The following is a 144,179-nucleotide window of genomic DNA, read 5'->3' as shown; positions in this document are numbered from 1 at the left end:
GAGGAACCAGAGACCTCATGGTTACTGGGAGGAACCAGAGACCTCATGGCTACTGGGAGGAACAAGAAAACCTCATGGTTACTGGGAGGAGGAACCAGAGACCTCATGGTTACTGGGAGGAACCAGAGACCTCATGGCTACTGGGAGGAACAAGAAAACCTCATGGTTACTGGGAGGAGGAACCAGAGACCTCATGGTTACTGGAAGGAGGAACCAGAGACCTCATGGTTACTGGGAGGAACCAGAGAACTCATGGTTACTGTGAGGAGGAACCAGAGACCTCATGGTTACTGGGAGGAACCAGATACCTCATGGTTACTGGGAGGAGGAACCAGAGACTTCATGGTTACTGGGAGGAGGAACCAGAGACCTCATGGTTACTGGGAGGAGGAACCAGAGACCTCATGGTTACTGGGAGGAGGAACCAGAGACCTCATGGTTACTGGGAGGAACCAGAGACCTCATGGTTACTGGGAGGAACCAGAGACCTCATGGTTACCGGTCGGCCCCTCTTTCCTCTAGGCCATCCTACCATCTATTACGTGTTAGTTTGCTTCCTTTGTAAATCTGTGGAGCTTTTCCCCCAAACCAGCCGAGAGGAAAAACAAGTGAAGGTCAGTCAGGCACTTGTTGCTCCCAAGTGTTCTGTTAATCACAGTGCTGTTTGTCTCGAAACGCTCTCATCTGATGGAAAATCACTCCAGGTGATGTTCAAGCAGTAAATTAGCCCATGGCTGCCAAGCTAAAACCCAATCAACGGGGCTCTCTCTCTCTCTCTCTCTCTCTCTCTCTCTCTCTCTCTCTCTCTCTCTCTCTCTCTCTCTCTCTCTCTCTCTCTCTCTCTCTCTCTCTCTCTCTCTCTCTCCCTCTGGGATAGCCATATGGATGGAGGTCAGATTTATTTAATTTTTATTTCAATGAACTTTATTGAATATTCTTTAGCAATACATAAATCAAAAATACTCCATATATCCTACAGTAGTAAGAGGGGTCAGAGGGGTTATCCAGGGATGAGGCTCAAGTAATGACACAAGTGAGAGACAAAAGGCACCGGCGGAAAATAAATGAAAAGAGGAAGAAGAGAGGAGCCATTGTGCGCCCGAGCAGACCTCCTTAGACTTAATTACCTCTCATCCATTTTCATTCAGCCGCTCTCTCTCTCTCTCTCTCTTCTCACGATAAGGCAGGGGGAAGGGCGCAGGCAGCGGGAGGATAAACAGACGACTAATGAAGCCATGCAACAAAGTGAAAAATCATTGCACTGGAAAACAAAGAAAAAATCTCTTTTAAGCCTTTGTGAACCTGGTCTGAAATAGTACAATAATTCATAGGCTATATGATATCAACATTGAGTGTCTCAATTAGCTTTTATGATAATTTGATTGAAGATAAATGGTAAATTTAGCTTAGTTAAAAAACTAGCTTTTTTACTGTCTAGATACATTTGACAGAACCGTGTTAGCGTGGCAGTATCAAACAGTCTCCGTAGCAACAGTGATTGTTTTCATAGAACATCTGGCCAGAGAACTGCCGTGATTGGTGCAAAATACACAATGTGTCATAAGAAACCAGAACACAGCCCCCGCCTCATCTAAACCAAATTTCTGTAAAAATGATCAAACTTTAATGTCAATATCTTTAATTTGGATTGATAAATATGCCTATAATTGTTTTCAGATGCTTTACTATCATGCAACTTACTCCCCAAATTATATACAGCTCTGGAAAAAATTAAGAGACCACTCCAAATTTTCAGTGTCTCTCATTTTACTATTTATAGACATATGTTTCAGTAGAATGAACATTTTGGATTTATAATATAAACTACTCACTAAATTTTTACCAAATTCCAATAAATTTTTTGTCATTGAGAGCATTTTCAATAAGTTATGTAGAGATGAAGATTGAAGAAAAATCCAGACTGGTCTCTTAATTTTTTCCGGAGCTGTAACTAGTTAGAATGATTTTGTGGATTTGGGTTTTACAGGGGCTTTAAGAAATACAGACAGACATTTGAGCTCGTGGAAAGTAACCACGTCTCTCTGTGTGTTGTATCTGTTGGTTTTAAGGGCAGCTGTGATAAGGGAGGGATTTGGAGATCTGGTGTGATCTGACATCACATGGTTATTTTCTGTAGCCGTCTAGCAGATGCTATTTTCTTCTCCTCTGTGTGTTATCTCCTGAGTCTGGTGCAGATAAGAAGAGAGAGTGAGCTGCAGGGCTTTTGAAAAGGGCGGCGGTCAACTTTCCTTTAACTGTAACACGGTACGCATTCAAATCTCATCTCTTTTGTGACACATTTTTAGCACCTAAACTAATTGTCGAGTTATGTTTATAAGGCAAAGCAGGTGTTTTGAGGAGTTTGTGCCCAAAACTGAAAGCTCTGAGATTTAAAGATATAGCGCGTAAAAAGTGTGCGCTTGTGGTGTAGTGGTTAACGCCCCCTCCCTCATAGAAGCTCAGTCCTCTTCACAACAGACCCGGGTTTGAATCCAGCCCATGGTCGTTCTCTACATGTCATTCCCCTCTCTGCCCCATTTCATCTCTGTCTCTCCAAATCTGTCTTGAAAAAAGTCGCGAAAAAACAAAAAGTTAACTTCACCATATCAGAAGATCTTTGCTGTAGATTCAATTTCAGAGGCGTCTGACAGTAAGACACTGTAGCACTAGACACAAGTCCCCCCTGCCTCAGGGCGCCTTGGTCTTCAGCTGCCTGCCTGACTGCTGATGTAACTCAGAGGTCAGAGGGAGCACAGCCCAGTGGACAAGAATCTCATGAAAAAAAAAAAATCTCTGGCGTGATCACACTGTCTGTGCATGTGTGTGTGTGTGTGTGTGTGTGTGTGTGTGTGTGTGTGTGTGTGTGTGTGTGTGTCAGTGTGTGTGTGTGTGTGTGTGTGTGTGTGTGTGTGTGTCTGGAACAGTTTAAACACAGCAGCTCCACCCTGCATTGTCTGAATAGCTTTAGTGTTGTGGTTGAGTCTGTATGATCTTGTTTGTAGCCTAGGAACTTTAACGTCAAAATATTTCAATAATGTGTCAATCAACTCGAGTAGCAATGCAGCAAAATGTGGATTCAACAGCTTGAGCACATGAGGTGATGCGATATTCTTCTTTTTCTCTTTGTCAACAAATCTTACAGTATAAATCAAAAGATAAACTGATGCTGCCAACAAGTAATGTCGGTGTTACTTGCAGGTACACAGTGTTAAGTCAAAATATTATCTTGCTGGAAATGCCAATTTCAGAAACCAATTCTGTGTTAATTTGTTATGTATAAAGAATTGAAAATAGTCGCGAACAAATGCAACCTCCTAGACTCCAAGATTAAAGTGCGGACATGATGGTTTTTTTAAAATTCAGATTATTTGAATTTGGAAAACATGTATGAATGCTCTACATTTTTATTTATTCTTATTCTTTTCTAGATATTTTTAGTTCACTTCCAAATGTGACGATGCAACTTTGGAAACTGACATCATGTGACATTAGCAACTAGGTTACAGTTTCACTTTTATTGGAAAACGTGTGTGTGTGTGTGTGTGTGTGTGTGTGTGTGTGTGTGTGTGTGTGTGTGTGTGTGTGTGTGTGTGTGTGTGTGTGTGTGTGTCTTTGAGTGTGTGTGTGTGTGTGTCTTTGAGCATGTGTGTGTGTATGCGTGTGTGTCTGTGAGCATGTGTCTGTGCACCTGATTGCATGACTGAGTCGCTGCAAATGCCTGCGTTGTTGCCAGGCGACGGTGACATGTAGGTACATTGTTTTTATCACACTCGACCACACACACACACTCTCTCTCTCACACTCACACACACACACACACTCTCTCTTTCACACACACACACACACACACAAACACACTCACCCTCACCCTCACCCTCACACTCACACTCACTCACACACACACACACACACACACACACACACACACACACACACACACACACACACACGCTCACACAGACTGCCCACACAAAAATGCCTTGTCTGTTCTGCTCTGCGTACGCTAACAGCACCCAAAGGATTCACACAGTGTTGAGGGCTTGAGCTATCAGTGGTATGTTGTGTTGGGGGGTGAGGGGGTTTAAGACCCTAGCTTCCTGGCGGACAGGAAATTCAACTTCCTGTGGTGATTAATGGGGGGGACTGTTAGATCACACGGGGGCACTGAGGGGCCTCTCCCACACAAGGAGCTCCCACATTTCACCTTGGAACGTCAAACAACCTAACCCACCCCCCCCCCCCCCCCACACACACACACACACACACACACACACACTCACACACACACTTTCATTGTCTTTGCTGGTTCTCAGCCATAAACTGCTTGCGAAAAAATCATCTGGGTGACCTCAAAATGATCTTGTGTATCTCGAAATAATGCAGATAAGATTCTTAGCACATCATAACAACATGTCAGCACATATTGTGACAGCCCCAGAAAGAATGCTTGTTTATTTCTCAAGCTAGCCCCCCCCCCCCACACACACACACACACACACACACACACACACACACACACACACACACATTGGTATATAGGGCTATGTGTGTTTTGTTTGTGAGTGTTCATGGGGGTCAGGTTCCTGTTAAACTGGTGTTTCTCAAGAAGACCTCATGTCACCGTGTGGCCAGGAGTCTGGGAGAATGTAAACACAGTGTATAGAGGAATGCATTGAGTGGCCGCGTGCTCTAGCCTACTCTCACTCACTAATGGGATGAAAGACTTGTTGCCTCCAAATCCATTCTATTTGGTTTGGTGAATACAGATCCCCTAATATTTTTACATTAGTTTGGAACTATGAAAGAGTAATTAAGTTAAATAGGCTGCATAGAAAATAACTATATTGTCAGTCACGTCATTTTCATTGCAGCCATTCTACATCGCTGTCTAATCTTGATGTATTTTCTTTGTTTTCAGTATCTCTTAAATGCAATTCCTAATGTCTAATCTTGATGTATTTCGTTCCCCCGTAAAGCACTTAGAATAGACTTGTGTCTGAATTGTGCTATATAAATAAACCTTGTCTTGCCTTGTTTGAAACCAGGGAAACGTCAAGCGGAGGAGGGTTGCACAACTGGCGCGTCTGGCTTTCTTTTTTTTAGCCATGCATTTCACTGATGAGGAGTGGGAGAGAGAGAAAGAGAGAGGGGGAGAGAGAGAGAGAGGTAGAGAAAGAGAGTGTGAGTGGGGGGCGTAAGAAGAAGTGAGAGAGGGGAGGAGGAGGGAGGAGTAGAATGGATTGAGGTGCTTTTTAAGATTTCATGTTCTCCCTGCAGCCCCCACAGTTTGCAGATAAAGGTTGCCGTTGCCAAGGTGACTCGACAGAGAAAGGGAAAGTATGTGAGTTATTTCGCCTTGTTCTTGTGCTAGGAAGCTCCCAGCAGCAGATAGGATGGTTCCAGTCTTCCTCCCCCCTCCTCTTCCTCCCACAGAACAAAAGCTAGTACGCATGATATACTGCCTTAAAATACCTCACGACACTCTGCCTGCTGTATTCACTCCAAAAGCTGGTTAAAATATGTGAAACATGCGGTAATGAGAATGCCGCCCCTGTGTGTTGTGTGCTGTGCCTATTTAAAAAAAAATCCACACTCCTACATTCATACAGTGAAGAAGACAAAAACACAGAGCTTCTTTTTTTTTACAGTCAAGAGGAAAAAACTCTTATGTTTATTAGCCATGAATTTCACATTGTGAAAAAAATCACATGTACAAAATAATGCCATTAAAAAAAATAGAAAATAAAACTCTTACATGACAAAAATAAGAATGAAAAAACCGATGCACACCGACCGACCGACAGTGTTTTTTTTTCATTTCATTTCATTTTCTCTCTGTATAATTTACATCATCATTATGTGAAGCCAGATACTGCTGCTCCCATGTGAGCCAGCTGGATTTCCCCAGATAAAAACAAGAAGGCTAAAGGGGGGGGGGATTTGAAATGCCACTCAGCAATTAGGTGCAAATTGAAGGGGGGCATTCATTACTCGCTGTTGCCGGGGAAACTTGGGTTCTATGTGGGGAAAAGAATCGCTCTTATCTGATTGGCCGGAGGAGGTCAACATTACTGAGCTATATACCAGGGTCATTCCATTGAAGCCCTGCAATTGGTTAATAAAGGGATGGAACTCTCGGGTGGCCTAAGGAGTTGTGCAGGAATTCTTTTCACAGAGCAGTTCACCAATTGATCCCCCACACATGATTTATTTTCATGAGTGCACGAGGACGGAAGGACGTTTTGAAAAAATATATACATATTCCACCCAAAACATGACCTCTTAACATTGAAACTCAATGATTCCCATTTATATTCAATTGCAAAAAAGAAACGTCAATGTTCAGGTCACGTAGACAGACGGACAAACAGACAAAAAAAAACACTGATTAGAAGTATTTTATATGCAAGCGTTTTTTTAAGACATTCTCTCTTTTTGGTCTTTAGGAACTTGCAATGTTTTTTTTTTTTTTTTTTTTTTTTAATATTATGCGCGTCAATGACACTACGGTGAAAAAAGCACTGCGGTATATGCCCTTATCAATGCACAGCTTACTAGATTCAACTCTTAACTCTCTTACTACTCAACCTTGTGGTGAAGACGACTGTGGGTTAGCTTAGCACTTAGAGGAGCTAGCTAGGTTAGCACATGTCACAGTCCTACAGCTGCCTAGCCAAGGACAGCTGCAAAGACATGTTGCATTCTTAACAGTGTCAGGGTTACTATGATGTCCCTGGTAGATACTGAGTCACATACCTCCAGCTGCCTTATCTAGGTTAACGGTTTAAACATCTACTTGTTTTGGTGGAACACTTTGGGCCCTGACAACGGGACAAATTTAAGACAGGTTTAGGACCCAGTTTAGAGCTTTCTATCCGAAGTAAAAAATATCTGTCGTCCAACCTACTGCGGCCTTCAATTGCTTAACACTAATCAGCAACTGTCTGAGCCATTGTTCCTGTTCCATCCATAACATTGACATAATTGAAAAAATCGTTCTGTCTCTTTTTAAAAGAAAGAACAAGCTCCTCTCGGGGACTTAAGTGAACTGTGCAAAAAATGCAAACCCAACTGAGATCAATATGGAACACAACACCTGGCCATGCATGACAAAAAAAAAAAAACCCAAGCGTACATTCACATGTATGAGAATGCAGGCAGAGAAGGAAATAAATAGGAGTAGACATATTATTATTACTATTATTATTATTATTATTATTAACATAACAAGAGTAATCATCGTCATATAAATTAAGACTCATATCATTGCAGCAAGTTTAAAAAAGAAAGAAAGAAAACTGATTAATTCTCAGTTCAGGTTTAAGGTGACAAAGATTTCTGTGAGCACACAGAGAGATAGGAGGAGTTCATGCCAGTTTCACTGAATCACTATGCGTGGTGGACATGCTCTACAAAGGGTTTTTTTTTCAGCTATGACTCAGCAAGCGAGCCGCCGCCGCTGCTTTTAATCGGAATAACAGAAGAAGCACAGCCGGTCTTTTTTTTTGCAGCATTAAGTTTACAGCTGAATGTAATGTTGGCGTTGGGGGTTCAAAAACACGTTAAATGCCACCACTGTGTACAGTAGTGTTTGGGTTAACCAGCCGCTCAACAGGGCGTTAATGCCGCAAAACAGCAAACATGTAAGGTCACAACCCCCAGGAACCTATACCAACCCCCTCCCCTACCCCCCTGGTCACGCACAACCCCCCCTCCCCCACCCCCCACCCCCCCTCCATCCTCCTCAACCTCAGCTGGTGTTGTTCATCAACACCTCTGACAGCAAACTGCCAAAGCCTTCATAAGAGGAACACTTGAATCTGTGTGTGTCAGAGCTGTTGTTTCAAGAATGCGTCTTTGAAAAGAATAAAGATACAGAGGGGTCAAAGAAAAGAGATTATTAGTGGGGAAGAAGAGGGGGAGATTTGATCCTTCATTATTGTGCCTTTTTTTTGTAATAAATGGGCTACACTCAGGCAAATAGAGTGCAGGCTCTCTGTTCTTAATAGGCACACCAATCACTGCATTCTCCCCTCCCTCAATCTAAATGGAACATCCATCATGCGATAGACATTGCAGTCTCCGTGAAAAGAGTATTTTTTTTTCTTATTTATCAGAGAGAGAAAACACATTAATACAGATTCTCACAAGCCTGTCATGACTAAAATGGGGGAGGGAGGGAAAAAATGCAGTTTGTGTGATATGTTTGCAGTCCTCATATGGCCAAGAAACAATTCGAAAAGCACGAGCCTGGTATGCCGTGATGTAGCCTACACAACGTTTTGAAGTTTGTGCCTCGTCATTGTAACATGTAGCAGCAGTTTATTTGGGTTTTGCTTTGCGCGAGCTACTGTGGTCTACGCCTTTTAGCTCCCTTTTCCCGACCAAACGAGAGTCGGCGTGATTTCCAGTCCAAGATATATCCGGGCCGAACGGGATTCTGGTTTTTGCATCTTTGCGACATCGAGATGAATGCGTGCGTCGGTGCGTCACTGCTCAGTGTCTCTTTTAAGAGGACGGTAATGTGTGCTTCTTCTTCACAGTTGGAGTCCAGTGTGGATGATGCAAAAACAGGGAAATCTGGAGGAAGAGGAGAGAACAATGCGTTAGTCATCAATCAATCAACTAACTTTTATCTAGTTCTCAGAGGTACAATTGAGGGCAAGCCATCCATTTTGAATGTAGCCGGGAATACAGAAAATAAAAGACCCTGTAAATGGTCAAATGGTAAATGGACTCCACTTAAAAAGCGCGTTACCCTGTCTTTTCACAGACCCAAAGCGCTTTACATTGTTGTGTACACATTCACCCAAGACCACAATAAACCAACTGTGCAAAAACGGTGAAATACCAATGCTATAGAAAGAGGAACATGCAAGTCACCAAAACAATCATATAACACATGCTAATGAGATGTATGGAGAAGATGCCTGAAAGATAAACAACGTTCAACAGATTAAAAACGATGCTCAGGCATGAAGCTCCTGGATGACCTCACAAACGTCTCAAAAAAAGGTGTTAAAGAGTTAAATAGTTTGGGTGGTGGGGGGGTGTGGTGTACAGCGGGAGAGTGAAATACAATTACCACCTGTACTCCAATACTGCAATTTTATTTATCGCAACTTGGACTTCCATGTCATCTAATACAACACCGGCATACACTGCAGCCTCAATAACCGCCATAGAAATGAACTGACACTTTGAATTGAAGAGCTGCTGTATTACTTCACATTGTGAGAGCATTGCTGATGTATCCGGCGCTCCAGTATTTCCTGCTATAGACTAATAGCTTCTGTAAATCCACCTCCTCTGTATAGTCTGGCCTTCGTCAAGCTTCTTATCTCTCCCTTCAGCCAACCACACTTTTTCACATCTGAGTGGGTTTGACTATCAGAAATTTCCCTTTGACCTTTCCATTTTTAATGCTTTTACTTAATATGTACTTATCTGCGCGGCCCAGATGGTTACAGACTTGGCAGTCACTCCAGAGTGTCTAATGTGGATGTAATATCATATCAACAGCTGGAGGTAGTTCTTTCCCTTGCTGTTGAGTGAGTAAGTAAATCGTGAGGAGCGATTTTCAGTAGCAATTTTACCGGGATAGAAACATCTTGTTACTGATGAATTGGGAAGGTTACAGAACTCTTTACTTCGAAGGGTACCAACTGAATTACGCCGGTGATACCCAGTGCCAATTCTCATAAAATAATCACTAGGTGCCCAATTTCGGTACCTCAGAGTGCATCTGGCTGAGAGACTAGAGAGAAGTGAGACTAGGAAAGGGAGAGTGGCCACTGCATCCCTAAAGTGTTGAATTCAACAGTCAGGGCAATTGCAAGTCGAAAGTGGTCCCAAGTGTGGTTACACTTCTCTTCTGAAATTACATTTTCGTTATTGAAGATTTTTTTCTAAAGATCTGAAAAAGGGTACCATTGGGTGCCGTCACCAAATTCAAGGCACCAATAGGTTACAACCCTCCTAATGAAGTCTAGATCCACCATTCAAGTTTATCATGATCATCTATTGTGATTGAAAGCTACTTAATACATTTTGGGACATGCACTTATTGGCTTGGTTGTCGAGACCTAGATGAGAAGATTGATTCCGATCTCATGTCTGTACACTGAATATGAAGCTACAAGCAGCAGAAGGATGACTTAGTGAAAAAGGCGGGAAAATCGCGGAATAATAGCAAGCCTGCTTCCGTCTCCCTGCCAGCATCAATATCACCTCTAGCTAACATGCTATAGCTTGTTTGTTTACCTTGAACGAACCTAAAGTGTAGAGACGTCACATTGTGGTATAACAGGAGGGTTCTGTTCCTATTTCTAAGCTGTAACTGTTACTTCCTGTAGTCTAAGCTAGGCTAAAGGGCTGTTGGCAAGACCGCATACAGACATAAAAAAGTTGCATCCTTTTCTGATCGATTTCATAAAAATGTCATATGATTCCCTGAACACTGAGCACATGCTTCTTTCTCTTAACTGGAAAGCATTTAAACTGCCACACTGCCACGGGGATGGGAAACCAGATGAAGCGGATCAGGTTACGTTCGACCAGAATGTATGCTATGTAGAGAGACTGACTCAAATGCGTTGTGATGCTATATTTGTTCGTTTAGCCACATTCTATGGTGACGTGACATCATATTTTAAAGGTTACCTTTTCCTGGCTTAAAGCTATGTCTCAACGACCTACATAGCTGAGTGGAGTGAAATATGGACGCCTGTAGGCTATTTGGTTGTTAGCGCCATGTTGCTCATGCTAGTTTATATATATATATATATATATATATTTTGTATGGTAAACAAATATCTGAATTTAACTCATCCTGAAATTGTGCTTCCATTATTAACAACAAGGGAGTCGTTAAAATAAAATAAATGCAATGTTTTTCTTTTGTCGGTACCATTTCCTCCTGCTTAAAGCTTGTTACAGGAAAGAAGGGAATCTCAGACAAGTTTGAATTGTTCCCCTGGGAAATACTGGGACTTTTTTTCACTCTCAGCTACAATCTCCTTCTGTGAGGTCTAGCGTACTTCCTTCCCCCTTTCTTCTCAAAACAGACAGCCTTCTTTTCCATTCCCCCACACATCTCGTCTCTTTTCGCAGCTTTCACCGAGTTGACTGTCAGTTGCCATGACAGGAGCAGACACACCAAAAACAAATTCTGTATTAAATCAGTGGCGGGATTATACCCTTTCACTGAGGACTGCATTGCATTGGTCTTGGAGATATCAGATTGGTTAAAAACCTCCACTGCAGCAGTCTCTCCCTTTCAGAGATGAGTCACTGGAAAGACAAAGAATAATCTGTCCTAAAAGATATTTCATCCTATGGAGAAGAATCGCAGCAGTGAAGCTGCTCTGAGCTGCTTCCTGGCATTATCTCTACGGGAGACTGTGCCGGGCTGGACAGCTGGGGAGTCACCACTATCCTTCTCGCTTTCTCAGGAGCTGCGGGCCCCGAGCCATTTTTCAGCATACACAGTGAAATGAAAGGGACTGCCTGCCTGCCTGCCTGCATGGGAATGTGTGTGCGTAGGGGGGATCGGTGTAGCAGGGTGAAGGGATTATGTGATGGGATGTGATTGCGAGCCTCCAGCATGCAGAAATATCAGGTTTGCCAGCTGACTACCCACGTTCCACATACGTCTGGCCTGTTTAGCATCAGCGCAGGAGATAGCAGGGTTACTATAAGGCCAAGGAGACACAGACGAATGCAGAAGAGACTGACGATGTGCGACAATACATTTTTCCTGAACGAGACCATTACTATCGAGGATGATGTGTGTCTGAATGCGCTTAGGGCGGTAAGTGCTGACACTCTCTAGCCCCATACAACTCTCCACTCTTCTCAGTCTCCTCTGCTTGTAACTGATGATGAATGGTTTCCGACACCGCGTGAGTCCCGGGCCGCCTCCCTCTCTCGCCCAGCGTAAAGACCATAACTTCATCAAAGGGAGGCGACTGAGAGTGGATTAGCCTCGCCGGGGTGTTGTAGCCTGCTGCTGTGTGGCTTGTCTAATTGGCAGACCCCCTTTTCTCTCTCAGAGGGATTTCCCCCACAGGAGCAATAAAAGTATCCTATTCTCTTTCAATTACCCTTTCTGTCCTTCGGCCCATCCCCACAGCCACATAACTCACTTAACTAACGCACACAGGCCCCTATCAATCCCCCGCCACCCACCACCCACCCACTCACCCAACCAACGGCCCCTGCTCTAGAGCTATTTCCCTTCAGTCAGTATTTCATTTATATTGAAACAATCTGAAAGACAGAGAGAGCCACCAAAGACGTATAGGAACCCGATCCATTTTGCGCATCATCGATTGTCAGTATCGGCCGCATATATGCTGACACTTTTGCAAAAATAAATTGCAGTACAATTATGTTTTATAGGTTGCATTTGATTAAATGGATAAATACTGGCAATGGTATTGGTATCTATTGATTGGGCTCATATTCAATAAAAACACCACTCAATACATAAAAGAAATGCGACTGAAAATAATTTTTTTTACAGAGGGATAAAGGAAAATAAGAAGGTGCTACTGTCTCTACAAAGAATACACCACCGATCTAGTGTTTTTCCCCCATAGCATCGCCATGGGCAGTTTTAAAAAATCAATATTGAAGCAGCAGAGCCAGAGTCTCACACAGACAAAGGTCATGAGAGGTCAAACTCACCTCATGGAAAGGGTGTAAGTAGAGGGTCTGGGGGTTCAGGCAGGAAGGTGTTTCCAGGTGCTGACGAAAGCAGTGGGTATGAGCGAGTACGGCACAGTAGTGATGCTGTTCCAAGCATCCAGCGTGGGGTCATAGCAGTCAAGAGTTTTACAGCGCTGGGTGCCAAAGTATCCGCCCACCACATACAGTTTATTGCCCGACGCAACAGCCTGGCAGCTCATCCGCTTGGCTGTCACGTCGCCCACTTTAGTCCACTGGTAAGTCTCGCTGCTGAACTTATAAGCCGAGCACGCCGAGAACTCCGTATCCCCGCCCATGACGAAGATCTGGTTGCCTAGCACGGCAGCGGCGGTGTATCGCCATGGCTGCGGGCAGGATGCGGGAACAGTCCATCGGTTCTCCTGCGGATCGTAGCATTGCACCTTGGGAAGTTTGTCGTGGGTGACGCTGGTTCCTCCGAAGGCAAAGAGCTTGAGCTTGACACTGACCACTGCTGCGTTGCTCACGCCCTCCCTCAGAGGAGCGACCATGGTCCACTTGTTGGCCACGGGATCGTACTGCTCCACCTGTTTCAATGATACTGACGGTGAGGCTGGAAGGCAGCCGGTCGCGGCGGTGTGACCTCCCACTACATAGAGGCAGTGTTTCAGCTCTGCAGAGCCGTGCCCAAACCTGGCAATGAGCATGGGCGCCGCCTTGGACCATTCCTCCTGGACGGTATCGTAGACCCATACATCTTTGGACACACCATTCTCCGAGCCTCTCCCACCAGTGATGTACACCTTGCAGCCAATGGCGCAGGCGCTGAACTCTTTCCTCGGGCTGGGAATGTCAGCCTTGGGGATGATCTCTTTGGCTTTCTGGTCGACCAGGTACAACTTGTCACACATGAACGTCTGCCCCCCCAGAAGAAAGAGGGCATGGCTGGTTTTTCTCGGTCGAGCACACGGGCTGTTGACCACGCCATCGTTCTGCAGGATCTTCAGCTTGCAGCGGATGGCTTCGTCCACCAGCTCCTTGCTCTTGGCCTGTGCGTTGATCAGCTCTTCCGTAGAGACGTTCTCCATGAGGAAGATGGCGGGCAGCAGGGCCAGACGGACCGTTCTCAGGAGCTCCGGGAGGTGGCAGTGCCTCTTCTCCAGGTCGTAGTTGATCCAGTTCAGGGCAGCTTCGTAAACCAGTCTCTCGTCTTCCGTCTCTAGTTCCTCGTGTGACAAAAGCTGCACCACCATATCTTTGGGAAGTTGGAGGAAGTCCTCCGTCTTGCAAATAGCGGGGAAGTTGCTGAGGCACATGCCCCAGGACAGCTCCGACAGCTTGGTGCACTGGTGTGCGTCGGACAGCAGCAGCATGCCAAGGCAGTTGGACGGGTGAAGGTTTCTCTCCAGGAACTCGGCGCAGGCATCCCGGATGTCCTGGAACTCCAGCATGTCGCCGGCCTCCAGTAGGGACTCTGCGTTCTCCTCGTTGATGACCACGCGGGACGAGTATGCGTAATCCAGCAGCAGCTCCAGCACCTCCGGGTGGATGGAGTCATGAAAGTTGACCTCGCTGGCCTGGCTCTCCCGCAGCCCGCCACTGAACATGGCCTCGAAGTAGCGACTGCAGGCGGCCAGCACTGCGCGGTGGCAGGGAAAGGAGCGGCTGCCGGCATGGAGCAGGACGTCCGTGAAGAGCCGCTGTTGCCGCAGTGTGTTCAGGTGCATGAGGACACTGTCGGCGTAGGACGACTTGTGGAACAGGTAGATGTTCATCGAGCCGGTGCTGGCTCTTGATTTCCGGTTCTCATGGACGCACACGGACATTTTCATTGAATCCTGAAAGAGAAGAGACAAAGACAAATCTCTGTTAAATACATTTCAAATTATGAATTCTTTTTTTCAAATGTTTAACAGTGTTTTCCTGATGGTTGGTGTGATTCACAGTGTGCTTTGTAAATTGTAGATGGATTTCATTCTTTTAAAAAGTTTAGCTTGAAGTTGCTACAATTATTATTATGCTGAAACAGCAAATCGGAAGAGGCATTCTCACCACGACTCAAAGTAAAGAGAGGGAATAACAAATAGCCCCTTTCCCTCTCAGCTTAGACTACAGAAACTCAATAAAGGGATTCCTTTGATGTGCCAGTAAGACATCCAAGGGGGAGAAATGCTCTGTTTAAAAAATGACTCGCATCAATTATATCTGCTGGTTGAAGAAATTTTTAGAAATTCTCTTGACAGCAGGGATGAGAAGACTTGAGGGTTAAGCATGCATCCAAATAATGAGATCATCACCGTATAGAGAAGGCAAGCTCTGTGAAGTCAAGACACAGCATAAGGAAATACATTTTTAAATCATTAGAGTGTTTTAAGAACATTTCTTCTATCATTCAATTGCCACCAAAATTCCCTGCACTTTAACACTGTAAATTGTAAATAAGGCTAAATTGGGTTAAGACTAGAGACGTTTCCTTTAGTTTTCCATTAAGCTTCAAAGGGACTAGCTAATTTTCCTTATTACATTTTGTTCCCAGACATAACACGTGCCTATACACAGACTGCACTCATTACCACATTGCTTTTTGCCGTCCCTATTATCAATAATATGATGAATGACGAGCATTTTCCGAGAGTATTGCATTCCTTCCCCAAAACATTTAGCATGTGATCCCGTGATTACATGCCTCAGAACAGCGTATGCCCGGGAGTTAGGAAGGTCAAATAGATAACACTTGTCTTCTCACATAGACCGGGAAAAGGCTGTTAGCACTTTCGAAATCCATGCAGTACTAATCCCCTTCTTTTAGAGATGCCCCTATTTTACACGTAGAGGTCCCTCCCTTTACACAACCAATTTAAGAAAAGATGGAAAAGAAAGAAACGGCAGGGCTCTTTTTAAGCCTCTGAGAAATGCACAGAATTCACTGGACTGCCACCCACAAAGTCACAGCTATAACCCCCGTCAACGCTGTCCTTGCCCTGTCCTCACTTTCATTCCATCCAATGTTCTAGACACGTCAAGTTCCACCGGCGGCACTCTATTTTCCAGAGGTATGAGTCCCCGTCTGACCTATGAAATCCACAGCTGTCAAATTATTTGGCCAAACTTTATAGAATTTGTTTTTCCTTTCTTCTTGCATGGTCTCTTTAAATAATTTAAGGAGTGATAGAAGATGGTTAAAACTTAATAAAAGTAATCTTGTAATTCTATATTTTATAACTCCCAAATATCAGTTTTTTTTTAGGATCAACACCTTCATGAAGTGATTATAGCTGTGATTAAACTGATTCTGAGTTTGCTCAGCCAACAAAGTACAAAAACAATTCATATCCAAATTACTCCTGCGGCATAATCAAGCTACTAATTCTTCTGCCTGTCCGTATATACACCAGAAAGAATGTCACCAAGCCAGTTAAACCAACCACTTCCTGCAGTTGAAACTATTTGTCCCACGGTGAAAAGCAATTGGCAACAATTTGAATCCATTGTCAGTGACAGAAGTGGAGCTGACCACACCTGCCACTGTCTCTCTGTCACTGAGGAAATGATTTACAGAGCTACCACTACAGGTATATACTGTCGGTAGAGCTTTCTATCACCTCAAGCCACTGGAAGAGTTCAAACTATTCCCCACTTGTCATAATTGATTTCTCTACCACCTCAAGCTTCTGAGAGGTTTTCCATTTTCTTTCAGTTGCGTCAGCTGCTTCAAAAAATCCTGAGGGTGGGTGATGTGTCACGAATAGAAAATCAGGTGTGAACCCTGCAATCTGAGCAGTGTCACTCACACCTATAGCTTCAAAGAGAACTGCATTCTTCCCTGTCATAAATTCCATGGCTGTGATTATATTCTGCTCTGTGTAACCTTTTTATCCTCGCCCAGACTAGCTTTCTCGCTTGCAGCTGTCGATGGGGGAAAAACACAACATGCAACAATGTGCTACACTAGCATAATTTATTTAAAAAGTACTTGTATTGTATTTCAACTCGCACCTTTGCAATACTGAGACCAGAACTGAAACCAGGTTAAGGAAAGCCTCAAGCCAGCAAGGATGGGAGACAACCTGCTGTAATTTCATAGATATACTGTACAAGCACGTTCATGAGTCATCACTGATTCATAATAGAATTGTGGACACACATTTTTAGGTATTTCGCGTGGCTCTGTCCATATGATAACAGGTTTTCTCAACAGAATAGGAAAAATCTGGTTTTCAGACAGAAACTGACTCATATGAATGTGACACCCTTCAATGAACCACAACAATAACCAGCATAGTCATAAAAAAAGGAAACATTTTTCAACTGGTGTTCTCATGGCCTCAAGGGACAATCAACTCTTAAAGATGAAGGTTAACACGTGTGTGTGTGTGTGTGTGTGTGTGTGTGTGTGTGTGTGTGTGTGTGTGTGTGTGTGTGTGTGTGTGTGTGTGTGTGTGTGTGTGTGTGTGTGTGTGTGTGTGTGTGTGTGTGTGTGTGTGTCTGTATGTAGGGGGGTGGCTCGATTTATTTTTAAAATAAGCAGCACCTTTCCAGGTCATAATTCATCATAATAATTTGAGGACGAAATTATTATTTAAACACAAGTCCATGAAATTCAAAACCAACTGCAACCTTGTCCAGAACAGGATTTATTGCATTCCACCGCTGACAGAACTGGCAACCCGTCATCATATGGCCTCTGGCTCAGCTATAATGAGAATCTCTCGCCTGCACATGTCACCTCCTACACACACACACACACACACACACACACACACACACACACACACACACACACACACACACATACACACACACACACACACACACACACACACACACACACACACACACACACACACACACACACACACACACACACACACACACACACACACACAGACACACTTGCTCACACACACACACACAATACACACCTGCCCTGATACTGCAGCTCATGTTTTCTAATTGGCAGTTGCAAGTGGCTCGTTTTGAATAAGTGATCCTAATAGATCGGACACTTAATTGGAGAGGTTTTGCATATAGCAATAATTAGCATGTTAATCAGTGTGACCTTGCGTGGTCCAGGTTGGATGACGCTACAGATAAACACCTCAATTAGTCCAACAGGTAGGCGGTCGGTGAAAGTGATTGAGAGCAAAAAATCAGTTGTGATTGTTTGAAATGACACAGTAACGGCCATTATACCTGAAAATCCTGATAAGAGGTAAATGCCATTGTTGCAGGCAGCACCTTTGAACCAAAACAAATCTGTTGTCTCCGTGCGCGGGCGTTCCAATGTCCAACGCACAATCATTTCCTCTCTGAAATGACTGGCAATAATACAGCCAGCGTGTGTGTGTGCATTCCCTGTTTTCATTCTCCTGCCTACCCACCATTCTAGTAAATTGCATATAGCTACCGTATACCCACACAATTACCAAGCAGTGTAATTGTTGATTGAGCTCCCTCACTCATACATACACTGAGTGCAGGAGAGGCAGAACAAAAGAGAGGAGCAGATACTTATGCCATTTGCATATTAAAAGGATAAAGCCTGGATTACCCACCAGCCCTGCAAGTCCTGAAAAACCCTCCTGTGTTCATGTATTTGTAATTTGAATGGGAATTTGTCCATTGTTTGCAAATTTGCATGTCCCCAACATCATGTTCTATTACTGTATGCCAAAGCCTACACAATCTAATGAGTTTAAAATGATTATTTTTTTCTTGCCCTGGAATCTCATTAATGTATGTTGTGTTCCAGTTCTCCTTGATCGTATAGGCGCCAGTTTAGGCTTTAAACTGTACGTAATGAAAGGAATGTTTTTTCCTGTGTACTAGCACACATCACATCCCCCCCTGGACACTAACCCCAACACATGTAAACACAGATTATTGGGGAAATCAGATTACTGCAACTCATGTAAGCACTCAAATCTCATTAGGACTTTAATCTGTTTCTTCACAGGGAAAACTGCACGGCTACAGCGGCGGACGCATAAACATCCTGAGCGGAACAAGTTGATGTGTAATTCCTCTTACAACTGTCCGGGAGATATTAATGCCTCATGTATGTTTCAAAACCTTTTTTAACTGGAAAACATGTATTGTTAAGATAGTCTAGTGTTAGACCAAACCATTTACCACAGCTGATTAAACCAAAATGCAAATAATTGTTAGTTGCTACTGTAATGTTGTCACTAGTAATTACTAGGCTGTTTTTGTTGACCATCAAGGAAAACGTATGATCAAGTTGAGAAACTCTTTGGTCACTTAGAGGTAACTGGTTTGTTACTGAATTTCAGTCTTATTTCTGCTCTTCCCTGGGACAAATTTAAAGGTAATAACTTCAAAATTTCAGCCATTTTAGCTTGGTTAAAAGGGGACTTAAAGATTGAGTTTTTACACAACTAATTGTATGAGGAAAGACAAGTGGCCAATTATAATAGGTAAACAATGTAATCAATTCTTTTTTCAAACTAATATTGTGGAGAAATGTGACAAACACTCAGGACTTTTAAGACGAGAACATGGGATCTGAGAACGTTTGATTTGCATTTTTTCTTTTCATTATTTATTTTTTAAATAGACGATTGACCGATCAATCAAGAAAATAACTCAAGTTAGTTGCAGCCATAGCCATAACTAGTTCTACTGCAATCTGCAATCAGTGCCCCTGGTCGCCCTTGGTTATATCTCACTTGCTATTTTCTGTTACACCAACAGACTCAGTACAATCACACATTTGTCCCTCGAGAGGAAGAAAATATGCCAGCAGTGTGTGTGTGTGTGTGTGTGTGTGTGTGTGTGTGTGTGTGTGTGTGTGTGTGTGTGTGTGTGTGTGAGATAGAGAGAGAGAGAGAGTGTGTCTGGCTGGATGTCTGTGCGACTTCTCATCCTCATCCCCTCACAGCAAAAACAGACCCACAGGCGTATTACCGGAAAGCACAGATACGCCACACACTCACAAAGCGACAGTAAAAATAAGAAAAAATAAAGAAAGGAAAAAAGGCTTGCATGCACAAACACACACACACACACACACACACACACTGTAGCAGTCTCTGGACTCTATCTAAAGGGCCCGGCTGGCTGCAAAGTCTGTTTAAAATCATTGCCAGGTGTTCACAGTCGACCGTGGACTAAGAGGGATGAGAGAGAGAGACTTCAGAAGTAAACACACCAGGAGGATTATATGGGCCACTTCTATACATCTGCCACTTGGAGAAGAGAGGAGGAGGGAAGGAGGGGAGACAAGATAGATGCAAAACAAGAAGACACAACCATCAGCTATTGATACAGGCTTATACACAACCAAATGTATAGCCTCAAACACACACAAGATGTAGGCTATGAACACATCCCAACGAGGTTAACTGTTTAAAAAACAAAAAGCCTACAGCCTTGCCAACCCGTAAACACTGTGAGCCATAAGGAGGGTGTGTGACACCTGATGTCGCCTTGAAAACATCTCGAGCAATGCAGGAGGAATGCATGGTAGGAACAAGACGCCAATAGCAGAACACAAAGGACTATCAGGCGAGATCCCATAAGCGTTGAAATGACACGAAAATAAATGAACAGTACAGTCGACGTAATGACATGATGATATTGGCATAATCAACGCCATTCCTTTGTCCATCATCAGACTGTTTTTTTCTGTTGCGCTTTTCTGTGCCAAATGCCCCAGAGTTTTTACCCATCCCTAGCTCTCCTCCTCAGAAGACATGGATGCAGACGCGCTTACAACACGGGAACAATATTGACAATTAGATAAAATATAGAGAATATATTTTTTGTTTTACCTCTTTGGGTGAAAGCAGGAGTTCAACTGTGTCCGCGGTATCCCTCGAACATGCCACTTCTGACAGAGCCACGATGCAAGCGCTCGGGGAGTGCGAACAACTCCGTTTGGGGGGTAAATTCCGGGAGAAAAACAAAGCAAAAACAAAAATGCTGACACTCGGTTTAGGATACGGCCGTTGTTTTTGTTCCCTTACACGAGGGGTTATAATCTGCGGTGTCCAGAAGTTGTTTTAGCCCCTAAAATATGGATGAAAAACAGCCGCGATTTGATGGAAAAGAGGAAAAGAGGATGAGAGCGAGCGGAGATGTTGTAGGAGGTGTTCCTGCTCTGCTGCTGCTCTGCTCCTCAGTGGCGATCTCCTCTTGCGCTGCGCTCCTAGTCCTAGCGCTCTGGAATCAATGGGTGTGTTTACAGCCGAGGGGGGGGGGGGGGGGGGACCTCGTGCAGGAAATAGAGAGAGAGAGAGAGAGAGAGAGAGACATGAGGGCACTTTGACTTTGGTCTCTCAGAGCAAGAGTTTCCCACACATTTCAGACGTGTAAAGAAAACAAGATAATTACTTTATCTTAAATGTATTTCTACATTGAATAGAAATTCAGCAAAAAAATCAATGAGGGTGATATTGTTAGGCTATATAACAAAAAGGCTATAAAGCCTTCAATATGGACTTCTTTGAATATATTTATGTTGTGTAGGCTACCCCTGGCAAAATGTAACAATATAACAATGTATAAATACGCAATTACAATGTCCTATATTCAAATTCCTGATAAGGTACTTGTTGAGTGTGATATAACTGTAAATTACTGTATGTGACAGACTTTTACTAATGAAGCAATGCTGGGATCTTTTGCCGTTTGTTTCTAGCCTGAAGTTTTAACTTATTTTCATAACTTTTTTTTGTAGATCAGTCCTGTGGTTCCCAACCTAGGGGTCTGGTCCCCTCCTGAGGGTCCCAAGATAAACCTGATTGGACGTTGAATGAGATGACTCATGTGGTGAGAAGAAACAAAAAAGGGCTTTTCTCTAATCCTAGTTCTTTGTTTCACTTCTAACTTGTATTTAAAAATGAAGCCGACTCAGAAGTTAAGCTGGGAAACCTCTGGCCAACAACTGACATCCTTTCCTTAACTGACAATACAAAAAATTGGCTTTACATTGTGTCTGTGGTGGTACAGACACATTTCAAATAATGCACTGTCAGTTGTACAAAACTATCTTTGATTGACATTCACAGGATACACATACAGTACATATGGTTAAAGAATTGTAATAGTGAATGTATATTAAAACAATTCTCAACCAGACCAAATGTCTATGTTAAATAAATAACCTTAGAGTAATAACACTAGGTCACTAGGTTAAAGTGTGGTAACTTGAGAGGGGATACGCGAGAAAACCCTAACCCTAAATTGACTTATAAAGATAACTGAACTTGACTTAACTGTTCGTAATCAAGGCTTTGAAGAAAATGTACTTTATTGTTTGTTGCGTGTGCTTTTGTTATTTTGAAAAGGCTGCCACAAAACAACACCATATATGCCAATACGTCAACGCCACAATGTTTGTCTGAGTCACAACAAACCCTCCAGTGAATAGCCTGTACCACCACGGACACAATGTAAAGCCCATATAGGATTAAAAAGACATTTGTGGTTTTTGGTCGGGGGGGACGAGGGGTGGTGTGTGTGTGTGTGTGTGTGTTTGTGTGTGTGTGTGTGTGTGTGTAGTCTGGATAACAGGAAACCCAATTTTTATTCCTGGACATCTTGTGTGAGTCACTTCTGTAACTGTTGTGGTCCCTGTCGGCTCTTTGCTGTTAGCTGTGGTGACTAAACCCCTCTCTTAGTGGACCCTTGAGGCCGTAATGTGATTATTTTTGTTTGTCTTTATGTGTGTAGTGTGTACTTGTGTTGTGGTTGTTGTGATTAAAGCCATTACATTCTCGTATACACGCAGTTTATTCCGTTTCCCATCAACTGTTTTTATGAAGACGGATATTACACATTAACTGAAGCTTTTGTATTAAGGATAACTGGGCACAATGTTCCTCTCTAGAGACTGGCTGTGTGTTTTAGTTAGAAACCAAAAAACTCATTGTGGCAGCGAGCACTTCATATGTGTGACAAGAGAGACACCTGGTGGACAAAACGAATAATAAAACAGATCAAACAGGCTGACAGTTATGACTAGAAGGTAATCATATAATGCCTGGTTGATATTAGCTTTACTTCCTCATTGATTTGGAGTCGCATGGATCCCACAGTTTTTTCTGTAAGGCAAGGATAGTTTATTTATATAGCACAATTCAGACACAAGGACATTCAAAGTGCTTTACAGGGGCATAGAATACATCAGAATTAGACATTAGAAATTGCATTTAGACATGTTCAGAACCTGCTCTGCCCATTGAGCAATATGAGCAGTTGCTTATAGCACATTCATGTTTGAAATACAACAAACTCAGTCAGGAGTGGGGACACAGGTGCTGGCAGAATAAAGTGAAAGGTGTTAGTGGATGTGTGTTCCAGCACTCAGTATGACACTTTCCAGTAGTGAACTTTGCATAATATTTCTTATGGCTGTTTTCTAGCTTCACACAGCTAGGCTTATGTCTGAATATGGACACAGGTGAGATTGCAGAAAGTTATTGGTTGTGTATATTATTTATAACTGTTTATATACAGTAAAAATGTTAATTCTGGGTGGTAGGATGGCCTTCAGAAAAGAGGGGCCGACCAGTAACCATGAGGTCTCTGGTTTGATCCCCGGCACCGGACAGGAGGGTGTTAGTAGTAATACTAGTGGTGGCTGCTAATACATCTAGGGTGCCCACCATCTTTACCATTGTGTCCTTGAGCAAGACACTTGCCCAAACTGCTCCAGGGGCGCTGTACTACGGCTGACCCTGCACTCTGACCCCCTCTGAAGTGTGGTAACTTGAGAGAGGATATGCGAAAAGACGAATATCAATGTGCCTCGTGTAAATTGACTAGTAAAGATAACTTAACTTAATTCTGATGGATTCGAATACTACACTGGTTGGTTTGACAACACAAGGGGAACTTGATAAAATAATGTTTTGAATACTACATGCTACAGGTCATGTGAAACAACATGATAAAGATCCTTGACAAGATGGATAACTCTCTCACTCACTTTCTGGTTAAACCTGGTCAACCACACAGCACTCTGCAGCCTCACAAACAGGTTGAGCACATTTATACTTCCTGGAGTAGGGAACAGTGCAGGCCTAGTCAGATCTGGGATCAGAATAACATTTTGAATGGAACGGAGTAGAAGATTTCATTTCATTTAACTTTTATTTATCCTCGAGGTGACCCTCATTTCCGAGGTGACCCTCATTTCCAATGATGTCGAGTCAAACAAATGCAAAGCATAAACAACAATGGATACACAATATACAATGCAAATACATAAAATACACAACAACCAATTAGAAAAAAAACGAAAAAACAATTGACATTTAGACAGTGGTGAGTATAAAGTAGCATTGAATGGAAATACTCAAGTATAGTACAATCATTTCAAAGTTATATTTAAATAAAGTAGGCCTAGGGGGCTCTCATGATGTAGTGTTTTTTTTATGTTTGCATTATTTTGCGTTGCATTGATGCATGAATTCATCATCTAAAAACTGTATTTACTTATCATTTCCAGCAGACAACATCAAGATAAAATGGTATTTAAAAATGGCAATGTGATCAAATAACTACTTTAATATAATAAGCCTAGATGTCGTGCATCAATACAATGTTACATGTTGTAAATAGCGAACTTAGGGTGTAGTGTTTTTCGGTTTCCTTTGCATTATTTGCACTTCACATCTGACCGTAAACATTTAATAAATAATAAAACAAAACTAAAAAAAACTCTCTCTCAAAAAAAAAGCAGAGTGGTTTCCCTTTAAATCTCAGCACTATTTTAACTTCCGCGATAAGCCCCGCCCATCCTCCCTCCATATAATGCAGCTGTATTTTCGCCAGGTCTCGTGACTCCACTGTTGTCTCTCAACATGGGCACTACTACTACTACTACAACAACTGCGCTCAAATTTGCACTAGTATTCGCGGCCCTGGGCTTTAGCCGGGCGCTGCAGTACAACTATCTCGATGATGAAGTGGACTTCGAAGAGGAGACGGATCTGAAGGCTGGCGTCTCACCGTATGGCTCCCTGTGGCCATTACCGCAGACTGTCAAGATCTCCGAGGTCTCATTCAAGTTAAGCAGCGCCAGCTTCCGGATCACTGACGCCAAAGAGTCTTCCGCTGGCCCCGGCTGTGCCCTCCTGCAGAATGCGTACAGGAGGTAAGATTAAGATTATGTGTTTTTATTATTAGCCTATTTTAATTGGCTCTGTATTTGCTGTGCGTGCTGTTTACACTTCAGAACGCCGTGATGCATTCAGGTACACAGGACAAACCTGTTCTTCTGTTTGAAATGTTCAAATTGAACATAGCAGCAGGGGCGCAACTACCCACTTTCTGGGGGGTATGCAGACGCTTAGCAGGCGCCCCCCCCCCCCCGAATTACAGACTTTCATTTTAAATGACATATTAGAGCACTGTTTTCCCCAAAAGTAAAGGACACAGTGAAGAACAGGTTGGTCAGCAAAAATTAAAACCATACTGGGCATTTAGGTTTTTGTGGCCTCACTAGTGTCAGGCATACCCGTGAGACATGAAAAAGGTGACATATCCGAAAACAAACCCCTGTAGGGGGGTCTGGGGTTTCCCCCCCCCCCCCCCCAGATTTTTTTGTGATTTGAACATGTAAAATGGGCAATTTGCTGTACTCTGGTGAAGAGAATTAAAGACAAAGAAACAAGTTAGTCAGACAACCTTCTTGACTTTACCCATACAACGTGTGAAGGTGTTTACTAAGAAAAACGTTAAAAAACAGCTCAGAAAAACGGTTAAATTGGAAAAACCTTGTTGATAAAACTTTTTTTTCAAGTGAATGAGAGAAAAGGCATTAAATAAGACAAAAAAACTTAGAGCCACCAAATTCCCTTACAATAAACTATTATATTCTCTCTCTATCTATCTATCTATCTATCTATCTATCTATCTATCTATCTATCTATCTATCTATCTATCTATCTATCTATCTATCTATCTATCTATCTATCTATCTATCTATCTATCTATCTATCTATCTATATATATATATATATATATATATATATATATATATATTATACACACATATATATACATAAGCCTCACCCGCAGAAAACATTTTTTTGTCGTTACACTCATAGCTCCAAAGAAAAACCTGCTGTTCTAGTTTACACTACCTGGGAAACTGTCTGATCAGGACCTTAACATATCTCTTTAGACTGAGATGCATCCAAGCGAATCCATCATCTTGTTCAGTGAATTGGAAACAGAAACTAATACAAACTTAACCTCAGTCTTTTCATGTTAAGTTATTTATACATTTTAATCAAATGAAATTGTGAGTCTGGCACATTGCCTCTGTAAGGAGACCTTACTTACTCACTCACTCACTCACTCACTCACTCACTCACTCACTCACTCACTCACTCACTTACACACACACACACACACACAGTGTTTGCTGCTGTAAACAAAGAAAGTGAAGCAGTAACTTTTCAGGAAGCTTTTCAAACAGTGTTCCAGGGATCACATTTTCCTTTGAGGAAAGTTTGTTTATTCAGTTATGAAACTATACCTTTGAAAATGTCCCTTTTCTGCCACACCTTTTAAGCGCATGACAAACCAGGCCCCCTCTTCTCTTTCACAGGTATTATGAATACATGTTTGGCGGGGGTAAGAGGCAGCCGGGCAAACACAGGCGAGGGGGCGGCTCCGAGCTGACAGAGCTGCAGGTCTGGATCTCATCACCTGACTCTGGGTGTGACGGTTACCCCAGTGTGACATCTGACGAGTCATGTGAGTGTGATGTCTCTTCCTCATTCAAACCAGTTTTGTATCAGGTGTGTGTGTGTGTGTGTGTACATGTTGTGCTACTTTACATCTCTGCTTTCACTTAATTTCATAAGGACATTTATTTCCCAGCTGTAGATAGTAATTACGTTTCTGGCAATTTGTCTGCCTGTATTTGTTGTTTGTTTTTACTGTCTCTTAAATGCAATTTCTAATGTCTAATTTTGATGTATTTTATGCGCCATGTAGAGCATTTTGAATGGCCTTATGTCTGAATTATGATGCTCTGTACTGTGTGTAGAGTTGCAGGCCGGGAAAATATATAAAAAGGCAACAATTGTATTATGTTCTTTAATTTTAAAGCATGACTACCCTACCTCTCATTTTTTTTTTTTTTTTTTTTTTATTAGTAGACGGGGAACTAGGTTGCATGAATGTTATCTTGTTTATAATGGTATGACAGTCACAAGGGCCTGTTTTTCTGCATGATGAGTACTTTCACTTTCTTTTTTTAAATGTTGCTGTAACAACCTTTTACGGAAGTGACATTTAAAATGCAGAACTTGCATTTTTTAATGTCACATTTCATAAGTTTAATTTAAAACAGTTTTTAAACAATAAGAAATTCCAGTTTCTAACAAAACAAAAACTAAACTAGAATAAAAAAGAAAGAAATGTGTGTACTACTGAGTGTGTGAGACCCTGGCTTTAGTACAGTAATAACCACCTGCGATGCTGTAACAACACTGACAATGCCCAGCTCATGCAATGCACATGTTTGTGTCCACAGATGAACTGACGGTGGACCTGCCGTATGCCATCCTGAAAGCACCAAAGGTCTGGGGTGCCCTGCATGGTAGGATTTAGCTTTTTTTGTCCTATGTACTATGTAGCTGGACTAGCTGTATTTTGTCCTACAAGCCGTTTTTTTTCCCCTGTTCCAGTTTTATGCTAAGTTAAAAGTTAATGTCCCCTTTTTTGACAGGTTCATATTTACCAGACTTCTTCTCATCCTCAACTTTCAGAAAGAACATTGTTAAGAATAATTTCAAAAAATGTCACACTTATTCTTTTAAATTATTTTAAAAATTACAGAATTATTTCTCTAGATCAGACAATTACCCTTTGAGCTCTACTCATGTGTTTATAAGATGTTAAATCTTGGAGTCAAACCCTGCAACATAGAAATAACTTTGTTTCCGTGGGGACTTTGATCTCGTATATCTAGGTTGCGTTATCTATTAACAGTGACTTCCTTTTATGGTATCATAAAAACCTCCATGAAGTTAACATGATTATGTACAATGTGTTTGTTATAGCCTGGAAATCCAGACTCGCCTGTCAAATAAAAAAAAAATCCGCATACTGGTCTGGGCACGAACCATTGAAGCTCATGATAACAATGCCGGAAAATTCGGTTTAAGTTGGGAAGGTCTATTGGTCATCGCCAGACCCCTACATCGTTCTAGATTGTTCTAGATGTGGGTCTGGATTTCTAGGCTACGTTTGTTGTGCACTCACAGTAACATTTTGTATTTGTCGTTTTTCTAGGTTTGGAAACTTTAAGCCAGTTGGTGTACGAAGATGAATATGGAGCCGTAAGTGAATGATCATATGTTTGCTTCAAAATAAATGTTTCCTAACAAGGATCTTTAGTTGTGTTTAGAATGTTTTAAACAAGCCTTTTTCTTTACTTTGTATCTTTTCAGAAAAGCATCAACGCCACGACCATCACTGACTTCCCCAGGTTTGCACACAGAGGAATCTTACTGGACAGCTCTCGCCACTTCCTGCCCATCAAAGTCATCCTGGCAAATCTGGTGCGTCACTAAAACCTTCCTGTTTTTATTTATTCAGTTCATGCAGTACATAGCAGCTTTGACAGCACATGCGCAAAAAAAAACATTAAATCATGATAAATTAAAATAGTTCAGGTCTTCCGCAAAAATTAATAAATGAATTGACTGTTGTGCTTTCTCTCTCAATTTAAAAATAAATAAATTAAATAATTGTATTTAATGTTAAAATACTTTTTTTCTCTTTGTTTATTCATACATGCAGGAAACCATGGCGATGAACAAGTTTAATGTGTTCCACTGGCACATTGTGGACGACCCGTCCTTCCCTTACCTGAGCAGAACCTTCCCCCAACTCAGCCAGCAGGTCAGCAACATGTTACTGTTATTGGTTGCGGGTCTCTTGCCTGTGATGAATGTGTTTTGTTTTGTATTATCTTTATTTTGTGCATTTAAAGCACTCTGAGCTGCGTTTTATGTATGAAGGGTGCTATACAAATAAAGATTATTATATTATTGGTGTCAAAAATCAGCAAAATATATAAGTTGAGTGGTTTCATATCACAAAACTGTATTTTTTCCCAAGCTCATTCATCAATTGTTGTTATATCTTGTGCACACAGGGAGCTTACCACCCGTACACACACGTTTACACACCCGCTGACGTGAAGATGGTGATTGAGTTTGGCCGTCTGAGAGGCATCCGGGTCATCCCAGAGTTTGACACTCCGGGACACACACAGTCCTGGGGAAAAGGTGTGTTGCGTTTTGAAATGAGTATCTATGTATCTAATCTGTTTTGGAAGTATTGATCTAAGTCCTTCTTATCAAGGTGAGACACTGCAGGTGATTAGAGGTAAAATGTTGAAACTTTGCCAGTTGATTACTGACATTAAAACATTCACTTTTTGTATTAATTTTTTTTTTAAATTGTTGAATAAATATGCAGATTGGGAAATATTTAGGTAATTATGCACACATTTGTATCTGTTTTAAAACAAAAATATCAAACAGATAGTCAAATAAATATTTACAAAGAATGCTATTTTCATATAGTTTCCTTAATGCTTTTGTCATGGTTATACGCTCACCCAGGAATTACAGCTTGCGTAGTAAAAAAACTACCTCATTCATCCAAATGGGGCGCAAGAATTCACACAAACTGAAAGTCCCTCGGTGCACCTTTTAATATATATCTGAAAACATTAAAAAACATAAACCCCAATGTCCACTTCTCTAACAGGCCAGAAGGACCTGCTGACGCCCTGCTACTCTGGCGCCAAACCTTCTGGAACCTTCGGGCCGGTGAACCCCATCCTGAACACAACCTACGACTTCATGACACAGTTCTTCAAGGAGATCAGCAGCGTGTTCCCTGATGCCTACGTGCACCTCGGAGGGGACGAGGTGGACTTCAGCTGCTGGTATACACTGTGTACACTATGTTATAGGGGGGAAAGTATATTCTGTAACAATGGAAGCTATTGAAGGGTTTTAGGGCAACGGGAAAGAAAAACATTTAGTGGATTTCTTTATTTATTAATTACAAAATTCAATATTGAGAAAAAAAAATTCAACTCTTCTGGTCCATCAAATGCAGTGAGGGGAGCGACCTTTCCCGTGGCCCTGATACTCTTCCGTATAGATGGCAGTTCATGTTAATTTTTATTTTGTTTTACCCTACAGGAAGTCCAACCCGGACATTCAGAAGTTCATGATTGAGCAAGGCTTCGGACAGGACTACAGCAAACTGGAATCATTCTATATCCAAAGGTGTGTTTCTGAGTTCAGACTAAGTAGGCTACAGTAGTTTTTTGTTTAAAGGTGCACTGAGGAACTTTCAGTTTGTGTTCATTCTTGCACCCCCTTTTGACAAAAGCGGTAGTGTTTTTACTACAAAAGCTGTAGTTCCTGGGTGAACGTACCCATGACAAAGGCATTAAGAAAAACTATATGAAAATAGCATTCTTTGCACTGATGCTCTCGATTGCTGTTACATGTCATTAATGATCACGAGAATTTTTTTTTACTGTTTTTGAAATATTCAAAAGTTCCTCTTAGCACCTTTTTAATGGGTTGATGTGGAGGACCAATACTGATGTGTTTTGAAACAATAAACTCGGTAAACAATGTGGTAAAATAAACCTTTTTAAACAGCAAACTGCTTATTAAAGTAGAAATAATTGGATTATTTTTGTGTCTTGTTCCCGTGTTCTTTTATCCAATAGGCTCTTGGATATTGTCAGTGGTACCAAGAAGGGCTACATGATCTGGCAGGAGGTCTTTGACAATGGAGTTAAGGTAACTTACATCAAATAGCTCCAATGCTTCATTATTTATTAAAGCTATTTTCATGTGACAGCACTTTTATTTTACATGCCAACTAGACCAAGATGTCGGGGCCACATTTTATTTTATTGATTAATACCTTTTCACCATGTATAAATCACCTTTTTGTTTTGTGTTTTTCATTCTGTATTATTAAAAGGGAATGTTTGACATTTTGGGAAAGAAGCTTTTTGTCTTTCTGTTAAAAAATGTAAAGACGCCATGATCAAATCCAACTTTTTTTTTCTAAACGCCAAATATTATGGTGTTAACCCGAAGCTAATAAGTTTAGTGTTGTCAATCTTCAATCTATCTCTCTGCTAGAAAGTGAATACAGACACAGACTTCCCAAAATGTCTACCCTTTCCTTTTAAAGGTGCACTATGCAACTTTAGGTGTGTCAGAGAAGTGAACATTTTCTAAGGCATATTCTCGTAACTGAATAAACAAACCTTACTCACAGGAAAATGTGATCCCTGTGAACACTGTTTGAAGTTAGAAAGCTTCCTGGAAAGTTACTGTTGTTGTTTACAGCAGCAGGGCCCACAGTTTGGTTTACAAACATATTCTAGTCTTACGTTTGGTTCCAGGTTCTTAAAAAAAAAAAGGTTTCTAATTATGATGATAGAATTATTCAATACTGAGAATTACAGGTAGAGAGAAATCTATTTTGTTAACCAACTGTGGCCTCTTCAAATGTAAACAAATCCCTCCTCCTCTGAAACTGCATAATGCACCTTTAACCAAAAAGCCCTAACCCCTCTAAGTACATCAGCTCTGGTCTGTAACCATTGCAGTTAAAGGCAGACACAGTAGTGCATGTGTGGATGAGCAACGGCGCTATTCAGGAGATGGCCAAGGTGACGGCAAAGGGCTACACCACCATCCTCTCATTCCCGTGGTACCTAGATTATATTAGCTACGCTCAGGACTGGCAGAAGTACTACACGCATGAGCCGCTCAACTTCAACGGTCAGTTCAAAAATGGGGGCAAAAATGAATTAATTTTGGTGACGGAAACACTCTGAAAATTCTGGATTTTGTTCAACAGGCTTACGCTTTAAAAGAAGTGCACAGTTGTGACAAATAGAGAGAGACAGAAAGACAGACAGAGAGACAGACAGAGAAGAGGTGAAGATGGGGCAGTGTGGCTGGTGGTTTCACATGTTGTTTCTTCTTAAAGGTGCTCCGAGGAACTTTCAGTTTGTTAGTTCTTGCGCCCCCTTTGGACACAAGCGGTAGTGTTTTTACTACGCCAACTGTAGTTCCTGGGTTAGCGTACCCATGACAAAGGCATCAAGAAAAACAATATAAAAATAGCATTCTTTGCGCTGATGGTCTCGTTTGCTGTTATACATCATTCATGATCATCAGAGGAACACATTAGACTGTTTCAGAAATATTTAAAAGTTCCTCGTAGCTACTTTTAAATTGAAATGAGAGCCAATGAAGGCTTGGGACATGTTCGTCTTTGCCCCCCCCCATCCCCTCCCACCCCCCTAACTTCAAGCCCGTTTCTCTTGCGTCATCTTGCGGATACTGATCCTTTGTGTGTGTGTGTGTGTGTGTGTGTGTGTGTGTGTGTGTGTGTGTGTGTGTGTGTGTGTGTGTGTGTGTGTGTGTGTGTGTGTGTGTGTGTGTGTGTGTGTGTGTGTGTGTGTGTGTGTGTGTGTGTGTGTGTGTGTGTGTGTGTGTGTGTGTGTGTGTGTGTGTGTGTGTGTGTGTGTGTGTGTGTGTGTGTGTGTGTGTGTGTGTGTGTGTGTGTGTGTGTGTGTGTGTGTGTGTGTGTGTGTGTGTGTGTGTGTGTGTGTGTGTGTGTGTGTGTGTGTGTGTGTGTGTGTGTGTGTGTGTGTGTGTGTGTGTGTGTGTGTGTGTGTGTGTGTGTGTGTGTGTGTGTGTGTGTGTGTGTGTGTGTGTGTGCTGTAGCTGAAGCCAGACACACTTATCCACGTCTGGAAAGGAACCCAGAAGCAGTACCAGAGTGAGATGGCTAATGTAACGTCAGCAGGGTACCAGACCCTGCTGTCCACGCCCTGGTACCTGAACCGTATCTCCTACGGGCAGGACTGGCAGGGGCAGTACAGGGCCGACCCGCAGGATTTCAAGGGTTCGTGGCTTTTGATTTTAGTGGCCGAGACTCACCCTGCGTTCCAATCCCCATACTTCCCTACTATTTAGTATGTCAGAAAAAGATTTAGGATGTCCCAATAATACATGCACGTCAATTGTAGTATGCTGAAAATACACAATTGCCCCACTAACTCCAAAAGCATTTTGGAGTATTCGTCTTTATTCTTGACATTTCTCGACATAATGAAAAGAAATCTTCCTTATCTGATTATTTTTATTTTTTTTCTGTGGCCCTAAAATGTTTCTGTACTTTAGTATTTAGTGTAGTTAAAAGAAAAAGTATGTGATTTGGAACGCAGGGTTACTTTTTTGAATGCCCATTTTGACTGGTCCTTTGCTGTTTTATACAAGATTGTTTTTTTTTGTTTTAAGTTTCTACGTGAGTGTAGGGCTGGGTATCGAAGTTCAATACTTTTTCGGTACCGAACAAAATGCCTCAATATCATCGAGTATAGAAAAATGTAGGGTATCGATATGTGCAATTGATCTAAAGATGTAAAAGAACTGGTGACTGGCTGTGTGGAGCTGCAGTGGCTCAGGAGATAGGACATGTGTGGAAATCTGAAGGCAGTTACTACGAGTGTAGCCAAGTTCAAGTTTGATCTATTGATATTTTTTATGTTTTTTTAGGATAGGATAATGTGTTAAAACTCATTTCAAGTATCGAAGTCAAGGTATCTGTATCAATATAGATTTTTTTTGTAACGATACCCAGCCCTACATGAGTGTTGTTGGGACTTTGCCTCACCCTTATGATTCTGTTTTATTGTTATGTTTTTGGTCTCACTCTAGAGTCGTTTCAAGAATCAAATCTTTACGTATTGTTTCATTGACATGCCAGTTGTTTAAGTTTTCTTAAAATGGTCACTTCTGTGCAAATATATGTGTGTAAGCCTGTTGAATGAAATATCTTAATCATGGGAAGAAAAAAATACTATATAATCATAATTGTACATTTTATTTGCCCACACCCTTGTCCAGTTTAATATTGCCTAGATGTTTATATAGGCCTGAACTCATTAAATATGACATTTTCTATCTAAAAAAACCAACAACACAGGAACTGACGCACAGAAGAAGCTGGTGATTGGTGGAGAAGCCTGTCTGTGGGGCGAGTATGTGGACGCCACCAACCTGACACCCAGACTCTGGTACGGCTCCATAATAAAGTCTTTATCATAAAAATCAAATGTTAAACCTTGTCACATCATAAGACTACTGAAGAGTAGTAGGGCCATACGGAAGAAATAAAAATATGAGGATGTTTTTATTATTATGCACTTTAAGAATAAAGACTAAATTCAGTATTGAGAAGGGAAAAAATCTACCTTTTTAAGACTACATCAAACAGCTCATATGACTGCCTCGGCTTTAGTAACAAAGGCATTACTTCTCTTTTAGCTCATAAACACAGTGTAGTGGTCAGTGTTAGGACTTTGAAGTAGCCTACTAGTCTCGGGAAGCTCAGCTCCTCACATAGCTGTCAGTCGCTCTCCTTACTACATTTGATGGATCAGAAGAGTTGAATTTTAATTTTTTTTCCTCAATATCTAATTTCGTCTTTATTCTCGAAATTTCAACTTTATTCTCGAAGTGCATAATAAATGAAACATTTTCTTGTTGTTTTTCCTTTCCCGTGGCCCTAATATTCTTCCATACAAGACTGTTTACACACTTTTATATTTATTTTCTCTCTCTCTCTCTCTTCTCCCTCCCTCCCATCAACCCCCCAGGCCTCGTGCCAGTGCAGTAGCCGAGCGTCTGTGGAGCGCCAAGGATGTGACAAACATCCAAGACGCCTTCAACAGACTGTCAGCGCACCGCTGTCGCATGGTGGAGTAAGTATCTCAAGTCCCTTCTTTAAAGGTGCACTATGTAACTTTGGGTGTTTTCTTCTTCTCAAAACTGAATAAACACACTTTTCTCACAATAAAATGTGATTCCTTGAACACTGTTTGAAGTTAGAAATCTACCTTAAAAGTTACTGTTTCACTGTTGTTGTTGACAGCAGCAGGACCCACAGTTTAGTTTACTAAAATATTGCAGGCTCACATTTGGTTCCAGGTGGCAAACTTTAAAAATAATATTGATTATAGAATTATTCAATATTAGGAATGACATGTAGAGTAAATATGTTTTATTAACTAACTGCAGGCTCAGCAAATCTAAACAAACAAACTGAAACTTCATAGTGCACCTTTTTGAAAATTTGCATCCATGTCATTATTCGAATGTTGTATGCGTTAGAAAAGCCAAACATAACGCTACCCAAAACGTACCGTGAGTAAGAGCCATATATTCATCATTCAAACTATCTGTTCCTATCCAGGCGTGGGATCCCAGCTGAGCCTCTGTTCACAAGCTACTGTCCCCGTGAGTACAAGGGCATCTGAACACAGAAGAAAGAGAATCAACTCCTCACGTCGCTAACTGAGAAATCACCTCATGATGCTGAAACGCACACACCATCCTTTTTTTAAATCTGCTGAATTCTGAATCACATCCAAAATCATAAACCTCATGAATGTGATGTTTTTTTATGAATGTTTGTGTAATTGATTGTAAATAAAATGGATTACTTGTTAGGTGCTCGACTGGTGTCCTTTTTTAACAATTGTATTAAACAGATGGGCGTAGGGGGTAGAGCGCACACCATATGAGCGCACACCATATTTGCTCAGTCCTTGTTGCAGTGGTTGCGGGTTTGAATCCGACCCGTGGACCTTTTACTTAAAAAAAATCTTTAAAAAAAAAAGATGTGAAATATTTGACTGCAAATTTATTTTTACACCCAGCAAAAAACATGATACAGTATACAATTGGTTTTGTCCTTTGTTGCAGTGTTTGTATATATTTTTTAAAGTTTTAAATAGCTTTCTAACTCATGCTACTTTTCAGTAGTGGTCAAGTCCTTTTTTTGTTCATCAGCAAATCCTCAGTCTCAGCCATTGGTCCCATTGCTTAACAGTTTTTGATTTGATTTAATTTACATTTATTTTGAACATGTAAAAGAAAAAAATTTAAATATAAAGAAAATAATGGTGTTACACAAAATAGAAAGCATAATTAGAGACATGAATGATAAATACTTGATAATTGTAACAGTGTTGATAACTGTTGGATCACAGCAGACCAGCCATTCTCTTGAGCAGGACGCTCTGGTCCTGGGGGTTCATGGCCTCGTAGGTGTCCAGCTCCAGGGAGAAGGTGGCGTTACCGGACGTCAGTGTTCGCAGGACGGTGGAATATCCCTTTAGGAAGGAAACCGGGCATCAACGGGTCAGTCACACTCCTTTACCGGTACTCAAAAGCTGTCTGTATACAGTTACATTAAAAGGTGCTCCGAGGAACTTTTAGTGAGTGTGTTAATTCTTACGTCCCCTTTGGACAAAAGCGGTAGTGTTTTTACTACGCCAGCTGTATTTCCTGGGTGAGTGTATATACCCATGACAAAGGCATTAAGAAAAAATAAATTAAAAAAGCATTCTTTTCACTGATGGTCTCGTTTGCTGTTACATGTAATTTATCATCAGAGGAAAAATTAGACTTTTCAGAAATATTTAAAAAGTTCTTTGTAGCTACTTTAAATGTAAATACTCAAGTAAAGTACCTGGAATTTCTATGTAAGAACAGTCCTTGAGAATATGTAATTAATTTATTTTTAAATATTTTCTTTAACTAGCCTTATTTAAAACTAAATTTTATATTTACATTTTAGATACAGCGATAGCAGCTACCATGCAGGATGCAAGCTAACTATCGGAAGCAATTAAGGGTTCAGTGTCTTGCCTAGGGACACTTTGACATGTGGCCGGGAGCATGGGATTTAACCACCCTGCAACCCAGTTTCTGTATATGTGTGTATTTTTTGTTTTTGTTTTGTGTTGTGTTCTTTATACTATATTTGTGTTAATGACCCCCTCGGAAACGAGGTGATTGATCCCAAGAGATTCATCCTTCTTATAATCCCTTATTCCATTCCAGCACTAAATAGTAAATAACTTTCAGTGTGACCCATTAAATGGAACTCTACATGACAACACCATTGACTTGTTGGTCATCTCACCATCATCTCAGCCAGGGGCACGGTGGCTAGCAGCACCTTGTCGTCGTGGCGACTCTGGATGTCCCGTACGGTCCCACGTCTCTGGGACAAGTCTCCCAGCACCGTGCCCAGGTGATCCTCTCCTACCGTCACCTCCAGAGACATGACGGGCTCCAGCACCTGCCCTCCTGCCTGCCTCAGGGCCTGGGGGGCATAGCAAAACACAGCGGTGAATTATCTGTCTGTCTGTCTGTCTATATACAGTATCTATCTATCTGTCTGTATACAGTGTTCATCTATCTATCTATCTATCTATCTATCTATCTATCTATCTATCTATCTATCTATCTATCTATCTATCTATCTATCTCCTTGTATTTTAAATTACTAATGGAGGACACATGCCCTGCGTTCCTATACCCGATACTTTCTGCTGTTTAGTATTTAGGATGTCTTGTGGTTAGGTTTGGTATGCTCAAAAATACCCAAGATTTTTAATGTTGAAATCAGCATGCTATTTGGGCGATTCTGACCCACAATCCTGTGCGCACCGGAAGTGATGAATATATAGGGAAGAGGCAAGATCAAGGCGCAATGTTATGATGAAATAAATAAGTAAAAGTATGTCCTAATCGTATTCTTACTGCATACTTACTAGATTATTTTTATGGTCAGATGTAGTATGTAGAATAGAAAAAGAAAGTATTCTATTTGGAACACAGGGATGATGTTGTGCTTTTGTACCTTGAGCATGCAGCGGGACACGCAGGCAGACACCATGGCGGGAGAGGTTCCTGGTTGCATCGCCACACTTTGGATCAGCGTGGACACGCCCAGTAAAGGGTAACCTAGCAACGGGCCTGAAGGTGGAAACAGGGATTGAACACACGTCAATGTTTCTAGTTAAAGGTGCCCCGAGGAACTTTCAGTTTGTGTTCATTCTTGCGCCCCCTTTGGACAAAAGCGGAAGTGTTTTTACTATGCCAGCTGTTGTTCCTGGGTGAGCGTATACCCATGACAAAGGCATAACGAACTATATAACTATATAAAAAAAGCATTCCTTGCACTGATGGTCTCGTTTGCTGTTACATGTAATTTATGATCATCAGAGGAAAAATTAGACTGTTTCAGAAATATTTCAAAGTTCCTCGTAGCATCTTTAAAATAATACACAGTGGCAGTGTAAAGTATAAAAAGAGTTTTTTTTCCTCTATCATACCTTGAAGATACGAGCTGTCTACTCCGTTCTCCACCGCCTCTTGTATTTCCGGTGACAGCTGTTCCTTCAGTTCCTCAGTGAAGGAGAACTCACAGGAGCCGGCCGGAGAGGAGGCATCCACCGGTCTGACGGACAGCTCTACTGTTGCTATGTGGCGTCTCTCCCCAACAGTACGGTCCAGCGTATCTAGTCAAGTCAAGTCAAACTTTGTCAATCCTTAAAATATGGAGGCATACATAAGCATCAAAATGGTGTTTGTCTCTGACCCACAGTGCAATAGGAACATACTAATAATAATAATGATAATAATAATAATAATAATAATAATAATAATAATAATAAAGTAGAATAAGATAAAGATAAACAATATTAACAGTAAATAAATTCAAAAAGCGTACAAAATAAAACGTTATATATAAAATAGAATATAAAGTAAAAAGTTTAAAATGTGCAATCTACATTATAGAGATAGGCAGAAAAGAATTCATACAGGAAGAAAAAAATAAGGAAAAGTACAGTTTGCAGTTCCTCCCCTATCCGTAACCTAGAATCTAACTAATGTTTGTAAACTAACCAAGGTGCAAGAAATTTGTTTAAAAAGTGTGCTAAATGCTAATGCTGCATAATCAAATGTTGGCATTAAGATTGGCAACCGGACCCTGATTTTTTTTTCTATGAATATACCGGTCCTTGGAACAAAAAAGGTTGTGAACCCCTGACCTAGAGCACTGATTGTGAAGTGTAGCTGTTTACCTGTAGTGGAGACTTGGTGGAGCACAGTCTCCCTGTAGGCCACCTGCAGCGGTCCCAGGTGGGTCTCAATGTTGTATTCTCTGCGGATGCGATCGTGGATGATCTCGATGTGCAGCTCTCCCATCCCACACAGAATGGTCTGAGGGTGAGACAGAGGGAGACGGATATTAAGTTTAGTTTATTTCAATAACACTCGCAGCATCACATAATACTGTAACATAACATAAATAGTAAAGAAAACTTATTTTTATGTAATATTATTATTATTAATTTCTGTATGTTTTATATATTAGGTGCAGAAGATATGAAAACACAATTTTAAATGCATTCTCATTCATATACACATTGCCATGCATCATTCACTTTTCTATTTAACATATTTTTTAGTATATATATATTTTTTTTTGTAAATTCATAGCTTGTAACAGATTTTTTTATCAAAAGAATTCCACACATTAACTCCCTTTCCCTTTCTAAGTAGACTCATCGTGGCAGATGGCAGCACAGACTTAAAGGAGAAGGTCCGACTCCCGGCTAATCCAATGATGGTCTTACCTGGCCGGAATCTGGGTCGAGCCGGACTTTCAGACTGGGGTCTTCTCTCTGCAGGCAGCTGAGTGCGTTCTCAAGGTCTTTGATTGATTGATTGATTGATTGATTGATTGATTGATTGATTGATGTAAAAGAAAACAGAAATTGTCATACAGAAAAATAATGATATTACACAAAATAGAAAGCATAACTAGATACATGAATGACCAACACTTCAGGATTGGAATGGCAGGTTCGAAAAGGAGTGGGAAGAAGTTCACACTTATTTAATCCCACCCCTTCTCTGTAAACCATTGTTATTTAAAGGTGCTACGAGGAACTTTTAAATATTTCTGAAACAGTCTAATTTTTCATCTGATGATCATAATTGACATTCGAGACCATCAGTGCAAATAATGCTATTTTTATATAGTTTTACACCTACATGTAGCACTTGCATATGGCACTGTAGTTTGGTTTATTTGAAGCTATACTACTTACAGTACGTGATTCTTGTTGTTCTGAATTTGTACCTTCATGGTTGAATGCACTCACTGTAAGGTTGCTTTGGGTAAAGCACCAGCTAAATAAAATGTAATGTAATGTAATAATCCCCATCACGTACCGGCCTGTTTAGCCATGGTTGGAGGCTCTATGGTGCAGAAGAAGACAGGTTCAGGGACCTCCACCCCTGACAGCACCACGCTGACGTGCTTCTGACCCGTGTCGGCTTGGTACCGTCGGGCCGCCGCCGCTGCCGAAGCCTTCGATGAAACTATGGTGTCCCCTGTGACTGTCTGAAGAGAAAGGCAATGCAAGTTTATTCATATATAGCACCATTCAGACACAAGGCCATTCAAAAGTGCTTTACAGGGACATAACATACATCAAGATTAGACATTAGAAATTGTATTTAAGAGATAGTTAAAACAAAGAAGAAATGCAGGCAGAGACATTGCCAGAAACATATTATTTCTCGTGCACCGATCATGGTTTAAAGGCAGGTTTTCTTCAATCTTGCGTCACTATAATATATATTTTTCTCATCCACTGATTACATTGAACAGACAATAACAACAAACAAATAAAAAATGTATCCAAATAAAAATAAAAATTACAAAAGTATAAAACAATAACTTTTCTGAATGGGTGTTGAGGATGTCCTACCTGCTTGAGTCCTACAGTCAGAGCGATGTTTCCCGCCGTCATGGAGGAGATCTCCACCTGCTGATCGGCAAACGGCACCAGCAGTCGGCTCATCCTCTCACTACACAAAAAAGTTATTATATTTATTTATTTTTTGGGGCATTTTTAAGCTTTATTAGACAGCTTTGGAGAGACAGAGATGAAACGGGGCAGAGAGGGGAATGAAATGCAGTAAAGGTCCACAGGTCGGATTCGAACCCGCGACCACTGCAACGAAGGCCGGAGCCAATATGGTACGCGCTCTATCCACATTCTTTTAACGATTAATTGTGAAGCCCTATTGAGCCTTATGGACACTAGTACATACACACTGTTCCTGTTGATGTTGTGGACGGCCGTCTGTGTCTTCAGAGTTCCAGAGTAAATCCTGAGGAACACCAGAGGACCTCGCTGCTTGTCATGGACAACCTTGAAGGCCAGAGCGCACAGGTCGTCTCCATACCAACGCCTGTAGGGTGAGAGATGATAACACAGAGATTATGGTCTGAAAACAGTGAACAAATGTATATTATTTAAAAAAAAACATTGCCTATAGAGGCTCAGTCCTCTTCACAGCAGACCACGGGTTAGAATCCAGCCCGGGTCGTTCTCTGCATGTCATTCCCCTCTCTGCACCATGCCAAATAATTATCTAAACATTTTTTTTTTGTATCATAGCACAGTATCTTCAATGAGCGATGATTACAGCATGTTTGGAATGTCCATCTTTCATGCAATGAACATGTATTGTCTACTTGAGTGTTTTAGAAGAGAAAATATTTTCAAATCGGTTTCAACTGAGGCTCCTTAAGATTACTCCACAGACTTCCAGTTAAACCAGTTTAACAGAGTAAGTCACTAATTCACTATAAGAAAGCCTTGGTATAAAAGGCTGACACGATGTGATTAACGGCCCCCACACACATCCTGCGTCTACCTCTGGAGCGCGTCGCGTTACCTTACTGCTGCCTCTCTCGGACTTTTCTCGGACACACATGCAACGTCTCAGCAGCTGCTGCTGCTGCAGCGCTGCTTCTAAAAGCCCTATCTTTCTACATAGAGTTTTCATAGATAATTCCCATTAAAAATGAAGTTATTTCATGTCATCTATGATGCATATGATTTATATTGAGTCTGGGCAGTAATCCGTGCGCCCCATTGCCATTTTTTTTCTTTTTTTTTGCCATATTTTCGCTTGTTGGAAGTTTTATTTTGAAGGGGACACACCAGGAAATGGTGAAACTACAGCGAAAGCTGCCAGTATGAAGTCAATATGACTCTCAGCAGAGTATTTCAAAAATCACTTTACTGATTTATACGGGAGAGAGAGAGGGGGGTGTGGTCGGGGAAGAACAAGGCCGTAGACACAGATAGAGCAACGGAAAACTGTTGCGCTCATCATGATCTTTTTTATTTCTTCACTATATTGGATCTCTATATGTGTCATTTATCCAAAAATGAAATGCCAGAACTAATTGAAAATTAGGTTTTAAATCCCTCGGATTTTGATTGCACAATTAAATCGTGAAATAAAGGGATTATTCGCGTATACGACTGAGGGATGTTTTATTTTGAAATAAACACACCGGGTAAACGTGTAACTTGAGTGAATGCTGCTGGTATGACTGTCAGCAGAGTATTTCTCTATCAGTTTAAAGCACAGAGACGCGAGAGAGACGCGCTGCTCTCAGAAAAAAATAGGCGAGCCTCCTGAGGTGAAGGGGAGCGTCGCTGCAGACGTGCCTCCGACGCGCCTCAGCAGTGCGTCTGAGGTTGGATGTGTGCTCGCTCTACGTTGATTTCACAGTCTGTGACAAAAAGGCAGACGCAGACGCGAGGTAGACGCGCAGTAGAGGTAGGATGTGTGGGGGCCGTTAGTAAAACTATTTTTTTATTGAAATTCTGTATTTTTTTTAAATTCCTCTCGTCTCTTATCTGAACGCAAAACTTTGACAAAAATCTTCATGACCACCAATCATCTTGTAAACTTGGTTCTGAATTAGTTGACAGATCCCACTCACACCAGGTCGTGGTGGCGTTCGTCGGGGGCGGGCAGGTAGGCGGTGATGGCGTCTAGCAGAGGCTGAACACCTTTGTTCTTCAGGGAGCTTCCACAGAGCACCGGGACGCCTGTACGGGCCAAAGTCACCCGCCGCACGGCCTCCTGCAGCTGGGGACACACAAGCACAGCTTACCCAGTTAAGTTACTTTATTAATCAATTTACACAAGGCACATTGAAATTTGTCTTTTTCGCATCTCCCCTCTCAAGTAACCACACTTCATAGGGGGTCAGAGCGCAGGGTCAGCCATAGTACAGCGCCCCTAGAACACCTTGGTTAAGTGCCTTGCTCAAGGACACAATGGGAGAGATGGTGGGCACCGTAGATGTAATACCAGACACCACTAGTTTTACTACCAACAACCTCCTGTCCGGTGCTGAGGATCGACTCAGCGACCTCATGGTTACTGGGAGGAGGAACCAGAGACCTCATGGTTACTAATCAGCCCCCTTTCCTCTAGGCCATCCAACCATCCCCAAACACCAGCACTACTCTGGGCGTATTATACTTCGGTATCAATACAAACTTACTTTGATGGAGGGAACGGCGTCAAAGTTGTCACTGAAATCAGTCAGCAGCAGATCCGCAAACTCGTCGTCCAGATCAGCGACCTGTGATTCAAAACAGACGTGTAAACGAAAGAAGAAAAAAAATCTAGAATGTCTTGATGTTGTTTTTGTTTTTTTTAGGATTTTTTAGCATTTTCAAGCTTTATTAGATAGTACAGAGGTGAAATGGGGAGACAGAGAGAGGGGGGGATGACCTGCAGTAAAGGTCCACGGATCGGATTTGAACCCGCGACCACTACGCCACCGGAGCGCCTCATGTCTTGATGTTTTAACATTGATGTAAAGTAAACGCTATGAAATGCACCTGCTCAATCAGCGCTGCCCTGGCCTCGTGGACCTCCTGCAGGAGTTCAGGCTCATCCGACCGGTCCAGAGGTTTGCTTTCAAACGTCCGTCCATCTTCTCCCAGAGAGCGGAGCTTCCAGACAAGCTTCTGGTTGGTTAACAAGTCCACCACACCGGAGAAGCTTTTACCACTGCCCACAGGAATCTACCAAACAGAGGAGGAAACTCAATTACTTGGTGACATACTCCCCAATTGTTTTTTTTTTTTTTTTGCTTCATTATATGGACTTGGAAAGACAGAGTGGAAATGAGGCAAAGAGGGGAAGAGATGCAAAGAACTGACCCGGGCGGGATTCGAACCCGTCCCCATTTGGTTTTTAAGTAAAATGTATTTGTAAGTTTAATGTATTATCTTGAATCTTGATGTATTTTATTTGTTTTTAGTGTCTCTTTAATGCAATTTCTAACGTCTAATCTTGATGTATTGTATGCCCCTATAAAGCACTTTGAATGGCCTTGTGTCTGAATTGGGCTATAGAAATAAACTTGCCTTGTCTTTTCTGCAGTTTACAGGTTTACCCTTCATTTCAAAATAGTCATTTGCCATTTTTTTTCTACCTGGACCTACCTGCAGGAGGACCGGGTTGGCTTTCAACTTCTTTCTTATGCTCTCAAGGGAGAAACTAAGGCTGAGAGAAAAACAATTCAAGAAGATGTTTTAATTGTTACATTTTCAAAGAAATACAACAAATATGTAAAATACTTGTGTATGTTTAGATTGTTTAGCTACTCACTCTGCTGCCGGCTTATCCATCTTATTGAGGAAACAGACACATGGAACGTGGTGCTTCTCCGCCTGTCGCCACACGGTCACAGTTTGAGCCTGAATGGGTTTCCAAGGGGACAGAAGCGAGTGTCAACATTTTTCTTTTAAAGTTTGAAAATATTTTAAAGGTGCACTATGTAACTTTGGGTGTGTCAGAGAAGTGAAAGTATTCTAAGGTTTATTCTCATAACTTTACTCGCAAGAAAATTGTATCCCTGTAACATTGTTTGAAGTTAGAAAGCTACCTTAAAAGTTACTGTTTCGCTGTTGTTGTTTACAGCAGCAGGGCCCTACAGTTTGGTTTACAAACATATTCTAGTCTTACGTTTGGTTCCATGTGCCTCAAACTAATTTTATGATGATAGAATTATTCAATACTTACTTATTACATAATGGAGAAAATATGTTTTGTAAACTAACTGCAGGCTATTCAAATGTAAACGAACCCCTCTCCCCTGAAACTGCATAGTGCACCTTTAACATGAGAAAAAGGTTTAAAACGAGTAGGTTACCTCAACGCCAGCTGAAGCATCGAATACGGCAACAGCGCCATCAAGGACACGAAGTGCACGTTCTACCTCCAGAGTGAAGTCAACGTGTCCTGTCATCACACACACACACACACACACACACACACACACACACACACACACACACACACACACACACACACACACACACACACACACACACACACACACACACACACACACACACACACACACACACACACACACACACACACACACACACACACACACACACACACACACACACACACACACTCATATTTTAGTGTCTTCTCCTTCCCATTTCCATTGGTAGATTTTTTTTTCTACCACACCTTTTTTTCTCTCTTTCTACCTGGGGTGTCTATGAGGTTTATTCTGTGGCTTTTCCAATCAAACGTGACGGCTGCCGACTGTATGGTGATGCCACGCTCCCTCTCCTGGGCCATGAAATCTGTGACTGTGTCCCCGTCATCCACGTCTGAAATGAAACAGAAATATATAACACATATGTGAGACACGGGAACAGACAGGTATTATTATATTATTATATATACAGTTTTTATTTAGTCATTTAAAAACAATAATTTATAAAACATATAATTTTATACATTCAACAACAGTTAATGACTAAAAAGGCTTAGGCTGAAGTAAAAGCTTATTTCTGCCTATCCTATATATTTATCAGTTTAAATTTTTTTTTTTTTAATTATATTTTTCAATCTGCAATCCTCAAAATGAATATCAAAAAGTTTTAAAAAATCTAAGAAATTATGTGTTATGTGTTGCCTTAAAAATTAACATCAAAGTAAGAACAAAATAAATTACTAAATCCTCAAAAATTGCATCACAAACAAAGAAATTAATTATTCGATTTGTCAGACTCAAAATTCAATTTGTAATTTTTCCCCCCATCCTACTACACACCTCCTAGGGCTCTGGTGTAGCCCGAGTAGTAAAGCATTCTCTCGGTGGTTGTGGTCTTGCCTGCGTCTATGTGGGCCATGATGCCAATGTTTCGGATCCTGCAGACACATCACACAGAAGTCAACAAGGAGCCTAGAAGTTCTAGAACACACGTTTAGTAGACGTATCTAAAGAACAGAGGCTGCAGAATAAAATAACTTACTTTGACGTTTCAGGATTGGCCACAGCCCGCAAGGATTTGACGTCATCTATGACAGTAAACATGAATTACAATATTGATAATCGGACAGGATACAAGATGCAATGTGCAGGGTTCCTACAGCTTACGCAGGTTGGATTGGAGAATAATATTTTTTTAATAAAGGTGCACTATGTAACTTTGGTTGTGTGAAAAATTGGATGCTTGGAACACTGTTTGAAGTTAGAAAGCTGCCTGAAAATGTATTGTTTCACTGTTGTTGTTTACAGCAGCAGGGCCCACCGTTTGGTTTATGAACATATTCTAGTCTTACGTTTGGTTCCAGGTTACTCAAAATAATTCAGTTTTTATTTATGTTGTTAGAATTATTCAATACTAAGAATTACATGTAGAGTAAATATGTTTTGTAAACCAAATGCAGGCGTTGCAAATGTAAACAAATCCCCCTCCCCTAAAACTGCATAGTGCACCTTTAAATCATGACTCACCTGGAAGAAAGCTGTAACGTCTCTTTACATGACAGCTCACTCTACACCTGCAGCGCTGTAGCCCAGCAGTTAACACAAACCTCCCCTGTGAATGACAACGTTATAAAGTCAACATGATTTTAACATAGTTTATGAACATTAGAACTGAATGAGGAAGACAGTATATTACCCAAATCATCCCACTCAATGTCCGGAACGCTTTGTCACGCATCTTTAATGTCAACTTTTTCCCTCAGAAGCGATAATAGGTCCATGGATAATAGAGGAACCATTGCGCAGCAACATCGCAGTCAAACCAAGAACATAAGAACAACGGACATACTAGAACCAGCAGGTTAAAACTAAATTCATCGCAGACTTTTCATAAATGTCCTACAAAACGACACACATCTACGTAACTGTCAAATGTCACGCTTTCACACGGTGCACCTCCAAAATAAATCCCCCAGGAACAGGAGGCGGGTGCGGATTTTTCCTCTTCCGGGCACGAGAACACACGGACCCATTAAAGCAACGGACAACACTTGACGCCAAGATGACGTACTTCCTCTAAATATCGGCTACGGGGAAAACAACATCCAAGGACCCCAGCCTCAAGTTAAAAACACCAAAAACCCGCGTCTTTATCAACTGTTACCACCTGCGACGTATTCACCGCAACACGGAACTCATTAAACACAAACATGGTAAGAAAAACAAACCTTTTTCGTTGTACAAAGTGTCTTATCAGGCAGTTTTAACTGGTTAGCATATTGTGCTAGCGTTAGCTTCAGTGAACATGTGGCTTACTGACGTTCTGCTCTGCGCTGGTGTTTGTTTTGTTGTATGAAAACCGTCTGACTTCCACTGACACATCGATTAAGTGTTTTAATATTAAAATTAAATACACGTTACTTTTTTCCATACGCCGTGTTCATTTGTAGATCTGGGTTTTTGCAGATCCTAACAAGTATTATTGAATTAATTAAGGATAGCACAAGGCATGCATTTGTATTAAAAGTATTTAATCAATCTGTTCAAAGTCTTACAATTGCTAAGAGATGGAAACTAGGATTTTTACCTTTTTTATTCTTAACGCTGCAATTAAATAATCCAAAATGAATGGGAGTATCTTCAAAAGCTAATAAAAATAACTTGCATTAAACATGACAGATCAGCATTACATGACCCCACATTCACAAGTGACACAAGACATGGGGTTAGCCTTAACCCTTAGTTTTGCTTTTTAGTTGTGTACATAACATATGACAATTATTAACTTTTTAATCTTAAAAACAACTCCATATCATTGCATGTCAGATTATTAAACGTCCAACATTATTGGTCCTCATTAGAACGCCTTCACTGTACACAGTATCCGACCTGTATTTGAAACTGTATATTTTTGCAAATCAAACTTGTGCATTATTATTATTATACCTACCTTGTTATCACGTTAAAATGATAATAGATTGATATATCTCAATATATTATTTTTCTTCTGTAGCCCCAGAACGAGCACATAGAGTTACATCGTAAGCGTCATGGCTACCGTCTGGACCACCATGAGAAGAAGAGGAAGAAGGAGAGTCGTGAGGCCCACGCGCGGTCGCACAAAGCCAAGAAGATGATCGGTCTGAAGGCCAAGATCTACCACAAGCAGAGGCACTCCGAGAAGATCCAGATGAAGAAGACGTGAGTACAGGCGGACACATTATTACATTACAATATTAAATAGAATAGAATATCTTTATTGTCATTGTAACACGTACAACAAAATTAAGTGAAGTCCTTGTTCAGTGCAAAAGAACATCACATTGGTCACATCACATTTGGTAAAAATTATGTCAGTAGTTTATAGAATAAAACTCAATGTTAATTTAACTCAAACAAATACCTATATTTATATTTTATTATAGTAAAATGAGAGACACTGAACATTTGGAGTGGGCTCTTAATTTTTTCCAGAGCTGTATATAAATACCTACTGTTTTTTAAATACGTAAAAACACACCTTGAAAGCTATTGTCCAATGAACAACCAATTGAATTGTATCTTTGCAGCATCAAAATGCATAAATAGTAAAAACAAGAGACACTGAACGGAGTGGTTTCTTAATTTTTTCCAGAGCTGTATATAATTACCTACTATTGAAAACTATGTCCAATGAACAACCAACCGATTCTGAATTGTATCTTTGCAGCATCAAAATGCACGAACAGAGGAAGACCAAGCAGAAGGCTGATGATAAGACCCCAGAGGGAGCAGTGCCCGCCTACCTGCTGGACAGAGAGGGACAGTCCCGCGCCAAGGTCCTCTCCAACATGATCAAACAGAAGAGGAAAGAGAAGGCTGTAAGTACCAGCTGAAATCGGACGCCTTTTTTAATGTGATTGGTTGTCCACTTTGAATATTTCTTGTTTATATTCAAAAGGCATTTAAATTGGCTACCGGTCCCTGAATTGTAATTAAATTAATATGCCGGGCCTTGGAACCAAAAATGGTCGGGAGCCCTGCTATAACGCTTCATGTATGTCACTATAAATATGCTACATTAAATCTTAACAGTTAACCGGTTAATAACCTAACTGTTAATTCTCGTTGGTAAAAGGTTAAAGAAACAAATCTTAATGGCCATCCCTATTCAAATTTATTTTTTAAATATTTGTTAATTGGATGGCAAATGATATAGAAGTTGTTGAAATTACTTCTGTGTTCTCTAAACACAAATATTGCATGTTTTTTCCTGTAGGGCAAGTGGGAGGTGCCCCTGCCCAAGGTGCGCGCCCAGGGAGAGACGGAGGTGCTCAAAGTCATCAAAACTGGAAAGAGACAGAAGAAAGCCTGGAAGAGAATGGTCACCAAGGTCACTTTCGTCGGCGACGGCTTCACTCGTAAACCTCCAAAGTATGAGCGTTTCATCAGACCCATGGTAAGAACACAGTACAGTTTATATAGTTAAAGGTGCACTATATGTAAGTCTGGTGAAGTAAACATTTGTTAAGGTGTATTCTCATATCTCAATAAACAAACTTTCCTCATGGGAAAATGTGATCCCTGGAACACTGTTTGAAGTTAAAAAAAGCTTCCTGAAAAGTTACTGTTCACAGCAGCAGGTCCCTACAGTTTGTTTTTCAAACATATTCAAGTCTAATGTTTCGCTCAAAATAATGTAGTTATGATTTATGTTGACAGAATGATTCAATACTTAAAATGACATGTAGAGAAAATTAGTTTTTGTAAACTAACTGCAGGCTCTGTGAATTTAAACAAATCCCCCTCCTCTGAAACTGCATAGTGCACCTTTTAAGTTGTCCTTTTTAACTCAAACTAACCTGCAACATTTAAGTTTTCTTCACTTGCATTCAAGATCAAGTGTTGAAGTTTAATTGAAATTGCATTATTGTTTTAAACTAAGCACCTCTCTTTATTCTCCTCAGGGTTTGCGTTTTAAGAAGGCTCACGTCACACACCCGGAGCTGAAGGCCACATTCTGTCTGCCCATCCTGGGGGTGAAGAAAAACCCCTCCTCCCCCCTCTACACGTCTCTGGGAGTCATTACCAAGGGAACCGTCGTCGAGGTCAACGTCAGCGAGCTGGGCTTGGTCACACAAGGAGGAAAGGTTATCTGGGGTGAGTGCTCATACATCCACCTGGTCATTGTATTAAAGGGATAGTTCAGTATTTTAGAAGTGGGGTTATATGGGGTACTGAGGCATTGAGATGGTGATAAGTGCAGTCACTATAAGGAGTTTAGGGGTGATGTCCCAGAAGTCATTGTACTGTTGCAGTGGGGGCCAGAAGAAAAACGTTTTTTTTCCATATATATATAAATGCTAACCTAAAAAAAATATCTGTTCAATTGTACGTTGAACTGAGCTTTTTTGCACAGTTTTAGTTTGACGCTAGACAGCTGTTTATTTTTTGAATCATACCGCCCAATCAGCTGCTCGACTCAGAGCTACTGCAGATTATTCCAGATACTCAAGAAAACTCAAATAAACGTACATTCATAAACATGTTTCTGAACAATACATCCAGCTGCCATTTTCACTGTAAATGGTTCAACCATGTAAAATGTCAAATTTTGAAATGACATCAAGACAAAGGTATTGAAGGAACAGAACCAGACTGCGATCAATTATAATGTCTACAAAACGTTTAAAACATGTTGCTTAAAGGTGCACTATGTAACTTTGGGATTGTCAGAGTAGTGAACATTTTCTAAGGTATATTCTCATAACTGAATAAACTTACCTTTCCTCGTAGGAAAATTGGATCCCTGGAACACTGTTAAGCTACCTGAAAAGTTACTGTTTCACTGTTGTTACAGTAGCAGGGCCCAATGTTTGGTTTACAAACATATTCTAGTCTTATGTTTAGCTGCATTTAATTCAAAATAATTTAGTTTCGATTTACGATGATAGAATTATTTAATACTAAGAATTACATGTCAAGAAATTTGTATTTTGAATGTTTCCTAAACTAACTGCAGGCTCTTCAAATGTAAACAAATCCCCCTCCTCTGAAACTGCAAAGTGCTTATTTTTAAAGTAATGATTGTGTTACAGAAGAATGAATAAAATGATTTATTAGTTTGGTATGTGATGATCTAAAATCTTTGTTTCTTCTCAGGTAAATATGCCCAGGTGACGAATAACCCAGAAAACGACGGCTGCATTAATGCAGTTCTGCTGGTATAAGACTCTTGACCTTTTTTATACGGACTGTGCCTGGTCACTCTAAATGTACACGGGGAGTGTTGTTGACGTCAAAGAAAACACGAAGATGAGACCTGTAATGGGCTTCAAATCATGGGACCTTCAGGAAGATCGCTGATGCTGCACTTTGCCGCTCAACAGTTTCTCCTAACAGAAGAATGCTCAAAGGAAAATAAAACGGGGTGATAACCGTGTTAAATATGTTATAAATAAACTTGATATAACACCATTATATTTAAGGGATTTTTGTTTTTTTTCTTAACTTACTTGTTGAATAATCCATATGAGAAGATAATGGTTAGAAAAGCCAGTTAGTTAGCAAGTTGCCACTGAAAACAGCGAAACAGACCTATGCAGTTTGGAGATATTTACTAAAGGAAAAAAATCTCAAAATAAGGCCGTTGCGTATTAAATTTCGCTGCAAAGTATTGTACTTCCTTTACAAAGGTCTTACATTATTTGATTGCCCTTTTAAATACTTGGGAGAGGGGTCCTTATGTGACAAATAAACTCTTTTTGATTTTGTTATTAAGAGTATACACGCTTCAAATCTATTTTTACAGTATAGCAATGTTTATAATAAAGGTTTATTCAAAGTACAAAAATGCTTAAGAATTTAGATTATATCCTTCCTACTTTTGCCAGTATAGCCAGATGTTGGCATTCATTGTATGTGGTATTAAAAAGTCTTGAATTTTACTTTGATATCCAAGGGGGTACCCTGAAAAAGGAAAACTCTTACTGTTGTGATTTTTTGTTGATAAAAGTAATTAGTTAATGGTAAAAGAGGTAGTAGCAGGAATGTCAGTGGATTCACTGTATACAAAACATGTCTTGTCTGAATGTAGATTATTTTCTATAATGGTTCAGATAAATAGATGTGTTAGTATTAACATCAACGGTTGATGTTGTCATGTGTAAAATAACCAAGATTAAAACATTTTAAATTCTGGCACCTTCTCCATGTATGAAAAAGACTTAAACTGTAGATTAGCTTATTCTCTAACTTTCGTTTGTATGAACCTAAGCATACTATTTGAAGGAAGCAATTGTAAGTTTTCAAGGGGACATTTTGGCGCCTGTAGGGGGAGCCAGGGATCATCCACCGGAAGAAATTTTAATGAACAGTCTCGATTGTGATTCATTCTTGTGCATTCTAGCACCTTATCCACATTTTAAAAGTATGTTTTAATTTGTTTTTCTTATCGGCGTTATCACGGAAAAACTGCAACGTGTAGTCTACCTCCAACAACTATATATAAAGTGTATAGAATAAAAAGTGTATTTAAATTAAAATATATTTAAGTTGCTGTATCAGTAATGAAATTATTTCCAATAACATGAACAGACACTTACAGAAAAAGGTTTAAAATGTATTTTATACATTTAAAAAAAATTGCCTCGACACCAGGGGGGTGCTGCCTACTTCCGGCGGCCATGCAAGTCTGCCCTACAACAGCGTCATTTCATAATTCACAGTTGATTGGCTGACCGTGTGAGACCGGCGCGAAAACAAAAAGTAAAAAAAATAGTACAGGGCAAAAAGTGAAGTGTGAAGAAGGTACTGGAGAACTTAGCTAACGTGTTTTCAGAGAAAAACGACTAAAGATGAATTAAGTATCATCTATTGGAACACAGGTTTGGTTTGAAACGCTCATTCTGGAGGAAAAATTGGAGGTAAAATGCTATGGTGTATACCGTCCACGGGATCAGCCAAACTGCGTTTGCCAAGAAGAAATGGCTAACGGCTAGCGATCAGAAGAAGGCACTCTCCTGCTTTCCTTGTTTAATGTTTGGTGGAGAAGGTATTTGGCCTAGTCGAGGACGGGGTACAGGGATTTAAAACACCTTTATGAGAGGATTACCAAACATGTGAGCAGCTGGACAATGCTTTGAAATTGGGTGAATGTCGCTGTCCAGATTGACAGTTTACCAGCGTGACATTGAGGAGCGTTACAGGAAAACCGGTAAGTGAATTGAATTGAATATGGTGAGGAGTGTCAGTGTTTTCATGCTTATGTAGCCTCTTAAGGTTGGTGTTGTCATGATTTTTTTGTTGCCGATGCCATCAGTGTATGTAGTGAAGAAAGCTTTTTTAATGGGCTACTCGTCCTGATACGTTGTGGAAAGATTTCCTCGATTGGTCTGCCACGGTCAGCCATCAGCCCGCCAGTTATTCAACCGGTTTGGGATGTTATTTAAAATTTATTGTTTATTCAATTGTATTTTATATGTATTTAACATGTTATGTTTTGCAGTACTTATTTTATTTTTCTCTTACGGTTTTTATGCACTAAAATACTAAGGCAAATGTCTGAACCTACTTGGCAATAAGCCTGATTCTAATTACCAATGAAGACCCACACTGAAAAAAATGGTTCTGAAAGGATGTAAATGTTACACAATTTCACCTGTGATATTTACAATGAAAATATGTTTTTATCTCTACAAAAACAAATCTAGTCCTCGACTTAATCTGCATTTGTTAGTATTATAAGACATTGTGCATTGCCTCCTTAACAAGATATACTGTACGTAATCAGACAATGTTTTTATGTAAACCCTGACAACGAGCAATGATCTGTTGTGTTTACACTCTTTGAACTGTGAAGTGGGAGGATTCAAATCTTGTCATCTGCGGTCATTTTTTATCAGTTGGCTGAACGTGGACTGAAGTTTAAGGTAAGAATAAAGTTTGCAGAGCAATGTTAATGTATTTCATATGTATTTCTAGTATTGTTTTGGCTGGTTACATTTATTTTTTTGAATCAGATAAATTAAAAATATGAGGGTAAAAAGTCCAGTATTGCTTGCATTTTAGCCTTTGCCGCTATTAGATGCTATTTGTTTAGCTTTCAGCTTTATTTTAGCATGCCATGTTATCTGAATGGAGTAAGTTGAGCCTGCTGTGATATCTTAACTGCGCAAATGATGCCCGTTGGTCAATATTTTTCCTGCCTCACTAGCTTAGCACTGTAAGCTTAGCGCCGTCAGCTTAGTGCCACTGACTTGCTTAGCTGCGCTTGACACACATTTTATGAATTGTGTGTGAGCAGCAGTGCTAAACCATAGACAGCATGTAATGAATTAACGTGAAGTGTCACTGCTGAGAGTATTCAGTAGTCAGTTCCTGTCTCTGTCACCCCATATAAAAATACCACATTGTCCAACCATGTACGCTTGTTTTATTCTGACACAATTTTTTTTTTTTGCAACTTATCGACTGACAGTCTTACCCAACTAATTACAGTTTAGTCGACTATTCAGGGTCAGCCCTAATCTACTAGTGTGTGTCTGTGTTGAAGTCATTTAGTTCAAATCTGTTCTGATGTTTTTTGAATCACTTATTTCTCACGCTCAGTGATGCATTTTGCGGCAAGTGAAAAATCAGACCAAGAAACTTAATGAAGCAACAGTAACGATGGGTTTTATTCTCTTTGGTGTATTTCAGTATTCTGACGACGACATCCAGGAGGTCTTTACCTTATTCGTAAACATTTATGTCGCCTACAAAGCCAGGGATGAAGGACTCCAGAAGCAGGCAGGCATTGAGGGGACTGAGGTGTTCTCTGGCATTCACAATGTGGCAAATGCTTGCACCTATCTGATGAAGACCAATACAACACATTTTCAGTTTACCTTTTTATTAATAGTATTGCAGCACTACCAGCTGGAAGGAAAAAAACTTGCACAATGGTTTAAAAGGACAGCTCTATACGACTTAATACATTTCCCACCAGCAGAGGGCAGCAATAAACAAACTGGGATAAGGTGGGACATGTAGGCTACTAAGACCATTTCTGTTGATTCTTGATTATGTTTGTAGCACTATCACACTGATATGATGATGTATGAATACAGAGAACTTAAGTGGTAAAAATAGCAACACATTTTCAAAAGTACAAAGTAGTTTTCGTCCATTATGAAATACCTATATGTTCACTTGCATCTTAATATATATATATATCATATAGTGCAAACATGTAAGCATTTTATAATGTCAAAAGTTTAACAGAATATTTATAGAAAACACACACTTTGACCAGTTACAACCTGTTGGATCGGCATGAAATGTATGATGCCGTACTGCCTTTACTGCCCTGTGCAATCTTCTGACATCTCAGCAGACTGGAGAGTTGTTTCTGGCATTGGGACGATCCAAAGTAGTAGAGCAGAGGATCCAGCAGGCAGTTCAGACTTCCCAAACACATGAACACCAGATAGACTGCATAGGAGGGATCAGCGAAGTCATCACTCCTCTTCACTTCTTCATGAACTTGAGAGTAATGTGCTAGGAGTAAGCAGTTTGCGGGTGTGAAACACAACACAAACATCACCAGCACTGTTAAAACCATCACCACTGCTCTGTTTCTTCTGCGTGAGGAACCTGGGTCACTGTGTTGGCCCCCACCCAGCACCCAGATCACCCGAGTGTAGGACACCAGTGTGATGAGCAGAGGCAAGAAGAAGATGGCACAGCAGAGGGTGATGAAGTAGATCTTGTAGCGCGTGATTCGCTCATCTATAGGCTGAACATCATAGCAGGTGGTGATGTTCAATTCTTCAAGTTTAAAAGTCTGTTCGAAGATGAGGAGGGGCACCGAACCAGCAAAAGATATTATCCACATGGCTACACAGGCTATGATTGATTTCCGAGTGCTTCTCCAAGTCAGGGAGTTGATAGGGTAGACTACACCAAGGAGCCGGTCCACACTGATGCAAGTTATGATGAGAACAGAGCTATACATGTTCCAGTAAAAGGCTGCAGTGACCACACGGCACATTATTGGGCCGAAAATCCAGTTGTTGCCGCCGAAGTGGTAAGAGATCTTGAAGGGCAGTAGCAATGCAAATATCAGGTCAGCGCAGGCCAGGTTCAGCATATAGATCGCAGCCGGTTTTTTAGGCCGGATTCTAAAAGCGAAGGCCACCACTGCATAGATGTTGATCGGCACACTGATGAGGCAGACCAGAGTGTAGAAGGAAGGCATGAGGATGGTGGAAACAGGGCCTGTTAGAAACTGCCTTGCATCTTCTGAGATTCTGCTGGCGTTGGTTCCATTATGCAGCCCACAATCTGTAGAAACTATTTGGAGACATTCCCATGTCGATCAGGTATATTACCAAATCCCACAGGGCATGGAGAGAGACAAAATATTGTTTAATGAAGGTATTAACATTTATATAGTATAGAACATTTATTTTGGATTCATTGATTTTAATTGTGGAAAAATCAATTTGGGGACATCACCATCTGTACGGTCGGCTCCAAATCCTGCACCGCCTGGAGAGAGAAAAAAATGAGTCAAGATACAGGACTGAGATATTTTACACAAGGTGTTAAAATCCTTGCCCTCCACTGGTTATCTGAGAGGCGATGAAAAGAGCAACCTACTTCATTTCTACACCGAATGAGCTCACCCTACTGCAACCCCTCCTAGCCACAACTACGCCTAGATATCCAGTCCATCAATACCACAAACGCGATTAGTGACAAACCGCAGCCCTCGCAGATGCTAACCCCCACTGGAAATGAGTCAGACTTAAAGCTCCCATATTATACACTTTTCGGTTCTATTATACACCATATTATATGGTCTTAGTGGTCCCTAATACGTTTTTCTTTAATTGTTTAAGAGCTGCAGCTCCCCTCGTAAATATACAATCTTTGAGCTCCCACCGCCCCCTGTCCGGAAGCGAAGCCAGATACGCCTCGCCCTCTGTCTGTCAGGGCTGTGGACCAATAAGAAATAGGGGTGTGGGCTGCACAGTGGAAGCTTCTGGCTTTCCAGTTTTTGAGGTCAGAAACGAGGAGAATTCTGACTGGAGTATATCGGGGGGGAGGGGTGGGGGTTTCAGAAAGGGGGAGAGTGAGAAAAGGAGAGATTGTTATTTTTCAAAATATTTTGGCAGTCTCTAGGCCACGGGTTCTCAAACTTTTGATAGCTGAGAGCCAATTTAGGAACCCAACATTGGACCGAGGGCCGCCGAAGGAAAAAAAAATAAAAAACTGAAATAATTTCAATGGCCAGCGTCTTTGCGTCTTTACAGTTTACATGTATTGGTCAGCATCCAATACTGTGTAATTAACACATTTAAAGTAATAAATGAAGGGCTAGGTCTCATTTCAACATTGGGGAACACACATTAAAAGCGGGGGTCTGGGGGTTGTCCCCCAGAAAAATTTGAGGTTCGAACACTTCATTTTGTGCATTTTGGTTAATTTTTATGCAGTAATTTGTGTCTTCTGTATTTATTTATGGTGGAAATGTTAAGGAAAAGGCAACTCGCTCCCATTGACACACATCTAATGGAATATAAATCAAGGCACTGAGGCATTCTGTATTGCATTCAAATATTTATTCTACTTTATTGTTCAAAACTTTCTACACATTGAAAACGTATCACCTTTTGGAGTGTTTTTTTGTAGGACTCACTACTCATGATGCAGCAGCAGTGTTAACTATTATGACACTATACATTGGAAATAAACAGGGTGGGCTATCAGCAGTCAACTAGGCAGATAGTTCCATGGCTATCAGCAGCTAGCTAGCTAACATTAGTTTGTTAGCTAAACTTTAGGCAAAAGGGTTAGAAACCAGATAATGTTAGCATCCATCCTTAGACACTTGACCTAATTAATTCACCTCGAATGTGAGAAAGTGCATCGTATTGGGCTTGACAAGCTCACTATCTAACAACTTACATTGGGACCACTACACTGCCTGCTGCACTGCGGGAGGCTGACCAGCCGTCTGCAACGAGAGGCAGAGGCCAGCCGAACTTCGCAAGTTTAATAAGTGGGGAATGAATACAAACAATTAGGAGGGATATTTAAGTGTTTCGACCCCTGTACTGTTTTTACTGTTACGGGGGACGCATCCCCTCCGTGCGTTTCAATAAAAAAAAAAAAAAAAATTATATATAGGGGAAGGTGGGGTGATTTGTGCAACTTTTTACTCAAAGTGATTTTAAAGTGAGGCCTTGACAGTTATGTCTCCAACTCAAATATGTACATATATTTCAGGATGTTGTGCATCCCTGGCAATAAAAACTTTGGATCTGGAATAAACTGTTTAAGAAATATAGCTTTCGGAAAAAAAGTTGTCTTGTCGCACAAATCACCCCACGTAGTGGGGTGATTTGTGCGTCATTGTGTCACAATGACAAAGTCACCATCATCATCTTTCTGGCCATCTGAACTCTCATCAGTGGTGTCGTTAAGTGGAATTGAGATGTCACTCTCTTCTGAGCTACTGTAGACAATCACTTTCTTTTGGTGACCAGCGTATACAGCCATGCCACTGGCACAACTCTCAGAAATGTACTTTGCACTAGTTGCTCCGTGCTTGTGGAACCAACTGCCACCTGACAAATGTGATTCCCCCTACATTTCTGCCTTTAAATCAAGGCTCAAAACCCATATGTACACCCTGGTGTTTCCTCCCCATTAACCTCTGCACTACTTACTTACCTCTGCACTACTATCTGTGTTTATGTGGATGTATGGGCTTTACGTCTTTTATTTTGGTTATTGTTATTTTACCTTCATTGTTTACCTACTGAATGCACTATGTACAGCACTTTGGACAGTGCAAACTGTCATAAATGTGCTTTTATAAATACATTTTACTTACTTACTTACTTATAACTCACCCAGGCCCTTGTGCACAAATCACCCCATCCCCAGAATTTTGGATAATAGGCATGATGCAGCAATTTAGGGTTGACATTGTGCTAACTATATAGACTCAAAGTGTAGCATACCAAAGCACTAAAACATGTGTCAAATGTTTTCAAACGTGTCTATAATTGTTCAGACACAATAATCAAAAAACCTTGATCATGGAAATTTTACTTTGAAAGGCAAAACACAGTTTTTTGAGCTTAAATGTGCTTATATCTTATTCCTTGTGTCTCCCTTCTTTACAGGATGAGTCAAATGGATGGCTCTTCTTAAATATGTGGTCACATTTCCAATTTCGTCCACGGTTTTCTAGAAACAAGGGGTTTTGCAACTTCCAAAATGCACAAATCACCCCACCTTCCCCTATATATATTTTTTTTTAATAATTCATAATTCAACGCGGGCCGCCAGATATGCTGGCCCGCGGGCCGCACTTTGAGAACCACTGCTCTAGGCACACCGTGGACCCATGGATACGTTAGAACACATTTAAAAAGTGCATTTAACATAATATGTGACCTTTAATGCCAAATGCCCTCTCTTTAGCGTACAGAGATTGGATCTCTGACAAGTTTGTGGTTCTCAAGAACCACAAACCACATGTAGACCAGTACCCGATTTGTCTTCTAAGTGCTCATTCAGCAGTGGATCATTATGAGCCAAGACATCCTCTAATGCGGCCAGGAAATGATCATATTGGAAATGAGCAGTTTGCTAATTGTATTGCAGTTTAGTGTCTATGTTGTCTGTTAAGTGAACTCCAGGATGTTTTTTTTTGTTAATGGGAAAAAAGCACACATGGGATGTATGGAGTGCATTGGTACTTATGCTATAAAATAACCTCTCCTCTCTTTCTTCATAGTTTCTCTTCCATTAGCTGCCTTTGTATAATGCAAATCAAACAAGCAAACAAACAAAAGAACAATAAATGCCTCATGCTGCCTACAAAATAAATGGTATCAAAATCGTATCTAAATATTGAAACTGTTAAGTTATTGATCAAGTAATCCTACCTAGTCCTTAAAGTGAAATACTGCAGGCAAAAACATTGTTCTTTCAAGCGCTGGTCAATGTGAGATTTTTGGTTATTTTGCTTCCATAATGTCTTTTTTTTCATACTAGTATAAATAGAAGGTTTAAAATGTACATCTAGGGGTTAATTTTACTGAACATTGTCACAATGCTGCTCACTTGGTACTGGCCTTTCTGGCTGGGGACACCGGACTCCAGAGTCGGAAGCTGCGTCTTTTGGACCTGGCACCAGACAGGGAAAGAGACAAGAGAATATCTGCTAAACGTTTGCCTGCATTGATTACATTTTGGCTAAATATTGAATATACAACATCGATGAATGAAAAATGCACTTGAACTTTGTAGTATTACAATTTATACTGTGAAATTATTAACTAATATTAGGGGAGCAAAAGTACATTATTCTACTATAGACAAAGACTACAGGTTAAATTCCATATAACATCCACCTTTTGCTAAGAAATATTGGATATGTTAGAAGCATTTGTTTTAGAAAGGTGAGACATCACTGCACCACATTTTATGATTCAATAATCTTTGACAGGTTTTAAAATTAAATGTTTAACCCCGCACCCTCCCACCAACACACACACATAGCAGCATAGACATTATAAAGGATAGACGCCGCGTTGGCCGCTACTGCCTATTGACGCTGACGAGAAATGCGGCCGCCATCTTGAACCGGTCACACGTTCCACTCAGTGTAGTCTGTTTGGCAGGTGCAATGAACTGTCAGTGCATGTAATTAATCATATCTCATTAAATACCAAACTGATTTTCACACGGTTTTCTTTGCTGCAAAGATCATACATGTAGCTAAGATACAGGGCACAAGTTTCGACGTGTTTTAATATTCATAGTGGGCTTAACAGTCATAGAAGATTCTGATATGATATAAGTAACCAGACGTCCGAGATCAAAACGAGGAACATCCCCCGAAAAGGGAAGCAGAAACAGATAGGGGCAGTAAAGTCAGCTATTTTAATAAGTTAACAATATATGATTAGGCTATATATAAATATATTTATTCATTTACAGTGACGAGCATACACAATAAAGACAATCACAGGGATAACATAAACGGAGAACAGAAATAAAATAGGATAAAATATATTAATTTAAATAAAGTAGGCCTATACAAAATACAAAACAAAAGCAAAAATAAAATACTAAATGAACAATGAATTCAGCTAAAACAGTTACAGTCAGATGTGTAAAATTCAGAAATCATAGATTCAAATAAACCAAGAGTAGGAAGAGCAGTCATTTTTAAATTGCTCTGCAGAGCGTTCCATGAATTAGGGGCACTACATGAAAAGGCAGTTATTCCTAAACTGGAGTTAGCTCGGGGCAATTTAGGAGGAGTAGTCGAGCATGGTACATATGAAGGGTGGATGTTTCCCATGAAGGCATTAAATAGTAGCCTGGCATTCCCAGACCTGCCACTAGGCGCTGGCAAATTAAATTTGCTGCGCGTGTTGGTCTGGACACGCTCCGTTGAAGCTTTATCAAGAAGACCAGAAATCTGGGCTCACGTTTCAATTGGTTCTATCTAATATGGGCGCGTCAGAGCCCTTTATATGGTGCTCTGGGGAGGACGTAACCGGATGACGACAGTGACGTGCATGCAACGTCGAAGCCGTGATAGTAAACATCAAATATGGCTGCGGATATGTTGTGTGAGTTTGAGACTGCTTTGGCCTCGACCCTTAACGATTTGGAAGACGGCACTCAAATCTTTCATTAGCAAGTAAGTGGAATGTTCTATTTTGCCGACCGACAACGGCAAACGTTTAATTTAACAGTTTAACAGCTGTTCGCTAAACGAAAGGGGCTTACGTCGCCTTGTGCATCGCTCTGATTGGTTGTAGTGCTATCCAACTGCGTGCAGTGGCATTTGAAATGCACGAGTAGGAGCCGCCCCTTGAGTTGGAAATTACTAATGATCGTCGCCAGACCCTCTATCGTTCAAGATATCAGGGTCTGGATTTCCAGGCTAATTAAATAGCCTATAAATAAAAACCAGTGTATATAATATCTCATTAAAAGAGAAGGACAACATGAGTGTTCATGTAAAAATATGTTTTATTTCTCTAATTTAAAACACAAGCTTGTTAGGCAATTGCCTCTTAAAAGAGGACGGGATTATTTAAAAGCAAAGTCTTCTTGGTTGTCCAATGTTCTATACTAGGGGGGGAATACCAAGTTCAGTCTAGTCTCGAGTTGGTTCCTCAGACACAGACAGGAAATCAATGCGTGCCTTGCAGCGCGGTACATTTAAAAACACATTCAATACAAAACCACAGCAATCAAAAGTATTAAATTAAGGGAAAATCAAACAACAGCAAACAATAATACTCAAATGCATAAAATAAAGTTAACCATCCTTACAATCGCATTTTACTCCGAAGAGAAATTCAAGCGAGGCGAGTTTGGCAATGTGGTGCATGCAGCCTTAATTTGTGAAAGACAGACACAACCAATGACAACAAGTCGGAATGGTGGTTGTCGATGCCAAACTGTGTCTCCTCAATATGTTCCCCAAGCAGAAACACATCCTCCGTTTCAATTAGGGATGGGCATACTTGATCGATTAATCGATCATTGCTCGTTAAGAATATTGTCGAGCACGTGAAATTGTTATCGATCATATAGCCGTTGTGTTGCGCAGTGTGAGTCCAGCAGCACAGCAATGAGTTTCACTATGTGGCAGCACCATAGACTGTATGGGCAGCAATTAAACATCCTACCAGCAGGGGGACATACTTAACTAGTAGTAGGAGACAACAGAACAGGCTCAGGCAGCAGCCTGCGAGCTGCCGTAGATGTCAAAACAAACAGGAAGAAGTCAAGGCAAAGTTTGGCATCGGACCGGACAGCTTTAGAACAGAAAATAACAAAGTTCATTAAGCATTGTGAAACCTTGTATAAGTACAGCACTTAAACAAACCGAATTATGTACCACTTGTACATTGAAGCCTACATCCGACCCTGTTTAACGTGTGACGTTAGCGCCGCTAGTATTAGCGGCTAACTTTAGCGTCCATGCTTTCCTACTTCGCCTTCATCAGGGAACTAATTTGCACATTTTGTTTATTAGATGAAGTAACGTTAGGTTCTTTACCACTCAGAGAAACGTGCCGTGCCCTTATGCAGTCTTTGGCAGCATCTTAGGAGGCGCATATGTGTTTAAACTTTAAAGTTATCGTAGCATTGGCTCCTTGTTGGCTCATAGCCTCGGGCTTTAACCAGCGCCGCATTTTATTATTATTTTATTTTAAAAAGTTGCCTTGTCTTAATAGATTGTTGTTTGCCTGGAAGATCTTGGAATAAAGATGTAATTGAGTAAAAACCTCTTGTATACAGTCGATGGTAAAACGCTGTATTTTGGATGTTCTGTTGGCATTTTTTAATATGTAAAAAAAGATAACGATTGCTCAATAATTGCTCGTAGGGCTGGGCGATATGGGCAAAAATCAATATCTCGATATTTCTTTACTATATCTCGATGCACGATATATATCTCGATATATTTCAAATCTCCTCTAGAGCACATCCTAAATGCTCAATTTAATAAATCTTTTTGCATAACATCACACCAGTAATATGATTTAAATAGTCTCTGCAAAATGTGTCTGCACTAACAATGCATTAGGCTACATGAAACATGTTTATATTCTTTAGTGCTTTCTATTGGAACAATTTGAAACTTGCATATGGCAAAGAGTTTGCACATTGTATTGATTATTCCACATCCTTCCACTCCCATACAATGGATCCAGCATTATTTTATTTGGAAACTGTTTTTTTTCCATCTTCTGTTAATCTGTAAACTGAGAACACTAATTATGACTCATTACAACCACTTACTAATTGTTTATCACCACTAACCCCCTGAAGATAGCAGCCACACTTTAAATGCAGAACCGGTTTTGATCCATAATAGTAGTCTATGTGTATAAAAGGCTCTGACATGTATAATGGTTACTGTCGCTTTAAGAGCAGTTGCTCCCAGTCTATAGTGTATAAGTTAAGTTTCGTTTTCTGCCTGTTAGTCCGAGAGAGAGATTCATGCGAGAGCAAACAGCAGGTGGCTCATCGTCCCTCTGTTACCTGCCTAAGACCCTGTTTCCACCTGGCATTAATATGTGGTTCTGAGGAATCCGATCGTTATATGTAAATGTAATATGCTTGTTCACACCTGGCCTTAACAATGCGTCTTCTATGCGCGTTTGCGATCCGGATTCGAATTCCCCGCGCTGTATGGAAATCAGCTCGTACATAATTTCCGCTTATAGGCTACTGTTGTTTTTAATCGGCGGGGGCAGCAGTGCCCCGCCCTTGCCTAGTCTGCCGGAAATAAAAGAAGAAGAAGAAGAAGTATTGACCATCCACGACCATAGACATTATAAATCCCTTTATAATGTCTATGGTCACCTCGGCAAGAGTCTTGTGTTTTGGTGAAAATGTGAGCACAGCACTGTTTATTGTGTGGTGTTTTCCTCGTCAATAAATTAATCACTTGGTTACACTGTGTCCCACTGCGTAGCTGCCGCAGCCAGCACTGTTCGCTCACTGTCTCTATTATGAGTTGCACCGAGCCGTCTCTGTGTGTTTACGCCATAGATAGTAGTAGGCTAAATACACGCTCACAACAACACGGGGGGAATAAATAAAAAAGCGGCTGGTTTGACCGAGCAAAAACGAGAGACCGCTGGCTTGACCACAGTTGGTCGAAAGAATCATTTCCGCCTTGTGTAGTCACCTCGGCTAGAGTGAAGAGAGTCAGTGTGTTTTGGCGAAAATGTGAGCGCGGCACTGTTTATTGTGTGGTGTTTTTCCTCGTCATTAAATGAATCAGCTGGCTACACTGTGTCCCACTGCTACGATGTCACGAAGCTGCCGCAGCCAGAGCTGTTCGCTCACTGTCTCTATCAGTTGCACCGAGCCGTCTCTGTGCTCACAACAACACGGGGGGAATAGCCTAAATAAAGAAGCGGCTGGTTTGACCATGCAAAAACAAGAGACCGCTGGCTTGACCACAGTTGTTCCACACATAGACTTTATTATTTACCTGCAACGGTGCGCTTTTATGACGTGAATTGTCGCGTGAATGAGTACGCCTTTCCGCCCAGTCACTCGCCGCAGTTGAGTGGGCGGGGCCTAATGTGTATGAGATACGCATACGTGTTTCCACTGTTAATGGGTATGTGGATATGTGGTCTCAAACCACCTCCGAATGTGGATAATCTCAATGCGCATTCAATGCGCATTGAGCGTGTTTCCACCTGTAGTTAGCGCGATCGGATCCTAAAAACCACATATTAATGCCAGGTGGAAACAGGGTCTTATTGTTTGATTCTCCTGTATTTAGTTAATGAAAATAAAACTGGAAGACAATCAGAGGATTTAAATAAATACGGCTGAGAATAATAGCCTATAGTCTAAGAAAGCAAAGTCTCATCATCATCATTCCTTGCATTCTAACCGATGCACCATTCCTGGATGCTATTCATACCTATTGATCTAGCCCTCCTGCATTATCACTAAAACACTGTTTTATTTTATAAAAAATGCTCGCAAATGTAGCCTACTTTACATAGACTTTTAGTTAATAAACGGTGTGCACCTCCCTTGGTGCTGACATGGACCTATTATAAAAGGCTGCCCGTAATAAATGGGATGCCGTGGTTGTGTGACGTTGGACCAAAAACTCCCCCGGCGCTCGTTCGCCTTCCTCTCATAAGGACCAGGCTCTGTACAGCGGCCGCTTATGCTGTCAAGCGCCCGTCTACAAAAAAGGTCCATGCTATGAACGACGGCCACCATCGCCGTCTTTCGCGCCCCCTCCACCCGCTCGTTCGGCTGTCATAAGAGCACAAGAGCCCTCGTCTTTTTTTCTCCCCCTCTCGTCGTTGTTTTCACATGGCGATTAAAGTAAACACTCACAAGGCACAGACTACGTCACAGGTGCACGCCCAGGAGACTCTGGTTGGGAGGGGTGAGTGAGTGAGTTGCCAATGCATGTGAGTCTGTGAGGCAGAGAGCCACAGGAAAGAGCGAGAGAAGCGAACACCAGCGAGTTTGCCGGTGGCGGCTAAAAAAAACACATTACGTGCCAATTTGTATTCGATGGTCGCGATAGGGTCATTTTATACATCCCCTGGAGCACATCTCGCGATACATCGAATATATTCGATATATCGCCCAGCCCTAATTGCTCGTTAATTTTCCCGATGATCGATCAATGAAATTTCTTAAAATGCCCATCCCTAGTTTCAATCTCCTCCCGGACGAAGTGTGTGACTCGGACGTCTGGTTACTTATATCATATCAGAATCTTCTATGACTGTTAAGCCCACTATGAATATTAAAACACGTCGAAACTTGTGCCCTGTATCTTAGCTACATGTATGATCTTTGCAGCAAAGAAAACCGCGTGAAAATCAGTTTGGTATTTAATGAGATATGATTAATTACATGCGCTGACAGTTCATTCCACCTGCCAAACAGACTACACTGAGTGGAACGTGTGACCGGTCCAAGATGGCGCCCGCATTTCTCGCGCTCAACGCCCAATGCGGCGTCTATACTTTATAATGTCTATGCATAGCAGCACCCATGGTAAAAAAGTGATTCTTCCTTACCTTTTTTGGCTGCAGCCGAGGCAGAACACAAACACAGCAGAAGCAACAGAATTGTCTTTGGACACGATGAAAACATTGTGCTGCCAAAAAATGAAGTCATAAAAGCAGGAGACGGATTATCAGCCTAAAATATTCTTAATCTTTGTTTGTTTTCCATGTGTTTCCTGCGATTCCCAGATCATGTATGCTGCTGATCAAACTTCCAGTGTTGTTTCCACTGTCAGCCTGTCAAACCAATAAGCTTATGTCTGTCTGCAGCCAGTTATGACTCATATTGCATGTTGTCACCTTTCCCATCATCGCACAAACACAACCAGATCCAAACACAATTGGAATGTGTGAGCAGGACTAGGTGAAAAAGTGAAGAGAGGAGACAAGTTAAACAAGTTTAAACAGCCACCGTTTCTCCAACACACTGTACATAAAGTAATAAATCTTGTAAGACAAAGTTGTCAGTCTGCCTTAATTAAAATGTACTGCCAGAACAAAAAAGCCTTAAGGGAGAAAATGTTGTGGTTATTGCTTCTCGAGCCGTGTGCATGTATTTATAGTGCTGTTTCATCAGTTTGAAGGTTGCAGAGTAGCAGACTATTCCCAGCCAAGCTGCAAAAAAGAAAAACTATCTGCAAGAAAATGTCTGATCCTGCCCTGCTTTGTCTTCTAAAGCTGCTTATCAACAGTAGCTCCAGTCACCAAATAAACATCCAGTTCTAGACTGTTGAAATTTAAAAAAATCAACTTAATAGATCTAAGATGTACTAAAACATCAGTGACAGGCAGTCAAACCCTCATCCAACACCATGTAGAAACCCGATCAACCAGTGTGACTTAAGAAGATTTCTCTTGTAAAACTGGCACTCCACCAAGGCACTCGTTAAAATGTTTTCTTGAGGCAGTGCTATAAAGAAGGCTGTTGAAACTGAACAGGGATTCCATTTGTTCCAGAGCACCGGAAACCGGAATGCATATGTTTGTGTTGTAATAATAAAGGAAGCTGGACTGCAAGATAAATTGGTGTCTTCTGGTATTTAAAGGTTGAGTTCGCAATTCTGTCAAAAACTTATTTTGACAACAAACAATTCTTGAGAAATTGCTGACTACACCTTTAATTGACTATTCTCAACTACAGTAGACATGCTGACATTTCAGTGGCCATGACAAATGCTCAGCCTCCTATTTTTAGGGGAATCTCTTCAGGGAACGTAATACAGCTCATGTTGAATAAACACATCATTATTTGTTTGAAATAAATCTCTAATTATAGCAGTAGATTGATTAATCAGACAGACAGTGAACTGCATTGAGGCAGTTATATTAAATATTTAAGTACATGTAATAATTCTGGATATTACAGTTTTTCTCTTTCTTGTTATTAAAACATAAGTTGGAAAAGTGTATGGGTGAAATTTCACAGCATATCTACCGAGTAGGCACAAGGCGAGTTCAAAGGCCTTTTTATTTCTAACTTATCATGTCTGAGTTTGTCATTATACTTTGATGTGGTTTACTGTTATCACTCACACACTTGTACTCAAGATCCAGGTTATCATGTGTGACTGTGACAATGGATAATGGAAAATATAAGGTTTGAAATCGTAAATACCATGTGCTCTGCAATTGATAACCTAATGGAATGTGTGACTATTGAAATTCAAATGAAAGATAAATGTTTAATTATCAGCTGTCTGTTCAGAACACCCGGAATTTTTCCGTCTAACATGAAAGTAGCTACAGTCAATTTGGCTTTAGAAAGAATCATTCCACTGGCAGATGTGTTTAGACTACCAGAGAAAAAATTGCAAAATTGTGTTTTATCTGTACCAGTAGCTGTTTATCTGTGTATCTGAATCTGATAACAATGGGGGGGGGGGGGGGGGTACCTGATAAGCCTTTGGCTTCTCCTGCTACCCTTCGGACCATAACACAAAGAAATATGTATGAATATGTCAAAGAGAAAATTGTGTATTGTGTGTAATTGTCCGAAAGAATAAATAAATGGATGCATTGCGTGCATTCAGAGCGATTCACTTGCATTTTTAACAGGGACTTCTTATGAAGCTGCTGTAAGCAGATACAAACGTTTTCCCTCCAGCAGAATATGTCAAAATATATACACCTCTTCCATAGCCAGCTTGAGGAATAGTTATGGCCAAAAAATGTCATACAAAATCCATGTCCAGGCACTCAAGTTTTGTTGCAAAAATAAGTATGTAATTAATTTGGCAAGTAATTTAGTTACACCAACCAAGTGACAAGATGTATATCTGGGGCCGTATTCACAAAACATTTTAAGGCTAAGAGTAGGTCCTAACGTGCTGATTTAGGAGTAGTTCTCAAAAATAAGGGGCGTTTCACTCCTAATTTTAGGACTCTAACTTTTTTAAATAAGTGTAATTCACAAAGCATTTTAGTGCTAAAACTAGCTCCTAAATCTATGAAAAGCTAGGAGTCCTCAAGAGGACTCCTAAGTCACTAAGAGTAAATCACAGACAATCATTTGATGGTGTTTTGGATAGCTGTAAGGGGTTAATGATCTTAGTAAAGCTATATTTAGAAAGTATAGACACATTTAGGCTATATTTATTAAATGTATATAATAAAATATTTATTAAGTTCCTTTTCCTGCAGTTGCTTTGGGTTTACGATGCACTGAAAGTTACTGTTGGTGTCACGTTTGGGTTTAATTTCCTACTAGAGGCCTATATGTGGTGCTTCGCAGCATCTCCTCCGTTCCAGAGGTCCGCTACTGTATAGTTGCGCGCCTCGCCTTTTTCCTTCCGCATGCACGTTACGATTTCGCCGGCTGTTGTTTCTAAATGGTGAATTTCCCGGTTTCTCGTTGTCTGGCTATTGCTGCATAGTCCGCCGTTGAGAGAAATATAGTGAGAGTGCATGGCGTGCAGCTCTTCAATGAGGATATTTTTTCCGATTCAAATAATTGTAAAATTTAAAATGAATAGACCTATGTGGCGCTATTGTAGGCTAATTGTGAAATAATGTGTGGGAAACCCTGCAGTATCTTGGTTTCATGTTAAATCAGTGTCACTTGTCATTAATTATATATAAAAACTCTTTACTTTAATACAGCGACACAATATGGATATCTCCCACAGTGTTTCTATCATAAATTCACTCTTAGCTCTCATTCCCTCTCAGCCAATCACTGTGGGCATAGAAGGTATGAACATGACATCATCCATAGCAACAGGGTCAACACCGCCCTCTAGACTTAGCTTAGGAGTCCCTCCCATTCCTTAGTAAAAGTTGGTCTTATTAGCTTTGTGAATAGGTTTTAAGAAATTACTCCTTACTAAGAACTTTTAGTGCTCCTTAGGAGTACTCTTAGTGCTAAGATAAAATGTTTTGTGAATACGGCCCCTGAACTCTTTGTAGCCTGTGCTACTGCATGTAAAAAATTAACCCACAAATAATTAAGTTAGTGCTTGTTGATGCTGCACAGAGCTTCGCTGACAGATATTTTGTCTAGAAAACTCTGGTAGCCTGAAGCTTCCTGCTTTGGGTAGCTGACTGTGGCAAAGCGGGTAGGGTGGTAATCGCAGGGTTTGTGGTTCGATTGCTTCCTCCTGCCACATGTCGAAGTGTCCCTGACCCTGGGCAATACACTGAACCCCAAGTTGCTCCTAATAGCAGTTTAATGAGAGGCAAACAATGCAGATAGATCAGCCTTAGAATATCTGATGGGCAGCAGCCATCAGTGTGTGAATGTGTGTCAAAATGGTGAATGTGACAGAAGTGTAAAGCACTTTGATTGGTAAAATGCCGTACCTTATCGATTGTGGTGACTACATACAAATTAATCGTAAGAATATTCAAAGCTACCGCAGTTCCTGATAGAGCCATCTTTGGTTTTTGGATGTCTGCACATGTCCTTCACGGGTAAATAAGCATGAAGGTAAGAAGACAGTTTATTTTATTCTCCGCAGTGTCTGTGAATTATTCATTTAGTGGGCGCCAACAATGTAGGTTCAAAACTCAAGTATCTCTCAATCTTCCTCAGTGTCTCACTTTTGTGTGTGTGTGTGTGTGTGTGTGTTGTCTGTCTGTCTGTCTGTCTGTCTGTCTGTCTGTCTGTCTGTCTGTCTCAATATTTTTGACTTTGAGTAGTATGGCGAATGAGTCTGCGCTATGGCAGTCCAGCGCTGTCGGTTTTGGAGATTGACAGTCTTCATTTAGCCTGCTGTTTTTTTTTTTTGGTTTTAACTAGAGAATTCGCCCCTAGTTTCTAATTTTATTTCATGTAGCCTAGAAACCTGGCTAAGGAGAGGAGACAGAGCTAGAGACGAAGAGAGAGAGACAGACAGACAGACAGAGAGAACAAACTGTATGATAGTCTACAGTTGTTTATAAACAGGCAAAAAAGGGTCATATAAGTATGCGATTAATTTAGATTAATTAATCACAGAGCCAGTAATTAATTAGATTACTTTTTTTAATCGCTTGACAGCCCTAATAATGATTGATTTGAGAGAAGCCATAAGATGTTCAGCCTCCCTGTATAACCTGAATAGAACGATCCTTGTTTCATAACTAAATTTTGCGACATTAGAGAGATTTGTATAGCCTACTATTCGAGTCACCCCTAACGTGTAATGGTTCCAGTGTTTCCCCTACCATTATATAGGCCTGGCGGGGCCGCCAGGCCGGCAACAGCAGCCTGACTTGAAAAAAATAAAATAAATGTTTTATTGATTCCGTAATAATCATTTGCGAGCGTCTGCGCAGCACTGTCGGTCTACCCCTCGTGTGCGCCTGTCTTTACAACCTCTCGTTTGATCATCCCATCAGCTAATCTGTGTGTCTACGCGCGTGTGTGTGTATGTGTGTCTGCGCGCGACGCGCGTGTGCATTCGGTGAGCACTTGTTAAACACGGAAGCCAATGAGCAGAAGCATGACTAGCAAGCAAACGTGGAACTAGTGGCGAAAATAAAACCAGTGCCTGCTCTATGGAGAAATTAAGGACTCAGTAACAGGGACGTTGAACAGGAAAAAGTGCTGAGCAAAACCTAGAAAGTTAAAATTGCTACGTTGCCGTGGCAACACAACCAATCTGTAGCCTATCAACAGCAGAGAGAGCGCTGAAAAAACCGGCATGCACTCGTTTCAGTAAGTTTACAGAAGTGCCACACTGCTACTGCCTTTGGCATTCTCAGAAAAACATTAATTTATTTTCAAGGGACATATTAATGTATTTATTGTTTTAACTGTTAAGTTATCTTGAAAACAGCAGGCTATAGTAGGCCTACAAGCTTTATATTTTTGTATTTTCAATGCTACTTTATTTTTATGTTTTAAATTGAGAAATAGGCTAGATGAATTATAATGGTCGGAATTGGGAATTTTCCTTATGTAGCGCACATGTTGATACGCTAATCATGATGTGTAGTAGCCTATGTTGATTAATTTATTTTCAACAAGGCTATTTGCATAAAAAAAAATAAAAAATTCAATAGGCTAGCTTCAAGATGAGGTGATTCAGATTATTCCAGAAATGAGTACTAGACAGGACCTGTCTATATTAGATCTTAGTGTTTAATGTTTTTTTATTGAAATCCATGCGTTTTTCTTCAATAGTTTGCATAGCTTGTGTCTCCAAATTATTACAGAAAATAGTTATAGGCAGATTTCGCCTCTCAAAGTGCACCAAATGCATTTAACTTTAAAGGATAAGGTTTTCTTCTGCAGGGGCATGCCCCCAGACCCCACTAGGTCCATTCTCACCCAGCAGGATCTAAAAATCCTGTGAGAAACACCACATGTACAAATGTACTGAATGTATGAAAGCATAACCCTATGCCCTAATTTTTAACGGGCTGTAAATGGGGTTCGTTTTGGTAAATTTTTTCTTGAAATTTGGTAAGCACGCGGCACACATACTCTTTATCAGCTCTTACCACCAGGCCTAAAAAAAATTCTAGGGGAAACAGTGGGTTCAAATAAAGGTTGTCAGTTAAACAATACTTTTACAAAAAAGTGTTTATTAATACAAAGGATGGACTATTACAAAAACACAATAGAATGTTATATGGCTCATACATTCTTTATACTTTAATTTTGAACATTTATACACATTCCTTGGCAGTATTTTCCATGTTCGATCCTCTTTATTTCAAACACTAAACATCTCTTTGTATATAAAAACAGGTCTGTTGTATATGTTTTAAAATAAGTAATTTTGTATTGCTAATGTTTCTATTTTATAATAGTGTATTTGACTTTAACAATACTTTGTTGTACTTTCTCTTACCGAGTTTATTGTTATACATTCAGGGCAAAAATGTATTGTGTGTGAAAACTACAATTTCTATCCTTCAGTTTACCTTCTTATTAACAGTATAGTAGCGCCACCTGCTGGATGGGACAAGAACTTGGGACAATGATATGATGTAAAAATGACAGCCTTATAAATACGAGACACTGAAGCATTTCACACTTTCAACCAGCAGACGGCAGCAATATACAAACTATGATATGGCGGGCCGCCTTCTTAGCCAGTTACTATTGTTTCTTGTTGGTGTGTTTGTACAACATCACAATGATGATTTGATGACGTATTTATTTATATAAAAAAACACCATTCATACAAAAAAAGTGGTAGGAAATTTTTGTACAAGGTAAGACTCGATTGATAGCTTTTCAGCAAAGATATTTACAGCAAAAATACCGAAAATTACAAAATATTAACAGCTTTCTTTCCATTATATGTTAAGCTATATTCAATTGCAGCTTACTGACTACAACATACAGTGCAACATTTTAATGCATTTCATAGTATCAAATGTTCAACCGTTTAAAAAAAAAAGCACATTCTTTCCTAATCTCAATTTCCTTCCGTGCTTTGTTTTTTTCCCCCTTCATCACTCAAAAGGCACGCATGGAATTGCACAGATCTGGTTTTGAAACCAAATATCTATGCTGGATAGTTTCAGATATCCTCCCTTCTTATCTACAGTATCTCACAAAAGTGAGTACACCCCTCACATTTCTTCACATTTTTCTTTATATATTTCCATGGGACAACACTGAAGAAATGACACTTTGATACAATGTAAAGTAGTCAGTCTACAGCTTGTATAACAGTGTAAATTTACTGTCCCCTCAAAATAACTCGACACACAGCCATTAATGTCTAAACTGCTGGCAACAAAAGTGAGTACACCCCTTAGAAAAAATTTACAAATCGGGCCCAAAGTGTCAATATTTTGTGTGGCCACCATTATTTTCCAGCACTGCCTTAACCCTCTTGGGCATGTAGTTCACTAGAGCTTCACAGGTTGCAACTGGAACCCTCTTCCACCCATTTATGACAGCATCAAGGAGCTGGTGGATATTAAAGACCTTGCGCTCCTACACCTTCTGTTTGAGGATGCCCCAAAGATGCTCAATAGGGTTTAGGTCTGGAGACATGCTTGGCCAGGCCATAACCTTTACCCTCAGCTTTTTTAGCAAGCCACTGGTCGTCTTGGAGGTGTGTTTGGGGTCGTTATCATGTTGCAATACCACCCTGCGGCCCAGTTTACGAAGGTTGAGTGCACGTGGTCAGCGTCGTACACAGAGGTTGGCTTTGGAAAATAGACGTATGAGTGCTGCCAGCATTGCTGAAGGGCTTGAAGGGGTGGGGGGTCAACCTGTCAGTGCTCAGACCATACGCCGCACTCTGCATCATACTGGTCTGCATGGCTGTCATCCCAGAAGGAAGCCTATTCTAAAGATGATGCACAAGAAACCCCACAAAAAGTTTGCTGAAGACAAACAGACTACGGACATGGATTACTGCAACCATGTCCTGTGGTCTGATGAGACCAAAATACATTTATTTGGTTCAGATGGTGTTAAGAGTGTGGAGCGGCAACCAGGTGAGGAGTACAAAGACAAGTGTGTCTTGCCTAGAGTCAAGCATGGTGGTTGGAGTGTCATGGTCTGGGGCTGCATGAGTGCTGCCAGCACTGGGGATCTACAGTTCATTGAATTATAGCATGTACTGTGACATACTGAAGCAGAGCATGATCCCCTCCCTTCATAAACTGGGCCGCAGGGCAGTACTGCAACATGATAACGACCCCAAACACACCTCCGAACGACCACTGGCTTGCTAAAGAAGCTGAGGGTAAAGGTTATGGACTGGCCAAGCATGTCTCCAGTCTTAAACCCTATTGAGCATCTTTGGGGCATCCTCAAACGGGAGATGGAGGAGCGCAAGGACTCTAATATCCACCAGCTCCTTGATGTCGTCATGAATGGGTAGAAGAGGATTCCAGTTGCAACCTGTGAAGCTCTAGTGAACTACATGCCCAAGAGGGTTAAGGCAGTGATAGAAAATAATGATGGCAAAACAAAATATTGACACTTTGGGCCCAATTTGGACATTTTTTATTAGGGGTGTACTCACTTTTGTTGCCAACAGTTTAGACATTAATGGCTGTGTGTCGAGTTATTTTGAGGGGACAGTAAATTTACACTGTTATACAAGCTGTACACTGACTACTTGACATTGTATCAAAGTGTCATTTATTCAGTGTTGTCGCATGGAAAGATATAATGAAATATTTGAAGAAATGTGAGGGGTGTACTCACTTTTGTGAGATACTGTATATAAATATATTAACCCTTCATTCATATTCACTTTGAGCTCTTCATTAGCTGTTGTGGACTTTGAAACAAACAATTTTAGCTTTTTCATAGCTTCAAAAATCACAGGTAAGAGACAGTTAAAGGTGCACTATGTTACTTTGGGTATGTCAGAGAAAGGATAATACTACAAGGTATATTCTCATAACTCAATAAACAAACTTAACTCACAAGAAAATTGGATCCCTTGAACACTGTTTTAAGTAAGAAAGCTTCCTGAAAAGTTACTGTTTCACTTGTATTGTTTACAGCAGCAGGCCCACAGTTTTTTTTTACAAACATATTCTACTCTTACATTTAGTTCCATGTGCCTCAAAATTATTATTTTGGTTTATGATGATAGAAACATTCAATACCCAGAAATATTGTTTTCAAACTAACTGCAGGCTCCGCCAATGTAAACAAACCCCCCTCCCCTGAAACTGCTTAGTGCACCTTTAAGTGGCCCTGATAAACGACTGCTCTACCTGGCAATCTATCAGGCCAGCAGTTTCTTGTATTGGCTGTTAAAGTTTTCTTGGAAAGAGTCCATTTTGGTGACCGAAGAGTTTATTTTGGAGCTTTCCGTACATCTGGATTTCAGAATGCTTCGGCTGCTGGATCGGCATGAATTGGAGGACGAGTGACCGTTGCTACTGCCCTGTGTGCTCTTCTTACACCGCAGCGAATTTGAGAGTTGTTTCTGGCATTGGGATGATCCAAAGTAGTAGACCATAGGATCGAGCAGACAGTTCAGACTTCCAATACACATGAACATCAGATAGACTGCATAGGAACCATCTGGGGCATCCTCACTCTTCTTCACTCCCGCATCAATTTGCAGGTAGTGTGCTAGCAGTAAGCAGTTTGTGGGTGTGAAACACAACACAAACATTACAAGCACAGTGAGAGCCATAACCACTGCTCTGGTTTTTCTGCGGGAGCGTCCCGGAATTCCAAGTGGGACCCTGGTCAGCACCTAGATCACCCGAGTGTAGGACACCAGTGTGATGAGCAGAGGCAAGAAGAAGAGGGCACAGCAGAGGGTGATGAAGTAGATTTTGTAGCGCGTGATTCGCTCATCTATAGGCTGGAGATCATGGCAGGTAGTGATGTTCAATTCTTCAAGGTAAACAGTCTGCTCGGAGAGGACCAGGGGCACCGAACCAGCTAAGGATAGTATCCACATGACTGCACAGGCTATGATTGAGTTCCTGGGTCTTCTCCAAGTCAGGGAGTTGATAGGGTAGACTACAGCAGTGCTTCTCAAATGGTGGGGCGCGCCCCCCTGGGGGGGCGCCTTGAGTTGTCGGGGGGGCGCGGGCTGCCTTGATTTCCAACTTTTTTTTTAAAGTGCTACCAAGCGCGATGTGTGCTTGTGTATGGTCATATCCTCGCGAAAGGCCGCGATTTGCAGTAAATAAATGTCCACGTGTCTCCAAGTGTCTCTGTAGGCTATTTAAAAAGAAATCAAGCAAGTAGACTAATAATAACATTAATGAATTATTGGTTATCGCATCACAGAAGGCCTATTTACCTATAATAATAAAAACACCATCTTAACTATGTTTACAGTTTAAAAACGTTTTGAATGAAATGCAAACCTCAGTTAATCATTTGCTCTTGTTTCTTTGTCCTGAGATTCACACAGACTGAGCAGTCTTGTTTAAATGTTACAAATTGAGCTAATAAACTGAACTTTGAATATTTTTGCTGCAGAAGTTATCTCAGCTAATTTGTTATCTAATTTGATAATAAGGTGATTGTATGCAGAATGCTCGTGCCAGAAACTCATACAGTGGTTTTGTACAGATAAATAAATAAATATTAGCAGGTTCTCAATAGTATTTCAATTTAGGGGGGGGGGGGCGAAAAAATTTCTGTCAGAAAATGACAGAAAATAATTGAGAACCACTGGACTACAGCAAGGAGCCGGTCCACACTGATGCAAGTTATGATGAGAACAGAGCTATACATGTTCCAGTAAAAGGCTGCAGTGACCACACGGCACATTATTGGGCCGAAAATCCAGTTGTTGCCCTTAAAGTGGTAAAAGATCTTAAAGAGCAGTAGCATTGCAAATATCAGGTCAGCGCAGGCCAGGTTCAGCATATAGATCGCAGACGGTTTCTTAGGCCGGATTCTAAAACCAAAGGCCACCACTGCACAGATGTTGATCGGCACACTGATGAGGCAGACCAGTGTGTAGAAGGAAGGCATGAGGATGGTGGAAACAGGGCCTGTTAGAAACTGCAGCGCATCTTCTGAGATCCTGCTGACGTTGGTTCTATTATGCAGCCACCATCAGAACCATTCAATCTGCCGACATTGCTATCTTGATCAGGTAACAAATACATATTGTTTAATAAAGGTATTTACACACATTTTATTCATACAATTACATACAAGTAACTTCGCATGAACTCCTGCACAGATCTAATAGCAGGAGAAGTCAGAGATCATGTAATTGAACTGCCCTCTGTGGGCGCTGGTGTCTTATTGTCAAGAGCAACAACACTTTGATGTTGTCAGAGAAGCTACTCGGACAGATATCTCTTTTTAGTTTTGCAACATTACTTTTCCATTGTCCAAATTGTTTCACATGGGAGACACAATTAATGCTTTTATCAGAATAGCAACAAATTAGAATGGACAAACCAGGTACAGCATACAGTGGTAGGATAGCCTGAGGTGGTAGGATGGCCTAGGGGACCATTAACCACCATCTCCTTGAGCAAGGCACTTAACCCCAAACTGCTCCTGTGGCTGTACTTCGGCTGAACCTGCACTCTGACCCCCTCCGAAGTGTGGTCACCTGAGAGAGGATATGCGAAAAGACATTTCAATTTGCCTAGTGTATATTGACTAATAAAGATAATTTAACTAAACTTAAAACTAAGGTTCACAAAATAACGATCACTTTTAATAATCACTTGATTATTGTAACAGACTATTCCAACACTTAAGACAGTGTGAGGGAGATCATCTTCTTTTGATTTGTTTTGCTTACAGTAACAACATTTGTGTTTATGAAGGGACCTTTACTGACATGCAGTGGAAAGTACCAACATAAGATGTCCATGTTGAATATGTGAATCTAGTTGTGTCTGTGTGACAAGATGGCGCCAGTGTGCACGGCCAGCCGTCTGTTGCTCCTACAATGTTTGGCGTTTTTATTGTTTTTAATCATTGGCACTAAACCAACTGAGTCTCTGCTGGTGTATGATCGCCAGTCTCTCTTGTTAGTTAGGCAGAATATTGCGCATTTAGGTGCGTTTTATCAGAATGGACAAAAAACTTGTCCTCCGTTCCTGGCGGGGATTCCGCCTCACCTGTGCCGGGCCTCGGCCCTACCTCCTCGGCGGAAGCGCCTCCGTCGCCGCGGCAGTCGCGGTGGTCGGCTGGTGAAGCTGAAGCTGAAGCTCTGGCTGTCTCGTTCTTCGTCCTTCTCCTGGTCAGGATTTGGATTATCATTCGGTTGCACAGTGCCCAGATGCTTCCTCGACCCCGCTGACGCCTGCCTCATACCTGTCGCCGGTTCTTTTGAGGGACTCCAGCCCCGCCGACTCTGCCCTCTCCGGGTTTCTCAGCGTGGGGTGGACCACCGGCTCCTGCGGACGTTGCCCCGGGCCCCTCGTTCCACTGGACTACAGTCCCCAGCTCCTACCAGGATTGGCCTGGTGAACGCCAGATCCCTGACAAACAAAACTTTCATCCTGAGGGATTTTTTCTGCTCCCGTGCCCTGGATTTCTTCTGTGTGACGGAGACATGGATTGGTGCCGGTGAGTCCAGCGCTCTGGCTGAGCTGTTACCTGCTGACTGTTGTTGTTTTAATTCCCCGCGGACATCGGGTCGGGGAGGAGGGACAGCGGTGGTCTTTAAAAACACTTTTAAATGCAAGCAGCGCACAGTTTTATCCACTCCTCAAAGTTTTGAAGTGTCTTTATTTGAGGTTGGTCGTTCAGACCCGGTGCTGTGCGCTGTCATATACCGACCCCCGAAATATAATAAGGATTTTGTGAATGACTTTTCTGCTCTTTTGACTGAAATTATGCCGAAATATGACCGTGTAATTCTCCTGGGGGACTTTAATATTCATGTGTGTTGTCCTGGTAAGCCCTTGGTGAAGGACTTTTTAAGTCTTATTGACTCTTTTAACTTGGTGCAGTGTGTATCTGGCCCCACACATGAACATGGACACACGTTAGACCTCGTCCTCTCTTACGGTTTATCTGTGTCTAACCTGGAGATTTGTGACGATGCGTTTTCTGATCATATGCCTGTTTTGTTTGAGATTGTCTTATCCTGTGCTGACTCTAAATCTAGCGCCTCTGTTCAGAGCCGGCGTTTTTTTAACCCTTCAACTGCTGGTCAGTTTTCTGTGGCTTTTGACCAGCTCTCAGCCTGCCCTGTCTCTGCAAATACAGAGGAGCTTAGCTCCTGGTTTAACTCCTCCTGCCGAACCATATTAGACTCTGTGGCTCCAGTAAAAAATGTGCGGCCCAAGTCTAAACCTGAGCCCTGGTTTAATGAGGAGTCTCGTACAGCTAGACGGGAGTGCCGCAAAGCCGAGCGGAGATGGAAGAAGGACAAGCTGCAGGTCTCCTTCCAAATATTAAAAGACTGTTGGTGCTGCTACCAGGACACGGTCAAACAAACCAAACAAAAATACTTGGCAAACCTCATTGAGTTAAATCGTCACAACCCTCGTGTATTATTTAAAACAATTGAAACGGTTCTTAATGCCCCACAGCCTGTCAGCTTGGAGGCATCCCCTGAGACCTGCAATAGTTTCCTGGACTTTTTTATCAATAAAGTTGCTACTGTAAGGGCTCTCATTTCAGCTCCTGCATCGGACCCCTCTGTTCCTGTTCCTTGTTCTGCAACTCTTGAAATGTTTGAACCGGTGTCATTATCGTTTTTAGAAGACCTGATTGGCCACATTAAACCATCAGGCTCTCCTTGTGATGTGGTCCCTCCTGTCTTTTTAAAAACAGTTTTTCCTTGCATAGGACAGTCTGTCCTGGCCATTGTCAACAGCAGTCTGTCCTCTGGTGTTGTCCCCCAGTGTTTTAAACATGCTGTGGTCCAGCCCCTACTTAAAAAACCTGGCCTTGACAGCAGTGTGTTGGCAAATTTCAGGCCTATCTCTAAGCTGCCTTTTATTTCCAAAATTTTAGAAAAAGTTGTGTTCACTCAACTGAAGTCGTTCTTAGATGAACATAATGTCATGGAGGTTTTCCAGTCAGGTTTTAAAAAACTGCATAGTACCGAGTCAGCTTTGCTAAGAGTGTTCAACGACATCTTCTTGGCAAACGACTCTGGTGAACATGTTATTTTGATCCTATTAGATCTAACGGCAGCTTTTGATACCGTGGACCACAACACTCTAGTGGCTCGGTTACGCCACCTAGTGGGTGTATGTGGTACTGCATTAGGCTGGTTCAGGTCATATTTAACCGGCAGATCCATGAGTGTGAGCCTTGGAGACTCCAAATCCAGCTCTGCTCCACTGCCATATGGGGTTCCACAGGGGTCTATTTTAGGGCCCCTACTTTTCTCTCTGTACTTATTGCCACTGGGATCCATCCTGAGGAAGCATGGCATGTCTTTTCATTTTTATGCTGACGACAGCCAGATTTACGTTCCTTTAAATAAGAAAAATGCCTTCTCCCTCGCACCACTTCTGGCATGCCTTGAGGACATCAAAGCTTGGATGGCCCTCAACTTTTTAAATTTTAATGAGAAAAAAACGGAAGTGATTGTGTTTGGTCCCAGTGGCCTCTGTAAACCCCCCCCTGTTGACCTCGGCCCTTTGAAAGAGTTTTTAAAGCCAACAGTTTTAAATTTGGGTTTTAAGATGGACAGTGATTTTAAATTGGATCGGCAGATCAGCTCTGTGGTAAAGTCCAGTTTTTTCCAAATCAGACAGCTGGCAAAAGTCAAACCGCTCCTGGCACATCAGCACTTTGAAACAGTAATCCATGCCTTCATTACATCTCGGCTGGATTACTGTAATGCACTTTATTTTGGAGTCAGCCAGACTTCTCTTGCACGTCTCCAGTTGGTGCAAAATGCGGCCGCACGCCTGCTAACTGGAGTCCGCAAGAGGGAGCACATCACCCCCATCCTGGCCTCCCTTCACTGGCTGCCTGTGCACTTTAGGGTTCTTTTTAAGATTATTTTATTTGTTTTTAAATCTTTAAATGGATTGGCCCCCTCTTACCTCTCTGAGCTTCTTCACCCCTATGCCCCTGCACGGTGCCTCCGATCAGCTGATCTGCTGCTTCTGGAGGTACCGAGGTCTAAACGAAAGCTCAGAGGGGACAGAGCTTTCTCAGTTGCCGCTCCTAAATTGTGGAACGAGCTCCCCCTCCATATTAGACAGGCCCCCTCACTGCCCATTTTTAAAACACGTCTTAAAACCCATTTTTACTCCTTGGCTTTCAACCCAGCATGAGACCTTAATTTTGTTTTAGTGTCCTATGGTGTATTTTATTCATTGTGCTTATTAGTTTTATTTGTTTAAATTGTTTTTTCTGAATTTTAAATTGTTGTTTTGTTTTTAAATTGTTTTGCCTGCATTATGTACAGCACTTTGTTTCAGCTGTGGTTGTTTTAAAGGGCTTTATAAATAAAGTTGAGTTGAGTTGAGTAGTTGCGAGTCAAAGCGACACATTTTCTTGACAGACAAATGCACCATATATGGAGAAGGAACTGTGGAGCGAGACATTCCGCATAAACAACTCCTTGAGGCAGTGCCAGAAACAAGGCTGTTGAAACTGAACAATGCTTCCATTTCCTACAGTGCACCAGAAACCTGTATGCATATGTTTGTGTTTTAATAAGAAAGGCAGCTGGACTGCAAGATATTGTGTCTTTTAGCACAGCATTAGACATGCTAGTATATCGGTGGGAATGAGATTAGACAATGTTCGGACTTCCTTTTACTCTTCATATCTATATATTTTATCTCTTCAGGTAACATAGTTTAGCTTGAGTCAAATAAACACATATACTTTCTTTGAAATACAGCAATACATACATAGAAGGGGGGCTTCACCAGCATTTATACATGTATGTGGTGGGGAGGGCAAATAAGTGGATTTAGAGAAATAAATTACAAGACAACCAGGTTTTTTAGTGCAGACTGAAATAATTATTTAATCAGTCAGTTGTTCCTTTACACTATCACGTAACTATCTTTTTGAAGACCAATACAACACATTTTCAGTTTACCTTTTTATTAATAGTATTGCAGCACTACCAGCTGGAAGGGTAAATAACTTGGACAATGGTTTAAAAGGACAGCTAATAAGACACAATACACTTCCCGCAGAGGGCAGCAATAAACAATCTGGGATAAGGTTGGACATGTACTTAGAGCATTTCTGTTGATTCTTGGTTATGTTTGTAGCACTATCACAATGATATGATATATTAATACTGTTGATACACAAGTGGTAAAAATAGCGATTAAAAAATCAAAGGTACAGAGTAGTTTCCTTCCTTTATGCAATGCGTATATGTTAACATGCATCTTAACTCATATGGCATATAGTGCAAAAATGTAAGCATTTTGTAATGTCAAATGATCAACTGAATATTTAGGATGGATGGATTTATGTTGGATCTGCATGAGTTAGATCACGTTGTACTGCTTTTACTGCCCTGTGCAATCTTCTGACATCTCAGCAGACTGGAGAGTTGTTTCTGGCATTGGGACGATCCAAAGTAGTAAAGCAGAGGATCCAGCAGGCAGTTCAGACTTCCCAAACACATGAACACCAGATAGACTGAGTAGAAGCGATCAGCGAAGTCATCACTCCTCTTCACTCCTTCGTTAACTTGAAAGAAATGTGCTAGCAGTAAGCAGTTTGCGGGTGTGAAACACAGCACAAACATCACCAGCACTGTTAAAACCATCACCACTGCTCTGTTTTTTCTGCGTGAGGAACCTGGGTCACTGCGTTGGCCCCCACCCAGCACCCAGATCACCCGAGCGTAGGACACCAGTGTGATGAGCAGAGGCAAGAAGAAGAGGGCACAGCAGAGGGTGATGAAGTAGATCTTGTAGCGCATGATTCGCTCATCTACAGGCTGAACATCATAGCAGGTGGTGATGTTCAATTCTTCAAGTTTTAAAGTCTGTTCGGAGATGAGGAGGGGCACCGAACCAGCTAAGGATATTATCCACATGGCTACACAGGCTATGATTGATTTCCGAGTGCTTCTCCAAGTAAGGGAGTTGATAGGGTAGACTACAGCAAGGAGCCGGTCCACACTGATGCAAGTTATGATGAGAACAGAGCTATACATGTTCCAGTAAAAGGCTGCAGTGACCACACGGCACATTATTGGGCCGAAAATCCAGTTGTTGCCTCCGAAGTGGTAAGAGATCTTGAAGGGCAGTAGCAATGCAAATATCAGGTCAGCGCAGGCCAGGTTCAGCATATAGATCGCAGCCGGTTTTTTAGGCCGGATTCTAAAAGTGAAGGCCACCACTGCACAGATGTTGATCGGCACACTGATGAGGCAGACCAGAGTGTAGAAGGAAGGCATGAGGATGGTGGAAACAGGGCCTGTTAAAAACTGCTTCGCATCTTTTGAGATTCTGCTGGCGTTGGTTCCATTATGCAGCCCACAAACTGTAGAAACTATTTGGAGACATTCCCATGTCGATCAGGTATATTACCAAATCCCACAGGGCATGGAGAGAGACAAAATATTGTTTAATGAAGGTATTAACATTTATATAGTATAGAAAATATGTTTGGATTCATTGATTTTAATTGTGGAAAAATCAATTTGGGGACATCACCATCTGTAGGGTCGGCTCCAAATCCTGCACCGACTGGAGAGAGAAAAAAACGAGTCAAGATACAGGACTGAGATATTTTACACAAGGTGTTAAAATCCTTGCCCTCCACTGGGTATCTGAGAGGCGATGAAAAGAGCAACCTACTTCATTTCTACACCGAATGAGCTCACCCTACTGCAACCCCTCCTAGCCACAACTACGCCTAGATATCCAGTCCATCAATACCACAAACACGATTAGTGACAAACCGCAGCCCTAGCAGATGCTAACCCCCACTGGAAATGAGTCAGACTTAATGCCAAATGCCCTCTCTTTAGCGTACAGAAATTGGATCTCTGACAAGTTTGTGGTTCTCAAGAACCACAAACCACATGTAGACCAGTACCCGATTTGTCTTCTAAGTGCTCATTCAGCAGTGGATCATTATGAGCCAAGACATCCTCTAATGCGGCCAGGAAATGATCATATTGGAAATGAGCAGTTTGCTAATTGTATTGCAGTTTAGTGTCTATGTTGTCTGTTAAGTGAACTCCAGGTTGTTTTTTTTTGTTAATGGGGAAAAAAGCACACATGGGATGTATGGAGTGCATTGGTACTTGTGCTATAAAATAACCTCTCCTCTCTTTCTTCATAGTTTCTCTTCCATTAGCTGCCTTTGTATAATGCAAACCAAACAAGCAAACAAACAAAAGAACAATAAATGCCTCATGCTGCCTACAAAATAAATAGTATCAAAATCGTATCTAAATATTGAAACTGTTAAGTTATTGATCAAGTAATCCTACCTAATCCTTAAAGTGAAATACTGCAGGCAAAAACATTGTTCTTTCAAGCGCTGGTCAATGTGAGATTTTTGGTTATTTTGCTTCCATAATGTCTTTTTTTCATACTAGTATAAATAGAAGGTCTAAAATGTACATCTAGTGGTTAATTTTACTGAACATTGTCACAATGCTGCTCACATGGTACTGGCCCTTCTGTCTGGGGAGACTGGACTCCAGAGTCGGAAGCTGCGTCTTTTAGACCTGGCACCAGACAGGGAAAGAGACAAGAGAATATCTGCTAAACGTTTGCCTGCATTGATTACATTTTGGCTAAATATGGAATATACAACATATATCGATGAATGAAAAATGCACTTGAACTTTGTAGTATTACAATTTATACTGTGAAATTATTAACTAATGTTAGGGGAGCAAAAGTACATTATTCTACTATAGACAAAGACTACAGGTTAAATTCCATATGTATAACATCCACCTTTTGCTAAGAAATATTGGATATGTTAAAAGCATTTGTTTTAGAAAGGTGAGACATCACTGCACCACATTTTATGATTCAATAATCTTTGACAGGTTTTAAAATTAAATGTTTAACCCCGCACCCTCCCACCAACACACACACATAGCAGCACCCATGGTAAAAAAGTGATTCTTCCTTACCTTTTTTGGCTGCAGCCGAGGCAGAACACAAACACAGCAGAAGCAACAGAATTGTCGTTGGACACGATGAAAACATTGTGCTGCCAAAAAATGAAGTCATAAAAGCAGGAGACGGATTATCAGCCTAAAATATTCTTAATCTGTGTTTGTTTTAATCTTGCCCCTGTAAAGCACTTTGAGTGGCCTTGTGTTTGAATTGTGCTATATAAATAAACTTGCCTTGCCTTGCCTTTTCCATGTGTTTCCTGCGATTCCCAGATCTTGTATGCTGCTGATCAAACTTCCAGTGAAAGGGGCTTGTTTCCACTGTCTGGTTAGTCAGCCTGTCCAACCAATGATCTTACGTCTGTCTGCAGCCAGTTATGACTCGTATTGCATGTTGTCACCTTTTCCATCATCGCACAAACACAACCAGATCCAAACACACAATTGGAATGTGTGAGCAGGACTAGGTGAAAAAGTGAAGAGAGGAGACAAGTTAACAAGTTTAAACAGCCACCGTTTCTCCAACACACTGTAGTAGCTTTGCAGAGTAGCAGACTATTCGCTGCCAAGCTGCAAAAAAGAAAAACTACTTGCAAGAAAATGTCTGATCCTGCCATGCTTTGTCTTCTAAAGCTGCTTATCAACAGTAGCTCTAGTCACCAAATAAACATCCAGTTCTAGACTGTTGAAATTTTAAAAAATCAACTTAATAGATCTAAGATGTACTAAAACATTAGTGACAGGCAGTCAAACCCTCATCCAACACCATGTAGAAACCCGATCAACCAGGATTGGTGTGACAAAAAGCATCTAATCTTAAGAACATTTCTCTTGTAAAACCCTACATTTGTATTCTTTCTTTGATATTTTTAAGGGGACCGGCTAGAATAAATGTTGTTATTAACATTTTTTTTTATTAACATTTAATTAAATTAAATGCGATGTTGCAATTATTTTGCAAGCGCTGTAACCACTCATCCACCAAGGCACTCGTTAAAATAACTTCTTGACGCAGTGCTATAAAGAAGGCTGTTGAAACTGAACAGGGATTCCATTTGTTCCAGAGCACAGGAAACCGGAATGCATATGTTTGTGTTGTAATAATAAAGGAAGCTGGACTGCAAGAAAAATTGGTGTCTTCTGGTATTTAAAGGTTGAGTTCGCAATTCTGTCAAAAAATTATTTTGACAACAAACCATTCTTGAGAAATTGCTGACTCCACCTTTAATTGACTATTCTCAACTGCAGTAGACATGCTGACATTTCAGTGGCCATGACAAATGCTCAGCCTCCTATTTTTAGGGGAATCTCTTCAGGAAACGTAATACAGCTCATGTTGAATAAACACATCATTATTTGTTTGAAATAAAGCTCTAATTATAGCAGTAGATTGATTAATCAGACAGACAGTGAACTGCAGAGAGGCAGTTATATTAAATATTTAAGAACATATAATAATTATGGATATTACAGTTTTTCTCTCATATTTTCATTGTGCAACCTTATTAAAACACAAGTTGGAAAAGTGTATGGGTGAAATTTCACAGCACATCTACCGAGTAGGCACAAGGCGAGTTCAAAGGCCTTTTTATTTCTAACTTATCATGTCTGAGTTTGTCATTATACTTTGATGTGGTTTACTGTTATCACTCACACACTTGTACTCAAGATCCAGGTTATCATGTGTGACTGTGACAATGGATAATGGAAAATATAAGGTTTGAAATCGTAAATACCATGTGCTCTGCAATTGATAACCTAATGGAATGTGTGACTATTGAAATTCAAATGAAAGATAAATGTTTAATTATCAGCTGTCTGTTCAGAACACCCGGAATTTTTCCTTCTAACATGAAAGTAGCTACAGTCAATTTGGCTTTAGAAAGAATCATTCCACTGGCAGATGTGTTTAGACTACCAGAGAAAAAATTGCAAAATTGTGTTTTATCTGTACCAGTAGCTGTGTATCTGTGTATCTGAATCTGATGACAATGGGGTGGGGGGGGACCTGATAAGCCTTTGGCTTCTCCTGCTACCCTTCGGACCATAACACAAAGAAATATGTATGAATATGTCAAAGAGAAAATTGTGTATTGTGTGTGCAGATACAAACGTTTCCCCTACAGCAGAATATGTCAAAATATATACACCTCTTCCATAGCCAGCTTGAGGAAGAGTTATGGCCAAAAAATGTCATACAAAATCCATGTCCAGGCACTCAAGTTTTGTTACAAAAATAAGTATGTAATTAATTTGGCAAGTAATTTAGTTACACCAACCAAGTGACAAGATGTATATCTGAACTCTTTGTAGCCTGTGCTACTGCATGTAAAAAATTAACCCACAAATAATTAAGTTAGTGCTTGTTGATGCTGCACAGAGCTTCGCTGACAGATATTTTGTCTAGAAAACTCTGGTAGCCTGAAGCTTCCTGCTTTGGGTAGCTGACTGTGGCAAAGCGGGTAGGGTGGTCATCTAGTAATCGCAGGGTTTGTGGTTCGATCGCTTCCTCCTGCCACATGTCGAAGTGTCCCTGGGCAATACACTGAACCCCAAGTTGCTCCTAATAGCAGTTTAATGAGAGGCAAACAATGCAGTTAGATCAGCCTTAGAATATCTGATGGGCAGCAGCCATCAGTGTGTGAATGTGTGTCAAAATGGTGAATGTGACAGAAGTGTAAAGCACTTTGATTGGTAAAATGCCGTACCTTATCAATTGTGGTGACTACATACAAATTAATGGTAAGAATATTCAAAGCTACCGCAGTTCCTGCAAGAGCCATCTTTGGTTTTTGGATGTCTGCACATGTCCTTCACATGGGAGCTTCTTTCTCAGTCAAAAGGAATTTTCAGTAGGATTGAAAATGCAGATGCATGGTCGTATACAAACATGGGAAGTCATCGTGAAGCACTTTCTCACCACCACTAGTTTTGTATCGAGTCTGGATTGGTGCGTCTCCTAAACAGTTCCTTTCAAGGGTCAAGTCTTCTGGGGAACATCATCAACATCATCCAAAAGTCATCACTCTTTATTTTTGACTTGTTTACACTCACTGTTTCCTTGACGGAACCATGGGTTAACATAGCAACACAGATCAAAGGCAACACACACATTCACAACTTTCTTGGGAAAGAAAGGTCCCTGGGAAAATTCCAAATACAATAACAGCCTAATCTTTGTCATATCCTACAATATAAACTAGGGATGTGAACGTGCTCAAGACGACTCTAAAAATAGAAATCGGTAAATCGGGGGTTTTACTTTATTAGATGTTTTGGGGACATGGGAGACGTCCGTTATGAGAGTTCACGTGTGGTCACGAGCGCGCTGCAGGCGCTTCATTTCTGCAATGTGCGCGCATTACATGTCCGGTGTGGGTCAACAGTGCAGTGCAACATATGCAGCATAAAGTTATAGCATTCGTCTACGACCGTGATGTTAAATCACCTTCACACAAAGCCTCTGCCCGGACAAAGCAGTGAGTAGTGCTGTGACGGTGACGATCACCAGGAGACCTCGCAAGTATGAGCGAGTGAGTCGCCGCTCAGAAAAAGCTCTCTGTGGTTTGATGGATAAAATGATAACCGGGGGTATCCTGCCCGTTAACGTTGTCTACAGGAACGGCTTCCGCGATCTGTTTGTATGTCTCGAATCTAAATACACAGAGGCATGTCGGCAAGCTGACAGCGCGACTGTTATGGGGGGTACAGTGAGCCGCTCCCCTCCGTTAGTTTCTGTTTTCAGCCGAGTAAGTTACATTCACCTCCGACGCATGGACAGCGTTTTTAAAATTAAAGGCTCTCATTTTATTATCAAAAAGGCTTTGATGCAGATGAAGTCTGAACACACACACAGCGGGCGGCAGCAGTGTTGTTTAAAGGAAAGCGCAGTTTATCAGCACCACAACTTCGTGCTGCTGCCGCAGAAAAATCTTTTTTTTTAATGGCACAGAAAATCGATCGATATGTCGATTCATGCCTCCGACACGTCGACACGCAAATAATGAGTCGTTTAATATCCCTAATATAAACAACAACTCATTTTACATAAACGCGCTCTGAGTACGGACTACTCAACGATCAATCACAATTACCATAAATGGTCACACACACAAACAAACTGAGAAATACTACACTAATCTAAACACAACCAAAGGGTCCCACACAAGCATACGCAGCATGTGTGACCTTTTAGTTTAGATACTAGTAACTAGTAAGTAGATAGATGGATAGATATTCTATAATAATCCTGAAGTAAATCTGAAATCCAGTAGCAGCAAACATACGGAATGGTCGAATCTTGCTTATAGTCAACTAATTGCCATTTTTTCCACCCAAGAAAAAAGGGCTGAAACACCAATAACACGTATTTGTCTTGGCATAATAATTTATTTTATTATGACAACCCCACTGAGATTGATTACAAGTTCAAGAGTTATTTTACATTTTTAATTAGCAGTATAATAGGCTGATATTATTCCACAATATGCGATGTATAATGATTAGGGCTGTCAAATTAATGCTTTAATTTCGATTAATTAATCACAGAAAAATTAACGCGATTAAAAAAAAATAACGCAGATTAATCGCACTTCTATATTGCCCTTTGACCCGGTGCAAAAGGGTTGAGACGAGAGCGCAGCTTGCAGACGCGGCCCGCACGGGATTAAACAGTAAAGAAAGAAGCAGGGCAAAGGGGCCGAGGTCTCTATGGATGTGTTATGGGATGTTTCGGGTAAATAAGCATGAAGGTAAGAAGACAGCTTATTTTATTCTCCGCAGTGTCTGAATTATTCATTTAGTGGGCGCCAACAATGTAGGTTCAAAACGCAAGTATCTCTCAATCTTCCTCCGTGTCTCACTTTTGTGTGTGTGTGTGTGTGTGTGTGTGTGTGTGTGTGTGTGTGTGTGTGTGTGTGTGTGTGTGTGTGTGTGTGTGTGTGTGTGTGTGTGTGTGTGTGTGTGTGTGTGTGTGTGTGTGTGTGTGTGTGTGTGTGTGTGTGTGTGTGTGTGTGTGTGTGTGTGTGTGTGTGTGTGTGTGTGTGTGTGTGTGTGTGTGTGTGTGTGTGTGTGTGTGTGTGTGTGTGTGTGTGTGTGGGTGTCTCATTATTTTTGGCTTTGAGTAGTATGGCGAATGAGTCTGCGCTATGGCAGTGCAGCGCTGTCGGTTTTGGAGATTGACAGTCTTCATTTAGCCTGCTGTTTTTTTTTTTTGGTTTTAACTAGAAAATTCGCCCCGAGTTTCTAATTTTATTTCATGTAGCCTAGAAACCTGAGAGAGAGAGAGAGAGAGAGACTACAGTTGTTTATAAACAGGCAAAAAAGTGTCATATAAGTATGCGATTCATTTAGATTAATTAATCACAGAGCCAGTAATTAATTAGATTACTTTTTTTAATCGCTTGACAGCCCTAATAATGATTGATTTGAGAGAAGCCATAAGATGTTCAGCCTCACTATATAACCTGAATAGAACGATCCTTGTTTCATAACTAAATTTTGCGACATTAGAGAGATTAGTAGACTATTCGAGTCACCCATAACATGTAATGGTTGTTTCCCCTACCATTATACAGGCCTGCCGGGGCCGCCAGGCCAAAGGGACCCCCCGCCAGGCCAACAGCCTGACTTGAAAAAAAGAAAAAAATTAAATAAATTTTTAATTGATTCCGTAATGATTCCGCAGCACTGTCGGTCTACCCCTCGTGTGCGCCTGTCTTTACAACCTCTCGTTTGATCATCCCATCAGCTGATCTGTGTGTCTACGCGTGTGTGTGTATGCGTGTCTGCGCGCGGCGCGATGCGCGTGTGCATTCGGTGAGCACTTGTTAAACACGGAAGCCAATGAGCAGAAGCATGACTAGCAAGCAAACGTTGAACTAGTGGCGAAAATAAAACCAGTGCCTGCTCTGGAGAAATTAAGGACTCAGTAACAGGAAAAAGTGCTGAGCAAAACCTAGAAAGTTAAAATCGCTACGTTGCCGGGGCAACACAACCAATCTGTATCAACAGCAGAGAGAGCGCTCGTTTCAGTAAGTTTACAGAAGTGCCACACTGCTACTGCCTTTGGCATTCTCAGAAAAGCATTAATTTATGTTCAAGGGACATATTAATGTATTTATTGTTTTAACTGTTAAGTTATCTTGAAAACAGCAGGCTATAGTAGGCCTACAAGCTTTATATTTTTGTATTTTCAATGCTACTTTATTTTTATGTTTTAAATTGAGAAATAGGCTAGATGAATTATAATGGTCGGAATAGGGAATTTTCCTTATGTAGCACACATTGATGTACGCTAATCATGATGTGTAGTAGCCTATGTTAATTCATTTATTTTCAACAAGGCTATTTGCATTAAAAAAAAAAAAAAAAAATCAATAGGCTAGCTTCAAGATGAGGTGATTCAGATTATTCCAGAAATTAGTACTAGACAGGACCTGTCTATATTAGATCTTAGTGTTTATTGTTTTTTATTGAAATCCATGTGTTTTTCTTCAATAGTTTGCATAGCTTGTGTCTCCAAATTATTACAGAAAATAGTTATAGGCAGTTTTCGCCCCTTTTTAGTGCACCAGATGCATTTAGCTTTAAAGGATAAGGTTTTCTTCTGCAGGGGCATGCCCCCAGACCCCACTAGAAGGTCCATTCTCACCCAGCAGGATCTAAAAATCCTGTGAGAAACACCACATGTACAAACGTACTGAATGTGAAAGCATAACCCTATGCCCTCATTTTTAACGGGCTGTAAATGGGGTTAGTTTTGGTCAATTTTTTCTTGAAATTTGGTACGCACGCGGCGCGCATACTCTTTATCAGCTCTTACCACCGGGCCTAAAAAAAATTCTAGGGGAAATTTGGGTTCAAATAAAGGTTGTCAGTTAAACAATACTTTTACAAAAAAGTGTTTATTAATACAAAGGATGGACTATAAAACACAATAGAATGTTATATGGCTCATACATTCTTTATACTTTAATTTGTGAACATTTATACACATTCCTTGGCAGTATTTTCCATGTTCGATCCTCTTTATTTCAAACACTAAACATCTCTTTGTATATAAAAACAGGTCTGTTGTATATGTTTTAAAATAAGTAATTTTGTATTGCTAATGTTTCTATTTTATAATAGTGTATTTGACTTTAACAATACTTTGTTGTACTTTCTCTTACCGAGTTTATTGTTATACATTCAGGGCAAAAATGTATTGTGTGTGAAAACTACAATTTCTATCCTTCAGTTTACCTTCTTATTAACAGTATAGTAGCGCCACCTGCTGGATGGGACAAGAACTTGGGACAATGATATGATGTAAAAATGACAGCCTTTTAAGTACGAGACACTGAAGCATTTCACACTTTCAACCAGCAGACGGCAGCAATATACAAACTATGATACGGCGGGCCGCCTGCTTAGCCAGTTACTATTGTTTCTTGTTGGTGTGTTTGTACAACATCACAATGATGATTTGATGACGTATTTATTTATATAAAAAAACACCATTCATACAAAAAAAGTGGTAGGAAATTTTTGTACAAGGTAAGACTCGATTGATAGCTTTTCAGCAAAGATATTTACAGCAAAAATACCGAAAATTACAAAATATTAACAGCTTTCTTTCCATTATATGTTAAGCTATATTCAATTGCAGCTTACTGACTACAACATACAGTGCAACATTTTAATGCATTTCATAGTATCAAATGTTCAACCGTTTAAAAAAAAAAGCACATTCTTTCCTAATCTCAATTTCCTTCCGTGCTTTGTTTTTTTCCCCCTTCATCACTCAAAAGGCACACATGGAATTGCACAGATCTGGTTTTGAAACCAAATATCTATGCTGGATAGTTTCAGATATCCTCCCTTCTTATCTATATAAATATATTAACCCTTCATTCATATTCACTTTGAGCTCTTCATTAGCTGTTGTGGACTTTGAAACAAACAATTTTAGCTTTTTAGCTTCAAAAATCACAGGTAAGAGACAGTTAAAGGTGCACTATGTTACTTTGGGTATGTCAGAGAAGGGATAATACTACAAGGTATATTCTCATAACTCAATAAACAAACTTAACTCACAAGAAAATTGGATCCCTTGAACACTGTTTTAATTAAGAAAGCTTCCTGAAAAGTTACTGTTTCACTTGTATTGTTTACAGCAGCAGGCCCACAGTTTTTTTTACAAATATATTCTACTCTTACATTTAGTTCCATGTGCCTCAAAATGATTATTTTGGTTTATGATGATAGAAACATTCAATACCAAGAAATAATTTTTTCAAACTAACTGCAGGCTCTGCCAATGTAAACAAACCCCCCTCCCCTGAAACTGCTTAGTGCACCTTTTAAGTGGCCCTGATAAACGACTGCTCTACCTGGCAATCTTATCAGACCAGCAGTTTCTTGTATTGGCTGTTAAAGTTTTCTTGGAAAGAGTCCATTTTGGTGACCGAAGAGTTTATTTTGGAGCTTTCCGTACATCTGGATTTCAGAATGCTTCGGCTGCTGGATCGGCATGAATTGGAGGACGAGTGACCGTTGCTACTGCCCTGTGTGCTCTTCTTACACCGCAGCGAATTTGAGAGTTGTTTCTGGCATTGGGATGATCCAAAGTAGTAGACCATAGGATCGAGCAGACAGTTCAGACTTCCAATACACATGAACATCAGATAGACTGCATAGGAACCATCTGGGGCATCCTCACTCTTCTTCACTCCCGCATCAATTTGCAGGTAGTGTGCTAGCAGTAAGCAGTTTGTGGGTGTGAAACACAACACAAACATTACAAGCACAGTGAGAGCCATAACCACTGCTCTGGTTTTTCTGCGGGAGCGTCCCGGAATTCCAAGTGGGACCCTGGTCAGCACCCAGATCACCCGAGTGTAGGACACCAGTGTGATGAGCAGAGGCAAGAAGAAGAGGGCACAGCAGAGGGTGATGAAGTAGATTTTGTAGCGTGTGATTCGCTCATCTATAGGCTGGAGATCATGGCAGGTAGTGATGTTCAATTCTTCAAGGTAAACAGTCTGCTCGGAGAGGACCAGGGGCACCGAACCAGCTAAGGATAGTATCCACATGACTGCACAGGCTATGATTGAGTTCCTGGGTCTTCTCCAAGTAAGGGAGTTGATAGGGTAGACTACAGCAAGGAGCCGGTCCACACTGATGCAAGTTATGATGAGAACAGAGCTATACATGTTCCAGTAAAAGGCTGCAGTGACCACACGGCACATTATTGGGCCGAAAATCCAGTTGTTGCCTCCGAAGTGGTAAGAGATCTTGAAGGGCAGTAGCAATGCAAATATCAGGTCAGCGCAGGCCAGGTTCAGCATATAAATCGCGGCCGGTTTCTTAGGCCGGATTCTCCGAGCGAAGGCCACCACTGCCAAGATATTGATCGGCACACTGATGAGGCAGACCAGTGTGTAGAATGAAGGCATGAGGATGGTGGACATGGGGCCCGTTAGAAACAGCAGCGCATCCTCCGATAGCCTGCTGGATTTGACTACATTACTCGCCCGAGTTCTTGTAGAATCGTTCAAGACATTACCATCTTCATCAAGTTCATCGAAGGGTATTGGTTCATCTGTGGCTGTTTTGTCAAAAAGAAGAAAGGTCCTCGCTTGCGGAGTGGCTGGGAAGAGAAAGTAAAAATGTCAAGATACAGAAGTGAAATAATATTAAAGCTATAGTGCGTAACTTTTTCATATGAATGCATGTTAGTTAAATTCAAGCCATCACCAAACAAGTTGACTCAAAGTTGATTAAGCCTATAAGCTCCACAAAACTCCCTCTGTATTTCTCAGTATGGCAGCGTTTACAAACTGGTATCGCCCCTGACACTGGCGCAGGAGGTCAGAAAAATCCCAACTGAATGTTTCAGTTGTTGATTCTACTGCTAAGAAAAAACCTACGAACGCGACGAACAGCAGACGGTATAAAATCCATGCGCAATCAACAAAGGTTGTTGTTTGTGATTACTCAGAATTCCTCATGGGGGCGACAGAAGTTATGCACTATAGCTTTAAATCAAGGCATGCATTTTTTTTTAGTTTTTTTGATGATTTATAATTTTGAGTGGGAACTATTTATTTAATCATTGATTTGGAGCTGAGACAACACAAAAATAAAAGACAACAATTGTTTTGATATTAAATAAATATTTTACCTAATCTGTATACCAGAAATGCAAGACTGATACCAAATTTAATATCCTGAATGTGAAATGGATGGAGTGAATCATCAAGAAAATAATCAGTAGTCGATTAATCGATAATGTACATAATTGGCATTTTCAGCATTCAATCAGTTAAAAATAATAACTAACTGACTACTTTGATAATCAGTTAAAGGGTTGCAATTATTTATATTATTGTAATTTTTTTTAAAGGATTTGATGCTCTTCCAATTTTTCCAATTTATTTTTAATTTTTTGGCTCTTGGACATATAATGACGTCACCTTGGTTTCTGGGGCGAACTTTTAACATGTCATAGTCTAGACCAGGGGTGTCCAAACTACGGCCCGCGGGCCAACTGCGGCCCGCGGCCCGCTTTTTATTGGCCCGCGGCCGATTTTAAAAATATAATGCATTATGGCCCTTTGAAAAAAAAAATTTTTTTTTTATTTTTTTTGCATTTCTTAGTCAACCCACTAGTGCAGGGGTGTCAAAACTGATTGATTGGCCCTTGGCACATTTAAAAATTATAATGTAATATGGCCCTTTTAATTTTTAAATAATCTAAATGCACTCATTATTACAGAGAAATATGTCCCATAAAAGAAAAAGAGCACCAAGGCCATCCCAGAGGACCCTGCATAATATTTTAATTTAAATTAATATTATTATGGAAAATCCATGTGTCCTTCTCCAATAGCTTCTAATTCATGACAGTGTTTAAATTTTTTTTCATACAAAATTCTTCAGCTTTAGCCTCTTAATTTCCCTCTCAAAGTGCACCAGATTCATGCATTTCACTTTAAAAACTTAAAAAAATCTCCCGGGGGGGCATACCCCCGGACCCCCCTTGGAAGGGCGGGATCTCAGCTGGCTACTATTTTCACCAAGCTGGACATTAGACGTAAAAGCAGAAAACACTGGGTGTATCAATGGCATTTAACAAGAGGGGGGATGTATCTTTTTAATGTGCAAGTAAAGTGTTGCCGTGAAGAAGGATTACAATTTACGAAGACACTATGAAACTAAACATCAGAGCAGCTACATGTCCTGATAAATGTGGCCCGGCCCTTCGTAGATTTTTCTGTATGTGGCCCTCAGTGAAAAAAGTTTGGACACCCTTGGTCTAGACTATATGATTAGATTAAATTGATATCCACAAATCAAAAAATTTGAAATTAAGTTGTTAGTTGCGGCCTAATAACATAGTGTAATAGAGTCTATAAGGTCATATCTTACATTTTCTAACATTACAAAGTTACACATTTGTTGTAAGATACTTATCCTAAAGATCTCATTTAACTCTGTTGTGTGAATCCATGTTATAACTGCAGTAAGAAGTGATTTTAAAGTATTCTTACCGTTATTGGCTGCAGCCGACGCAGCACACACACACAGCAGAAGCAACAGCAAAGTCTTTGGAAACAATGAGAACATTTTGCTGCCAAAAAACGAATTCATAATAACAGGATAGAAAAAAGCCAAGTATCAAATGTCCTTAATCCGTGTACAGCATGTTCTCCTTGTATCTTGTGCCTTTCCCAGATTATTTGTGCTACTGATCTTGATGCATGTAAAAGTGCTGTTTGTTTCTACCCCACTGTCCCCTTTCGACCAATCAGAAGCGGTCTGTCTGTAAGCGGAGAGACATTCCATTCCTCTGATGTCACCTTTTCCCGTCAGCAGCAGCCTGATCCAATCAAGCGGTCCTATCTCAAAGCAACAAGTGAACCGTTAGAAAAACTTGGCAACTTCATGGCTAATAAAGAATGTCTTATCTATTGTTTGTGATACATAGCCTAACAACAACTTGTGGTTGAACAGAGTAACAACTAATAGTGATGAAAGTAAATGTGAATAATTCAACACATCAGGTTCACATCACTTTATTGTTGGCAACATAACTTGACAAAAGGGTGTACTACAAAACTTTCTTTGCATTAACTGGCTCAGCAAAACCTAAAACTCGAGAGAGATAAGAAATAGTACCAATACAAAAGGAAAAAAAATCAGTTTAGAAAATAATGAAATCTTATAATAAAGCTGCTTTCAAGAATCAATTTAAAAAATAAAGCCATTTCTACCAAGTTTTTCTTGTAGAAATGCCAATAAATTGTACCTATAAGTAAAAGCAAGTCTAAAAATATATTTTTTTAGCAGTTTTTTGTGTATTTATTTATTTTTTGTATGAGCTACATACTCCATAGGTTACTTTTGAAATGTTTATTTTATTTAAATTGTTTGGTGTGATCTAACAATAGCCTATTCCAACGTTTAGTGAAAAAAGGTCAATATTCATTTTAACTCCGGGAACATCCAGCAGACATTTGTTATTCCTTAAAAAATCACCATACATAAATCCTGAAAATGTACTGCTTTAACAATACCTAAAATGTTATCTAAAGTTAAATGCAACATTGTCTTTGCTGCTTCTGAACGGTAAGAGTAAAATTTCTATGTGAATGTTTTTAGTGGTGTTATATTTGCTTTGTACTTTTAGGGTAAAAATATCCACGAACGCATCCTCTGGGAGCGTAGGAGGACATACTGTTAAATAAACCCAACATGATTTGTTTGACCGCAAGCAGCTCATCCCTGAAGACACTTAAGTGCTTCCTCTGTTTACTGCCATAAGATAAATGTCATATCAGATAGACAGGGAATTGCAGAGGAGCAGTCAGACATATTTTATAACATAATCATTCTGGATATTGCAGATTCATTTCTTCAACCCTTTGCGATAACGTGTACATTACATTGTTTTTCACCTACGTATGTTTTGGAAAGTGTTTCTAGACGTTCTCAGCATACGCAAGCAACCGGATATCCTGACTTTTTTCTTGTGTTAAATTCTTTGTTTATTTGTTTTTGTAAACCAAATGTTCAGACCCTAATGGCCTCTCTTCCTGTGAGATCAGGGGAAATTCTTTTACTCTTTTGCACATTACAGGATATTCTCCACTAGTTCAGTTTGTATAAAGCACTGAAATGAGGACATAGGACAGTACCATAGCACTTTAGATGTTACAGCATCAAAATAACCTTTTTATTAGTATGGGTCAACAATATAATACTGAAGTAACACTAAACATTTTGCTGTTTAATTTATGACATTTAAGATTTTAAAAAGCATCACACTCGGTAATACCACTCTATTGGTTTAAATTAGGACCCAATATTAAAGTTGCTTTGAGGAGCTTTCAGTTATTGTTGATTCTAGCGCACCCTTTGGACAAAAGCGGTAGTGTTTTTTCCGACACTACGTAACATAATTGGGGGCTTGTCCAGGATTCATAAAACTCTCTTGGATAAGATAAAACATTTCTGTAGTTGACATACATAATTTGAAGAAAAAATAAATGGCTGGAAAGAGAGAGTGTGTTGGTTAGAGAGACAGAGAAATGCTCTGGTTACTTTTTCTCTCTGTGTGTGGTGGGAAGAGAGTGTCTGACTTTGAAGGTGTGTGTGTGTGTGTGTGTGTGTGTGTGTGTGTGTGTGTGTGTGTGTGTGTGTGTGTGTGTGTGTGTGTGTGTGTGTGTGTGTGTGTGTGTGTGTGTGTGTGTGTGTGTGTGTGTGTGTGTGTGTGTGTGTGTGTGTGTGTGTGTGTGTGTGTGTGTGTGTGTGTGTGTGTGTGTGTGTGTGTGTAGGATGGGTGGGGGGTTTATGACTCATTCATCCTGAGCTTGAGATCCACTGGGACTTCTATCGGCTGAGCTCACAGACAGACAGACTAAACCCATTTCCTCTCTAAAATATTTGTCATAATGATCTGTTTCTTATGTTTTTAAACAGTTGCATCATACACGCATAGTTAAACTAGAACACGTTGTCTGTTTGTCATTTTCCTGCATATCCTTATAATATGTTTCTACAGTTCGTCTGTTATATACTGTTTATTTATAAACAGTGAAAAAGGATTTCCCCTTCGGGACAGTAAAGTAAAAGTCAATATACCTTCTGTGATTTTTTAAGTGGGTTTAGTAGAATCGTTTTTTTTTTGTGTTTAAAAAAATAAAATAAAATATGCTTAATGTCCATGCTGAGAGTTCGATGAGTGAATTACAATAAACAAATGATCATCCCTTACGAATGGCAGTGGTGGTGTGCGCAAACTACTTGATAAAGTCCTACAAAACATGTTCAGGCCATCAACAAATCAAAGTTGAATGACACATCCAACTGATGGGGATGTGGTTTACCTCAACATTGATGCTGTGAAAGAATTTCTATATTAATTAACTCAACATCATGTTTTCCTCTTACGTGATCTCCTGCACCTTTACGGGATATCTGAATGATTTAAGAGCCTATTAAATTTCACTTCCAAGTAAATGTCAGATTAATAAATTATAGCCTACGGCGAAATAATGTGGTGGCAAATTGTGATTTTATAGGTGGCTGTTTTTATAGCCAGTGTGTGCAAAATGGCCAGTGAACAAGACAAACATTCGGTAGTTCAACAAGAGTGAGAACACTCCCACACAAGCCCTGACAAAAATGTTTAGACAGTAAAAAAAAAAGCAGTCATAATATTTATGAACATTATTTTCAATAAGAGTTTTGAAGAGAGACATCAAACTTTGATAACTTATTTTGATTTTTACTATTGTAGACCGGGTTTCCTGAGGCTTTAACTCTGCCTGAGAGCATAACAGCCTCTCATTTATCATCCACTTGTTTTCGTCTGTTTCTTTTCCCAACCGTTTATTACACTATTGTTGAATCCTGACTGGATGGTGCCCAGAGAACACTAAAATGTTGCCAGAGTGGACACAGAAAAACAACAAAGAAATTGGATTTATGCAACACTTTGCTCTGGATCCTAATCTCCCACGGCCTGCTGTATCCTTCCTCTTTCTATGAAAAGCAATGCGCTGATAGTTAGTTTAGGAACGCCCAAACCCAGCGGGCTACTGGAGCACAGTGACCTCCACACAGTGAATAACAAGTCCAGCTGCACAGTCTCTAAAGACCAACATTTAAATTGTCCATAATTAATATTTATGTAGTCACAATACGGCAAAAGTATTAATCACTCACTATCATCTTTCTACTCAATGTTTTGGTTTTATGACCCTTGACTTTGTTTGATAAATATTATTTTCTTTTTTCCTTGAACCTTCCTTTTCATGACACACTGAAATGATTTGTTGTGGAAAAAGTCTAGTGGAGTAGACGTGTAAATAGCATTAAATCAGAAAACTGAAAGCTATAGTGCGTATCTTCTGTCCACCCCCCCTGAGTAATTCTGAGTAATTCTGAGTAATTACAACAACACTTTCGGTGCATCTACATGGGGTAAGCCTTCACTGGCCGCACATGGATTTTATACCTTCTGCTGTATGTCCAGGTTTTTTCTCCTAGCAGTAGAATCAACAACTGAAACATTACGTGGCCGCTTCTTGAGCTCCTGCACCAGTGTCAGGGAGCGACACCAGTTTGTAAACGCTGCCATACTGACAGAAGGATTTTGTGGAGCTGATTAATTGGGCTTAATCATCTTTGTGTCAACTTGTTGGTTCAATGGCTTGAATGTAAACAACATTAATTTACTGGAAAAAGTCACGCACTATATCTTTATATCAGAAAATGTGAGTAGCATATTGTTAAATTGCTTGTTCTCATTGTAGATAAGATCACATTGAAAGAAAAAGAGAAGAACACTTCTTTTTGCAGAGTCACTATAAGGTTATGCCATCTGTTCTGCATTAAGGCTGTCTTGAAGATGATTCATTTCCTAACATGACATGACAATGAACTATGCCAGAACTGTTTGAAGTCCAGGGGAAAGAGGGGAGTGCTGACTTTAGTGGAAAACCTTTTAGGAAGAAAGTAGAATGTTTTTATTTATTAGCTTGAAGTTTAGGAGGTGAGCCTTGTATTCCCCTCTTTAAGGCGAGACACGGCAGTTGGAAATCTCGTTTTTTTCAAGCACTGGTCTACTATTATTTCAATACCTTTCATAACCTTCCTTCTTTCATACGTGTATAAATAAAAGGTCCAAAATGTAAATTTTTATATTTATATTACTAAACCTTGTCTGTTTGCATAACGACCATTGTCTCAACATTAGTCTTTTTTTCTATACCTAAAATCTCAACTTCTTAAGCACTTACATCAATTAAACTTGAAGAACTGTTACCCTTTTTACCTGCAGTGTCTAGCCTTAAATCTAAAACCAAAACCTTAATAGTTCAAATTCCATGTAAGTCTTAAACTAATGTAACGTTGGCACACAAGCAAACATCAAAGAATCATGAAACCACAATGACAATACAATACTTTTCCACATTGATTACACCTTCCTTCCCCTCTTCCAACTCTCCACACCACAGACCAACCAACACTTACACAATAGCTGCTGTTAAGAGTGTATTAAAGTACCAGTGTATAATTTAACGCTTACATGGCACCTGTTAGCCACACTTTTCCATGTTTTCTTTTACAAATAAATTAAGTGGAGTGAAAATAAGAGAAAGAAAGCTCTAAACACTGCAGACGACTGATGTCTTTGGTCAATGCATTTGTAAGTGGCCAAAAAAATACTTTATTGATCCCCTGGGGGAAATTTGTTTCGTTACAGTTGTTCCAATTTAGAATAAGATGTAGAAAAGAAATATAAAAGTGTAAATAATATCTGCTTTCGCCACAATATAACCTCACAATGAAAACAGTAACAATAGTAATATAGTAGGCCTAAATAAGAGGGAACATGATACCACAACATGTACACAATGTAAGTATTAGACATAACTAGAGTATATGAGATATGTAATATGAACATATATTGAACACAGTTTTAGCCAACAGTTGATTATTTGAACATTCAGAAGTTATGGACAAACATTGACCTTCATGTGTAGTCGTATTTATGACCTCTTAACATTATTATTATTATTTTTTTCTGGCATTTTTTACATTCATATCTGTCCCATGGGACCCACAGTAATGATGTTTATATTGTATAACTACTGCAGAACATTCGAGACCAGCACAGGAAACCGTCCAAATTGTCCACTTATCTGAGCCATCTGTGATTGTCACTGACCCTAAAAACTGACTGTGTCTCAGGGAATGTGAAGAATTCCTTCCTCATAGAAATCTTAATTTTGGGGTAAAATGCAACTGGTCCAGTTTTTTTTTTTTTTTGAGCTGTTGGCCATTGTAATTGTGAAAATGATAACATTCTTACGTTTTTCATAACTTTTACAGTAAGAACATGTACAAGAAACATTAGCAATGGAATGGAATAGCTCCATTAAATAAAGGGGAAATCTCGCCCTCTTCTGGGGAAAAATGTTAGTTCATTGCAACGCCCTTTTCACAGAGAAGACCAGCAAAAAGCATGTTAAGAGTTGTGTATAGATGACCTAAATGTATTTATTTCTGTTAAAAATAAAACTGCAAGCAGTATTGCTTGTTTTGACTTGCCTAAATAACACATGATTGTGTTGTTGAAATATCCGTCATAAATAAAGCTGCTCTGCCCACTGAATAATAGCTGTAATGCTGTTACAGGAAACAGGTTTATACTTAGGATGTGTCGTTATCTTTTTGAAGAAATAAAACCGATAGAAAGAAGATGCATCACGCAGTTTGTTTATGAATGAAACATTAAAATCCGTCTGACAGGATGTGTATTATAGTCATCTGTATGCAGTATGTAGTTGTTGTTTTTTATGCATTAAAAACTCCTAAACTCAGAATGTATTCTTTTGAAATATAAACCCAAAGGCATTATTGCCTAAATTATTTAATTTAAATTTTTAAGTTTTTTTAAATATTTTTTGGCATTTTTCATGGTTTTCTGACAGTTTGTAGAGACAGAGGTGAAATGGGGCAGAGAGGAGAATGACATGCAGAGAACGGACCCGGCGGGATTCAAGCCCGGGTCTGCTGCGGGGCCTTGGCCGGGGGGCGACGTTCTTACCCACTGCGCAATCATTTTATTTTTCATGATTTTTTTTTAATTTCTTTAATTCTTTTTTTCATTTCTCTACGAGCTTGAACTATGCAAACATGCATATACAACATGAAACATTACCAAAATTAAAATAACCCCTTGTGTTTGATATGTGCGTCATAAATGACTGAATATTTCCTCTCATGCTACAGGAACAAGGTGTGTGCCTTGGGTATATTGTTGTCTTTTGTCAAAAATCAAATCGAAAGTACAGAGATACCGCACGCCTTTTATGTGAAAGGACAAAAAGTATGTGTGGTTTCGCAGTAAATGAATAGTGGTGGTGTGTGTGTGTGTGCTTGTGTGTGTGTGTGCTTGTGAATCAATCTTGCCATCTTAGATATTATAGGAAAAAAACTATCTTAATTGTAAAAATTACATAAACAGTGGAAACATAAGTTGTGTTAAACAGTTTTTATCCATCGGGTTTCTGAACTCATACAATTAAAGTTGCACTACAGAAAGAAAATTGCACAGCCATGGATATCAATCATTGCAATCACTTTAATGTACATACTGTGTACGTCTTGTATATTGTGTTACACTGCCACAAGGTATATTGTCACTTTTATGTACAGTATATAGGTCTCCTTGATATCATTATAATATAACTTCGACTCTACTGTCTTACCTTAAGTATATCTTTCCTTAGATTTAGTCTAGACTTAGTAGACCATACATCTTGTCCAGTACATTTCATTGTTTTGTCTATACTATTTCAACCTACATTTGACAACTAAAACTTGAAACTTAAACATGTGACCCACGCTGACTCATTGACTATTTTTGCTTCAGACATACAGATATCATCTCTGTAATGTCTCTTTTTGGTATTTTTAGCTGCGGTGCAGAGCAGAGAAGATGCTTATTTGTGTTTTCTGTTTGACTCATTTTGTTTTTTCGGTTGCCTGACAGTATTGACGTCACAGGCGGAGAGAGACTGTCACGTAACAGTGAGGGTCTGTACGCTGTGAGTCTGGGGTCAGGCAGATGCTCTGACTGAAAACATGATTCCCAACCCACACACACTGTATCTGATAAACACATCTGATGGAAACAAGACAAAGGTTACATCTGTGGTCAGCTGGATGTTAGTAATAATAATAATAATAATAATAATACATGGGCCTTTTATTGCGCAGAAGACTCAAAGTTGCTTATTCAAAGTTGTATTAGTGCCAAGATGAAGCTCAAATAACAAATGTATTGCTTCAAAATGTCCTTGTCCTTAAGGTTGCAACACCATTCAAGCAAATGTAAAAGTAGGCAAACTTGTCATAAATGAAATCTGTAGAGAAATATATCAATCACATTTTAGGCATGTTTTTAAGAACAAAGTATTTCATAAATTAGTCATTTCAAAAATATATGAACAAATCATTATGTTATTACCTTCAGAATAGTGCTAACAATGATTATGGAAAGTTAAGTTTAAAAAATAGCTTTAGGAGTTGAGATCTTTGGTTCAGAGTATTGAAAAATAATAATAATGTTGAGATAATGATATGTAAGCAATGCAGCCCAAAACTTCAAAATTGATCAGTGCTTGAAGAATACAATGTATTTGCCTGTAGTGCCTAGCCACAAGTATTCCTAAACCTTATATGGAAAGGCTATTACAACATATTTTCGCACTCAAAAAAAAAAAAAAAAAAATGGGAAATGAAGCCTAAACAAAAAGTGCTCATGTTGGGACAAGCTGTTATCATCTTCAGACAGACATTTCCTTGTCCTCTCCTTGGCCCCTTTCCGGGCAATACCTCGCTCTACATCCCCCCAGGGCCACAAGCTAATGCTGCCGGCACGGAAAGTTCCCAAAGTTTCCAAATGTGTAACATAGGTTAAGTTTAAACATATGGAAGTCAAAACTAGTAGGTTTGTACATTTCCATTTGTAGTAGCATGTAAACAGAACCTGGAAATAATTTAAAATAGAGAAAGACAACTGGGAAAGAATGTACTGTTTTCAGACATTCCACATAATATTAAAATGTTCGTCTTTTACAGCCAAAGAAATTGGTACAATATTGACGTATATAAATTGCTTAAGATAAATATAGAAGTTGAATTTAGAAATGGAAGTAGGTCTAGGTTATTACATAAACTACTGTCTTTGTCCATGAAATATGTATTTTTTTAATTGGATTCAGGAAAAAGCTCCTACAATAATTCAGTGGAACAAGGAAATGTGCCAAGTGAAAAGGAAACAACAATAGCTTTGTGGAAGTGTTGCAGCCTTAAATAGAGCATTTACCAAGAGAGTTAAGAAGGATGCCATTCTAAAAGGAAATGCTTATTAAGTTTTTGGTTTCATATTGACGTTTTAGAACACAGTAATGACTTTGCTATGAACACAGCTTGAAAAGTACCAGTATGGTACAGGGTGCTTTTATTTGTTTTTCTTTGTTTTGAATACTCTGGGATATTGGTGCAGAGTTCTGTTGTTTTGATGGAAAGTATGAACATAAAAAAGTGAAGAAAAAAAATGGATAGTGCTAACAAGTTATTGCATTATATATAAAAACAACATGCCCATAAATAATAATAATAATATATTGATTGCTGCTGTCACCTTTTTTCTGATTTCTCAGGAATATTTTTGCATTGTTTTGTGTTTTGATAGATTTTTTTTGTTTAAATAATGGATACAGCCATCAAGTTATCACAACGATAAAAATATGACACGTAAAAATAATGACGTTTTGATTGCTGCTGTCACCTCACCTTTGAATGTCATAACACACAGCAGGATATAGTGCAATGCAGGACAAAGATCATGTGTGTGGGGGCGTTAGCTGACTCCAGAAGTTCACGCTGTGCATGTTTAAACAGGAAACTCAAAAGGCAGCCCACATTCTTGTTGAATCACAGAAGATGTTGTCAAGGTTCTTCTTTTTTTTCTGGGGTCTTGGGAAGGTAGCCTATTTGTAAGTGGAGTAAACACCCAAAGAGAAGCAGTAGACAGAAGTGAAACTAGACAGAGATGAAACTTTTCTATACAGTCTATGATCCAAGTGAGACAAGCCAGTGACGTTTGGATTAGGTGCAGTTAAAGGACTAAGAAACGCAATGGGGAAGCTGCTGCTATTTTTCATTGTTTTTGCTCTCTGTCTCAGTGGGTCACTTCAAAATAAAGGTAAGAGATTCAATTATTAAACGTCTTTGATCAATGATGATTTGATTATGTTTTCATGTTATTTAACGATACCTTTGTATGATGAAACATTCACCCACCTTGAATTCTTATGTGCAGTGATAATGGAAATAAGAATTGTTGTGTTTTGTGTTGTCTTTATAACATATCACCACCAACGAAAAAAGTTATAATAATTATGATATCAGACAGTATCGGTATCGGTGGATATCCGAAACCTAGATTAGAAAGTTGATCATGCAACTCTTTAAAAAAAAAAAAAAAACAGCTATTTTGGGCTGCCAAGTCATGTTTTTTTAGCTTGTGAACACAACACAACTTAGTGAATCTATCAATCAAGGAAAGATCAACATATTAATTAAAAATGAAAATTATTTTTAGTTGCAGTCTAATTCGCATATTGTTCAGATATTGTGACCAAATACATTTAAAGTTTTTCTTGATAAACGTAAGCTACATTGGAGTGTAATGAATATCATGTACAGGGCTGGCCTTACAGCTGTAGGGCCCTAAGCAGGATTTGGTTTGGCCCCCTCATTGTAACGTGTTGTCACTTCACATGGCTCTGAATCAACTACTGTGTTGTAAATATTAGTTTAAACTCATGAAGACTTCTGTACAAATGAAATGAAGTATCATGGTCTGGTAGCACCAGGCTACCTTCAGAATAGTGCTAACAATGATAATGGAAAGTTTAGTTGATTTAAGTGCTTTAGAAGTTGAGATGTTTGGTTGTGTGCTCTATACTTGATGTATTTTGTTTTTGCATCTGTAAAGCACCTTGAATGGCCTTGTGTCCGAAATGTGCTTTAGAAATAAACTTGCCTTGCCTTGCCTTAGGAGAATCAGGGGGAAACTATGAATAAAATTATCCCCATGTTCTTGTTTTTCTTGCAGAGAAAAAGAAAAGGAAAAAGCACAACAGCAACAACAGTTCTGAGGTTATCCGTCCGCATCCCAGAACCTTTAACGGGGTCCCGGCCACTCAACCGAAAGTCTTTATTGTCCTAAATGGGACACAATCACCCATCATTTCACCTCAACCTGCTCCAGCCCTGCAGTCTCTTAGAAACACAACAGTGGCATTCCTGAACAGTCATCTAAGCACCAGGATCATCCCTGTTATTTATATGTTGATCGCGATAGTGGGGATCCCTGCAAATGCTGCCATACTGTGCGCATTGGCCACCAAAATCAGAAAAGTCTCCTCCGCCATTTTGTACTGCAGCTTGGCCGTCTCCGACCTCTTCCTCCTGCTCTCCCTCCTCTTCAAGGCTCACTACCATCTCCGTGGCAACAGCTGGTCGCTAGGGGAGACCGCCTGTCGAGTGGTCACCGCCTGTTTCTACGGCAACCTCTACTGCTCGGCCCAGACGCTAGCGTGCATTAGCATCAAGCGCTACATGGCCGTGGTGCACCCGTTCCTGTACAAAGGGCTCCCCAAGAGGACTTACACCGCCTGCGTTACTGTGGCAGTTTGGGGGGTTTTTGGGGCCGCCATTGTTCCCGAGTTACTTGTACGGCAGAGCTACCATATCGTCGAGTTGGGTCGCACAACCTGCCATGAAGTTTTGCCTCTGGACTACAGCTCCCATAGTTTTTTGCTGTACTACAACCTCTTCCTAACCATTTTTGGCCTATTTGTGCCCCTAGTGGTAACGATGGTGTGCTACGGCCGAATCATCCGCGAGCTCAACCAATCGCATCACGACTGGGCCATGTACATCAAGGCCAGTTCACTGGTTTTTGTTATTTTCCTGTTGTGTTTTGCACCCGCGGGAATCCTGCATTTCCTCCATTATGTTCAGCTATTTGTGAATGGGACAGAGAGTTTTTATGTGTATTTCAAGGTGGCTGTGTGTCTGTGCTGCCTCCACGCCTGTTTGGACCCTTTCCTCTTCATTCTCATGTCCAAGTCTGCAGGAACGAGGCTTTACTTCCTGACCTTTAAAGGCAAAAACTTGAGTATGTCGGTCTAAGGTCGCAATCACAACCTTTTGTTCCGGTAGACTCAAGCTGCGTTCCAATCCCCCATACTTCCCTGCTATTGAGTATGGTAGAAAAAAAATTAGGATGTCCCAATTCATGTGGCGGATGCAGCATGCTGAAAATGACCCGGATGCCCTACTACATCCGATCATAACATTTAGTGGGGAAACAAATGTTGCACCGTTAAAACGTCTTCACATTCATTGGACAGAATGAACAGAATGCTCTTAACGCTTTTTTCCTGTTGCTGGACACTGACGCAAACAAACACATACTAGTTAGTGAAGATATGTCCAAACTGATAAATAAAAAGCGATCATTTGACCATATTTCGATAAGGGCTTTCACATCTTCTGTGGACATCTAGAGATATTTTTTTCACTTTTGCCTGACTACAATGTTGCTTTCTATGTGTTGTCTCATTCTACCCAGAATGCACTTGGAATGGACCAGACTACCCTTGTTTTGTCCGCACCAGAGTTTGATTGAGCTTTCAAACTACCCAAAATCAACTGGACTATCTACGGAAACAAACCTGGGCATGCATAAAGTGGACCAAAAAGATCAGTTATGAAAGTGACTTAAGAGATATCTATGCACACGTTCCCAGAAGCTATTGATTAGCTGAAGCGAAAGAGGAATGTTTTCTCTGTGGCTGGAATACAAGAGAAAGAAATGGGATATCGAGCGCGTTCGTGACAAACAAGGACAGACTTGCATTGCTATCGAGAAGTCAGACAAATACTTTGATGTAGCAATACTGTGTGTGTGTGTGTGTGTGTGTGTGTGTGTGTGTGTGTGTGTGTGTGTGTGTGTGTGTGTGTGTGTGTGTGTGTGTGTGTGTGTGTGTGTGTGTGTGTGTGTGTGTGTGTGTGTGTGTGTGTGTGTGTGTGTGTGAAAACAGATGGTGAATATGTAAAGTATATCGTTATGTGTGTAAAAGATGATAGTATATTAATTTGTATAGAATACAGTATAGTTAATGGTTTTGCTTTAGTATCCTTTTTTAACATTTTCATTTTGTAGCATTTGGACAAATTAAAAGTGTTTTGTTCATCTCAGAGTTGAAAGTTGAATTCTTCATGTGGGCTGGCCTGCATCCTTGAAATTTTTGGCTGACAAGTAATAATGTGAAACAGACTCGAAAACAAGTCCCCCAAGGCATTGTGTATTCAAGCTGACACATGTGGAGCTATGATGTAATTTGATAACTTAATATCCAAGCTTTTTTTTTATCTACTTACTTTAACAGTACTAAATAAGGCCAATTTCCTTTATCCTTTTGGGATACATTTATATTTAAAATTGTAAAGTAAAAGTTAAATGATAGTATATGGGTGGTTACTTCCACTTAGGCCTACTCCTTTTCGGACACTGTTACTCTAGTTTTCTTTGTTTTCTCAACTGTTTTTTTTTTATATTTAAAATAAACCAATTCATTCATTTATTAATCCCTCTTCCTGATGCCAAGCTACAGTTTGATTAAGAGTTCATCAATATGCCTTTTCCCATAATAAAGAAATTGAAATTCAATGTACAAATGTACACGTATCTATTTTAAGTATTACATCTACAGCTTTGTTTATCTCTACAATACAGTTGAAAGTGAAACAATAACTTTGCACCAAACATTGGCATTGTATTGGCATTTCCTGCCCAGCCTGTGACAGGATGTTCAGTGACACATAACACACCAGCGCCCCACCCCACTCCTATTGAAACGGAAAAAACATGTAGTAAAGTTCCCCTATAATGATTTGGCACTGATTTTATCTGTGCTCAGACACAAATACACAGTCTTAGTCTAACATTTCAATATCCAGGTCTTGTGATTGTGTTAATATTGCACTAAAATGCCTGTTAAAAGTGTTGTTGACACTGGATTTGTATGAAGCATAAAATTAAATCTGGCATGAATAGTATAGAAGAATAAGTAATAATTTTTAACCTTGTGCTAAAAATTCAATATCTAGAGTATTTCAATGAATGTATAGCTGTAATGAGAATCTATTGAAAACTGGAATTTTTTCTAATCGAAATATAATTTTTTTCCCCTTTGTTGCACTTCACCTGCAATATAACTTGTATTGGGAGTGTTATTTTGTGTCTGTAACTGTCTACTGCTAACCTTCTTGGTGAGGTCTCTGTTTGAAAATAAATTTTAATCTCAAATAAGCACAATTCCTTATCTTATAATAGAATTTGCACTTTGACTTTGTGTCTGAATTGTGCTACTTAAATAAACTTGCCTTGCCTAGCCTTGCCTAATAGTTGAATTCATGGGAAAACGCACTGTTGCTCAATTTTACACACCCAGTTTTTCTTGCTGTGTAATGACTAATGGTATTGACCCTTGTGTGTACGTGTGCTATTGCCAAACTGTGTTTAAGCATTTCAAGTGTTCCTGTAACCTTACCTCACATTTAGTCTGGCTTTGATTCAACGGACCCCTTGAAAACAACAGCTGGATCCATTCTGGTCCCCTTGTGGTTTCAATTGGCCAGAAAAACTGTCTACACACCCAGAAATACTTTATTGATTCCCGGATAGAAGTTTGTGACAGTTACTCCCACTCTAGATTTTTTTTTATAGAGAGAAATAAGAATTTCAAGGTAAATAGAATATATAGATTGTGCAACAATATACAGGTGCATCTCAAATAGTTAGAATATCATGGAATATTTTTTTTGTTTGCGTAATTTAATAAAAAAAGTTAAACTTTCATATAGTATAGATGCATTACACATAAAAGTGACGTATTTTAAGCCTTTTTTGTTTTAATTAATGATCATCATCACTATTAATATCAATAATACAGTTATATTAGTGTAAGAGTGATATCAAAATTGTAAGTGACTTATATCAACTAAACTGAAACTCATCTTTCCTCTGAAATGGCATCAAAGCAAACAAAAACTCTCAACAATAAGCAGATATAAAGTTATTTACAGCTTTTTATAAAATTAGTTGAGCATAAAACCGTATAGATGGATGGATGGATAGATAGATAGATAGATAACTGTATTGATCCTGAAGGAGATTCAGATGGATCTACTGTAGAAGCCTGTCTTTGTTACTTGTGTATAAATAGCGCCATCTCCTGGTGTATTTTGATAGTGAACTAAATGAAAAAATTCCCAGCACAGCTGTTTCTAATGCAACTCTTTATTCAATATGCAGACACCAGAGGAACCCACTGTTACACTGCATCCACTTGAGCCTTTTATTATCAAAATAAATCATATCAAGGACAGGTAATCTTGTTTTTTTTACACACACTTTCACATATTGTTTGACAGCGGAGGGTTTTTCAAATCTGAAAGTCAACTTCATTGCTGCCTCAGTGACTTTACCATAAGAATGATATCTGGTACACTGCACAAATTAAAAAGTTGGAAAAACCCAAATTTTCAAGGAAAATGTCTGTACTAGATGTTTGAGTTTTGGGGCAGACTAAAACTATTACGTTTTAAGGAAAAACTGCCTACTATTGAGTCAACTAATTATCTCTTGTTGAGATAGCGTATCATTCTTATGTAATGTAACTTAAGTTTTGAGTTGGGCCAAAAAAATTAATTAAATTCAGAATGTTTTTCAGAAAGACAGTTGTTTGCTATCTCTATGACAAATAAATTAGTTGGCAAAAATGTTATTGTTGAAATTCTTAGTATGTAGAGCTAAAAAATGTAAGGTGTTATACATATGATTACATACATTTTCATTTCATATGAATGTTACGTTATCTCAACAAAAGATAATTAGTTGGCTGAAAACTCAAAAATCTAGGAGAGACAGTTGCATGAAAGTTTGAGTTCTCCCAACTAATTTTCACAGTGCCCATTTGACCCCCTCTGCTTAATAAACACCTTTTAGCACATACAGTCAACTCAGCACTGGCATGCCTCTTCACAACAACCTAGAAGCAAAACTCAGCATAACGAACAACCTGTCCACGACAAAATCTGACGACACACGAGAATGATACATTCACCTTTGACCCGGGAATTCTGTTTTTCCGAAGACACCGAAAATGGAAAAGAGCACACACAACAACGTAAGGACTTCTGTAACAAACATGCAGGAATTTCTTCTTGGCGATAGTGGTGAGTTAGTGTGTTTTTTTGAGGGACGACACATACAGACAGAAAATTAAGCAACGCACGTATTCATCAGTAAATAAGATTAGTATCCCGAAACGTTTGCATTTCATTCCAAAATAAATGTCATCTGAAAAAGGGAACATATAGCTGCATTTAGGAGGTCGCGTTCTGCACACAAAAGGAATGAAACGGGGATGTATTTTACTTTTTGCCTCAATTGAACAGTTTTTGTATGATTGAACAAACCCAAAAGGTTAATAAATGTTACAGTTTTTGAGTTTTTTTTTTACAAACGACCGAATGCATTTTAATATCAAAGCACTGATATTATAGCAGCAAGAGTTCCATTCTTTAGAGGTTCTTAAGGGTCTGTTCACCCAAATTGCCAAAAAATAGAAATACATGTAGACTGAATTTTTAACGACAATAAGTTGAGTTATATATCTCAAAAACTATTAGATGGATTTGCGATTAAGCAGCACTTAATTGTAGAAATAATTGTAGTCTATTTGGCGATCCCCTGACTTGATCTGCATTTGCCAATAAAGTAAGTAATAGTTGTAGTAACAGTAATATGTTTTTTTTTTTTGGAATTTGGGTGAACCAATCCTTTGAGCATGGCTTTTAATTTCACTTTATCACGTGGTTAAGAAAAAACGGATAACCAAATAACAACTTGATTTCCACAACTTGACTTTTTTTGTACATATGAGATGGTCACTGTATCTTATTAGGGTTTTTCTGGACACACACACTCAGAAACACACACATTCACACACGCACACATACATGCACACACACCATATAAAGCAGGAGAGATAGAGCAGCAAAAGCTTCCAGCAAAGGTTTGGAAGGAGACGGGCTCAATGTAGAAAGAGAGAAATAGTCCAGGCATATGTGGGTCAACCTCACACAAATTGAAAAGAAAAAATTAAATTAAATTAAAATTATTTTAAAGTGTTAAGGAATTGTGTGAGTGGAAAGTTTTCAAAATTGCCTAAATATGATCCTAACAAAATCAAAAAAAGTTTTGCCCTTTCTACTAGATATGCCAATATAAAGGGAATTGCTCACTCTGTCGTAAAAGCATGACACTTGGCCCTGAACATTAACAGATATGGAGCCACAGCAAAATCAAATCGTGGCGGCCATTTTACTTTATTCATTCAGGTCATTATTTAGGATAAAAAAAAAATTTAATTTTTTTTTAAACAATTTTTGTGAGGTCAAGTGACATTATTACTGGACTAAAAGAGAGAGAGAGGCACAACATTTGAGAAAGGCCTTTGAGTTTCAGAGGGAGCAGCAGCACAAGGCATAGCAAGAGAATGAAACTGGTTGATACATAAAAATGGCGATACAGTGCTTGAGAAAAAATAAAAAATAAATAGTTAGAGCAATTTTTTAACAGCGTAGTATAAATTCTTCGGATTGCAAAGCCCTTCGTGACGAGCTCTGGCGCCACGAGACGATACACAACACGGACACAAGAGAGGAAGCATTCAGACAAAAAGTTTGTTTTCCAATCTCAAAAGTCTCTGGACTGTAAAAAGCAGAAAATGTAAACTTCTTTTCACTTTTTAGAAATGTAGCTGCTGAAGTCGCCGGTTTTTGACTACACTACTTAAATTTTTTATATATATATATATATATATATGGCCTTTTTATTCTTTGCAAATTGCAGCAAAAGGCTTGAACGTCATAAACTCCCTTTTAGAGAAATTACTGAGAAAAGGTTTAAGAAGCAGTGGTTAAAAAGCACCTGCAATATCTAGTCGACCAACATAAAAGCACACTGGTGAAGCAATAAATAACTTCATATATAGAAATACATTTAAACAAGCATAAAACCCCATAGACAAAACTGTTAAATCATAATTTTCACTTAATAAGGTAACGGTTTGACAGTTTTTTTGAAAGATGGCGCATGATTTTGAAGTAGTAAAGGGTATTCAGAAGCCCGAGCCTTTTACAGCTGTGACACATGCATTTGTGAGTAGCACGTGTGAAACAGCACATGGTAGATATTGAGCTGCTGCTGATATTCAAAGTTAATTTTTTTTCTTTAATCACCACCTATGATAATTCTAACGTCCTTAATTCTTTAAGACTGAATTCCTGAACGGATTCCCAAGATTTTTGGCAACTCACCTTTGACACATTTCTAACGTTTGATTGTAGACTTCAAACTCTTTATATCGACAGCTCATTGTTAAAGTAGCTATGAGGAACTTTCTGTTTTTGTTCATTCTTGCACCTCCTTTGGACAAAAGCAGTAGTGTTTTTACTACGCCAGCTGTTGTTCCTGGGTGAGCGTACCCATGACAAAGGCATTAAGAAAAACTATAGGAAAATAGCATTCTCTGCACTGATGGTCTTGTTTGCTGTTACATGTAATTGATGATCATCAGAGGATATGATAAAGTTCCTCGTAGCTACTTTAAGTTAAACTGAATTTCACTATTTTTCTATTATCAACCAGGTATTTGACACAGAAGTAACGGAATAACAGTCCATTGTCGTGTATTGTCTCAGTTTGTTAATATTGTCAACAATATTGATCAAATAATAAATACAAGAGAGTGATAGTGCAGAGCAGTGGTGAGTGAGATTTTCAAAATAAGAGTCCATATAAATGAGTGGTTATCCGATAAGCTGAGTAAATACCTGGTAAACAACATATTGTTATCAGCGTTAAGGGGGGGGGACATTACATGAGGACATTGGTGCGTGTGTCTGGCAGTCGCAGCCCGACCAAACCGCCACACACCAGCACAGACGAAGCCAGTAGAATGGGGATCGCCTTGGTGATGCCGACCAGCGAGCCGAATATCAGGTTGCCTAGCACCGCCGCTAGTTTACACAAAGCGTTACAGAAGCCGAAGCCAGTTCCCCTGAAAAACAACAAGGAGACAGAGGGGAGAGTTAGATACAAAGCAAGGCATACACATTAAGCAATAGCCCCCTGGTGTTCACAAAAAAAAAGTTTTGTTCAATTAAACAAGAGAGAAAGGAAAATAAAATATGTAACCTCTGAAAGAAAAATTGACAACATTTGGTGCCTTTTTCACCAACAAATAGTGAGAAACCAGGCCAACTCAAGCCTCTTATTTTTTTAGGAAAACTACCTACTTTTGAGTCCACTGATAATCTTGTTGAAATAACTTATCTTTCATATGTCATCAAAACAAGTTTTACTATATACATTTGAAACAGTAAAAGTTGTGCCAACTGATTCTACTAACTTTGTTAAACAAATAACAAAAAACTAAATAAAAAATTAGATTTTTTCCAAACTTTCTCATTTTTACAGTACATGAAAAATGACACATTATTAGAGCCTAACTGACCTCCTGTCTGTGGGGTAGAGCTCTGCGGTGACCACATCCAGAGAGTTCCAGGCGGAGATGCTGAGGCCGTTGTAGAGGCAAAGCATGAAGATCATCATCGACTCGCTGGTGCCAAACCAGAGGAAGAAACAACTGATACCTGACAGCACCATGGAGCCTCCTAAAGGACACAACAACAACAACAACAACAACACATAGGTTACATCATTGTTTAGGCACAACAACACACTTGGGTTAAATCTAAGGCAAATTTCCATTAATATGATTTACATGAGTTTAAATACAACAACAACACATCATTAAAGGTGGAGTGAGTGATCCTGGAGAATGCTTGTTGTCAAAATAATTTTTTGTCAAATTCAGTGAATATCTCAATATTTTCTGCTACCTGTCCGTACTGTGTATGAGCTGACAAAAAAAATCCTGTGTTAAATCACAGCCTTGGCTCTGTAAACAGGCCCATCATAGCTGGCGACATACTGGTTTACAGAGCCTAGACTCTGTATTAACACTGGATTTTTCTTCAGTGCATACACAGTAAGGACAGGTTTCATTTCCATTCGGCATCGGCCAACTTCACAGAGGACATGAAAACATTCTGCAATAGAGATGGTTTTCTGTTCATAGCTAAAACAAAAAAAGTTAAATCAGGTCCTAATACTACTACTGCTGGAGAATGTTTCCTCTTACCTAACATGCTGAGACGTCCTATTTTGTCCATTAGCAGTGCGGACACGATGTTGCCAGGTAACACAGCCAGCGTTCCCAGGAAGTTGACGAAATAGACCCAGTAGGCGCTGTAGTCGTCATCAAAGGTCATCTGACAGCCCGTCTTGTTGTGATGGAAGGAGCTGTTGATCACCCTCGAGTTTGTCAGTTTGGCGTCGTCGATATCTGTTAATGTGAGAGACAAGAGGACAGTTTTGATTCAGTGTTTAAATAATGCATTAGGTAAAAAGCCAGAGCCAGCTTCTGATTGGTTCATGTTGTCGTCAATCTAGCCTCGTCAGACTAGCAAAATCTCACAAGCTTATTCTTCGATCCATAGTTGACGTCAACGACTACATGAACCAATCAAGGGGCTGCCTTCCACTAATGGATGGAAAGTGGGGAGGGTCCGGTCTGACTGGAGGCTAGATTGACGACCAAATGAACCAATCAGGGGCTGCCTTTGCTGGTTGCAAATAGACTACAGTTCCCATGGGACATAGCAGCAACCGGACCTGCCCTTATTGTTTCCATGTTCAGTGCTTTCCCATTACAATTGCTCGAGGGAACTATATTTTTTCTCCCAAAAGGTCTGATTCAGCTCTAGTTCCTCTACGAACATCTAAAACGCCTACCCTGCCTTTTACTGTTCTTAGTTCCTGCCTGTGTTTTTGTCAGCCCCCCAAAAGTGATTGGATTGCACTTTATATAACATAGCCTGGACTTATTAAAGGAACAGTGGGATGATGTTACTAATTCTAATGCAGACGTCATGGTTTTTGTCTTCATTGAAATAAAAAAAACATGCCTTGAGAGTATAAGGGGGAAGCTCCCTTTTTAAAGTTTGTATTCAGCTGCTCAGAGACTCAAGTTCATACGTAAGAGTATTTGAATCATATGAGAGAAAAAAATAGATGAGGAAGCTTTTGCTGACTGGGGTACAGTTGGAAAGATGTTGACAGTTTCAAACTTTCGAGATCAATAACCGAGAGGCCCTGTGAGAATTATGTGGAAGGAATCTGCAGTATAATAGAATTTTCCAGGAGCGGGGAAGAAAAAATATCTCAGTGAAGATTTTGGACTGGTGTGTGTACTGACCCGTGTTGTAGAAGAATGAATCCACAAAGGTGCAGTTGTTGAAGGAGGATCCCACGGAGGTCACGTCTTCAAAGTAACAGTTGATAAAAGACGACTCGATGAACGTGACCGCCTTGAACTTCATACCGATAAACCTGTAGGAGGAAGAAATATGAATGATTTGCCTTTTTAGTATTGATACAAAAGTTTCAAATTAGGCAGTTTTTGTTGATAGTAGCGCCTCCCTTTGGACTACAGTGGTTGTGTGTTTACGTCACCAGTGCCTGCTGTACTTCCAGCCGGGAATTCGGAGCTGAGCAAAGGCATTAATAATAAGTATATAACAAATAAGACTGTTTCATAAACATTTCAAAGTTCCTAGTGTCTTTTAATAGCAATGTTAAGTGGCAACACATTACAATAATAACAGAATTTTGATTAGGGGTCAATAAAAGTCGAGAGTCTGCCCTGTCTGCAGCAATACAACCGGGCTAAACAAGTCAGTTACTGGTCCGTATGATCTGTTGCATGCACAGTGCTATTGGTCTTGATTTAATCTGTAAACGTGCAGTCTGGTCTCCAGTGTGTGTTTTCTATCTGGCTTTTGTCTAAGTGATATAATCAGATGGGGGGGTGGGGGGTGGGTGTGTGTGTGTGTGTGTTTACGGGTGTGAGAGAGGGAGAGAGAGAGAGATAAGCCTTTTAATATCCTGGTGGTTTGGGAGATAAAGGAGTCATTTTACCGTCAACTATGTGTTGTTTGCAGAGCTAGCGATTAGTATTGCAATGCTACCACACATGTGGACAAGAAGCTTTAACAGCGATTTTGGCGAATGCTTGTTTTCAAAATCTAAATCGGTGAGTATCTCCTCACGATCAGCTACCTGTCCGAAGTGTGTGTGTGCTACAAAAAAATCAGGCCTAGGTTCTGTGAACTGGTTTGTAAGCAAAGGGTATGTAAACAAAGGGTGCCCAATTGTATAGCTAGCAACATACGAGTTCACAGAGCCTAGGCTGTGTATTTACACCAGTTTGTTTTTCAGCCTGCACACAGTACAGTATGTACAGGTAGCAGACCGTGAGGAGATACTCACTGATTTTGATTTTGAAAACAAGCATTCTCCAAAATCGCTCTTAAAGCCTCTTGTCCACAAGTTTGGTAGAATTGCATTTACTACATTTTATTTTATGATTTATTTTCTTACCTGTCATTGAGGAACATCCCGTTGCGGTGTATCTGGTTCTCCAGGGTGAAGTTGAAGGTGAAGTCTTCTATGCGTTCGCTGTTGTGGATCTTGACCCGTGACGCGTACTCGTCGGCCTGCAGGTGTTTGATCACGTCGGGGAACCACACGGAAAGCCCGTAGAACCTGGACACAGCAACAGCCTCTGGAGTAAAGTGTGTGGTACATGTGGATGTGGTCACTGATTCAACCCCCCAAACCCCCTACCCTAATAAGGCTTTTTCCCAGGCCCGTCTTTGTAAGTAATATTTTTTTTTCTTAATGACCTGCCTGGTTAAATAAAGGTAAAATAATTTAAATAAACACAATAAATGCTTGCCATTGGCTGATTCTGGTCTCCATGAATTCTTCGCCATATCTTTATACTATATAGTCATTTCACTTTATACTGTAGTCACTATTTACTGTATGTATCTTGCTCCTTTTTTACTGATCTACTGTAGTATGTATTTTCTTATGTACAATAAAGAAAGACATTTAACATTTAACATGACAGAAGCGTAAAAAAAACATGGGAGTGTAGAAGTGATGCTTGAGATGTCAGGCACTGTGAAGATGCAGAAAAAGCTCTTAATAATATATTGTGAGTCACTCACCCAAAGGACAGAGTAAACCAGACTGCAGCCAGTTTCAAGGTGTTGTCTCTCACAGGGTAGTCGAAGCATTTCATAAACGTCAACCAGATCTATAATGAATGAAAAAATACTTTTAATCAATTCAGAATATTCAAACCATACAAATTCACTTTAAAGTTATAATGTATAGTAATCAACTTTGTGTCAACTCATTTGGAGATGGTTTGAATTTGATTTTTTCATTTATATGAAAAAGTTATGCACTATAGCTTTAAATTAAAGATTTTTTTAAATTAAAATGTAGGATAAGTGAAACTGATTTAGTATGAAATCAAGATACTAAGGCACTTTAGCTCTAAAAACAAACCAGGACAAAAAAACAAAATCAACTTACAGCTCTGAGCTCATTCTTGATCTTGAAGAGGACCTTGAGCACGGGGTTGGCTGACTCATTCTGCATCTCCACCAGCTCGTCCAGCTGTTTGGGGATCTTGATCCTGTTCACCTGTAGGGGGAGACACCGGTCCGTCAATAACCTCTTCAAATAGCACCAAAGCACTGTATTTTTGGAACAATTGAACTGCAGCAGTAAGAAGGATAGGTAATTATGGTGACCTGTGTGTGTGTGTGTGTGTGTGTGTGTGTGTACTCACAGTGAAGACTCTCTCGGGCTCTCCGCGGGCACGCATGTTGGTGTCATGGATCTGTTTGAGCACCATCCAGGCCTCGTCATGTTTACCCATCTAAAGGAGAAGTACGTCATATTATTACAATACAGTATGTCAGAATATTGTGTGTGTGTGTGTGTGTGTGTGTGTGTGTGTGTGTGTGTATATGATGAAGCATACACCATTCATATTTATTGGATGGGGCTAGTTAACTATACAGGTGTTTTCCAGAGATACTCCCATAGCATTACTCAGGCTTGCTTGCATACCTTTGTGCACATTTGGCTTACAACACTTATAGCCGGTGCAAAAGTGAGTAGGGACAGTAACATCTTCCCTGTCATGCGTATGATGGTTCATGGTAGTTTATACACTTATGAACGTGTGTGTGCATATATAAAATGTATATGTGTGAGTGTATGTATAGTAACAATTTCAGGAATATGCATAAAATGGGGAATAGGACTAGACATTACATTATGAAATCACTATAAAACAGCAGCCAATACATGATTATTGAGTATGGAGAATAATACTTCTTTTCTCTTATTTGACATGTTCACTTGGTTAAATATTTCATTTGGATTGTTCATTTTACTTTGTTTGGTTGATTTATTCACAAAAATCGTAATGTTTTTTTCTTTTACTGACTGTAAATCATCCTCCATACCATAATGTATTAGTTTTTTAGCCTGCATCTATCCCTTTCACCGAACGCATTAGATGTAGCTCACGTCCCTCTCCCACACACCCCTAAGGAGGCGCCCCTAACAGCTTTAAAACCTTGACATTAATGCAATGATGCACTTTGGGATGTAGATATTTATTTCTGAAGCACCACAACAACAACTCCGGCATTACAATTATATCCCACAAACGTTTTGATATTCTCTGATAGCCACAGAGATCATTATCATGGTCATTAAGAGTGATAATGGTGCGGGCAGTATCACAACATACAGGCTGTGTTCCAAATCGCATACTCTCTCTTTTTTTCTATTCTACATACTACATCTTATCATAAAAATAATCTAGTAGGCATACAATTGGGACATACTTTTCCTTGTTTATTTCATCAAAACATTGCGCCTTGAACTTGCCTCTTGCTTATATATCTCTCATCACTGTTTTTTTTTTCACTCAGAGGCTTAGTCGATGTGACGTAAGTTCTAATGTGCAGTGGATTGTGGGTCAAAATCAACCCATAAAGCTCCTGATTTCAACACTAATTTTTTTCGACAAGATGTAGTAGGGTATCTGGGAATTTTAAAGCATGCTGCGTCTGAACATATGAATTGGAACATCCTAAATCTTTTTCTACCATACTAAATAGCAAGGGAGTATGGGGATTGTAACGCAGGGGACAGTGTATATTTCTTACCTCCAGGAAGAAGCGTGGGCTCTCAGGCATGAATGTGAGAGCGACCACCGCAGACACGCACGGCAGCGCACACACAACCACAAACACTCTCCAGCTGTGGAACTGGTAGGCTGAACCCATGCTGAAGCTCCAGCCTGCACACAGGGAAAATCAGACGCATAGAAAGACACAAATACAGTCAGAAATAATGCTTTGAAGAAGTTCAATTCAATGAGATGATAAATAAAGTATTAGTGCGTACAATACACACACAAAAACTCTTTTGAACAAGGTTACTACTGAAGTGTTGCGTAAAAAAGAATACTTCATCCATACGGAACCGGCGTTCTATCATTATAAAATCGCTATTATAATATAATGAATGAGGTTTTTCTTCCCTCAGTCTTCCCTCAGTCTTCCCATATGATCTCAGAGTTCAATACACCTTCATATTTCCACCAGTGAAGTAGGTCTTTAATATATTCGGAAGGTTATTTGGGTGTTGCAACTGTAGGTATAGAGTATAGACAGAACATGGCTCCTAGGCTGTTGGAAGGTACTTTACATATTTCAGCACCATGGACAGAGATTCACATAGAGACGAGAAGCGAAAAAAATCTGAGGAGCTAGTTTTTATTTCATTATGCACTTTGAGTAAAAAAAATTCTCACCGATTGATGTACAGTATATATAAAAGTCTCTAAAAATATAGGGAAGATTTAAAAGTAGATTCAAACTGTTTAAATCCAAAGTAGACTTTCTAGTTTTTCACAAGCCTTTCTATTATTCCACTTTTAAGTTTTGTATTACACAAAATCTGTTTAACATTACAAGTCAGATTGCTGGAAGAAGTCACAGCAGACCGTTTGTCAACAAGTCTGAAGAAACAACATGTTAGGTTGTTTGTTGTAAGACCTGTGTGTGTGTGTGTGTGTGTGTGTGTGTGTGTGTGTGTGTGTGTGTGTGTGTGTGTGTGTGTGTGTGTGTGTGTGTGTGTGTGTGTGTGTGTGTGTGTGTGTGTGTGTGTGTGTGTGTGTGTGTGTGTGTGTGTGTGTGTGTGTGTGTGTGTGTGTGTGTGTGTGTGTGTGTGTGTGTGTGTGTGTGTGTGTGTGTGTGTGTGTGTGTGTGTGTGTGTGTGTGTGTGTGTGTGTGTGTGTGTGTGTGTGTGTGTGTGTGTGTGTGTGTGTGTGTGTGTGTGCGTGTGTGTGTGTGTGCGCGCGTGTTACAAACCTCATTATGGGGATTATAGCTTTAATGGACTAGAGGGGATGGCTGACTGATTCAGATACTCAGCAAGATTTATGATCCTACTCTACAGTACACACACAACCACACACACTGTCCTTGGCCCATTGTTCAATGCTGTGACACAAATTTTAAAGCGTAGGTATGTGCGTGAACACACACACACACACACACACACACACAGAACCACAAAACAGAAAGATTTACAGAAAAATCAGACAATGCGGAAACCACACACCACACTTAAAACCCAGACGGCAGTTCTTTTACTGTATCACTTTTTTTAACACCTTTTAAAAAGACAAAATAACACACATAGATACACACACACACACACACACACACACACTTACACACATGCACACACACACACACACGCACACACTTTATGGCCCCTGTCCACCAGTCAATGCAAGGAGCACTGCGGCGGAACCTATTACCCACACACCACTGTGTCTTGGAGAAAAAATGTGTTAAAACACTGACGTCTAATCAATTGACCTCAATTATGAGCTGACACACACACACACACACACACACACACATAAAGTTTGTGAAGAGAAACGGAGAGGCACTAAAATGGCCACTTCTAACGCTACTTGTCCAGAGCCATGTATGGCACACTGTACGTCCATGTTTTTTCTTAGCAGTAGAATCAACAACTGAAACATTTCTTGGGCATTTCTTGTGATTTTTCTGAGCTCCTGCACCAGTGTTGGGGGGGCAACACCAGTTTGTAAACGCTGCCATACTGAGAAATACAGAGAGAGTTTTGTGGAGCTGATAGATAGGCTTAATCAACTTTGTGTCAAACTCATTTGGCGACGGCTTGATGGTCGCCGACATTCATTTATATCAAAAAAGTTACGCACTGTAGCTTTAAAACCATTTCTTTCTCTCCCGTTTTCAATGGCTGCCTCCCTCAGTCCCTCTAGCCCTCTGCTGTATGCTTCAACCTTTCCATTACCCCCGACACAGGCACCATAAATCAGACACACTCTCTCTCCACCTCTCCCTAACCCCCCCTGGTTCTCTCCTAATCTCTCTCTCCGCTGCTCTTTCCAGATTGATTTTTATTCTGTTCATTTTGTCCCTATCCGTCTGACACACTCTCTTCTCTGTTATCCCACAGCTCTCCCCAACTATGTGTTATGAGATGTGTTATAGCGGACAACCTTTTATGTTATTTTTTCTACCCACAACACTGTAGTGGTGCTTTGCTTGTGCTATTGTCAGAGCCTCCACCTACACCGCCACCTGCTTTGTGTTACTGTGTGCTCCCTGAAATGTGTTAATTTCTATATAACAGGTGCTATGAGGAACTTTTAAATATTTCTGAAACAGTCAAAATTGTATCTGTTGTTTTTTTTAATTAATTTTATTCTTAGCACTTTGTGACCCTGTCTGTGAAAAGCGCTTTATAAATACATTTTACTTACTTACTTACTTACTTACTTACTTACTTACTTACTTACTTCTAGTGCCCTGCTGGCATTGTAATGACATGTACAGTGCATTAAAGACTTACTTCACCGGTGGAAATATGAAGTTGTATTGACCTTTGAGATCCTATGTAGTATAAATGTGCAAAAATGTTAGAAATCGGTTCATCCTAGCCTGAGAAAAGACAGAAAGAGTGTTTTATGGTATCACTGCCTACATTTTCCCATGTGTGACATCACACATGGGAAAATCTAGGGTTATGATTAACAGGAAAGCTGGGCTAAGGGAAGACTGAGGAAAGACTGAGGGAAGAAAAACCTCATTCATTATATTTAGGGCTGTCAAATTAACGTGTTAATTTCGATTAATTAACCACAGAAAAATTAACGCGATTAAATAAATTTACGCAGATTAATCGCACTTCTATAATGCCTTTTGACCCGGTGCAAAAGTGGTGCGGAGCTGCACCTGTAGCTTTTATATGTCCATGTTGCCGGGCCGGGCGCGCGGGTAAAAGGGAGAAATGTAAAGAGTGAAGCAGGGGAAAGGGGCCGACTCGAGGGCTCTATGGACGGTTTATGGGATGCTTCGGCAAATAAACATGAAGGTAGGAAGACATCTTACTTAATTCTCCGCAGTGTCCGTGCATTATTGATTTAGTGGGTGCAACAATGTAGGCTATAAGTTCAAAACAGTAGGCCTATCTCTCAATCTTCCTCCAATTTTGTTTGCTAGCTGTCTCGCACTTAAACGAGTGTGTGTGTGTGTGTGTGTCAATATTTTAGCCTATAAGTAGGCTACGAAATGGTGGCAGTGCAGCGCTGTCTGTTGTGGGAGATGGAAAGTCGTCATTTGTCTGCTTGTTTTTTTGAGAAAATTCGGCGCTAGTTCATGTATAAAGCTGGCTGAGGGGAGGAGACAGAAGTTACGAGAGACGGAGAGCGAGCGAGCGCGCGCGAGAGAGAGAGAGAGAAAGAGAGAGAGAGAGAGAAACAAACAGTAGTAGGCTATACAGCTGTTTATAAACAGGTATAAAAGTGTCATAAAAGTAAGCGATTAATTTAGATTAATTAATCACAGAGCCTGTAATTAATTAGATTAATTTTTTTAATCGCTTGACAGCCCTAATTATATTATAATAGTGATTTTATAATGATAGAACGCCGGTTCCGTATAGGTGAAGTGTTCCTTTTACGTCATAGCTGCCACTCACCATAGTGTGGTATGATGGCCCAGGCCATGGCCGAGGCGTAGATTCCTCCGATCATCCAGAACATACACAGCCAGCTCAGATGTTCTCCTCTCTTCTCTCTGGCTAACACCTCCGCAAAGTACGAGAACACGATCGGGACCGCTCCACCAATCCTGAAAATACACAGTTTGATGTAGTTAGATATACTGCATGTGTCCCTCAGTTGACCAAACTTTATTATAATTATATTAATATGTGTGAAGACAAATATTTACTAACACCCAAACTTACGCACAATGATCACAATGTTAGATCTGAGCTGAATCACTGGAGCAGCCAACTGGGACATTTTGATTTGTCACTGCTGAATGTCGGCAGAAACCTTATTCCCAAAACACATTCTTCCTTTTTATTTTTATTTTTTTCATTTCATTTATTTATTTACGGTTCACGGCCATAGCACATGGCATGGAGCACATCAAATCAAATCATTACAAAACAAAACAATGGTGCACGGCAAGGACAAAAAAAAACATTACTTAAACAATGGCAGGACATTTCTAAGAAAAGCACCAGTTTTAACAATAACCCCTAGCTGGGTTATTTGACCTTAAAAGCAAAATCAGTTTGTACATGGAAGGAAAATGAACATAATATTGTGGGAGGTATTTTTTTCTATAATGCATTACATTTAAATTCTTCCACTCATAAAACCCTTTAGTATCACTCAAACCACAGTGATCAACCAGCTTTTAAATTAGTTTGACTTCAAGAATGCAAATCTAAAATAAAGATATGATTTCTAAGAATGAATATCTTAAAGGTGCTACAAGGAACTTTTCAATATTTCTGAAACAGTCAAATTTTTCCTCTGATGATCATAAATTACATGTTACAGCAAACGAGACCATCAGTGCAAAGAATTCTATTTTTATATAGTTTTCCCAATACCTTTGTCATGGGTCCCTCACCCTGGAACTACAGCTGGCATAGTAGAAAACACTACCGCTTTTGTCTAAAGGGGGTGCAAGAATTAACAAAAGCTGAAAGTTCCTCAGAGGACCTTAACATAAAATGTTTTACTTTTCTGAATCAAAATATGTAACTATACACTTATTTAATTTCTGTATGAAGACCTGAAATCAATCCATATCGTTTGACAAATGAAGAGTTTGAATCTATTTTTTCTCACTATTTGTAGAGACAGTTCATGGCAGCAGAGTTAATGAGGTCATAAAAATCTTAATGAAACGAGCAAAATCTAGTCCAACTAGCAAACAACGCTCAATGCCAGATCGTATTTCTCCCAGATTGAGGTTTTAAAGACACCAAAAAAAAATAATCTGTTTGGATAGATTTCCAAAAATAAATAGCTACATTTTTTGAAAGTTATATACAATCATAACTCTATTTTACCACCACCATCAATGTTCACCTGCAAACAGATTGAAAATGAAGTGTTGTAATAAAACCAACTAATTAGAAATTGAACACAAAGCCATAAAGGTAGAAGGTGTTTATAGACAAAGATAAGAGGAGAGGCTTACCGGTTGCTTTTACAGCCTTATTTAAACACAAGTGTGAGTGGGAGGTAATCAGGTAGATATACTCCTAGAAACAGGACAATTAAAGTAAGTGTATAAGGAAAGGTCAGACCATTTGTGTCGGTTGTAATGTCTGATGTGGATATCTGTTCACAATCGGGACATTTTAGGATTCTCCACTACAGCAAATTGGAAATACATGTTTTCGTAATTTTTTAAAAACTTTTTCTTGTCATTGACAGTTTGTGACTTGAATCTCTGATGATTTGGACTTTGGACTCGAGGAAAATTTGAGTTCTGGGGCAGAGAGGCAGAGCGGTTGGGCTTGTGTAGATAAAAATATAAGTATAAACTGGAAGCTGAAACACACACACACACACACACACACACACACACCACACACACACACACACACACACACACACACACACACACACACACACAGCGACCTCTGCATCAACATCAACGTCCATTGTCCCCATTATACATTTTATTGGTACAAAGTGTGTCCCATAATCATGCTATAATTATATTTCCTATCATTTACTGTATATTGTCTTGCTCAGTAGCTTGACGTTTGATGTGGAGGTGACCTTAATAAGTCATATAAGACCAGGGATGACAGATGACGTGAGATGGCAAGGTGTCACATTTATCAGGCGTGTGTGCAGCCAGGCCAAGCAGACCACGCCAGCAATCAAACGCACAGATGTTCATTTACTGTCCTCAGATCATTTATGCAAACGTTTTGGTTTTTTCGTTGTGTTACTCTCTCCCGGGACGGGCCGGTGCCAGGCAGTTAGAGTAACAGTATAACCCCTTGTCACGCAATTTGACTTTGTAAGGAGGGAGACAGCTGAGGAACCAATGGGAAGACAGATCAGGGTTGGAGAGAGTGTTAGCTGAAATAGGGGCTTTTAGTCTTATCAACTACGATGGACTTTTAGGGCCACTTGAAGTTTTCTGAGACTTGGACAATAATAAGAGAAAAAAATTGCAATATTGCGAGGATAAAGTTGTATATTTAGGCGGTGTGTTATTTTTATAAGCTTGTGAAGTTGTAGTCTAGGCCTACTTCAGTATAGGTTTCACAAATAAGGAAATGTTTAATCTTTTGGCAAATAAATTGCTGTGGGCTGTGTGGCATTATGGCTTTGACACTCGAGTTAAACAGTGGGTGACCACCACTCTATTAATCCATTCTCGCCCTTTTAGGTTACTTGATATGTTTTGGAGAATTTTTCTACATTTCTATCGTAACATAACGACTTATTTCTTGTAAAAATAAGGCTTCATTCTTGTAAAATGACTCTTTTCTAGTGATTAAATTAGTTTTCTCCCTCATCGTGGCCTTCTATCGTTAGTATCAGCTGAAATACGAATTCAATAAGTCTTGAAATCAGAGATCGGAACTGAACAAAAATTAATTGGTGCATGTTTAATAAGACAAATACATTACAGACTAGTGTGTGTGTGTCTGTATGTGAGTGTGTGTGTGTCTGTCTGTCTGTCTGTCTGTCTGTCTGTCTGTCTCAGTGTGAGCTCAACTCACCCGAAGCCAGACAGCATGCGACAGAAGAGGAACATGCTGTAGCCCTGGACGAAGGAGGACAGGAAGGCGAAGAATCCGTTGACAGACATGGAGATGAGCAGACACTGTTTACGGCCCAGTCTGTCCGATAGCCCGCCCCAAAAGAACGCTCCAACCATCATACCCAAGTACACTATGCTGCCTGTGAAACACAGAGAGAGAGAGAGAGATGGAGGGATAGAGAGAGAGAGAGAGAGAGAGAGAGATGGAGGGATAGAGAAAGAGATTTGATTTTTAGATTGTTACAAAACACTTTAATTAAATAATTTTATTTTTCACAATTCAACAGTTCGACCAAGTGCTAATGCATTAAAATCCCATTTTTTTTAAAGATAATTTATCTGGTAAAAACTTCACCAAACAGACAATTATTAAGACACCAACGCTGTTTAAAAGCATCCCCAGATACAGCACACAATGCTGCCTTTAAAAAACAGAGGGGGAGAGAGCAAAGAGAGGGGAATAGAGGGAGAGAGAGAGAGACAGAGAGAGAGAGAGACAGACATTTAAATGATCTCTGCCATCTGGAGTGGAATGTTTGTTAGTGAAACTGCTGAGTGAGTGAATAAAACACATCATATACTTTGGAAAGGAGAGAGACAGTTTGCACTCACACTGATTTGGTGCATGCATTACCCCTACACACACAAACACACACGCACCACACACACACACACACAGTACAGCGTTCGAATTCAAACATTTGTTAGAGAATCAGCTTGGCTCACTGCACCAAACGTGACTTACATTTTGAGTTCGGCTGATACTGCTCTTTTGAAATAAGGCAAAAAGTACAAATCAAGAGCATTGCTGAATGACCTACTACACCACCTGTTCCAATGTTGTTTTGTTAGAAGCTTTGGTTCTGACCCACAATCCACTGCACAGCAAGTGTGTCATACTTTTAGGCATACTGCATGTAAACAACATACTTTTAATGGACATCTGCAGTTTGTAGAATAGTAAAAATAGTATGTTATTTGACAAAGGAGTACAAAGATGCAAAAATGCTGTGAGTATGTGAGGGGAACTGCAGAGATACTGTATGTGAAAAGTAGTGTTCAGCAGCTAGATGGCCCATTCTCTAGTTAATTGTGTTTTAGAACGTTTGCTTCAGTATCAAAGTGCCAGTACCCTCCAAAAGTCTCCATTTCTGTATAATAAAGCCAGTGGAGCATAGCTTGAGAACAGTCACTCTAACTCAATTTTAAAGGCTACATGTCCGTTTCACATTAGATCTCACAGGCAGTCTGTCACCTGGTTACTGTAGGTAATAGTGGTCCAGGATTGCATTGGTCTTGGACACACACACACACACACACACAGTGGAAGCCTTAAGTGGTGCTTTCCGAGTGCATCAATGGAGGAAAAAGGGCTTGGACTGAAATTGGTTCTATTTCCTGGCAGACACTTGGAAGTCACATAAAATATGTAAGTCTTTATAAATAGACAAAGCTGAAATCGATCCACTCAACACCGGAGATCAACTGCCCTGGGTTTTGAATGGACTGAAAGTAGAGTTAGACATTGGCTAATTCTGATTCAGATAGACAAGGTTTAGATCACTGTCCATGGTAAGCTCTATCTGTCTGTCTGTCTGTCTATCTATCTACAGGCTGCAATTGTAGTTAGTGCTGCTCGCAGTTTTTTGCATTTTTCCTCTTACAGCTCCCATATTATACACTTTTCGGTTCTATTATACACCATATTATATGGTCTTAGTGGTCCCTAATACGTTTTTCTTTAATTGTTTGCTGAAAAAAACTGTCAGATAATTTATTGTACTATGCTGATGTTCAACTAATCTCACAATGGCCTATTTTTTTTAAAAGAGCTGCAGCTCCCCTCGTAAATAGACAATCTTTGAGCTCCCCCCGCCCCCTGTCCGGAAGCGAAGCCAGATACGCCTCGCCCTCTGTCTGTCAGGGCCGTGGACCAATAAGAAATAGGGGTGTGGGCTGCACAGTGGAAGCTTCTGGCTTTCCAGTTTGTGAGGTCAGAAAAGGGGAGAATTCTGACTGGAGTATATTGGGTGGGGGAGGGGTGGTGGTTTCAGAAAGGGGGAGAGTGAGAAAAGGAGAGTGTTATTTTTTTAAATATTTTGGCAGTCTCTAGGCACACCGTGGACCCATGGATATGTTAGAACACATTTAAAAAGTGCATTTAGCATAATATGTGACCTTTAAATGAGAACCGTACAGAACCGAATCGTGACTTCAAAGGTACGTACCGAACCTAGACTTTTGTGTACCGTTACACCCCTGATTCTAGATTATTTTCTGACCTTTACTATAGCATCACCATGGAATTGACATGTTATGGTTAAGGCAAAATGTCTTCAGAGCTGGCAGTTGATCTGCCATCACATTTGGTACACACAGTACACACACATTCATGTAATGACCTTTTTCTTTGTGTTGAATACTTTGCTTAACGACCGAATATATGCAAAACAAATGACAGTAACAACCTAAGCTGTACTTCTTTAGCGCTTATACAGATGGTGAACGTGCTAACAATATACATGATATACATCAGTGTGTTAACATTGTTATTATGAGACATTAGCATTTAGATTAAAGCAAGGCATAGAAGTGCAGCCTCACATTTGAAAAACAGACCCAATAGAAGTGGCTAAATGCATCTGTTTCAGTCAACCTAAAGCATGTTTTCAGCGTTAAAGGTACATTGTGTAGTTAAGGTGAATTTAGTGTCATCTAGTGGTAAAAGTTCTAGACTGCAACACTCCCTTTCTAACCTTTCCTTTGGGAGAATTTTACTTTTTTTTTTCTTATGTCAAGAAATCTCAAGAATAAAGACGAATACTCCAAAATGGTATCGGAGTTAGTGGGGCATTTATGTATTTTCAGCATACTACAATTGACATGTATGTATTGGGACATCCTAAATCTTTTTCTAGCATACTAAATAGTAGGGAAGTATGGGGATTGGAACACAGGGTGACAGTTTCAGCTGCTGTGTTCATTTTACTACTTGTGTATTCATGTAATTCTGTTTGTGTAGCCGTTAGATATTTATTTGGTGGTGTGCTATACTAGCATGAGGCCAACCAGTAAAAACACAGCCATTATCTCTGTGCTCCGCTGCTTTTTACTGACCCTCTCTTCATTTACATAAAATCCTCTAATCTTGAGGGCCAGTGAAGGTTTTTTGCGGTTTTGACCGTAGACTGTTTTAAGAGGGTGTGACCTCAGGTTGAACCCATCAGCGGGGGAATCACAAATCCAATCTCAGTGAGATTCATGCTGCGTCTCCAATGCCCCATCAACCACAACCACTGCACCACACTACACGCCCTCCCCCTTTATTACTGACACTAGCCTCTTGTAAAGGGAGCCATAAAACTAACTATAGCCTGTTATAGCCTACCAGATAGCATCTTTTTCCTTCAGATGCACTTCAGGTGTGTGTGTGTGTGTGTGCGTGTGCGTGTGTGTGAGTGAGTGTGTGTAGCTACTCCGAATCAAAACATGTCACCACTACTTTTGAACACAAAACACAGCCAGCGTTTCTTTGATATTCAGTTTGATATTCATAAATGAGCGTTAGTGTTATTGCGGCTCCTTTCTATCCATGCTGCCTTTCTCTGCAGTAGCTAGCTCTAGCTGAGCATAGATATAGCTCCAGTGGCTTGTCACCTGTAATGAATCACTAGCTCTCAGCTTCACGTCTGCACAGCTTGATAAGGAACCTTTTCTACCTTGGGCATATCTGTGCCATCATCACCACACAAACAAACATGGAGGCAAGGGGAAGGGGAAGAGGAAGGGTAGGGGGAAGAAATAAAAAAGAATTGAAAGGCGGCCTCTCTCCTGTGTCTGCCTCCCATCTCCCCCGTCCAGGCGCATTAGCATTTTTATTAGCACGTAAAGTAAAGTGGATTATTTACTGGCCTGAGTCTTGACACACACACACACACACACACTGGTACACACACACACACACACACTCTGGCACACACACACACACCACCCTTTCCTTTAAAGCGGACAGGAAGATAAATGACCCCCCCGACCATTTCCTGCGTAAAAAAAAAGCACCAGCAAGAGACGAATACCTGGGCTTTGACACACACACACACACACACACACACACGAATGCCTGGGCTTTGACACACACACACACACACGAATGCCTGGGCTTTGACACACACTCACACACACACACACACGAATGCCTGGGCTTTGAATGCAGCGCGGCGAGGGTCGATACAGAGTCATTTCAGTCAGACAGAATTAAGCTGGAGTCACATCTTAATTATATACCGTATTTGGTTTAGACACAGCGGTTACCAAAGACATATTAAATTACCACGTTGGATACCAGTTAATAGATGTTAATATGAATGAATGAATGAATGAATGAATGAATGAATGAATGAACACTTTATTCCGGACTCAACGTTCCATATAAAAAGACAATACTGAACAATATATCGCCCAATGCATAAATAAGTGTGTAGAGGCAATTGGCGTTTTTTAGAACAGACTTGGATTTATTTTAAAGGTGCTACGAGGAACTTTTAATTATTTCTGAAACAGTCAAATTGTTTCTCTGCAAACCAGACCATCAGTGCAAAGAATGCTATTTTTATATAGTTTTTCTTAATGCCTTTGTCCTGGGAATGCTCACCCAGGAACAACAGCTGGCGTAGAAAAAACACTACCGCTTTAGACCAAAGGGGATGCTAGAATTAACACACACTGAAAGTTCCTCGGAGGTCCTTTAAAGGAATAAAAAAAAATTATGTTTTAATTAGTAAAGTTTAAAGTATCTTCTGTCAATTCTCCGAACGGAAGGGGTCAGCAACTTTCATCACTAGTCGAGCTAAAAAGCAAAGCAATGACAAAGCAACCAGACCTAAACAAATGAAGTTATAATAGATCTACACACTGCACCTTTAATGCTGAAAAAACATGTTTCAGGACTAAAAGACACGACTGAAATGCATTTGGTCACATTTTGGTTTTCCAGAAATATAATTTTAAAAAAATCAAATCCGACCCATGGACCTTTACTGCATGTCATCCCCTCTCGCTGTGTTTCCCCATATAAACTCTGTAACATCAAATATAGCTTGAAAATGGCAAACAAATAATCCATCACTTTTTTTTTTAAATGTACATGCATGCTCTGTGAGGCTCCACTTCTATGCATTGCTTTACATCCTTTAACACGCACATGTATAGAATCCATCTAGCCACAATAATGCAGTATAATGCCTACACATAGTCAATCTCAGTATAGTTGCACTGAGCCCACTTCAGCACTTTAGCTGTAGTGCTAATCTTTTTTCCTAAACACAAGCTCCCAGTAGACACCGTCTCGGCTATGTTTTAACGGTACGCTAACGGTACACTGTGCAGCCTTTCCCTCTATATCCACAGGGATAGTTTCAACTAATACATCTTTAAGTTGTCTTCACGCCCCACTAGGCTTTTGCTATTTCCTGTAGTAATTAGCCGTTATGAGTGTAAGTGTAATTCTCTCTTGAAATCGTTCTGCTCTGTTGCAAGTGTTCAGGCATGGATGAGAGGAGAGAGAGAGACAGACAGATAGATACACAGACAGGCAGACGGATAGATACATAGACAGATAGACATCCACACACACAGACAGACGGACACACATACACACACAGAGACAGACATAAAGACACACACGCACACGCACACACACACACACACACACACACACACACACACACACAGACATTGGGTTGAATCAAGCGTTTATTTCCTTTGTGGGAGCTTTCAGTACATTATGTGAGAGATTCAGGATTTCAGCAGAAGAGGGGATTTCCCAGAAGGCCGTTTGATTGACAGGTGAGGCTATACATGAGGAGGGAGGGAGGACCCCTGGTAGCCAAGCACATTCCTCAGGTTTTAATCACATGATTCATATAAATCATAATACTCTATTTTTAAAGCTATAGTGCGTTACTTTTTCATCATATAAATGAATGTCCGTTACATTCAAGCCATCACCAATCAGCTCTGCAAAACTCTCTCAGTATTGCAGCGTTTACAAACTGGTGTCGCTCCCCCGACACTGGTGCAGGAGCTCATAAAAATCCCCAAGAAGAGCCCAAGAAATGATTCAGTTGTTGATTCTACTGCTAAGAAAAAACCTGGACGTACGGCAGAAGGTATAAATTCCATGTGCGATCACTGAATTCAATATGTTAATGCATCGTCATCAGCATAGTGTCATAACAATAAAAAAATCCCATTTGGATCAATATTTACTACAAGACACAACGACTCAATCGTTCACTTTTTATTCCGACTCCAGATTGAATGGCGACCTTCACCTCTTTGCACAGTGACGGGGCGAATTGATCTTTTGGTGGAGGCTTTGTTGTGGAGGTAGAAAGGGAATGAATGGGAATTGTCCCCATTAGAATTATACCTGAATGAAGAATGGTCTTCTAGAGTAACATGTATAGGGGTAAGAATTTGAAAAAGTGACTGAATAAGCACATGAAATATTTAATTTGGCACTGCAACTGCTAGTTTTATTTTATTTTACTCTTTTATTTAATGTAATGTCTCTATGTGACAACATTTTGTTGGAGTTAATGGGGCATTTATGTATTTTCAGCAAACTACAATTGACGTGCATGTATTGGGACATCCTAAATCTTTTTTTTTGGCGTACTAAATAGTAGGGAAGTATGGGGATTGGAACACAGGGTAGATGTTTTTTAATTAATTAACCTCAGGCTGCAGCAGAGCCGATATTCATCACTGCATAGGTCTGATTTACACGACCTGTCGATAGTGTTTGGGATCGTAAATTAGCAACAACACAAAAAGTAACACAAAAAAAGAGGTTGGCATCAGTTACACAAAGCTGCTCAAGGGAGAAACCAAATCCTTGAGATATTTTGAATCCTTTTACAATGGCTGCCTGTTAGTTTTCACATTGATTTTATAATTAAATTCTTGGTTTTTACAGCACTGCATGGCCTCGCCACAAGACTAGACTATATCTCCCCCTTTAGCTATTATGCTCGAGGAATTGAGGGGAGCTTAAATTATTGATACTTTAAAACCCACCATATATTCAGTCTGGCTTTTTATGTAGAATGTTATTATAACAGTTGTGTATGCTTTATATACTCACTGTATTTTTTTTAATACTTTTTTGCTCCAGTTTATCTTTGTTTTATTGTTTGTTTTTATATAACATTTTATAACAGTGTAGGGGAGAAAGACGGCAGGGCTCTGATAGGAAATGTAGTAAAGCTGCTCTCTCTCCCTCTCTCTCTCTCTCTCCCTCCCTCTCTCTACCTATCTACCTCTCTCTCTCTCACCCTCTCTTTCTCCCTCTCTATCTCCCTGTCTCTCTCCCTCCCTCTCTATCCCCCCCTCTCTCTCTCTGTACCTCTATCACTCTCTCTCCCCCTCTCTCTCTCTCTTTCTCCCTGTCTCTCTCCCTCCCTCTCTATCCCCCCTCTCTCCCTCTCTACCTCTCTCTCCCTCTCCTCCTCCCCTCTCTCTCTCTCTCTCCCTCTCTCTCACTCCCTCTCTCTCTCTATCCCTCTCTCTCCCTCACCCTCTCTCTCCATCTCTCTCTATCTCCCTCACTCTCCCCCTCCCTCTCTCTCTCTCCCTCTTTCCCTCCCTCCCTCTCTCTCCTTCCAACTCTCACTCTCTCTCTCTCTCCCTCCCTCTCTCTCTCCTTCCCCCCCCCCCCCCTCTCTCTCTACGTGAGTCAGCCTACCGTGGCTAAACTGCAGTGGTGCACAATGCTGCAGAGATTAACTCGCCCATATCTTCAGATCTTGAGACACACAGACGGTGTAAGAGACGGATTACAGCAGGAGGGTTAACAGAGGGGACAGGCTAGAATAGCTAGAAGAAAATAAATATACCGATATCCAAAACATCCCCTTTCTTGATAGCATCTCACCTTTTCTATTATATATACAGCTCTGGAAAGAATTAAGAAACCACTCCCAATGTGCAGTGTCTCTCGTTTGACTATTTGTAGGTTTAGTTTTGAGTAGAATGAACATTTTGGTTTTATAATATAAACTACTAACAACATTTCTACCAAATTCCAATACATTTTTTGTCATTAAGAGCATTTTCAACAAGATATGTAGAGACGAAGATTTAGGAAAAATCCAGACTGGTCTCTAATTTTTTTCCAGAGCTGTATATATAAATTATATTATTTTTTACCAATTTTTTATTATTATTTATCTCAAGTGAAGGATGCAAACACTGTACAATTTACGTTAATAACTATAGAAATACAAACATACATGTTGTGGACAATAGCCTTTTCTATTATATTAAAAGAGAAAAGCCAAAAAGGCAACAATTTGGCACATTTACATGTTGAACTTTGGTGCTCATGTTTATCAATGTGCGCTGTCCCTTCTAAATAAAGAAATCTATGCAGTGCTTGGAGTAGAATATGCGGAGAGAAATGTTAGTAAGGCATACTAGTGAGTAAATAAACAATTTAGTTATTTTGGAGAAAATGTTGCAACTATCATGTGAAGTGTAGATGTAAAAGTGTCATTTTGCAGCATTTTACTTCATTTTTTAAGTAGATCTAGTTGCGAACTCTGAAATCCTCCCACACAGGAGAGTTTTGCCACATTTGAGCTCCTTCAAAAGTGCTTCAGAAGTTCAGTTTAGACTCTGATGATTACACACACACCACACACACACCACAGCACCTTCCAAACGTTCATCTGTGGAAAAGCTTCAAATGAAAATGCTCCCTTTTGAAGTTTGCTGTAATGACGAAAAGATAATCTAACCCTACCATACTTTTTTCAGAGTATAGTATGTCATGGGTGGGCACTAGTGAGTACGTACTGCTATTAAAAATGATACATTACCAAACTAAATGCCAGCAATATATTTTTGAGCACCAGTTCAGGCAGTGCACTTATACTGTATGTTTCATTCAATGACATTAAATGAATAGTTTTTCAGATGAAACCATTATTGAGATGGGAGGATATTGAAGAGATCCAGCCTGAAATAAATGCAAGGCTTAATACTCAAGAACCCTAAAAAGTACAACATTTAAAGATGAATGGATGGATAGATGGAGAGATGGATGGATAGATAGATAGACAGACAGACAGACAGACAGACAGACAGACAGACAGACAGATGGATAAAGACAAGACCATTGCATACACAGGCAACATACAGTAACACTCAAACATCGCTGCAGTACTTCTGACCTAACAGTGAGTCAGCTGCACATGGCTGGAAAACCCCTCTCCACCTAATCAATATCTATTGTGCTGTGAGTGTCTGATGTAACACACAGAGCTACAGAGCATGAGGAAGCTAAAATAACCCTCAGTCACCAGTCTGCTGCTATAGATACCTCACTACTGCAGAGTCATGGTAGCTGTAACAGTATAGCGTTTATGGGTCGCTCCGGTGGTGTAGGGGATAGAGCGTGTACCGTATTTGTTCAAGCCTTCGTTGCAGTGGTCGCGGGTTCAAATCCAACCCATGGCATGGACCCTCACTGCAGGTCATTCCCCCTCTATCTCTCTGTCTCCCCATTTCAACTCTGTACTATCTAATAAAGCTTGAAAATGCCAAAAAAGAATCTTAAAAAAAACAGTATAGTGTTTATGTATTAACCCCCTTCATTCATTGGTTACAATAGATTAATGATTTTTTCCTGTTTAATCATGAAAAGCATTTTTTTACACATTTTTATTTTTTTGTTGTTGTATACAGTATATTTTTAACAGACTTATGTCAGCAACCTACATCAAATCCCCATGTATATAAAAGAAAACATTTAAAATATCTTAATTAGCTGAACACTGTAGTGACCACAAGGCATGACAGTTCAATTCAGCTTGTTGTCTTCCTTTCCATTCACACTGAACTTCAACATTTGCAATAAGCAATCATTCATTTTGGATGACTTCTACACTCATTTTAACATTTCTAATAAGTCACTTGAATCCCAGATAGTTAGATGATTCAGAGCAATTTCATTTAATTTAAAATTGTGCCATAACCAACTGTGTCTGTGCTGGAAGATGTCCATATCGTTTTCTCTATTTTATTATTTCTCGGTCTCACTGTCCAGAAAGATGGTTGAATAAGATAGATAGATAGATAGATAGATAGATAGATAGATAGATAGATGGATAGATAGATAGATAGATAGATAGATAGATAGATAGATAGATAGATAGATAGATAGATAGATAGATAGATAGATCTATTTTATTATCTCTCAGTCTCACTGTTCAGAACTTATGCCGTATCTTATTATTATTAGCCACTGACCTTCGAAGTGTAAGCTGTGGTAAAATCACCAACCATCAGTTCTATTGTGTAAGTTTTGTTCTCCTAAGTATGTCCACAACTGAGCATATACACACATCCTTTATTTATGCAGTGTGTGTGTGTGTGTGTGTGTGTGTGACTCATTCTTCTTTTTCTCTCCCTCGTGTCTCTTTGTGAGTCAGAATCAGGGTGAAATTTGGGTGAATAATGAATAATTTTGCGCCGAAAAAAACAAACTATCAAGGAGCTGTTTTTGGTTATGAAACCACACAATAATGTTGTGAAAAAACACTTTTTTACAGCTAATCTTTTTAATTATTTAATTGAACACTAAGGGCCGGATCTACATTTGGTTGTATAAAAACATCCTGTTTCATCCCGCAAAAAAACATGCAAATTCTTAGAAATGCTCACATGATTTAGCTCTCTTTATTTGAGTAGATAGATAGGTAGATTATGTGTGAAAACAGTATAGTAAGTAAAAGGCATTATACAGCTATTTTTGACATTAGTGAGAGAGACAACAAAGCCAACTCGAACACATTCATACAAACAGACACTTGTAGTTGCACACACACACACATACACACACACACACACACACACACACTACAATACACTACACACACACAAACACACAACTTTTCCCTTTATGTGGGAAGCGATCCATCTAGCACACCTCCTACTCATGTATCCAAATACCTGGTGCCATGACAACCCACTGGCAACGCTGCTAAAGCAATGAGATTATAGCTGGAAGTGTCACCCACCAACCACTCACCGAGCTCAACCCCGTATTCCACAAACAACACAGTCTGTTCATCATATCATGGAAACTAATGGCAGTAATTATATCAACAACCAAATCTATTTGGTAACACTTTACAATAAGGGTACATTAATTAATGGTTAGTTAATGCTTAATAAGGTTTAACTAACCATTAGTTAACTGTTAACTAATGTGCCTAGTAAGCCTTTACTAATGGTGTTCATGGTAACTAAGGTATTAATTACTACATTATGTAATGTTTATAAATATCCTTTATTAACCTTAGTTAACCCATTAATTGAGCATGAACCAACAGTTGATTAATATAATAATTAGCATTAATTAACTGTTAACAAATGTAATTTTTGTAACATTACTTAAGCATAATTAACCATTTATTAATGCTCTTTGTGACCCTTATTGTAAAGTGGGAACCATTTATCCATTAAGTAACACTTAATAAATGCACACCAGTGCTGAATAGGCATTACTGAAGCATAATTAACCATAGTAGGCATTACTTAAGTGTAATTAACCATTTATTAATGGACTTTGTGACCCTTATTGTAAAGTGAGAACCATTTCTCATGAATTAACACCTAATAAAGGCATACTAGTGCTGATTAAGCATCACTTAAGCATAATTAACCATTTCTTAATGTTATTTGTGACCCTTATTGTAAAGTGGAAACCATTTATCACTTGCTACCCTTAATAAATGCAAAATAGTGCTGAATAAGGATTACCTAAGTACAATCCATCAATCAACAATTCTCTTTGTGACCCATGTAAATTCTCTATAATAACAATATCAAAAAAATATTTCCAACTGGAAATCAATTCATGACAACAATCTGTTATCAACACAATTCAGTCACCATTTAAAAAAGAAAGAAAATTGTATTTTATTTAGAATCTTCAGTTTTATTTGGAAACACCGCTCTCACATTTTGACATAAATGAACTCCAAAATAGTTTCTTCAACAAATTATATCCAGTTTAATGATTTTCTTTGAAAGTAACAAACAGGAGGAAATGGATCACTAACAGCAAAGGTGAAACACACTGACAAAGGCAGTTAGGTTTAACAGGCAAATATGTATTTTCTACTCTCTCTTCCTTGAAGTGTATATCATTGTTGCAACATAAACAAAAATAAAATACCCAAAGAACATAACAGTTCCATTTTTAATTATGGACTAAAGATAAAACAAAATAATGATCATTCTCTTGTGAATAAACACTAGTTTAACCTGGCCCTATCACTGTTATTTGAATGAGCACATATGTGTTTCATTTAACCTTTATTTATACTCGAAAGATCAGTTGAGGGGTGACCCTCATTTATAATCTCTCGCTCTCTTAACATCCAGTTCTTGGGTTTGCTGGCCACTCCAGGCCTGCTGTGCGCCTCTTAAAATGAAGCAGTTGGGCTGGAATCCAAGAATCTTGTCTAATCACCAAGTTGATGTACATGGAAAAAAAGAAAATAATCAGTTAACAGTTCAGATGCATTTTTGTTTCCTTTATCTAAATCATTATAGCATAGCATTATGGATCCACATTATGTATTATTATTATAACATAATGCATTGCATTGCTTAACTGAAATATCTTTGGTACCTTAATCAAATAAAATTCTCACTGAACCTTTAACAAGTTGACACTATTTTTTCATTCAAAAAACATGTAATCTCTATGACCATTCTACACAACACATGCTCAGCTTCAGCTCATTTTAGCCTGAAATAGCAACCTGCACTTTGAATATGGAAAATGCTTACATGTGTTCACATATGGTTTGGTAAGTTACCTGTGAAGCTAGCCAGCGCACGCCTCATGCTAACGGTGCTATGCTAGCGGGAGGCTGCATCACTAATATATTTCACATTATTAATATCTTACATACACACAACTATTATATCATCTCACGAATACCTTAGTTAACTCACCAATAATTTCGTTGGGCTAATGGCAGCATACTGTAGATGTATCCACCACGGGTCTTTTGTGAGAATAAAACACATAGCTGCTGGCCTGCTGCTTCATTGTTCAGAAACACGTCTGTCTTTCTTGCTGGCTGATTGCTGGGTGAGTTCAAGTGCTTGAAAAACGTGGGTTATCCTAATGTCAATAAGGTTTGTAAAGAAATATTTTTCTTAAGTAAAGTCTCCAAACATATTTTCACCTTCCCAAAGTTGAAAATACATTGCATACATACATGCATTCCCTCTAAAGCCATTGTTGATTATCAATAGCCTATTATTGATCATATAAATCACCTATAGATCTTGTTTTTTACTGGATCCTCGAAAGACGGATGTGTGCCTGTGGACAGTAAAAGCAGCAGCTGAGCTACATGCTTAAAGCCAGCTTGACCTGACGGACCCATTTTTCTCACACAAAAGACCTGTGGTGGTTACAGTTATGCTGCCATTAGCCAAACACAATTATTGGTGAGTTAACTAAGGTGTTAGTGAGATGATATAGTTGTGTGTATGTAAGAATACTGTGAAATATATTAGCGACACGGCCTCCCGCTAGCATAGCAACGTTAGCATTAGCGCGCTACTATATGAGCAGCGTTAGCATGAGGCTTGCACTGGTTAGCTTCACAGGTAACTTTTAGCAGTAATTGTAGTGGTGGCTAAATAAAGTGTGTGTTCATGGACACCAAACCGTATGTGAATAAATGTTAGCATTATTCCATATTCAAAGTGCATGTTGCTATTTCAGGCTAAAATGAGCTAAAGCGGAGCATGTGTTGTGTAGAATGGTCATAGAGATTACATGTTTTTTGAATGAAAAAATAGTGTCAACTTGTTAAAGGTTCAGTGAGAATTTTATTTGATTAAGGTACCAAAGATATTTCAGTTAAGCAATGCAATGCATTATGTTATAATAATAATACATAATGTGGATCCATAATGCTATGCTATAATGATTTAGATAAAGGAAACAAAAATGCATCTGAACTGTTAACTGATTATTTTCTTTTTTTCCATGTACATCAACTTGGTGATTAGACAAGATTCTTGGATTCCAGCCCAACTGCTTCATTTTAAGAGGCGCACAGCAGGCCTGGAGTGGCCAGCAAACCCAAGAACTGGATGTTAAGAGAGCGAGAGATTATAAATGAGGGTCACCCCTCAACTGATCTTTCGAGTATAAATAAAGGTTAAATGAAATACATATGTGCTCATTCGAATAACAGTGATAGGGCCAGGTTAAACTAGTGTTTAGTCACAAGAGAGTGGTCATTATTTTGTTTTATCTTTAGTCCATAATTAAAAATGGAACTGTTATGTTCTTTGTGTATTTTATTTTTGTTTATGTTGCAACAATGATATACACTTCAAGGAAGAGAGAGTAGAAAATACATATTTACCTGTTAAACCTAACTGCCTTTGTCAGTGTGTTTCACCTTTGCTGTTAGTGATCCATTTCCTCCTGTTTGTTACTTTCAAAGAAAATCATTAAACTGGATATAATTTGTTGAAGAAACTATTTTGGAGTTCATTTATGTCAAAATGTGAGAGCGGTGCTTCCAAATAAAACTGAAGATTCTAAATAAAATAAAATGTTCTTTCTTTTTTAAATGGTGACTGAATTGTGTTGATAACAGATTGTTGTCATGAATTGATTTCCAGTTGGAAATATTTTTTTGATATTGTTATTATAGAGAATTTACACGGGTCACAAAGAGAATTGTTGATTGATGGATTGTATTTAGGTATCCTTATTCAGCACTATTTTGCATTTATTAAGTGTAACAAGTGATAAACGGTTCCCACTTTACAATAAGGGTCACAAATAACATTAAGAAATGGTTAATTATGCTTAAGTGATGCTTAATCAGCACTAGTATGCCTTTATTAGGTGTTAACTCATGAGAAATGGTTCTCACTTTACAATAAGGGTCACAAAGTCCATTAGTAAATGGTTAATTACACTTAAGTAATGCCTATTATGGTTAATTATGCTTCAGTAATGCCTATTCAGCACTGGTGTGCATTTATTAAGTGTTACTTAATGGATAAATGGTTCCCACTTTACAATAAGGGTCACAAAGAGCATTAATAAATGGTTAATTATGCTTAAGTAATGTTACAAAAATGACATTTGTTAACAGTTAATTAATGCAAATTATTATATTAATCAACTGTTGGTTCATGCTCAATTACTGGGTTAACTAAGGTTAATAAAGGATATTTATAAACATTACATAATGTAGTAATTAATACCTTAGTTAACATGAACACCATTAGTAAAGGCTTACTAGGCACATTAGTTAACAGTTAACTAATGGTTAGTTAAACCTTATTAAGCATTAACTAACCATTAATTAATGTACCCTTATTGTAAAGTGTTACCATCTATTTTTACTGATGTGTAGCTTTTACTTCCATCTACTGCACGTGCATCAATTATAAATCTGAACATTTTACAAACCAGATTTTGGATACAGTGTTTTTAACATTTTATAAATCAAAAAATAGTAGACAATTAACAACATATGAACAAATC

At 39.9% G+C, this 144,179-nt stretch overlaps 9 protein-coding genes across 11 annotated transcripts in view; 3 read left to right on the top strand and 6 right to left on the bottom strand.

Moving 5' to 3' along the window:
- Window positions 1-7,755: 7,755 nt before the first annotated feature.
- enc1 (ectodermal-neural cortex 1) lies at window positions 7,756-20,795 on the bottom strand. Its single transcript, XM_080046273.1, has 3 exons — window positions 20,463-20,795; window positions 12,691-14,507; window positions 7,756-8,580 (listed from the first exon to the last, which is right to left on the bottom strand). The coding sequence occupies exon 2, from the start codon at window positions 14,499-14,501 to the stop codon at window positions 12,726-12,728; it is 1,776 nt and encodes a 591-aa protein (XP_079902399.1). The 5' UTR covers window positions 14,502-14,507; window positions 20,463-20,795; the 3' UTR covers window positions 7,756-8,580; window positions 12,691-12,725.
- A 3,658-nt stretch (window positions 20,796-24,453) lies between these two features.
- hexb (hexosaminidase B (beta polypeptide)) lies at window positions 24,454-35,235 on the top strand. Of its 2 annotated transcripts, none has more exons than XM_080047145.1 (14): window positions 24,454-24,793; window positions 26,255-26,403; window positions 27,188-27,253; window positions 27,949-27,995; window positions 28,107-28,217; window positions 28,459-28,560; window positions 28,817-28,949; window positions 29,437-29,617; window positions 29,880-29,966; window positions 30,422-30,494; window positions 32,448-32,628; window positions 33,712-33,802; window positions 34,385-34,489; window positions 34,981-35,235. In XM_080047145.1, exons 1-14 carry the CDS (start codon window positions 24,501-24,503, stop codon window positions 35,042-35,044), a joined length of 1,683 nt encoding a protein of 560 aa, XP_079903271.1. In that variant the 5' UTR covers window positions 24,454-24,500; the 3' UTR covers window positions 35,045-35,235. The 2 variants fall into 2 exon arrangements, with proteins under 2 accessions (XP_079903271.1, XP_079903272.1); XM_080047146.1 differs by lacking the exon at window positions 32,448-32,628 and adding an exon at window positions 31,319-31,493 and having other exon boundaries at window positions 24,457-24,793.
- Window positions 35,236-35,413: 178 nt separating this feature from the next.
- On the bottom strand, window positions 35,414-46,666 carry gfm2 (GTP dependent ribosome recycling factor mitochondrial 2). Its single transcript, XM_080046425.1, has 20 exons — window positions 46,418-46,666; window positions 46,249-46,333; window positions 45,764-45,809; window positions 45,562-45,659; window positions 44,990-45,115; window positions 44,638-44,726; window positions 44,094-44,182; window positions 43,928-43,988; window positions 43,319-43,504; window positions 42,976-43,056; window positions 42,406-42,554; window positions 40,713-40,853; window positions 40,367-40,466; window positions 39,825-39,996; window positions 39,224-39,300; window positions 38,669-38,807; window positions 37,916-38,101; window positions 37,441-37,556; window positions 36,718-36,900; window positions 35,414-35,902 (listed from the first exon to the last, which is right to left on the bottom strand). The coding sequence occupies exons 1-20, from the start codon at window positions 46,457-46,459 to the stop codon at window positions 35,774-35,776; spliced, it is 2,295 nt and encodes a 764-aa protein (XP_079902551.1). The 5' UTR covers window positions 46,460-46,666; the 3' UTR covers window positions 35,414-35,773.
- Window positions 46,667-46,798: 132 nt separating this feature from the next.
- nsa2 (NSA2 ribosome biogenesis homolog) lies at window positions 46,799-51,182 on the top strand. The gene is made up of 6 exons (XM_080046445.1): window positions 46,799-46,934; window positions 47,735-47,922; window positions 48,431-48,581; window positions 48,980-49,159; window positions 49,668-49,860; window positions 50,863-51,182. Exons 1-6 carry the CDS (start codon window positions 46,932-46,934, stop codon window positions 50,928-50,930), a joined length of 783 nt encoding a protein of 260 aa, XP_079902571.1. The 5' UTR covers window positions 46,799-46,931; the 3' UTR covers window positions 50,931-51,182.
- A 3,312-nt stretch (window positions 51,183-54,494) lies between these two features.
- Window positions 54,495-67,116, bottom strand: LOC307265003 (proteinase-activated receptor 1-like; the record flags this gene model as incomplete). The annotated part of the gene is made up of 5 exons (XM_080046573.1): window positions 54,495-56,034; window positions 56,200-56,232; window positions 59,838-59,889; window positions 66,315-66,394; window positions 67,101-67,116. The coding sequence occupies 5 exons, from the start codon at window positions 67,114-67,116 to the stop codon at window positions 54,995-54,997; spliced, it is 1,221 nt and encodes a 406-aa protein (XP_079902699.1). The 3' UTR covers window positions 54,495-54,994.
- Window positions 67,117-75,439: 8,323 nt separating this feature from the next.
- Window positions 75,440-85,413, bottom strand: LOC307265002 (uncharacterized protein; the record flags this gene model as incomplete). The annotated part of the gene is given in 10 exon segments (XM_080046572.1): window positions 75,440-75,919; window positions 75,923-76,195; window positions 76,864-77,227; window positions 78,273-78,391; window positions 78,469-78,603; window positions 80,213-80,453; window positions 82,593-83,598; window positions 83,763-83,795; window positions 84,725-84,787; window positions 85,205-85,413. Coding segments are annotated over 10 exon segments (2,814 nt in total). The 5' UTR covers window positions 85,305-85,413.
- Window positions 85,414-92,656: 7,243 nt separating this feature from the next.
- LOC307265489 (proteinase-activated receptor 1-like) lies at window positions 92,657-96,910 on the bottom strand. Its single transcript, XM_080047238.1, has 2 exons — window positions 96,727-96,910; window positions 92,657-94,823 (listed from the first exon to the last, which is right to left on the bottom strand). Exons 1-2 carry the CDS (start codon window positions 96,824-96,826, stop codon window positions 93,577-93,579), a joined length of 1,347 nt encoding a protein of 448 aa, XP_079903364.1. The 5' UTR covers window positions 96,827-96,910; the 3' UTR covers window positions 92,657-93,576.
- A 9,307-nt stretch (window positions 96,911-106,217) lies between these two features.
- Window positions 106,218-110,637, top strand: LOC307264842 (proteinase-activated receptor 3). Of its 2 annotated transcripts, XR_013845322.1 has the most exons (3): window positions 106,218-106,463; window positions 107,379-109,264; window positions 109,375-110,637. XR_013845322.1 is itself a non-coding variant. In XM_080046366.1 (2 exons), the coding sequence occupies exons 1-2, from the start codon at window positions 106,397-106,399 to the stop codon at window positions 108,458-108,460; spliced, it is 1,149 nt and encodes a 382-aa protein (XP_079902492.1). In that variant the 5' UTR covers window positions 106,218-106,396; the 3' UTR covers window positions 108,461-110,637. The 2 variants fall into 2 exon arrangements, 1 of the variants encoding a protein (XP_079902492.1); XM_080046366.1 differs by having other exon boundaries at window positions 107,379-110,637.
- A 4,643-nt stretch (window positions 110,638-115,280) lies between these two features.
- The window catches only part of LOC307265378 (synaptic vesicle glycoprotein 2C-like), a gene marked incomplete at both ends in the record, with an annotated part of 30,280 nt that continues 1,381 nt past the window's right edge, over window positions 115,281-144,179 (bottom strand). Inside the window, 11 exons of the mRNA XM_080047092.1 lie at window positions 115,281-115,464; window positions 115,921-116,080; window positions 116,611-116,814; window positions 117,727-117,860; window positions 118,911-119,075; window positions 119,546-119,634; window positions 119,919-120,029; window positions 120,178-120,267; window positions 121,574-121,707; window positions 125,454-125,605; window positions 128,529-128,709. Of these exons, the coding sequence (XP_079903218.1) occupies window positions 115,281-115,464; window positions 115,921-116,080; window positions 116,611-116,814; window positions 117,727-117,860; window positions 118,911-119,075; window positions 119,546-119,634; window positions 119,919-120,029; window positions 120,178-120,267; window positions 121,574-121,707; window positions 125,454-125,605; window positions 128,529-128,709 (1,604 nt within the window). The remainder of the gene's footprint in view (window positions 115,465-115,920; window positions 116,081-116,610; window positions 116,815-117,726; window positions 117,861-118,910; window positions 119,076-119,545; window positions 119,635-119,918; window positions 120,030-120,177; window positions 120,268-121,573; window positions 121,708-125,453; window positions 125,606-128,528; window positions 128,710-144,179) is intronic.

Source organism: Ammodytes marinus (genome assembly GCF_949987685.1).
Source record: "Ammodytes marinus genome assembly, chromosome: 18".
Lineage (NCBI taxonomy): Eukaryota > Metazoa > Chordata > Actinopteri > Uranoscopiformes > Ammodytidae > Ammodytes > Ammodytes marinus.
The sequence above is the reverse complement of the archived record's forward strand: the minus strand, read 5'-3'. Positions and strand labels throughout refer to the sequence as shown.

Coding starts and splice junctions, on each gene's coding strand:
- nsa2 (XM_080046445.1), top strand. Junction 47,923..48,430: donor AAGATCCAGATGAAGAAGAC/GTGAGTACAGGC, acceptor GTATCTTTGCAG/CATCAAAATGCACGAACAGA. Junction 49,160..49,667: donor AGCGTTTCATCAGACCCATG/GTAAGAACACAG, acceptor TATTCTCCTCAG/GGTTTGCGTTTTAAGAAGGC.
- hexb (XM_080047145.1), top strand. CDS start 24,501: ATGGGCACTACTACTACTACTACAACAACTGCGCTCAAATTTGCACTA. Junction 27,996..28,106: donor ACGAAGATGAATATGGAGCC/GTAAGTGAATGA, acceptor GTATCTTTTCAG/AAAAGCATCAACGCCACGAC. Junction 28,561..28,816: donor TCCCCCAACTCAGCCAGCAG/GTCAGCAACATG, acceptor TTGTGCACACAG/GGAGCTTACCACCCGTACAC.
- enc1 (XM_080046273.1), bottom strand. CDS start 14,501: ATGAAAATGTCCGTGTGCGTCCATGAGAACCGGAAATCAAGAGCCAGC.
- LOC307264842 (XM_080046366.1), top strand. CDS start 106,397: ATGGGGAAGCTGCTGCTATTTTTCATTGTTTTTGCTCTCTGTCTCAGT. Junction 106,464..107,378: donor TGGGTCACTTCAAAATAAAG/GTAAGAGATTCA, acceptor TTTTTCTTGCAG/AGAAAAAGAAAAGGAAAAAG.
- LOC307265489 (XM_080047238.1), bottom strand. CDS start 96,826: ATGAATTCGTTTTTTGGCAGCAAAATGTTCTCATTGTTTCCAAAGACT. Junction 94,824..96,726: donor GTCGGCTGCAGCCAATAACG/GTAAGAATACTT, acceptor TTCTCTTCCCAG/CCACTCCGCAAGCGAGGACC.
- gfm2 (XM_080046425.1), bottom strand. CDS start 46,459: ATGCGTGACAAAGCGTTCCGGACATTGAGTGGGATGATTTGG. Junction 46,334..46,417: donor CATTGAGTGGGATGATTTGG/GTAATATACTGT, acceptor TGTCATTCACAG/GGGAGGTTTGTGTTAACTGC. Junction 39,301..39,824: donor AACCATGGCTAAACAGGCCG/GTACGTGATGGG, acceptor AATCAATCAAAG/ACCTTGAGAACGCACTCAGC.